Below are 123,199 nucleotides of genomic sequence, written 5' to 3' on the forward strand. Positions count from 1 at the left end.
ATTATCAGAGAAATGCAAATCAAAACCACTATGAGGTACCACCTTATGCCAGTCAGAGTGGCTGCTATCAAAAAGTCTACAAACAATAAATGCTGGAGAGGGTGTGGAGAAAAGAGAACCCTCTTACACTGTTGGTGGGAATGCAAACTAGTACAGCCACTATGGAGAACAGTGTGGAGATTCCTTAAAAAACTGGAAATAGAACTGCCATATGACCCAGCAATACCACTGCTGAGCATACACACTGAGGAAACCAGAATTGAAAGAGACACGTGTACCCCAATGTTCATCGCAGCACTGTTTACAATAACCAGGACGTGGAAGCAACCTAGATGTCCATCAGCAGATGAATGGATAAGAAAGCTGTGGTACATATACACAATGGAATATTACTCAACTATTAAAAAGAATGCATTTGAATCAGTTCTAATGAGGTGGATGAAACTGGAGCCTATGATACAGAGTGAAGTAAGCCAGAAAGAAAAACACCAATACAGAATATTAACATATGTATATGGAATTTAGAAACACGGTAATGAGAACCCAATATACGAGACAGCAAAAGAGACACAGATGTAAAGAACAGACTTTTGGACTCTGTGGGAGAAGGTGAGGGTGGGATGATTTGAGAGAATAGCAAATGAAACATGTATATTTAGTTCAGTTCAGTTCAGTCGCTCAGTCGTGTCCGACTCTTTGCGACCCCATGAATGTGGCCCTGACCCACACCAGGCCTCCCTGTCCATCACCAACTCCCGGAGTTCACTCCAATTCATGTCCATCAAGTCGGTGATGCCATCCAGCCATCTCATCCTCTGTCGTCCCCTTCTCCTCCTGCCCCCAATCCCTCCCAACATCAGAGTCTTTTCCAATGACTCAACTCTTTGCATGAGGTGGCCAAAGTACTGGAGTTTCAGCTTTAACATCATTCCTTCCAAAGAACACCCAGGGCCGATCTCCTTTAGAATGGACTGGTTGGATCTCCTTGCAGTCCAAGGGACTCTCAAGAGTCTTCTCCAACACCACAGTTCAAAAGCATCAATTCTTTGGCACTCAGCTTTCTTCACAGTCCAACTCTCACATCCATACATGACCACTGGAAAAACCACAGCCTTGACTAGACAGACCTTTGTTGGCAAAGTAATGTCTCTGCTTTTGAATATGCTATCTAGGTTGGTCATAACTTTCCTTCCAAGGAGTAAGTGTCTTTTAATTTCATGGCTGCAGTCACCATCTGCAGTGATTTTGGAGCCCAGAAAAATAAATCTGACACTGTTTCCCCATCTATTCCCCATGAAATGATGGGACCAGATGCCCTCACCATTGGCCAAACCCAGCTAGAAGCTAGCTGCCACAGAAGCATGGAAACAACAGCTTGCAGAAATCAGTTCCTGAGACATAGAACAGGGGAGGGAGGAAAAGGCATGGATCTGAGGACACACAGGCCCAGGACCAACATGTATTATTATCCCCATTTTATAGAGCAGGTCATGGAACTCAGCAAAAGTTGTTAGTTGCCCAGAGTCACATAGCTAGTAAGTATTAGTATGGATTTTGAGTCCAAGTCTATCTGAATCCAAATCCTGAGTTCTTGCCATGGTCTGATCTCTCTACCATCATGGACATTTCAGTTGTTTTGTCCAATTTCCTTGCTCCAGAGGCAGGTTGGGGGCTTCCCTTGTAGCTCAGCTGGTAAAGAATCCACCAGCAATGTGGGAGACCCCAGTTCAATTCCTGGGTTGGGAAAATCACCTGGAGAAGGGATAGGCTACCCCCTCCAGTATTCTTGGGCTTCCCTGGTGGTTCAGATGGTAAAGAATCTGCCTGCAATGTGAAAGACCTGGGTTTGATCCCTGGGTTGTAAAGATCCCCTGAAGGTGGGCATGGCGACCCACTCCAGTGGGTTCTTATCTGGAGAATCCCCATGGACAGAGGAGCCTGGTGGGCTACAGTCCATGGGGTTACAAAAAGTTGTATACGACTGAGCAACTAAGCACAGAGGCAGCTTAGGGTTCTGAGAGGCTGTTTTAAGATGACCTTCTCTGGATTCAAGATTTTAATTTTTTGAAGGACACAGAAATATACTGCTTCATTTCTCACTTCATGGAAGGACTTGCCATGCCCGCTGCTGTAAATGCTATCAGCTCAAGCAGGACTGTCTCAGCTACAGAGAGCCACCTTGCCCAAAGTTGTGCCCTTCCCTGGCAGCCCATGTCCAGTAACTGATAAAGGCTGGGGTTTTTTGGACACACTTCAGCAGAACAACACAAATGAACATCAGAGTTCTACCTCTCCCACTGCCCAATCCCGAGGTGTTGGTCCATCTCCTTTCCACAGGTGTTGGTCCCTTACACCAACCCTGTCTCTCTACCAGCTTTTACAGAACTCAACCTGTGATGATTTCTGTTGTTATTGTTCTCACCTTGGCCCATAACCCGTCAATCTACACATACTAGTTGATGGTGCAGAAACATCCATTATAGTGGAAGCAATAAGGGTAATGTCACCTACTTTCCTCTTAGACTGTCTACAGGCTTCTAAATCTGCCCTCACTGAGATTGTTCTGATTGAGACTGACAAGCAATTGAAACAACTCTCAGATGGGGAGGCACTTGGCCATTTTCTTCTTGTTCATCCTTTGCTGGTCCTTCCAGAATGAATCACCAGGAAAGCATTTGATCAGAACTTCTATAGAAGCACAACCCCCAGCTCTTTAACTTCATGGCTTTTTTCTTATGCAGAGGGTAGGAAGTGCCTTCAGAATCCCTTACTGTCTTGATGGCAGGGACTGAAACCCACTCTAGCATCCCTTAGCACTTCTTCATGTTAGAGTCTGCCTGGAAGTGGCCAAGATTGGACTTTGCCTTTCTGCAAAATGCTTGAAGGTGTGCTTAAATTCATTGGTTTCTGACTGCCAGCCCTCTCAGCCATGATGAAGGGAATTCTAGAAGACATCAAGTCCGCCTCTCTGACCTTTAAGAAGGAGCCCTCTCTCCAAAACACCCATATTTTTCCTTTAAAGTGAAAGAAATTTCCTTTTTTCTTGGCTCTCCAATCAAATGGTAGTGAGCTGCAGAAGCTCTGTAGGACTCTAGCTAACCTCCCACACACACTGTTTTCTTCCCTGCCAACTAATTCCTGCCCTTAACTTTCTTAGGTGTCAGTACAGCACCTATTATTCATGGCTTCATTGACATTTCTTCTCAATCCCCAAAGCTGGTGGTGACTCATCCTCTCCTGTCACTGAAGGGCATCACTGGGCTGTGTACAATGCACCACATGAAATCCATGCTAGCTCTTTTCTGATGCCTTTCGACAGAGGCACCCTGGAAAATTTTTAATTTGGTGACCTAAAGAAAAACACAAAGATTTCCAATTTTATAGCCTGTAGACTTAAATTAAGCCACCTTCCTGCGTCATGCAAGACTTGCATGACCAGACCCAAGAACTCTGGACTTGCCTTGGGGGAGGAGAGTCCTCAGGTTAGTTTAGCAAGGGTCTAAAATGTCCATAACTTTTGCTTGGAGGATGTGTTTGAACACATCCACCCACCCCCAAATTGCTCTTAGCATGGAAGAGGAATGATACTTCAATGCAAGCCTCTTTCTGCAGACAATGTCTTTGGATTTTCCATGGGATATGTTTTTCCTAAAAAGAACTGAGAACTTACTGGGCTAAGTGGGACTGAGGAGGCTTACTCCCAGATAAAATTTGTGTCTCCACAGCACTAATGATATCATATAGGATGGCAACTTCCTAGGAGGTTGCATCCAACTCCCTAACCTTATTAGCCTCTTGACTGTTTGGTAGGACAGATTCTCCTCACTCCCATCCTTACAGCCTGAACCATAATGGTGTGTGGATAAGAGAAGGGGGTCTCTGGTAATGGGGCTTAGTAGAGAGAATGACAGTGACCCTTTTAGTAAAATCACAAGTGGTATAAAAAGAGGAAGTTCATCCTGCAGGGCGAAGGTTTGCGGTCTTGTAAATGTAGTGTGTTGATGGCAGACAACAGTTATGGCATTTGCTGTCACTTCCCCCATCCTCTATCTCCCATCTCTGTATCTTTCAAGCCACAAACACAACCCCATCCAACAGCAAAATCAGAAAGCAGTCACTCACAACCCACACTTGAGATCAAACCAAGGAAGAGATATAATCTGGGGGCCAAAGCCAAGACACAGTGTGAGACCTCTAGACTAGTTCTCAGATGTGTTGGTTTAGTCCATGCAGTATCTTTCTTTAAAATTTAAATTTACATATAAAATGGTGGTTACACATAAAAATATAGTTTTCTGATTTCTCTTAAAAAATAAAATTATCTTACCACATCATGCTAGAATTGCTGATGGCCACTACCAGCTAGAGCTGGTTAACCGACCCCAGCCACTTTACAAGAAATCCTCACTCTCCAATTTGCTTCTCTTACACAGGGCCTGTTTCACCTTTCTATATGGCTCCTACAGGCAACCAAGTCTGAGTCTCTTGGGTTAAGGCAGGGAACAGAGAGGAAAGAGAGGAGGTCAAATGAGAAGAGGTACTATTTATACTATATATATATATATATATCCATGATGTATGTATGTTAAAATGCTTTGGGATACATATACATATATAACAACATACTGACTAAAAGTTGCTTAAACAGTAAAGACTTTTAATGCTTTAACAGAAATTGGCAAGTTGGCAGAGGCAGGGTTAGATCAGTTGCTCAACAATTTCAAGGCTCTGGGACAGGTTGTCTGAAGTGTTTGTTGCTCTGTCCTCATGGTGACAAGATGATTGCCACAGCTCCAAATGCCACATCCTCACTGAATGACATAGAAAGGAAAGAAAAGAGAGACTAGAGTTTCTCATGTCTCTCATCAAAGACAAAACTCTTTCCAGAAGATTGCAGAAGACTTTGCCACAGGTCTCATTGGTGGGAGCAAGACCACATGACCACTGCTAAGCTAATGGTTAGCAAATGAGAATGGGATTATCATGTTTGAATGAGCCCAAACATGGTTCATCCCTATATCTAGTAGAAGGGTCCACTTTGTACATCGCTACCCACACAGTTCTGCGAAAAAGAAGGGAAGAATGTAGGTGTTTGTAAAACCTACCACCTGTGAAAGATGTGGCCATACAGGACATCCCAAGATTCTACTAAGATGGCTCCATGTCAGCTGGGATGCTGGGAAAGACCTAAAATATGGCTGAGCAGAATCAGCCCCTATGGCGTCTGTAGGAGTTGTAAGATAAGGATGGAATACAAAGTGAAGGACCATTGCCCCTTCTTATTTGCCTAGCTGACAGTAAGATCATCTTGTTATGAATTCTATCACCCCTTTCCACAGTTAGGGGCCTGGCATTTTTGTTTCAGATATTCTTCTGGCCATTGGGAGGGTTGATTCCCATCCTGACCTCATCTAGAATTTGCTCTCCAGGTTTTCTTTCCCCTAGTTCTGCTTTATTGACTATGACAAAGCCTTTGACTGTGGGGATCACAATAAACTGTGGAAAATTCTGAAAGACATGGGAATACCAGAACACCCGACCTGCCTCTTGAGAAACCTATATGCAGGTCAGGAAGCAACAGTTAGAACTGGACATGGAACAACAGACTGGTTCCAAATAGGAAAAGGAGTACGTCAAGGCTGTATATTGTCACCCTGCTTATTTAACTTCTATGCAGAGGACATCATGAGAAACGCTGGGATGGAAGAAGCACAAGCTGGAATCAAGATTGCCGGGAGAAATATCAATAACCTCAGATATGCAGATGATACCACCCTTATGGAAGAAAGTGAAGAGGAACTTAAAAACCTCTTATTGAAAGTGAAAGAGGAGAATGAAAAAGTTGGCTTAAAGCTCACCATTCAGAAAACAAAGATCATGGCATCTGGTCCCATCACTTCATGGGAAATAGATGGGGAAACAGTGGAAACAGTGTCAGACTTTATTTTTTGGGGCTCCAAAAATCACTGCAGATGGTGACTGCAGCCATGAAATTAAAAGACGCTTACTCCTTGGAAGGAAAGTTATGACCAACCTAGATAGCATATTCAAAAGCAGAGACATTACTTTGCCAACAAAGGTCCGTCTAGTCAAGACTGTGGTTTTTCCAGTGGTCATGTATGGATGTGAGAGTTGGACTGTAAAGAAAGCTGAGTGCCAAAGAATTGATGCTTTTGAACTGTGGTGTTGGAGAAGACTCTTGAGAGTCCCTTGGACTGCAAGGAGATCCAACCAGTCCATTCTAAAGATCAGCCCTGGGTGTTCTTTGGAAGAAATGATGCTGAAGCTGAAACTCCAGTACTTTGGCCACCTCATGCAAAGAGTTGAGTCATTGGAAAAGACTCTGATGCTGGGAGGGATTGGGGGCAGGAGGAGAAGGGCACGACAGTGGATGAGATGGCTGGATGGCATCACTGACTCGATGGACATGAGTTTGAGTGAACTCCGGGAGTTGGTGATGGACAGGGAGGCCTGGTGTGCTGCAACTCATGGGGTCACAAAGAGTCAGACACGACTGAGCGACTGAACTGAACTGAACTGAAGGGTGTATAAAACCCCATTGCCCTTGGGAGCAGGCCTGGGACTCAGTCCTGCAGCTGGAAGGACAGTTCATCTGGCTAAAGCTCTTTCCCAAAGGAACTGATGATGTGGCTTCTGGAATTAGAGCCTCAGGTCATAAATCAGGGCTTGTTGCCTGGTCCCTTGTCACCTCTTCCTTGGCTCACTCAGTTCCAGGCATCCTCAGAGTCCCAGGCTCTGGGAAATGGTTAGCAAGTAAAACTTCAGCTCCTGGTCCTATGTACCCTCTCCTCTTATAACCTACTCTGCTAAACTGGAAGGACTGAGCAATGTTGATGGTCCTAGAAGGCCCCAGGACAATAGGAAGACCCTGTCAAAGCCCTTTCCATCCCACTGCATATTAAAATATCAGACTAGGAGCCTAGTCGTGGGAGTCCTTCATGCACTATTTGCCAGATGCCCAATCCATGTCCAATAGCACATCAGTTAGCAAATTTCAAAAACTGAGAAATAAAATAATTATTTCTATACTTTATATTGACATCATGCTCTCCAGGCTTCTGAATACCTTCAAACCCACTGCCTCATCAGATACTGCTGATGACCCTGAGCAGCCACCAGTGATGGGATCAAAGAACAAGTCTCTCATCACAGCCAGCATCTTATTGACTGCCTGCTGCATGCCAGGCAGTGTGCTAAGAACTTTACATCCATTGTCTCATTTAATGCTCTCAACAGCCCTAAGAGGCAGGTATCATTACTGACCCCATTTTACAAGTGAGAGATCCCAAACTCAGAAAGATGGTGCAACTTGCCCAAGGTAGCAAGCGACAGAGCCAGGTTTCAAGCTCAGGTCTGTCTGGTTCCAAAGCCTGGGCTTTTAGTAATCATTATGTTATTCTTTCAGTGGTTTTTTTAATGGTGGCTGGAGTGACTACTCTTCATCTCATGGATAAGCTTGGGCACTATACCATTAATGTGACTCCCTTCCACTTCCTGCTTCTTCCTTCTCTCCCTGGACTCACTTCCTGCTCTCTGTTGCCCTCTGACTTTCCCTGGGAAAACCTTCAAGGCTCAAATTCTGGATTGGGTTCTCTATATTCTGGAAGAACAGGTCCAGGGCTCTTCAACTTTGTCCCATCAGGACTACAAGACTGAACTAGGCCTGAGAATCAAAGATGGAAACTGGCAGGACCAAACACCAGGCTAGTCTCAGGCAATCCTGACATGTTGGGGAGGTCAGGACCAGCAGGCCCAGAAGGACCCACTTGAATCAAGAGTTCATAGGTAAGCAACAGCTCTTACTTATGCCACATTCAGGAACAGGAGCCAATGTGAGGGTAAGGGACGAAGAAGAAGAGCATATGAGGGAAGAACATAGGGTCTGCACTTGGACAACAGGTATCTAGTCCAAGGGATTGCCCACCTCAGCTAGGAGCAAAGGCTTAGGCTCACACGTAAGCCAACTGAGAGCCATGGGAGCTAAGAGGGGAACCCACACTCAAAGCAGGACTCTGGGCCATACAGAGGGCTCAGAAGTAAGGGGCCCATAGAACAAACAGTCCCAGACAACTTTGGCGGTCCCTGTTCTGCCAGGTACAATCTGACCAATTAGTTCAACTAAAGTACTACTGACTGCTTCATATTCAAATTCATCTCTCTCAGGGGGCACATAAGTAACATACTTGTACCATCTCTAATCCTTAGCATAGCCCCCAAACATAGTCAATATCAGTGAGTTACCATTTTACAGATGAGAAAACTGAAGATTGAAGAGCTTAGGTGACCTGCCCCAGGTCCTGTAGGAGAAGAGACAGGATTGGAGCCCTGGTCTTCCTGACTCCCTAGAAAATATTCTTTCCTTTCTAGCATATTTCTTACCCAAGAACCATAACTGGCATCCTCATACACCAGGAAACTGAAGAGATCCTGCATGTATCCAGTTGTCAGCTAAGATCTTCTAGATAAAATCTTCTAGATACTGCCTCTGTCAGGAGTGTTCTGGGTGCTTCAAGTGCAACAGGAGATGAGACACAGAGTCTGCACTCAAAGAACTCCCTGCCCACCTCTCCCATTGGACTTTGCCAGTGTCCCTCAAAGCCCAGCAAAAAGCCAGCTGCCCCTCCTTATCCTTCCCTGGCCCTTGGGAGGGCAGGTTGAGTCTGGTGTTGCATTTGCCCCCATGAACTTGCTCTGCCCATTATGAAACCACAGTGTTGACAGGTGCAGGACCATTGGGTGAGTGGATTAGGCTGTATCATTTTGAATCTAAACTGCATCCTCTGTGATCAGAGGCTTCTACAGGCTCAGAGAGGCTTCTGTTTGTTTGGAGCTGGGAGGATTTGCTCAGATTAGCATAGAGATTGTCTGTGCACCAGGAAAAAGGGCCCAGTGACTGCCTATGGCCCAGCTAGAACACAGTCAGCTCAACTCCTCCCGGTGGACAACAAGCCTTTGAGTGACACAGCACTTCTGTGGGCTCTGGCAGCAACAGGCGCCTGCCTCTAAGAGAGTACAGTGGTGGGAATGACATCTCTTGGTTATCTTATCGCTCTCCATCACTGAAGCTCCTTAGGAATGATTTCAGCCCCCTCTCCAGAAGCCAGGGCTATAAATAAAGATTCCCCAGGGATGCTGAATCCTGCCCTTTATCCCAATCGCCTCTGTGACTCATCCCACAGGCAGATTCTTCTTCCATCTTCTTGATTATAGGGAGGGGGAAGTGAAAGTCTGTGCCTGACTGTGTGAGTGAGTGTGCATGGCCATGCTTGTCTGCATGCTGTGTGCATTTGTTTAGGTGCAGTCTGGGTGCGTGCATGCATATCTGTGCATGGAATTCTGTGTGTATACTATATCTATTTGTGACTTGGAATTTAATTTTAAAGGATAAAAAGAACATGAATTCTCACATAAATTTTGCCATAAGGACTGTTAGCTAAGCCTCCGTATTAAGTCACATCTACTAGTATTTATTAAGGCCCTTCTTTGTGCACAGCCCTATGCTAAGCAAGGAGAATAAGACATAGCTATATCATCTTAACTACAGCTGCTTAAAACAAATAAGATCCCTGAATTGGCAGTGGCAGTTGAGAAAGTATTTCAAGAAAAAACCTCACCTGTGGCAGAGGAGAATCAAGAAAACAATTACCAAGTTCCTTCTCAGTACTAGATCTTTACCAAGTGCCACATCATTTATTTCTCACAACAACAACATCACAAAAATGAGAAAACAGCCTCAGAGAAGTTAGATAACTTACCTGAAATCATGCAAACCATAAAGGTCCAAGGTAAAATAAGAACCTGGAACTTTGCGGCCGAATCTTAGAGGTCCTCTCATCTAAACTTTCCAGAGAAGGCAATGGCACCCCACTCCAGTACTCTTGCCTGGGAAATCCCATGGACGGAGGAGCCTGGTAGGCTGCAGTCCTTGGTGTCGCTAAGAGTCAGACACGACTGAGCGACTTCACTTTCTCTTTTCACTTTCATGCATTGGAGAAGGAAATGGCAACCCACTCCAGTGTTCTTGCCTGGAGAATCCCAGGAAGGGGGGAGCCTAGTGGGCTGCCATCTATGGGGTCGCACAGAGTCGGACACGACTGAAGTGACTTAGCAGCAGCAGCAGCATCTAAACTTTCATCTAATATTTGCATCAACCCTATAAAATTCCTTAAAACTGGCACCATTTGGCCCCTTGGTAGAGAACTCAACTTTCTAGACAAACTGTTCTATCTATAGACAGTGCCAAACTGCTGGAAAGTTCTCTCCTGTATTGAATCCCCATCAACCTTCATCTCATTTCTACCTGTCAACTCTTTTGCCCTCTGGGCCAACAAAGTCTAATTCTTCTTCCTATCACTTCCCTTCAAATAAAGGATGACCACTGTCAAACTGTTTCCTCACCAGTGTTTCCTTCAACCATTCCACACTTGAGATAATTTTGAATCTCTAAATATTTGTTCATCACTGTATCCATCATGCTGGTATGCACAGTACTGACACAATTTGGTTAAGTAAATATCAGTTGAGTGAATAAAACAAGCCCTTTCAGGGTAGATGGTACCATGACTTTTTTCATTAAGATTTTTATCTTAATTAAGGATTTTCCATTGCCAGTGTGCCTATTCTGACTAGTTCAACTGAAAATTCAGGTTTAAAGGAAGCATCCAAAGGACTCTAAAGTAAGCTAAATATGAAAGTATTAAAGGGACTTGTGGAATGAGAACAATATCAGAGAGCACCTACCACCCCCTCTCTCTGCTTCCTCATGTTCTCTAATCTGTACTTTCACTTTTTGTATCTACTATGTTCTCTTCTTGGCATGCTGGTTTCCACTATTGCTCATGGTCCAGCATGATGACTGTCCCATAGCCATATTCCCATATAGCTCCATGTCCATCAGCATAAGTAACAGGGAGTCTGTGTCTCAGTAGAGAAGAACTGATTGGTCATACTTGAGTCAGGTGACTAATTCTAGGCCAGTCAGCAAAGGCTAGTAGGCAACAGGGAGAGATCATCAAGTACAAACATGCATCCTTTAGTACCTCTTTAGCAAAACTTCCAAGAGTATGTTTAAAAGGAAGGGGAGATTCTTTGAAAAAGGAATGTGGGTAAATAGAAATGATGGTACCTCTTGTACACCTTTAAGTATCAGATTATACATCTATCTGTATGGCACATGATGCTCTCAGAGAAGCAGTTTATCCTTAGGATGTCTAAACATGGGCTCTAGGGACTAGGGACTTTCAGAACTTCTAGTGTTTCTGTAATTCCACTTCAGGGCCATGAGGCCCTGAAAAGCCTGACCAGTGGCCATAGGTGGCCTGGAGAGGGCTCAAGCTTTGCACCTGCAGGAGGAGGTTCTACTAGAGTTACTGTGGCTCTTTAAGTCTTATCAGTAATTTTGGCTATCTAATACAGAAGATTCACTCAGCAAATAAACACATAAACAGCCCGTTTTCTTCTTCCCTGTATGCAGAGAGAAGGTATGTGCACATGGAGTGATGAAGGTTATGGTTAGGGAAGTGCTAGAGAAAAGGAGAATGTGGCTGTTTTGTAAAAAGAAATTAAAATTGATTGAATTCTAGACTGGAAAGTCCCTTAGAGATCACCTAGCCCTGTAGTTATCAGACCTCTAGGATTCCTTAAAAACCAAAGGAAGAGGTAACAGAAGCAGTTGAGTAGGCAGATTTCCACCCACCACCACCACCCAGCTCACCTGCATTTTCCCAGCAGCGCAGCAATTCTGCTGTTCTTAATACTATATGTTGAGACAAAGAAGGTCACTACATAATGACCAAAGGATCAATCCAAGAAGAAGATATAACAATTATAAATATATATGCACCCAACATAGGAGCTCCGCAATATGTAAGACAAATGCTAACAAGTATGAAAGGAGAAATTAACAATAACACAATAATAGTGGGAGACTTTAATACCCCACTCACACCTATGGATAGATCAACTAAACAGAAAATTAACAAGGAAACACAAACTTTAAATGATACAATAGACCAGTTAGACCTAATTGATATCTATAGGACATTTTATCTCAAAACAATGAATTTCACCTTTTTCTCAAGCGCACACGGTACCTTCTCCAGGATAGATCACATCCTAGGCCATAAATCTAGCCTTGGTAAATTCAAAAAAATTGAAATCATTCCAAGCATCTTTTCTGACCACAATGCAGTAAGATTAGATCTCAATTGCAGGAGAAATACTATTGAAAATTCCAACATATGGAGGCTGAACAACACGCTGCTGAATAACCAACAAATCACAGAAGAAATCAAAAAAGAAATCAAAATTTGCATAGAAACGAAAGAAAATGAAAACACAACAACCCCAAACCTGTGGGACACTGTAAAAGCAGTCCTAAGGGGAAAGTTCATAGCAATACAGGCATACCTCAAGAAACAAGAAAAAAGTCAAATAAATAATCTAACTCTACACCTAAAGCAACTAGAAAAGGAAGAAATGAAGAACCCCAGGGTTAGTAGAAGGAAAGAAATCTTAAAAATTAAGGCAGAAATAAATGCAAAAGAAACAAAAGAGACCATAGCAAAAATCAACAAAGCCAAAAGCTGGTTTTTTGAAAGGATAAATAAAATTGACAAACCATTAGCCAGACTCATCAAGAAACAAAGGGAGAAAAATCAAATCAATAAAATTAGAAATGAAAATGGAGAGATCACAACAGACAACACAGAAATACAAAGGATCATAAGAGACTACTGTCAGCAATTATATGCCAATAAAATGGACAACGTGGAAGAAATGGACAAATTCTTAGAAAAGTACAACTTTCCAAAACTGGACCAGGAAGAAATAGAAAATCTTAACAGACCCATCACAAGGACAGAAATCGAAACTATAATCAGAAATCTTCCAGCAAACAAAAGCCCAGGTCCAGACGGCTTCACAGCTGAATTCTACCAAAAATTTAGAGAAGAGCTAACACCTATCCTACTCAAACTCTTCCAGAAAATTGCAGAGGAAGGTAAACTTCCAAACTCATTCTATGAGGCCACCATCACCCTAATACCAAAACCTGACAAAGATCCCACAAAAAAAGAAAACTACAGGCCAATATCACTGATGAACATAGATGCAAAAATCCTTAACAAAATTCTAGCAATCAGAATCCAACAACACATTAAAAAGATCGTACACCATGACCAAGTGGGCTTTATCCCAGGGATGCAAGGATTCTTCAATATCCACATATCAATCAATGTAATACACCACATTAACAAATTGAAAAATAAAAACCATATAATTATCTCAATAGATGCATAGAAAGCCTTTGACAAAATTCAACATCCATTTATGATAAAAAAAAAAAAAACTCTCCAGAAAGCAGGAATAGAAGGAACATACCTTAACATAATAAAAGCTATATATGACAAACCCACAGCAAACATTATCCTCAATGGTGAAAAATTGAAAGCATTTCCTCTAAAGTCAGGAACAAGACAAGGGTGCCCACTCTCACCATTACTATTCAACATAGTTTTGGAAGTTTTGGCCACAGCAATCAGAGCAGAAAAAGAAATAAAAGGAATCCAAATTGGAAAAGAAGAAGTAAAACTCTCACTGTTTGCAGATGACATAATCCTCTACATAGAAAACCCTAAAGACTCCACCAGAAAATTACTAGAACTAATCAATGAATACAGTAAAGTTGCAGGATATAAAATCAACACACAGAAATCCCTTGCATTCCTATACACTAATAATGAGAAAACAGAAAGAGAAATTAAGGAAACAATTCCATTCACCATTGCAATGAAAAGAATAAAATACTTAGGAATATATCTACCTAAAGAAACTAAAGACCTATATATAGAAAACTATAAAACACTGGTGAAAGAGATCAAAGAGGACACTAATAGATGGAGAAATAGACTATGCTCATGGATTGGAAGAATCAGTATAGTGAAAATGAGTATACTACCCAAAACAATTTATAGATTCAATGCAATCCCTATCAAGTTACCAACGGTATTCTTCACAGAGCTAGAACAAATAATTTCACAATTTGTATGGAAATACAAAAAACCTCGAATAGCCAAAGCGATCTTGAGAAAGAAAAATGGAACTGGAGGAATCAACCTGCCTGACTTCAGGCTCTACTACAAAGCCACAGTCATCAAGACAATATGGTACTGGCACAAAGACAGAAATATAGATCAATGGAACAAAATAGAAAGCCCAGAGATAAATCCACGCACATATGGACACCTTATCTTTGACAAAGGAGGCAAGAATATACAATGGATTAAAGACAATCTCTTTAACAAGTGGTGCTGGGAAAACTGGTCAACCACTTGTAAAAGAATGAAACTAGAACACTTTCTAACACCATACACAAGAATAAACTCAAAATGGATTAAAGATCTAAACGTAAGACCAGAAACTATAAAACTCCTAGAGGAGAACATAGGCAAAACACTCTCCGACATACATCATGGCAGGATCCTCTATGACCCACCTCCCAGAATATTGGAAATAAAAGCAAAAATAAATAAATGGGACCTAATTAAACTTAAAAGCTTCTGCACAACAAAGGAAACTATAAGCAAGGTGAAAAGACAGCCTTCAGAATGGGAGAAAATAATAGCAAATGAAGCAACTGACAAACAACTAATCTCAAAAATATACAAGCAACTCCTACAGCTCAATTCCAGAAAAATAAATGACCCAATCAAAAAATGGGCCAAAGAACTTGATAGACAATTCTCCAAAGAAGACATACAGATGGCTAACAAACATATGAAAAGATGCTCAACATCACTCATTATCAGAGAAATGCAAATCAAAACCACTATGAGGTACCATTTCACACCAGTCAGAATGGCTGCAATCCAAAAGTCTACAAGCAATAAATGCTGGAGAGGGTGTGGAGAAAAGGGAACTCTCTTACACTGTTGGTGGGAATGCAAACTAGTATAGCCACTATGGAGAACAGTGTGGAGATTCCTTAAAAAATTGGAAATAGAACTGCCTTATGACCCAGCAATCCCACTGCTGGGCATACACACTGAGGAAACCAGAAGGGAAAGAGACACGTGTACCCCAATGTTCATCGCAGCACTGTTTATAATAGCCAGGACATGGAAGCAACCTAGATGTCCCTCAGCAGGTGAATGGTTAAGAAAGCTGTGGTACATATACACAATGGAGTATTACTCAGCCATTAAAAAGAATACATTTGAATCAGTTCTAATGAGGTGGATGAAACTGGAGCCTATTATACAGAGTGAAGTAAGCCAGAAAGAAAAACACCAATACAGTATAATAATGCATATATATGGAATTTAGAAAGATGGTAACAATAACCCTGTATATGAGACAGCAAAAGAGACACTGATGTACAGAACAGTCTTTTGGACTCTGTGGGAGAGGGCGAGGGTGGGATGATTTGGGAGAATGGCATTGAAACATATATAATGTCATATATGAAACGAGTCACCAGTCCAGGTTCGATGCACGATACTGGATGCTTGGGGCTGGTGCACTGGGACGACCCAGAGGGATGGTATGGGGAGGGAGGAGGGAGGAGGGTTCAGGATGGGGAACACATGTATACCCGTGGTGGATTCATTTTGATGTATGGCAAAACCAATACAATATTGTAAAGTTAAAAAATAAAATAAAAAAATATATTATATGTTGCATTTCTGTGTGCTATTTCACTCTTTTATAGGTGAGTAAACTGACTGCCGAGAGGGGAATGACTTGCTCAGGGTCACACAGATAGCCAGAGTCCAAGCAGAGCTGGTTCCAGCTATGCTGACTCCCAGAGCCCTCTCTCTCTGTTGGAACAGGTCATACTGAGACAAGAAAGGGAACAATGATTTTTGACAGGGATAAACATCATGACAGCTAACCATCTGTGTTTTCTTCCTATAGCAAAGTGTCAGGCGTTCACTCCTGACACTTTTCCATCACCCAGTAGCCCAGACATACAGCTGTGCTTGGCAATGTTCAAGCGGTAGGACAGTGATGAACTGGTAGCTTCAGGGCTCAAGCCCCCTAAAGGGCCAAAATTACTCCTTAGGTGTCTATTTTGCAATTACCTAATTCATAAAGGGACCTTATAGCAGTTAGGGTAATTTAATTGCAATCAACAGAGCCTAACTCTAACTAGCACGAAAGAGAGATTGAGAGAGAATATTGAAGAGCCTTCCAAACTGACAATGTCAAGTCACCATGGATGGAATGAATGAAGGTCAATCAATTTTCCCAAGATTGCAAGGTCATGGGAGGAGACAGATGGATGAACATAGGTCACATGACCACCTCCTTAGTATCCACTGGCATTCTTTTGTACAACTGCTTGTTCCAGGCTCTCCAGGTCACCATATTTACTGCTTCCCTTGAGCCAAGTCTTGGGTCGCATAGCTCAAGAGGTTACAGGCTACCTGTTTCACAAGTGCCCCTTGTTCCTTCTCACCTCTCCCACCTTGACCTGCCTTTTGTCAGGCTTTCATCACTAAGAATCATAACACCAAACTATTGTCAGACTCCCCCCCAAGTAGAGTTTTCTTGCTGTCTCAGTATCTTGGAACCTTGTGTTATGATTCCTTCGACTCACACATACAATTTCTTACTGTGCCCTTTCTTCTGGGAATCTGGGGATGGTTACTTTGGGGCCAGAATAGAGGGCAAGATGCAAAAAAGCATAGCATTCAGAATTATCCCCCTTCTTTGACAGACCATCTAAGAACTGGACTCAAATTTAGAGTTGGTTCAATTCAAGAGTTAAGGGTCAACTCTTGTTCCCCATCTCCGTCCATGAATTTTAGCCTAGAGCAAACAGTCAGCTCCAATATATTTCCTCACTAGTTCTCCAAGAAGATCTATGGGAACTTCATAGAGACTGAATCCCTACATCAGAGTCCCTGCAGCAGACACAATTAGGTTCACCCCATGGATTTTGCTGCAGAAACATTTAAACACATAACCTTCAAAGTCACTTCTAGCTCTAAGTGTTTGTGATTCTCTGAGGAAACAAAGGGAATTTATTTCTAAGAAGAGGGTGATGAATGTCTTACTCAATGAGCCATAATTCACTCTGCCAGATGCTGGAGACTTCCTGGCTGATCATTGAGAACACTACCATAATGCTGAATTTCTGCCATTTGCTTGGGAGTTTATGACATCAGACAGCAGAGTCTGACCTGACCCTTGGAGGAAAAATGTTATCTAAACCATGAGGTGATAGATCCTGTCTGCCGTTGGAACCAAAAACATCACTTTCTGGTTGAGTCAGGCCAATTGACCAGTGGCTGAGCAGTTGCTGATAGCTGATTGAACAGACAGGAAAAATGGTCTATGCCATCTGCTCAGCAAGCAGCCTTCATTGTGGCCAAAAGCCAAGCGTAAATTAAAAAGAAGAAAAATCAATTTAATTATGCATGTGACTAAGCTGTGTTTCATGATGAGAGAACTAAAAAGAAATTTGTTGTCCCACATAACTGAAGAATATTTTCCCAATCCGCAAATGGCATGCCAGTATATTTTGAGTTGTTTCTCCAAAATGGGAATGGTTTTTTCATCAACCATCCACACTGATTCTTCTTTTTAAAAAAAGTGTTAGCCATACAATATGTGACCACAACACACAGAAGCACTAGAAATGTTCAAATGTACCACCTTTCAACCCAAAACACTATTTGAGGTGGGCTTGCCATCTTGGGTAGAGGAAGGATTCCCAGGTATGTTTCTGAAGTAGAAAAAGGCAGACACTTTGGCACTTAGTCAACTGTATCATCAGCTCAGTTACACAACTCGCTGTTGTAAGTGACAGTTGCTGGGATCTTGAAATCAATTTCCGTTGGCTGGTTCTGAGTAACTCTGCACACCTGGAGTGTTTGGCTTGACGTATTTCTGAGAAGGAAATAAAAGTTGGAAATAGAAATGGTACATTTCAGTTGCCCTCTCGTTAGAAGAGGCAGGGATCAAGCAGCCCAGCATACACTGAGAATGCTGAGTAAGACCAGAATCATGACTCTCAGAACAGAAAAGAGACAGAGAACAAGCAGTCCAAAGCAAAAGCTGATGATTAAAAAAAGTAATAATAGAAACAGTAAGAGTGAAAATTATGGATGGTAGAGATTTTAGTCAAATGCCTAGCCAGCATCCATATGTCCCTTCTTCTTTCCCAACAGAACTTCAGTTTTCTTCGGACACCCAACCTCCCTCCATGTAGCTTCAGGCAAAGCTGACTGTACCCCTCAGACCCCACCAGGTGAGTTCCACTGGTTAAATGCTTCTTACAAGTAATTGGTCAAAATGGGCATGTGACTCAATTCTTAACAATAAGATATATACAAAAGCTTGTTGGTGAGATTTTAAAAAAATAAAATTTCTTTGCTTCAGATAGAGTCCTAGGACAGACATCCTTCTTCCTCAGGACGTTTGATGTATTTAGATATGGTGCCTGAAAGTAAGGCAGCCATCCTGATAACCAGCCTAAGAGTTGAACCAACACTCAGGATCACAAATAGAAATATGGAAAGAGCCAGGTTCTTGATGATGTCCCTGAGGAACTAGTTTAACTAACCCTGCAGATAGCCTCTCCCTAAACTTTCAGTTATATGAGCTATTACACTTCCTTCTTTAAACAGCTCTTGGATGGAGTTTCAATTACTTGCATCCAAACACATCCAAAGTTAGAGAATGTTTACTATGTTCCAGTCACCGGGCCTGGTATCCTATAAGCAAAAGGGAAATAATTTTCCCTTGTTTACCTTGTGGTGCCCTATAAGCCAAAGGGAAATAATTTTCTCTTATTTACCTTGTAGCAATCCTGTGAGATGAATATCATTGTTATGTGATTCTACAGTTGAGGAAACTAAATCTTGGGGAGATTAAATAATTGGTCAGAATCAGCTGGTAAGTGGTAGATTCAGAATTTAAGCACTTGATTCCAGGGCCTACACTTTTAGCCTTTATACTCTATAACAGAGAAGGAAAAGATTTGCTCCAATCGCACCAGAAGTCAATATCATCCCAGGATTGAAACAGAGGTCCAGTGCTCTTTCAGTGCCCCTGTGGATGGTGAGGATTTCAGAGATCAGGAGACAGTGTGGTCTCTCCTTTAACCAAGATATCCTTTTCCATGGGACCCATACTCTGGCTTAAATGTCTGGCCCTTCTCTTTAATCGTTGGCCACATTACCTGGTTCTCAATGCCCTTCCACTTCCTTTTTCATTTCTGCCTTTTCAGCTCATTAAGTGACTATTTTGCAGCCACGGAAGAGAGACATGATAATCCTGGAACACTCCCCATGGCAGGGGTAACATCATTGCCAGTGGGGAGTTCTCACCACCAGGGAAATTAGGCTGTCAGCTGGGGACTTGGAGGGTGAGTTGGCAGGTTTCCCCTGCTAATTGATTTCAGTTTTGATTCAGTGGGTCTCCCAAGTCAGGTGACAGCTCTGTAGTGGCCAGAAGTCACAGACATGGAAAAAAGGCAGACAACTGGAAACTGCTTGAAGCTGAGAATGGGTCACCAGGGTTCCCCCATTGTCCATGAGTAAGAAGACAGACTGACAATGGCTTGACAGACTGATATCACCATGCTAATAGGACAAACAGAAACAAGGAGCCCCTCCTTACACCATGGGGTTCTAGAAGTAAATAAGCAGTAGGATATCATGATTTTGAGCATAGTTTCATAATTAAGTCCATATGGATTTGACTGCCAATACAGTTACTTGTTAACTAGTGAATGCAAAAAAGTGAGTAATGGAACTTCCCTGAAACTCAGTCTCCTCTTCCGGGAAAATAAGGGTAGGATGAATGTGGGGATTAGACATGATGAGAGTTATGCCTGGCACATAGTAAATGCTCAATGCCTTTGAAGATAATGAAACTGGCTACAATGATGACGGCAATAAAGATGAAGCAAGGACATGTGCAGACTAATTTGAGCAATGTGTGGGCATCATATTTAATTGGATCACCTACTTGTGCCTATATGTGTAAAGCTGAAATACATAGAAGAGATGATCTAGTGCAGAGTTATAACTTTGCTCCATGGAGCCCTAGAGGAATGGTGAAAGTGCTATCAAGGGTTTGGGGCTAGAGGAAGAACAGAGTTCATAGAACTCCAGAATGCCCACCCCTGACTTCCACTAGATCATCTGATTCTGGTTTCCATGTCAGGCTTTCATGTAATATTACTCAAAAAAATTTTTTTACAGTTTGGAAATCACTCTCCTGATTGAACCTACTCATTTTTCAGGAGAGGAAAATACAGCCTAGAGAAGTCATCTGACTTCCAAGTTTGCACAGTAGCTACTAATGGAATCGGGACTAGAATCCCAGACTCAGAGATCAGCACACTTGCCTAAGTAAGGCTACTGAAGCATTCTCTTACAAATATACACTTCTAATCTACATAACTATCACTAAGAATATCAACAAATACCATTGTCATGTACCTCCCTATAAGTGTGTGGTACTGTAGGGCTTAGAGGGGCAGAATGCAGGGGTAATATCAGGAAGGCTTCTGGAGAACTAATGTCTGAACAAAGTTTTGAACAGTACGTACGAGTTAACCAGTTGGAAAGGGGAAGAAATGGGAGTAATTACAAGCATTAAACCTCTTTGAAATAGAGAACTATGTTATAAATATAAGGCCTATTGTTCTGACCAAATTACCAAGTGTATCAATCCAAGACCAGTTAGGAAACACCAAGCATATTAATATTTCAAATCAGAGGATTTAATCCAATGAAGTACTTAAAAAGTGTTGGAAATGCTGGAAGAATAAATAGGAAAAGTTGAGGTAAGCTGGAGACTAGGAAAAAGCAGAAAGCAGCTACTACTCCAAAGGTTCAGACAGAGACAACAGCATGTTATTATCCAAGTGCAGGAATGTACTTATGACTGCATTTCTAGGGGTGCCAGAAAGGGCAATAGAATCATGAAGGAGGGACCTCTGGGTCTGTCGTAGGACCACCAGGGAGGGTTCTTCCAAGCTGGTACTGAACTGTTGTGGCTGAGGTTAGAATCTTCAGAAATGCAGCCACTCCCAAAAATTGCACAAAGAACATATCTTCTCACTTCCTCCCACCTTCCAACATCCAACCACTGCTTCCCCTTGGCTGAAGCTACACAGGGGATATGGAAATTGTGGTTTGCAGAAGTCCAGGCCCTGTAATGAAGATTAAGGTCTGGAAAGGTAAGAATAGTGCTGAGAATAAGCAGGAAATAATCAGCACACCACATTTTCTGAATGTTACCTTTTTCCCAGGAATTTTGCCAGGGTCTGTGCTCTCCCTATAAACACATAATTACAAAGTAATATACCCACAATAGCAACCCAGTAGTAAACACTGCAGTTTGTTTTAATCTGTCCAGTACCTGAAGTATCTTCCTTTTTTAGGAGGGGGAATCCCCCACTATACAAGATGAAACTTTAGATCTTGAATTTCCCAGCTTCCCTTGTAACTAGGAGGCAACATATGACCAAGGCTCCACCAATCAGATACATCTATTCTTAGACTTGGAACCAGGAGCTAGTGACACAAAGAATTAGAGACAGGGAGCTTCCATCCTGATGGACAAGTAGCTATATCCAGATTTTCCAGTGCTGTGGCAACTATGTCCTAACCAAACTGGTTAGACATGATCTAGAGGCCCAGGGATTTTGAAAACTATTTAAATCTTTCTAATAATTTCATTTTCTGCTTAAATCCTCTAGAATAATTATCTGTTGCTTGCAACCACGAACCTCTACTAGCATAAACTCCTTCCTTGTTTTGTAACCAGAGATCTTATGTCTTCAGTCTAGCATGTAAGATTGCCCATGAGTTTTAGGGAGTTTCATCTCCTATAATATCCAAGAGAAATAGGTAATGGCAAATAAGCATACTGGCCTAGAATCCTCTAGAAGTCCTCAGAGGCTGAAGTGTGCTACCAGCTTCCAACATCCAGAGGTGTAGAAGCAAGCCATCTCCAGCCATGACTTTGAAGAAAAGTCACTCTCCTTGAAGGTTAAGTTCGAAACCCACAAGATTCACCCCATCTAGGAAGCTCTTGGCTTTATCACATCTCCCCCTCTCCCAGACCAAGCACTATCATATATTACTAAACTCTACCCCCTTGCAATGTCAGAACCTCTAGCCTCCTTGTAATGTTAGCAAAGGATCTCTAAGGAGTAGGACACTCACCCCACTCCTCTTATTCTAAATTGTCATCTATTAAATTAGTCATCTAATGTTGCACGATAAGTCACTTCAAAACTTAGTGGCTTGAAACAAGAGTGGTTTATTACCTTTCGTGGATTTTGAGGGTCAGGAATTCAGTCAGGGCACAATAGGTATGGCTCATCTCTGCTCCACAATGTTTGAGGGTCTCAGCTAGAAAACTCAAATGTTGGAGGGTCCATACATCTAAAGGTTCATGCACTCATATATCTAGAGGTGATGCTGTCTGCTGGCTGAGGACCTAGCTGGGGTGACCAGCTGAAACACCTCCTACCCATGCATGCCCTCTCCACAACTTGGGCTTCCTTACAATATAGCACTGCATTCCAAGAGCCGGATGGAAGCAGTATTACATTCTAACCTCAGAAGTCATGTGGCATCACTTCTACCACATTCTATCAGTCAAGGCAGTTACAAAGATCTACCTTATTTCAAGGGAAGAAAACAAAGACCTCCACTTCTCAATGGAGAAATGTCACATTGTAAGACAAGCCTGTAGAATGGGAAATACATTTACATGGTTTCCTTGAAAATACTTTCTGCCCAGTCACCTTAAGTAGTTCTCAGGTTAAAAGGGCCCCTTTGGATTCATTCTCCTTTGGTCATGTAGCAGCTCACTCTGCACCTGACCTTCTAAGTATTCCATCCTCAGTGAGTCCATCCACCTTCTAGGAAGGGGACTACACTCAGTGAGTCCCAGGTGTTCTTGTGGATCCTTCTGAGAAGAAGCAATAAATGCAAATGTCATCTCAATAGAGCTCTCGGCTACACACACGAACCTGAAGATACTGATTTCAGTAACGCCTTGGAGCTGTGCCCTGCTTTATGGCTCACTGCACTTTTACTTGCACAGCTTATTTAATCAATAAACTCCAAGATGATTTTTATAATAAATAAATAAAACCACACAGTATTAAGGACGATCGTGGCTTGAAAATTGCTCACCCTACACTTTCTCCACTCAACTTCTGCCACCTTGAATTATATTCATGAAGACCTAGCACCTCGAGGGCTGACACCTCAGCATAAAATACATTCCACTTCAGCAAACTTGTTGAGGTGGGAAAGGAAACCAGGTAGGATGGTGGCTTCCACAACAGAAAAAGGAGGCCCTAAACTTGAATTAACGTCCCTAAGAAAAGGATCCTGCAGGAGGTGGATGATTTGGAAGTGAAAAGACACCAAATAAATTGACTGCTTTTAGCTCTTAGGCAAAGCATCAGTGATTCATTGCTGAGAATTTTCACAACACTCTCCCGCAACCTTGCTCCCTCAGTCCTTTGCTTTAGGCTAGGTTTGACTCCCTGTGAGATGAGATAAAATAATTAAATAAGACAATGAGCTTAAATATAGTCCCTGGTCCACAAGAAGTGCTCATGCAATGCTTAACAAAGATGAAGATGAGGATGAAGATGCAGCATAGAAGAAGGGTCTCCAAGTGACAGTCACAGCCTGGAAACCAAGAATGAGAGTTGAACATATTGTAAAACAAAATGGGGAACAAGATATGCATGTCAGCACCTCAAAGGTAAAGATTTGGGGGTTGCACCAAGCTAGGAAGAAGGGAAAAGGTCAAATGTCAAGAAAGATACAATTCACTATTTCTTTCATTCATTCATCCATTCAGTAGTCATATTTCCCCAGCCCTTGCTACATGTAAGGTGCTCTGTACTGCCAAGGAACTGGTACTGTCTGAGAAAGCTGAGCAGAAAGGCAGTCAAGAGCAATATATCATCAAAAGTCTTTTGGAAATACCAGTCCAGTGATGTGGGGCTATGCTGGTGGGTCAGGAAACAGAGTGAGGACTTGCAGCCTTCTGCTGTAGTTCAGATAGCCTCACAGGCATTGAATCTGCCACCAGGTTCTGGGAATTGAAAATGCTATGGGAGTCTAGATTGGAAAGGCTTGTCCCATTTGGACCATCCCAAGTAAACCAAGTATCTCTTAGAGCCAAGATCTGAGGCAGACCTGGTTTCAGTGGTCTCAGGCTCGCCCCTCACATGGCCAAAAGAGGCAGCTACCTACTTCCACAAGGGGCCAGCCAGCCCAAAGCCATCCTTGTTGAACTGCCAGATACTCCTTCACCAGAGCCAGGCTCATAGGGAGACATCTATTCAGTGTCTCGGTCCATGCACATATACCAAGAGCTTACTATTTGCCAGTCTCTGGTTTAGGCCCGGAGATACAGTATTAAATAAAACAAATGAGGTCTCTGTCCCTTGGGGTATATGTTCAGGTTGGGGAAACAAACAACTAGAGAGCCACAATCCCTTATCTGAAACAGTCACCACCAGATGTTTTCTGGGGGGATAGAAAATTTTTCACATTTTAGAGAGGTCATGCTGTTCAAATTTCATAAGATACTTTATACCCCATAGAGTCTGGGCCAGCTCTTCATAACCAAACACTTTAGCAGCTCTGTAGCTGCACATATCCACATTTACACTAAGACGGATAAATTAAGGAGACAGATAGTTTCACATCAGTTCAGGTCAGATTTTGCTACAAAAACTGAAAATTTATATCAAGAACAAACTGATGAGTGCCAAACCCATTTTTTTTAATGTTCCATTTTCAGGGCGTTTGGAATTTCAGAATCACAGAGGAGGACAGTAAACAAGATAATTTTAGATAGTGATACAGACAATGCAGATAATCAAAAGAGGATCATATAATCCTGAGTGAAGCAGCAACAGAGCAGCCTCACAAAGATGGGTTCTTACCTGAAGCACCATGCAGGGCCCTCATACACACTGTCTTGGGTCAAGCCTCTACTCCCTGGGATGTAATGCTGTAACTTCCACTTGACTGGGACTGGAGAACTGGTACTCAGAACCTCGCTCTAGGCTGGTATTTCCCAGATCCCCACAGAAAAGTACCATTTGTGGTTTTACCATGTTCACATACCTTAGGGTTTTTCCTTAGGGTTCTCCTTTAAATCAAATCAGTTTTTTTAACTTACATAAATTTATTTTTAAAGGAAGCATTATAGAACCACTGTAAATGGAAAGATGGTGTCTTTGCAGTACACATAAAAATGTTGGCCTCCACTATGGAGAACAGTGTGGAGACTCCTTAAAAAACTGGAAATAGAACTGCCATATGACCCAGCAATCCCATTGCTGGGCATACACACTGAGGAAACCAGAATTGAAAGAGACACGTGTACCCCAATGTTCATCGCAGCACTGTTTATAATAGCCAGGACATGGAAGCAACCTAGATGTCCATCAGCAGATGAATGGATAAGAAAGCTGTGGTACATATACACAATGGAGTATTACTCAGCCAATAAAAAGAATACATTTGAATCAGTTCTAATGAGGTGGGTGAAATTGGAGCCTATTATACAGAGTGAAGTAAGCCAGAAAGCAAAACACTAATACAGCATACTAACACATATATGTGGAATTTAGAAAGATGGTAACAATAACCCTGTATGCGAGACAGCAAAAGAGACACAGATGTATAGAACAGTCTTTTGGACTTTGTGGGAGAGGGAGGGGGGGATGATTTAGGAGAATGGCATTGAAACATGTATAATATCATATAAGAAATGAATCACCAGTCCAGGTTCAATGCAGGATACAGGGTGCTTGGGGCTGGTGCACTGGGATGACCCAGAGGGATGGTATGGGGAGGGAAGTGGGAGGGGGGTTCAGGATGGGGAACATGTGTATACCCATGGTGGATTCATGTTGATGTATGGCAAAACCAATACAATATTGTAAAGTAATTAACCTCCAATTAAAATAAATAAGTTTAAATTTTAAAAAAAGAATAAAATAAAATATAAAATTCAAAAAAAAAAAAAATGTTGGCCTCCACACCACCTATAGTTATCTATGTAGACCATACTTGGAGAAATGCTGACCTAGGCCAACAAGTGGAACTCAGCCTGAGCCCAGTATTCTTCCTCTTGCCAGGCATTACCTTTCTAGACAAGGATGGCAGCAAAGACCAAATGGACCTATTTTCCCAGCTCACCCCACATCTTAGACCCAAAGGAGTCTTCATCTTCCTAGGAATGTGTCTGGAATAAACTCTGAGGGTTGAAGAAGAGAAGTAGCCTCTAGGCACTGTGTTAAGCGCTTTATAAGTAGGGCCTTGCTCAAGCTTGACAACCCTGGGGTAGATGACACAACTACCTTCATTTCACAAAGAAAGAAAAGGACACTAAGACAAGGGGCAGCCAAGGTCACAGAGCAACCAGAGGTAGAACTGGAATTCATACTCACCTCTCAGACATCCAAAGCTTGCATCCAATATTTGTAACTGCAGCCTTCCCCAGTATCATTCCCATCCTCCCTTTGGCATTCCAGAGTGCTCTGCTACACAGCTCCACTAAAGTTCTTACAGAGTAGTTTGCAGGTGTTGTGGCTGTTTTTTTCATCCACCAAGCTGAGAGCTCCTAGAAGTGCTTCCTAAAGACTGTAAGATCTAAGAAAGCAAGGATCATCGCTGTCTTGTTCAGCTCTGTGTCCCCTTCACATAGCGCAGTGCCTGACACCTGCAGGAAGTACTCAGTAAATACCTGTTGAATTAATGACTAGATTAATGAAAGAATGGCTGAGCATCTACCCACGAATCTTGTATCCCAGTTCCCAGCATAGTGCTTGGCATATAGGAAGATCTCAGTAAAGATTTGTGGAATCATAAGAGAACACTCCTGTTACTTACAGATTAAGCAGAATGAAGAATTTCTGATTCTATTATCTAGAATTCAAAAGAAAATGAATTTTAAATGGAACATTCTTCTGTTTCAATAAACAAGCTATCAATAGGCAAAGAAAGAAGAGGAAACACTTTCAATTCAATTATTCAAGATCAGTTCAGATAAACTTAAAATGTTAAAAGCCTTGGATTTGAAACCAAACCTGAGCCTGAAAAGAGGTGTCTTTTCAGCAGTGTGCTACCGGAAGAACATTTGCTATAATTCCCAGCTTTTGTATCAGTTCCCCAGAGATTGAAGGCACCGACCAATTTTAAGTGATTAAATGTGTTCCTGGAATTCTCCAGTGTACTCCTGACTCAGATGGAAGGTGTGTGCTCAGGGAAGGGAGGGAATATCTGATGATCTCTATTGTTCAGTGAATGTGGGTGTGGAAGGGTGGGGAGGAAGGAGAGGGACCCATGAATCCCTTATTTCACAGGGCTTGAAAATTTAATATAATGCAAAACCAACCACATGTTGAAGAGCACATTAAGTTATCTGTCAAATCTATTCTTGTTTTCCGATGTGATCATCTCAGGAAACATATTCATCAGCCATGCTCCACTGGAATCTCAGATGTAACATCCTCCTGGACAAAATTCTCAAGGGCAGAGGGTACTGCCTAGGACAGGGCAGATCAAGCATCTTATTCCTCCAGGTTGCTAAGACAGATGCAGGATCATTAAACATATTCAGTGATTGGGGGAAGTGTCTAACTCAGTGCCCAGCATATAAGAATCCAAGAAGTCCCTTCTGAAGTGATTAAAAAAAAATTCATGTGGGACTTCCCTGGTGGTCCAGTGGCTACGACTGTGCTCCCAGTGCAGGGAGCGTTTGATCCCTCATCAGAGAGCTAGATCCCACATGCCTCAGCTAGATCCCACATGCCTCAACTAAAACCCAGTACAACCAAATAAATAAAAATAGATTAAAAAAAAAAAAAAAGCTCCATTAACCAAACTCTGTCCAAGTCCCAAATAATTATTTATATAATATGGGCAATTTAGAAATTGCCTGCATTTCTTTCCTTTCACTTTTTCCCCCAGAAACCCTTTGAAACCTTTTGACAACAGCTTTATTATCTCCATGTAGCTGAGCAGGCAATCAAGGCTCAGAAAATCAAGCAACTGACCAAAAGTCACACAGCAAGGAGGTGGCAGAGCTGGAACTGAAGTTTTGGACTCCAGGGGCTATTTCCCTGCACTCCTTGGCCTCTCCCACTGGCTCCTATGGCTATCTTGACCAGCCCCACATGTGGATGAAACAGGTAGTCATTTAAACAGATTTTTAAAACTTTCTCTATCTCCAGAAATGTCTCCTCCAATGATCTTCCAAGTTTCCTGAAATCTTTGTCCACCTCTCTTCAAGGTTGAATGCCAGCAGGTAACTCTTCACAGAGTTGTCCCATCTGGGTCCTCAAAAGGACCCAGACCTGTCCATGTTGGTAAACATTTGAGTCAAGATTTTCCTTCCAGACTCCCAGTGCTTTCATCTTTAAAACGAATAGTTTGGGTCCATGATCTTCAAAGTCCCCTCCTGCTGGGACCTTCTCTGTCACTCTGATCTACATGGATATGTAAGTAGTTTGGCCACCTCTTCCTTATCCAGTTATAAAATGCTCAGTAGCGGGATAAGAACAGAGGACACTGGCACCTGAAAAAACAAGTATGCCTGAGAGCCCAGGGGCTGGCACAGCTCCAATTCCAATGCCATCAAGCTAATAACACTCACCACCCCTCCCTGTTCCCTCTCTCTCTCCCTTCCCCTCTCCCTCCCTCTCTCCTCTTCCTGCCTGGCCAGGATGGCAAACCACAGTCAGAGAAGCCCTGGGCAAGGCTGGTCTGTGGTATCTCCACTGGTTCTGCCAATGATTCCACCAGCTGTGCTGGTTTGAATTAGAAGGGGAGAAGTAAAACTGTCACTATTTGCAGATGACATTGTACTATGTGTAGAAAACCTTAAAGTCTCCATCAAAAAACTGTTAGAACTAATAAATAAATTCAGTAAATTTTAGCATACAAAATTAATATATAACAATCTGTTGCCTTTCTATATACTAATAACAAACTGTCTGAAAGAGAAATTAAGAAAATAACTCCTTTACACTTGCATCAAAAAGAATAAAATACTCTTAAAAATATAAAACATTGATGAAGGAAATTGAAAATGATACAAAGAAATGAACAGATATCCCATGCTCTTGGGTTGGAAGAATTAGTATTGTCAAAATGTCCATATAACCCAAAGCAATCTACAGATTTAATACAATGCCTATCAAAATATCCATGACACTTTTCACAGAACTAGAACAAATAATACTAATATTTATATAGAGCCATGAAAGACTTTGAATTGCCAAAGAAATCTTGAGAAAAAAAGAACAAAGTTGGAGATATTATGCTACCTGACTTCAAACTATACTACAAAGTTACAGCAATCAAAATATTATGATACTGACACAAAAACAGACATATAGATCAATAGAACAAAATAGAGAACTCAGAAATAACCAATAACAAGGGAAGCAATAATATACAGTGGAGAAAAGACAGTCTCTTCAATAAGTGGTTCTGGGAAAATGGGAGAGCTACATGTAAAAGAAGAAAATCAGAACATTTTCTCACACCATATACCAAAAAAATAAAAACAAACTCTCAGTATGTAAATGTAAGTCCTAAATGTAAGTCCTGAAACCATAAAACTCCTAGAAGAGAACACAGGCAGAACACTTTTTGACATAAATCATAGCAATATTTTTTTAATTAGTCTCCTAAGGCAAACATCAAGGCTGTATATTGTCACCCTGCTTATTTAACTTATATGCAGAGGACATCATGAGAAACGCTGGGATGGAAGAAGCACAAGCTGGAATCAAGATTGCCAGGAGAAATATCAATAACCTCAGATATGCAGATGACACCACCCTTATGGCAGAAAGTGAAGAGGAACTAAAAAGCCTCTTGATGAAAGTGAAAGAGGAGAGTGAAAAAGTTGGCTTAAAGCTCAACATTCAGAAAACGAAGATCATGGCATCCGGTCCCATCACTTCATGGGAAATAGATGAGGAAACAGTGGAAACAGTGTCAGACTTTATTTTGGGGGGCTCCAAAATCACTGCAGATGGTGACTGCAGCCATGAAATTAAAAGATGCTTACTCCTTGGAAGGAAAGTTATGACCAACCTAGATAGCATATTCAAAAGCAGAGACATTACTTTGCCAACAAAGGTCCGTCTAGTCAAGGCTATGGTTTTTCCAGTGGTCATGTATGGATGTGAGAGTTGGACTGTGAAGAAAGCTGAGCTCTGAAGAATTGATGCTTTTGAACTGTGGTGTTGGAGAAGACTCTTGAGAGTCCCTTGGACTGCAAGGAGATCCAACCAGTCCATTCTAAAGGAGATCAGTCCTGGGTGTTCTTCGGAAGGACTGATGCTAAAGCTGAAACTCCAGTACTTTGGCCACCTCATGCGAAGAGTTGAGTCATTGGAAAAGACTGTGATGCTGGGAGGGATTGGGGGCAGGAGGAGAAGGGGACGACAGAGGATGAGATGGCTGGATGGCATCACTGACTCGATGGACGTGAGTCTGAGTGAACTCCGGGAGTTGGTGATGGACAGGGAGGCCTGGCGTGCTGCGATTCATGGGGTCACAAAGAGTCCGACACGACTGAGCGACTAAACTGAACTGAACTGAAGGCAAACGCAAAAGGCAATGGCACCCCACTCCAGTACTCTTGCCTGGAAAACCCCATGGACGGAGGAGCCTGGTAGGCTGCAGTCCATGGGGTCGCTAAGACTCGGACACGACTGAGTGACTTTACTTTCACTTTTCACTTTCATGCTTTGGAGAAGAAAATAGCAACCCACTCCAGTGTTCTTGCCTGGAGAATCCCAGGGACCGGGGAGCCTGGTGGGCTGCTGTCTATGGGGTCACACAGAGTCGGACAGGACTGAAACGACTTAGCAGCAGCAGCAGAAGCCTAAGGCAAAAGAAACAAAAGCAATAATAAACAAATAAGATCTAATTAAACTTAAAAGCTTTTGTACAACAAAGGAAACCATCAACAAAATGAAAAGACAACCTATTGAATGGGAGAAAATATTTGCAAATTATATGACCAATAAAGGGCTGATATTCAAAACCTATAAATAACTCAATATCAAAAAATCAAACCAGCTAATTTTTTAAATGGGCAGAAGACTTGAATAGACATTTTTTTCAAAGAAGATATACAAATGGCCAACAGACACATGAAAAAATGCTCAACATCATTAATCATCAGAGAAATGCAAATGAAAACCAGAATGAGATAGCACCTCATACCAGTCAAAATGTGTATTATCAAAAAGTCTACAAATAACAAATATTGGCAAGAATGTGGAAGAAGAGGAATTCTCATACACTATTGGTGGGAATGTAAATTGTAAATTAGTGCAGCCACTAATGTATGTAGTACAGCATTTCCTCAAAGAACTAAAAATAGAGCTACTGTATGATTCAGCAATTTCACTTCTGAGTATATATCCAAAGAAAATGAAAACAGTAATTTGAAAAGATATATGCATCTCAATGTTTATTGATATATGCAGGATTATTTACAATAACCAAGATATGAAAGCAACCTAAGTGTCCATCAACATATGAATGGATATATACAACATCTTATATACCATATATATATACTGCATATATATATATACGTATATATGCAATGAAATATTACTAGACATAAAAAATAGTGAAATTCTGCATTTGCAAAAATGTGGACAGACCTAAAGTATATTATGCTTAGTAAGATAAGACAAATACTATATTTGATATATGTTATCACTTATATGTAAAATCTAAAATATAAAATAAATGAACGAATATAACAAAATAGAAACAGACTCACAGATACAGAGAACAAGTCAGTAGTTCCAGTGGGGAGAAGGAGGGGAAGGAGCCAGATAGTGGTATGGGATTAAGAGACATAAACTGCTATGTATAAAATAAATAAGCAACAAGGGTATATTATACAGCACAGAGAATGTAGTCATGATTTCATAATAATTTTAAAAGGATTATAATTTATTAAAATACTGAAACTAATATAGTATTGTAAATCAACTATAATGTTTTTAAACATTTCTAAAGAAAGAAACAAATTATGCTGGTCTGTGATTCTGTCGAATGTATTGGGCTGCTTCTGCATCACCCGTAAGAACTACTGAAGAATTGTCCCTGTTGACCCTGTCACCACCACAACCCAACACGTTCAGTGGTTTCCTGCCAACACAGAAAACAAGGGAAAAGAGAGAGAGAGAAAGAGAGAGAGAGACTCCTGATATAGTCATAAAGCATAATAACAGAGAATTATGCCCTTAGATTTTAAAAGTCACTAGATCACAGAACCTGATCCCCAGAAAGAGTGTGTGTGTGTGTGTGTGACAATTGAAGCTACGATAAGTATCTTTTTTGGTGGGGGAGCCATATGCTTAACAGATTTTTTATGTATTTAAAAAAAAATTTTTTTTAATTGGAGGAAAATTGCTTTACAATGTTGTGTTGGTTTCTGCCATACAACAGTGCAAATCAGCCATAATTATACATATATACTCTCCCTCTTGGGCCCCCTACCCTCCCACATTGCACCTTCTAAGTCATCACAGAGCACCAGGCTGGCTTCCCTGTGTTATATAGCAGCTTCTCACCAGCTATCTAGTTTTCACCTGATGGTGTATATATATATTGATGCTACTTTCTCCATTCATTCCACTCTCTCCTTTCCCAACTGTGTCTACAAGTCCATTCTCTACTTCTGCATCTTCATCCCTTCCCTGCAAATAGGTTCATCAATACCATTTTTCTAGATTCGATATATATGAGTTAATATACAATATTTGTTTTTCTCTTTCTGATTTACTTCACTCTGTATAACAGGCTCTAAGTTCATCCACCTCACTAGAACTGACTCAAATTCAGTCTTTCTATGCCTGACTAATATTCCATTGTATATATGTACTACGTCTTCTGTATCCATTTACCTATAGATGGACATCTAGGTTGCTTCCATGTCCTGGCTATTGTAAATAAAGCTGCAATGAACTTTGGGGTATGTGTGTCTATTAGAATTGTGGCTTTCTCAGGGTATGTGCCCAATAGTAGAATTACTGGGTCATATGGTAGATTTCATTGGAAAAGACTCTGATGCTGGGAGGGATTGGGGGCAGGAGGAGAAGGGGACGACAGAGGATGAAATGGCTGGATGGCATCACTGACTCGATGGACGTGAGTCTGAGTGAACTCTGGGAGTTAGTGATGGACAGGGAGGCCTGGTGTGCTGCGATTCATGGGGTCGCAAAGAGTCGAACACAACTGAGCGACTGATCTGATCTGATCTGATGGTAGATTTATTCCTAGCTTTTAAAGGAATATCCATACTGTTCTCCATAATGGCTGTATCAGTTTACATTCCCACCATCTGATAAGCATCTAATTATCAATTATACTCAGCAAATTATGCCTCTGACTTACATTTGTAACCTAGGGGTTAAATCAAGAATATAGACATTAGAGGCTGTTAGCACGTTAAACATATGTTTATATATTCCAACAAGGTGATTTTTAAATATTTTATTATAATTTTTATTACTAATTATTGACCATTTGCAAGATGCCAGTCACTATCTAAGGATTTTATATGTTACCTCATTTAATCTTTAAAACATTCTATGACATTATCCTGGCAGTATTGACTGCTCCTTTTGCTTGGGAGTTTTCTCACTATCTGATGTTAGTATCAGTGAATAGAAGCTAAGCTAGAGACTTGGGAGAGAATCTCTCACTGAGAGATGGGCAACAACAATGACAACAAAAAAGTCCAGAACCTCAAAGCATTTATAATTTAGAAGGAAAAAATAAGACAGGTGTCCAATCAAATCAAACATTATGTGCTGGATGGATCATAAAAATAATATTCAAATGTTAAATGGTTTTCTAGGCAAACTGTCAGGCTCTTCTTTCCTTCATTCCATTCTGGATCCTTATGTGCTCTGAAGTAAATACCTACAAGGCTCCTTACTAAAAACTGTCCCTCTCTTATCCATATGGTCTCCATGGGTGCCATCCCATAAAAATGTGATGCCCTTTCCCTGGCCAGTGTTGATGATTCAGGGCTGGTCACCTACCAAAGCCTATCCAATGACAGAAGCCATTGCCTAGTGACAGCTGATTGGTTCAGATATAAACCCCGACCCTCAGATTTACCTGAACCCTTCCATGGAAGTTTTGGGACAAGACTGATGTAAAGGACCCAGGCTTTTTGTGGCTGCCCACATGCTAAGGTATAAAAACTGGGACTTTTTGTGGCCTTGTTTCTCATCTTGTTAATCACAGGAAGAGGGTTTCATCCTGTGGAAAGAAACAAAGATGAAATAAGGTATGTGAGGAGTTATTCAAAGGGTCTTGAACCCTGAGTCCAATTGCTCCTGAAGCACAGATACATGCCAGGTTCTAAATTGCTTATGATACTCAACTAACACAGTAAATTGCTGTTTTCACTTAATCCACTTGGAACTAGTTTTCTAGAGGGTCCTTACAAGTACATGGTCCTGGTAGGTCTCACATCTCTGGTTCCAGTTTAAGTCCACCCAGCCAGATTTGGTCACTGCCTGATTCCTGCATTTAGACCTTCCTGGATGTGAGCATTGACCTACCTTTCAACTTGATGTCTTTGTTCTCTCAGTTGGGGCTTCCCCACCCTCATCCCATTCTGCAGAACTCCATCTTGAATCTCCTGCGAAGACAGGGGAATTGTTCTTTGGACAGGTTCCAAAGAAACTGTGACACCCAGGGGCAGCTGTGGACAGTGCCGAAGCTGTGTCGGATGGCGCCAGAGCTGCTGTGGGAGAATTTGAGGAAGGAGCAAGCGGATCCAGCTACAAGGGCCAGGGAGGTCCACAGGGATTTAGCTAACCCTCCAAGGCTGGTGGGACTCTAATCAGTGGAGAGGACTGGGATTAAGTGGAAGGAAACTTGAAATGAATACTTCAAGCAGAAGGAACAAAATAAGCCAAACTGTTTGTGAGGAAATGGGTAAGTCCAGCTTTAGTGGATCTAAGTAAAAAAGCCTTCCATCCTGATTCCTATATTATTCAGTAGATTTGACTCCAATTGACTTCATCCTTTCAAAAAATTTTTGCAGGGGGAGGGAGACAGTTGATTACAGGCCTGCTGTTTGCGAAAAAAAAAAAAAGAATACCTTCAGAAAATATGGAAAATTATGAAATCACCTATAATCTTTCTACCTATTCAGATACAATCTCAACTAATATTTGTCTATCTGCTTATTACCTCTTTTTAAAGCATCTAAACATTTATATAAAAGTAGATTTGAGCCATTTATACAGTGTGGCATCCCAGTTTTTTTCACTTTCAATATTTTATGAGCAAAATGTCATTAAATATACACAACATGATTCTACATTATTGTCATTAAAAGGCCTCATGGCATTCTCTGTGTGGGCTTATAGTAATGTCTTAACCAGTTCCCCCTTGGCAGACATTTAAGCTGCTTCCAATCAGGTTGCGAGTATGCGTGTGTGTGTCTTTGCTTTTATATAAAAAACCATGATGACAGATCTTTACACATTTGTTTGCTTGTTTTAGTAAGATAAATTTCAACAAGTGGGATTGCTGTGTTAAAGGACTTTCATATTTTCAAGTCCTTTGATATATATTGTCAAATGCCCCTTAGCAATGTGCCAGGTTACATGCCCACCATCACTGTATGAAACAATTTTCCTCACCCTTTACAGACTTTCTAGACTCAGTTTTATTCTTTACTGTCTGTCCAGTAGATAAAATCCAGATATCATGGTTATACAATTTCAGTTCAGTTCAGTTCAGTTGCTCAGTTGTGTCCGACTCTTTGAGATCCTATGAACTGCAGCACGCCAGGCCTCCCTGTCTATCACCAACTCCCGGAGTTTACCCAAACTCATGTCCATTGAGTCGGTGATGCCATCCAACCATCTCATCCTCTGTTGACCCCTTCTCCTCCTGTCCTCAACCTTTCCCAGCATCAGGATCTTTTCAAATGAGTCAGTTCTTCACATCAGGTGGCCAAAGTATTGGAGTTCAGCTTCAACAACAGTCCTTCCAATGAACACCCAGGACTGATCTCCTTTAGGATGGACTGGTTGGATTTCCTTGCAGTCCAAGGGACTCTCAAGAGTCTTCTCCAACACCACAGTTCAAAAGCATCAGTTCGTCAATGCTCAGCTTTCTTTATAGTCCAATTCTCACATCTATATATGACTACTGAAAAAACCACAGCCTTGACTAGACGGACCTTTGTTGACAAAGTAACATCTCTGCTTTTTAATATACTGTCTAGGTTGGTCATAACTTTCCTTCCAAAGAGTAAGCATCTTTTAATTTCATGGCTGCAATCACCATCTGCAGTGATTTTGGAGCCCAGAAAAATAAAGTCAGCCACTGTTTCCACTGTTTCCCCATCTATTTCCCATGAAGTGATGGGATGCCATGATCTTAGTTTTTCTGAATGTTGAGCTTTAAGCCAACTTTTTCACTCTTCTCTTTCAATTTCATCAAGAGGCTTTTTAGTTCTTCTTCACTTTCTGCCATAAGGGTGGTGTCATCTGCATATCTGAGGTTATTGATATTTCTCCTGGCAATCTTGATTCCAGCCTATGCTTCTTCCAGCCCAGCGTTTCTCATGATGTCCTCTGCATATAAGTTAAATAAGCAGGGTGACAATACACTGCCTTGACGTGCTCCTTTTCCTATTTGGAACCAGCCTATTGTTCCATGTCCAGTTCTAATTTTTGCTTCCTAACCTGCATATAGGTTTCTCAAGAGGCAGGTCAAGTGGTCTGGTATTCCCATCTCTTTCAGAATTTTCCACAGTTTATTGTGATCCACACAGTCAAAGGCTTTGGCATAGTCAATAAAGCAGAAACAGATGTTTTTCTGGAAATATCTTGCTTTTTCAATGATCCAGTGGATGTTGGCAATGTGATCTCTGGTTCTTCTGCCTTTTCTAAAACCAGCTTGAATATCTGGAAGTTCATGGTTCACATACTGCTGAAGCCTGGCTTGGAGAATTTTGAGCATTACTTTACTAAAGTGTGAGATGAGTACAGTTGTACGGTAGTTTGAGCATTCTTTGGCATTGCCTTTCTTTGGGATTGGAATGAAAACTGACCTTTTCCAGTCCTGTGGCCACTGCTGAGTTTTCCAGGTTTGCTGGCATACTGAGTGCAGCACTTTCACAGCATCATCTTTTAGGACTTGAAATTAGCTCATCTGAAATTCCATCACCTCCCCTAGCTTAGTTCGTAGTGATGCTTCCTAAAGCCCACTTGACTTCACATTCCAGGATATCTGGCTCTAGGTGAGTGATCACACCACTGTGATTATCTGGGTTGTGAAGATCTATTTTGTATAGTTCTTCTGTGTATTCTTGCCACCTCTTCTTAATATCTTCTGCTTCTGTTAGGTCCATACCATTTCTGTCCTTTATCGAGCCCATCTTTGCATGAAATGTTCCCTTGGGATCTCTAATTTTCTTGAAGAGATCTCTAGTCTTTCCCATTCTATTGTTTTCCTCTATTTCTTTGCATTGATCGCTGCAGAAGGCTTTCTTATCTCTCCTTGCTATTCTTTGGGACTCTGCATTCAGATGCTTATATCTTTCCTTTTCTCCTTTGCTTTTCCCTTCTCTTCTTTTCACAGCTATTTGTAAGGCCTCCTCACACAGCCATTTTGCCTTTTTGCATTTGTTTTTCTTGGGGATGGTCTTGCTCCCTGTCTCCTGTACAGTGTCATGAACATCCATCCATAGTTCATCAGGCACTCTGTCTATAAGATCTAGTCCCTTAAATCTATTTCTCACTTCCACTGTATACAATTTACATGTCCTTTATTAATATACAAATTTTATATGATTATTGATCACTCATGTATTTTATTTATGATTTATACATTCATATCATTTTCACATTTTTATAATGAATGTTACTCACCTTTTTGTGATTGATCAAAAGAATTTTTTAAATATCTAATGTTAATTACCTATTACTTAAACAAGTTGAATGTATGTTCTAAATATATCTTTTGTGATTTAACTTGATAATGTGAGAGGTTTTGCCACATAAGTTTTACATTTTTATTTATAGTCATATTCTTTCTTTTATGGTTTCTGATATTAATGCCATTGCTAAAAAGAATTTCCCTAACCCTAAGAAGCTGAAACTATGCACCTATGCTTTCTTTTAGTATTTTCATGATTTAGATGCTTGCATTCAATCTCTATTTGTGTGGAATTTATATTTATAAATATATATATATTATATTGTAAGGTGAGAAGTAAGGCTCTAACTTTATTTTTTTCCAGATATCCAAAACTGACACCATTTTTGTCAATTTTATCACATATTAATGTCACCTTTATCACATATTAATTTTCATGCATAGTTGATCTTGTTTCAGATGATCTATGCTCTTCCAGTGATCTGCGAGCCTACCCTCTGCCAGTCTCATTATCCAGCATTTGAATCTAGTAGGGCAATTCCCTGGAGAAGGCAATGGCAACCCCCCCAGTACTCTTGCCTGGAAAATCCCATGGACAGAGGAGCCTGGTAGGCTGCAGTCCATGGGGTCACTGGGAGTTGGACATGACTGAGCGACTTCACTTTCACTTTTCACTTTCATGCATTGGAGAAGGAAATGGCAACCCACTCCAGTGTTCTTGCCTGGAGAATCCCAGGGATGGGGGAGCCTGGTGGGCTGCCGTCTATGGGGTCACACAGAGTCGGACACGACTGAAGCGACTTAGCAGCATCAGCAGCAGCAGGGCAATTCCCTCCATGTAGCCTTCCTTTTTTGAAAAAAAAAAAAAAGGCTATTCTTAAGCATTTATTCTTCCAGAAGTACTTTGGAATCATTTTGTTAAGTTCCTTCCAAATCCCATTGATATTTTGGATGGAATTGCCTTAAATTAATAGATTAAACTGTGGGACATTGACATCTTTACAAGACTTCCAGAAGGATAATAAATCTTTCTGTTTGTTCAAGACCTCTTTCATTCTCCGTACTAAAATTGTGTCATTTTTTCCATTTAGGTCCTGTACATTTCTTGTTAAAGTTATTCCTGGGTGTTACATATTTATTTGCTATTGTGAGTTAAATCTCTTTGGCGTAATACTTTATAGAAAGTTCATGCTGGTATATAGCAAGCCACTGAGAAATACGTATGTATAGATGGAGGTGGAGGTAACAGGTAGAGACTGAGATAGACATTGTTGAACCTGTCTGGTGCAGCAGGAGCTATGGAAGAACTCCTGAGAAAGAGGATGAGAGAGAAATGTCCTGACTTCTCTGTTTCATCCCAACACTTTTCTAAAAGTTTCTTGAGGGGTTTCGTGTTCATCTTGGCTGTCCTCAGCACCTACTGGATGCTAAAAGAATGAAGTGAAGTGAGGTGAAGTGAAGTTGAACCTACTTAAATACAAATGATTGACATGCTGACTCTCTGGAGCCCTGCCACACTTTGACATCCCGCCCTGGTGATGGTTCCCTGTTTCATGTCTTCTCCCTTTGCTTAGTTCAGCATTGTTGATGGCAGAGTCTATGTTTTTTCCATGTTTGTGTTCCCCACATGATCTAACCCAGCCTGGCACAAAGCTCAACCAATGCTCATGTACTCCATGAAGGAGCAGATGTCCTCATCTATAAAGTGGGAGTCTTGAACATCTGCCCTTTGAACAGCCTGTGTGATAGAGTGATTCCTCTTGGTCTCCTAGCTTTGGGGAGGTGAGAAGTGGATTTTCCTTCCTTCTGTGCTGCCTGCATGTGTCTGTTCTCCTCCTGATGAGTCATCTGGAGCCAGACACCATCGCTCTCAGACAGAACATGTCAGGTACTTGCTCAGGAGCAGCGGGGCCATAAATCTATGCTGTGTCCCTGTGGTTACTTAGGGAACCCTGGGGCCCAGCCAGAAAGAGGGGCACTGCAGACAGAGAAGGCTCTGGCCAGTGTCCCAGCCTCCCGGCGACAGCCCAGCCAGCACTTCCCTCTCTCTAGTTTGGAACCAAGGTCCTGTCCCCTGTAGAGGGCAAAGGTGGCCTCCAGCCAAGAGGTTCTGAAATGCACCAAGATCCTCCTACCAGACATTCAGAGAGACAGAAGGGATCAGTTAGCAAAATGACTGTGACAGGAACCAGGGCAGCTGGAATCTGGTTCTGTACTTCATTCCTTCACCATTACACAGGCAAGCATAGGCAGATCCCCCTTCTACTCTCTGCGGGTGTGAAGAGTAAATGAAACATTATATTAAACTGCTTGGCTTAAGTCCTGATCACAGCAAACAATTAACAGAGGCAGTTGTAAATGTCATTATTATTATTTGTACTGAGAGCAGCAATAGTAACTTGTTCTCACTATAATCTCCAAAGTATTTATCCCACTTTAAAGACGAGGAAACTGAGCCCAGAGAGATAAAGTGACTTGCTCAAAGTGCTTCTACTGAGAATCAAAGTCACTGGTTAATAGCCAGCTAGTTACTATAATGCACAGGGATTATTCTACTAAGTCCTAGGGGAAGGAGAGACACTATCATTCAGCTCCATTCAGCTCCAGAGCCAGACAGGTGCCCTCACTGTCGTTGCATGATGGCTGGAATACTTCCAGAACTTACTCTAAATGCTTTGTAGTCTAATTCTCAAATCCCATGAACAAGGAGTCCCTGGGCTCTCATTGGCTCCGATTGGGTCAGAGTGTCCACTTCTAGAGCTGGAAGGGAAGGTCAGCCTAAGCCCAGCAGACAGTAGTGGGCACAAAGGGATGTGGAATGGAGGCTAAGGGCCCAAGCAGGATGTGTGTGTTTATGTGTGGTCTTAAAACATTTGCCAAAATGTTTACAGAGATGCTTTCTCTGGATAGTGGAATAAGAAGTTGATTTCTCTTTTGTTTTCTATCTTTTCCAGAGGTTTACCATAAGCACATAGTTTGATAATTTTTTAAAAGCTGTTTTCATTTAGTGGTTAAATAATGCAAATAATATACAGTTATATTAGATATGTTGAATTTTAAGAGTTTGGGGCTGGATATTTGAAGCCTCAGTCCCAGTTCTGGCTCTGAATGACCATGGTCATGTCACTTGTCTGGCCTCAATTCCACTATCTGTAAATGAGAGAAGGGTCACACAACCTCTGCAGTCTCTTCCAGTTATGATTCTCTCCCCTTCTGTGTACATACAGCAAGTGAAAAGGTACAGATCAGCTGGGTCCTAGGAGATCTGCCTGAATGTGAAGAGACTCTTGAACAACACAGCTTTGAACTCTATGGATACTCTTACACAGATTTGTTTTCAGTGAATATGTACTATGTAACATAACTACACAATCCCCAATTGATCTGTGGATACAGAAGACCAAGGCTGACTGCAAACCCTTCTGTCTTGACCCCTAAGCTCCTTCTCAGCCCCTCTCCCCACCCGCGTTGTTCTAGAGTCAACCGCTACTTTCTCTAGTTGCCGCAAGCAGGGGCTACTCTTCCTTGTGGTTCATGGGCTTCTCACTGCAGTGGCTTCTCTTGTTGCAGAGAATGAGCTCTAGGGTAAGTGGGCGTCAGCAGTTGTGGCACACGGGCTTCGTTGCTCCCAGGCCTGTGGACATCTACCCAGTGTCCCCTGCATTGGCAGATTCTTAACCACTGGATCACCAGGGAAATTCAGTTTTTTGTTTGTTTGTTTGTAATTTTTTTTTAACTGAAGTAGACTTACTGCATTGTGTTAGTTTCATGTATACAGCAAAGTCATTCAGTTATTCAACTGTATATGTATATATATATTCTTTTTCTGTAATTATTGCTTAATAGAAATCAGTTCTGAATAAAAAATGGGCACATTTATGTAGTTGAGAGAGTTTCTTCAGAAGTTGAACATGCTCCCAGAGCTCCTAAAAGAGTGCCCTCCTCAGTGGAGACCAGTTAGCTGACTCCAGCCCTGAGAAATCTCTCCCTCCCTAAGAGAGAAGAATTAGCATTACTGGCTGGGCCTACTATGTGTCCAGCCTAATACAAAGTATGTTATAGACATCATCTAATTTAAACTCATAATGTTGTTACCATCATTTATTCGACAAGCAACTAAAGTCTCCTGCACCATTATTGAATGCTTGCCTTCCCATGAAGATCCTTGGGAGGAAGAAATGCTCTTTGTTCATCTTCATATGTCCCTCAGACCCTAACACAGGGCTCGATAAACACTTGCTAATCATTAGAAACCTCCTATCACTGCTTTTTGGGCTCCATAGAGGATTATTCCTAATATCAAAGGTTTGACCAGCTCTTAGGTTAAGAGAATGATGATCAGATTAAAAGGGAGGATAAGGAACAACAGATTAGGTGATTATCCACTGTTGACAGGAAGCTGTCACTTTAAAGAGTTGTCCTGCTATGCACAGGGCATTCAGGAAATAGGACATTGGATAGGTAGACTTTGATCAGAAGCAGGTTAGAAAGGTCAGGATTAGGGGTGTCTGGAAGCAATCTGAGAGCACTGGGAATTTTATTTTTATTGAAATACAGTGGCTGTACAATATTATGTTAGTTTCAGGTATGCTCCATAATGATTTGTCATTTACATACATTATGAAATAATCACCACAATAAGGCTAGCAACCATCTGTCCCCAAACAGAGCCATTACTACAGTACTGACCATATTCCTTATGTTGGATATTACATCCCTGTGACTTGTTTATTTTATCACTGGAGATCTGTACCTCTTCATCCCTTTCTCCTATTTTGTCTACCCTGTCATCTCTCTTCATTCTGTTTCTTCTCTATACCTATTAGTCTGTTTTCCTTTTGTTTTGTTTGTTTTTTAGATTCCACATATAAATGAGATCATGCAGTGTCTTTTTCTATCTGATTTATTTCACTGAGCATAATATACTCTAGATCCATCCATGTTGTTACAAATGACAAGATTTCCTTTTCTTATCAGATGAATAATTTTCCACTGGGTGTGTGTTTGTGTGTATACATATATCACATCTTTATCCATTCTATCTATGGGCACTTAAGTTGCTTCTGTATCTTGGCTATTGTAAATAATGCTGCAGTGAACATTGGAGTGCATATATCTTTTCTAATTAGCACTTTTGTTTTCTTTGGGTAAATACCCAGAAGTGCAATTGCTGGATTATATGGCAATCTATTTTTAATTTTTTATGAAGATCCATACTGTTTTCCATGGTGGCTGCACCAATTCACATTTCTACCAATAGCGCAAGAGGGTTCCCTTTTCTCTACATCCTTGCCAACACTTATTTGTTGTCTTTTTTATGGAAAACAAAAGCAAAAATAAACACATGGGACTATATCAAACTAAAAGCTTTTTACACAGCAAAGAAGACTATCAGTAAAATAAAAAGGCAGCCTACTGAATAGGAAAATATATTGGCAAACAGTCTATCCAGTAAGAGATTAATATCCAAAATATACAAAGAACTAACACAACTCAATATCAAGAAAATAAACAACCCAATTTAAAAATGGGCAGAGGACCTAAATAGATATTCTTCCAAAGAAGACATACAAATGGCCAACAGACACATGAAAAGATGTTCAGGATCACTAATCATCAGAGAAATATGCAAATCAAAACCACAGTGAGATATCACCTCACACCTGTCAGAGAGCACTGGGATCTTGGACAAGGGTTAGAGTTGAAAGGAAGGGAAGATTGCAGGAGGAGAGTGGATTTCCAACACAAAATTCACTGGAAAAATAGAAAGAGTAAAGAAAGACAGACAATCAAACAAATCAAACTTCCTTCTACACAATTTTGCCTATAAGAAGCTCTGGTTTTAGGGATGGGATTAGATGTTGGGATCAAAAAAGTGGGTCAAAAACAAGAACAAAAAAAAATGTCTAGAGAAAGTCCATTGAAGGACAAAAGTTTCACAAATTTTCCCTTATTTTGTGTTTCAGTTAAGTCTGAAATCAACCTGCCCTTTTCATCCACTCATTCATTCCATTACTCACCTAATAAATATTTATTGAGCACATAGAATCCATCAGACAGTGTACTGGCTCCTCAGATGAGCAAAAAGAAACAATGTGCCTGCTCTCATTGAGTCTGAAATCTAGAGAGAGAGGCAGATATTGATCCAATAATCACATGAAGGTGTGAGTATAAAACACAAACCAGGTGGAATGCCATGAAGGAGAGAGATGTGGTTTTCTGAGAGCAGAGAAAAAAGGAACCTCACCTAAACTGGGGTGGGGAGGGGAAAGACAATCTTCCCGGAGGAATTGACCCCTGACTTGAGATGTGAAGAACCATGGGCCCCTGGCAAGGAACAAACCACAGCAAGTGGAGTCATTTTTAATGGGTCTAGCCAAAGCAAAACTAGTAGTACTGGTATGCAGACAATCTAAGGTTAAGACCTACACCTTCCAAGAACCCACCTATGAGACATTCAGCAAAGTCATTTGTACTTTCTGGGCCTCCATTTGATGATCTGTAAAATGGGAATGATGGACTAAAATGACATTTCTCAAAATGTGGTCTGCTGATCTTCTGCAGCAGAAGACACATGAAAAATGGGTTACTTGTGAAAAATATAAATTCCTGGACCTCACTTCATACCTACTGGATCAAAGTATCTTGGGCTACAATTCTTGTACCTCCTCATATCTAGAAAAGAACTAAAATTCTTCATGCTGATGTCTGCTCCTTGTGACTAACAGAAACTTTTTGCAAAAAAATATGTGCTTGATTGTATGTACTCCCCCTTCACCAAAATCATATATGTACTGACCTTCCCTTCTACCTCTTTGGAGCTATTTCTCAGAGCTGTCTGAAATGCTGTCTTCCTAAATAAAATTTAACTCACAACTCAAAAAAAAAAAATTACATATATATATATATATGTTGCTAGGTCCCAAGATCTGCATTTTAAGGCTACTCTAGGTGGCTCTTATGCTCAATAAAGTTTGAGCATCTGGGTAGGCAAACTTTTACCTGCTAAGTGGCTCTTTATTTCTTTCTAAATTCCCAGGTTCCCAATGGAGCAGCACCAAGAAGAGGTAAAGTGGGCAATCCTCCAGACTGAGAGAAGGAACCTACTAAAGTTTTCAGGTGACAACAAAAGATCTGAGCTTTTATACCTGGAGTTGGTCCAGTTGTTTTAGGGACAAGTTCCCCAGACTGACTTGAGAGAAAACAGCTCTAGACTGATTTTTTTTTTTTTTAAGGTTTATGAGTGTTTTGTTAATATTTATTTTTGTTTATTTATTTATTTGGCTCTGCTGGATCTTATTTGCAGCACATGAGACCTTTGATCTTTGTTGCAGTGTATGGTATCTTTAGATGAGGCATGTGGGATCTAGTTCCCTGACCATGGATAGAACCAGGGCCCCCTGCAATGGGAATGCAAAATTTTAGCCACAGGACCACCAGGGAAGTCCCTGAATTTTTTTTTTTTTTTTTCTTTTTTACCTTCCACTCCACTCCTGGGATTCACTTGAAAGTATATATTTACTGAAGTCTGTTCCCTGCCCTTTTCCCTCCCTTCTTCTTTCCCTTCTCATGACTCTGGTTCTCTGCAGTTTTGGGAGCCAGTGGAATTTCACATAGGTCTCCCCTTCCTTTCCTGCCTTTCTAGGGCATGATTGGTCACCTCTGATGTGAGCTGCCCTGCCGGCTGGGCCAAGCTGTTTCCCTTTCCCTCTGCACAGCAAGCTCATAGAACCCACCACCCACATACCCCACCCCACCCCTAAGGCACCAACACCCATACTGGTGGTCTCCAACCTCATTTTGAGTCTCTGTGTGAAGAAATATTTCCAGCAGGTCCTGAGCTCTCTAGGTGTAGTAGAGCCAGTCTCACAAGTTGCCTTTCAAAGGCCAGGTATATTATTTCCACCTACTGGCCAAAATACTTGTATTAAAATGAAATAGTGCATATAAAGCACATAACTCCAGCCTAGCACACAGAAAACTCTCAACAAATGTTAGTGTCCTTTATATTTATGTTATTTTTCCAGCCACTGTTTGTTTAGGGGTATTTATAAGGGAAGAAAAAAGAAATCAGCTATATCAACTGGCAAGTAAGAGGTTGAAAGTATCAGCGAGAGATCAACTAGGAAGATCTGTACCTACATGTTCCAGATACTGAGAATCCTGTTGTATGTTTTTAAGATATACAGAACATCAACAATAACTAGCTGAGAGCTTTCTATGACCAGGCAAAGTTTCATTTAATCCTCATAGGAGTTATTAAAATCCACATTTTACAAATAAACAGAAGCTTAACTAAACAAAGTCCCGAAGTGACAAAGCTAGGAAATGGCAGCAACTTGAATTTAATCCGATGTTTAATAAGCTACTTCCTTAGGTCTAAATGATATCTCTCATGCTGTCTTAGGAGGCTATATCTGCTCTCTCTGTCTCTCTCTCTGAGATAGACAACAGTTGATTTCCATCATAAGATTAATAACTTTTGCAGTCCTTAAAGGCAATTTTTAAATCAGGTCCCCTACGCTTCTTCTTGGAAGAAGTAAGGCTCAAGCCTGATACAAGCTCTTACCCTCACTTGAGGTTCCCAGGGAGGGGTTAGCAGGAAAGATGCAGTCCTCAGATCTCACCCAGAGGAGGACCCACATTGTGTGGCAGCACACAGATCAGAACAAATTCTGTCTCTCTGACCAAGGTCTCTGACCTGCTGAGATATCCAGAAATTCCTGTCACTTTATCTGTGAGGTCAGCCTACAGTCAAACTCAGGTTATCTGAGAGGTGAAAAGGGCCACCTTTAAGTCAAACCATATCTGTTCTAATCCCATCTCTGAATAATCTTGAGCAAATTAATAAATCACTCTTATCCTCAGTTTCCTCACCTGTGAATTAGAGCCAATAGTGTCTTCTACAAAAGTGTTGTTTGCAGGGTTAAATAAGATGATGCCTGTGAATTAGCCTGACACAGGCTTGATGCGTAACTGTACTCATAGTTAATTAACATAGGGCTATTGGAAGAGGGCAATGCTTATGTCTAAACGGATAGTACTCTAAAGAATTAGGGAGATATTTGGAAGCTTTTTCAAGAACTTGTAATTCATACCATGCCCTAACTGCTCTGTGCTATGTGCTCAGTCGCTTAGTCATGTCCAGCTCTTCGCGACCCTATGGACTGTAGCCTGACAGGCTCCTCTGTCCATGGGGATTCTCCAGGCAAGAATACTGGAGTGGGTTGCCATGCCATCCTCCAGGGGATCTTCCCAACCCAGGGGTCAAACCCAGGTCTTCCGCATTGCAGGTGGATTCTTTACTACTGTCTGAGCCACCAGGGAACCCCCTATCTAGAAGTTTCTACAAATTCTTCCACATACCCTATCCCCGAGCACTTACCAGGGCAGTCCCACAAAAGGCAGAAAACCAATGCTCCTCCTCCTTCTCCCTTCATCTTTTCATGACTCCCAAGGCAACCTTCCAAATCTGTGGGTCTGGCGTCCAGTAAACAGTAAAGAAACGCTGGGCATTTCCTGTCCCAGCGTTCCTCAGGACACGATCGAGATGGGCAAAGCCAACTGCCTCTTTCTCACAGGCCTCCCTCCTCCACCATGTCCACGGGGCCTGACGTGATCTCACACACATTTCCCAAACATGTCCACCCCGATCCCTGGGTCCTGCCCAGTCACCTCTGCCAAAGAAGCCAGAGATCACTCTATGACATCACTTCCTTGCCTTGCTCCCTAGGGCCCGGTCTGTCTACTCCAAAGCTTGGCTCTAACACTTTGTCCAGATACAATTTTTAGATGCCCCCAAGGAAAAAGGTTCCCACCACTTCTTTTAGACCTTTCTGAACTTGGTGGTCACCACAAGTGAAAATCCCCCAAAAGAGGTTTGATGGTTTGGTTCAAAGAACCCAAAAGAGGAAGAAGAGGAAATCAGAGAAACACGAGACCTATGTCAAATATTTATGTGTTTCCTTATTTAACTCACATTACTGTTCAATGTCAGGCACAATTCTCTCTACATCCTCAGATGCACATTCCCATTATCCATCTTACACTGTGAACTCCAGGAGGACAAAGAAGGCTAGCGTCCATTTACTTTATTCTATGCAATTTCTCCTCCACAATCAATGGTAAAACACTGAATTCGTTCTGTTGCTCAAGAGTAGTAGAGGTTACACCAAGATAAAGTTAGAAGGAGCAAACAAAAATAAGAAGCAACAGGGTGGCGATCAATTGATCAAGGGGCCCTGCCAAGAATTTGTCACTGAAGGAGCCCCTACTAGGGATTCAGAAAAAGTGTGGAGTAAAGCAACGTGTCCACTGCTTTCAGTAGATTCTCAATAAGGTCTAGAACCCAAAAAGATAAAGAACTGGGAAGGGATATCACTTTTTCTTTTGAAATTTGGACAGAGGGCAAGGAATAAGATTAATACATATAAAATTGTGGGTGTGCTAAGTGGCTTCAGTCATGTCCAACTCTGTAGGACCCTATGGACTGCAGCCTGCCAGGCTCTTCTGCCCATGTGATTCTCCAGGCAAGAATACTGGAGTGAGTTGCTGTGCCCTCTTCCAGCAGATCTTCCTGACCCAAGGATCGAACCTGTGTTTCTTACGTCTCCTGCACTGGCAGGAGAATTCTTTATTACTAGCACCACTGGGAAGCTCGATATTACAGAGGACATCAATATAATAGTAGTGCTGTTTTTGGATGAGTGTTTTTTATGAGCCAAGTCCCAGGCTAAATCATTACAGACTAGAGTTGCTTTACTTCTTGCAACCACCTATGTTGCTGTGCATTATCTCAAGAAATAGAAAGCATTATTCCCAAGTCTCAAATGAAAAAACTAAGGCTGAAAGAGTTTATGTAGCTTGCCCAAGGTCACACATCTTGTCAACCAAAGCTAGGATTCAAACTCTGAGTCCATGCCAAGCTGCAGGAATTGATGACCTCAGTGGCATAAAAAGCCCTGGGGGAGGAGTCAAACCATCAGGCTATGGAGCCTGGTTCTGCCCTAGGTAAATCCCTCTCCCTTTCTGGACTTTTGTATCCCTGCATGTAAAATAAGAGAGTGAGATTAAATAAACAAACATTTGATGCAACAGTGTTTACAAAGTATGCAACAGTGTTTACAAAGTATGCAACAGATATTTTCTGTAATGGGTCAGAGAGCAGATATTTTAGGTTTTGCAAGACAGCCTGTCTCTGTTACAGCTCCATAACTCTGTCATGGTACCGTGAAAGCACCCAGAGACATACCCAAGTGAACAGGCATGGCTGTGTTCCATAAAACTTTATGTACAAAAATAGGTACAAGGCTAGATTTGGTCCATGGGATTATACTTTGCTGCCCCTGGGCCAGATGATCCGTAGGGTCCTTCTGAGTCTGACATTTCAGAAGTCTGGGTCCTGATTGTAGCAGTGGAGCCCAAAGGGACCAATGCCTTGAAAAGTCAGCTGTACAGAGCTTGTTGCCATAACTTTTGTTTTGTCATGTTTGACAATGTCAACAAGTGTGGTTAGAAAGTAAATCCTGGGGATTCCTGGTGGTTCAGTGCTGAAGAATCCGCCTGCCAATGCAGGAAACACGAGTTCGATCCCTGGTCTGGGAAGATCCCACATGCCATGGAACAGCTAAGCCTGTGTGCTCCAGCTATTGAGCCTGTTCTCTAGAGCCCAGGAACCGCAACTACTGAACCCACGCCTCCTAGAGCCTGTGCTCTGCGACAAGAGAAGCCACCACAATGAGAAACCTTCACACCGCAACTAGAGAGTAGCTCTCGCTTGCCGCAACTAGAGAAAAGCCCCCGCAGCAATGAAGACCCAGCACAGCCAAAACTAAATAAATGAAATTATATAGACACACACCCACATTAAAAAAGAAAGAAAGCAAACCCATTGCTCAGGGGGAAAAAAAAAGAAGTAAATCCTGGCAGTGGCAACACAAAGCAGCTCAGACGAGATTTAGCTCCAGCAAAATCTCCATTGACACCTGATGTGGACAACTATTAATACATCTGTCTTGTGAAGAGCACGGTGCAAACACAGCTGTGTGCCCGCTTTTAAACCAGACTGCAACCCAAAGACCATTTCTTGAGAAATGTGGGGGCCGCCACAGATTTCTGAACAAAGTGATGGGCAAAGCCCATGGATGATAATGGCACAACCAGAATCTCTCAAGAAAACGGCAGGCACTCCCCTTCGCCTCTGCAGCCCTGTGAGCTAGTGTTGGTGATCCTTTTACCTTGTCCCAACAGGAGAAGCTGCTAGGGCATAGGGCATAAGGAAGAAAGGACACATTCTTGGTTCCAGACTCAATAGGCTTTTCACACCCTGTGCTTTGACCCCCTTAAACCCCACCACCCCTCCCAGTTCAGGGCTCCTGGGCTCTCCAGGACCATGTGATGTGATTTTAGCCCCTGGTGACTTGGCAATTAATCTTCACCAGCTTACTGCAAAGGGCTGCTCTGAGCTCTCTCTCTCTCTCACTCTCTCACTCGCTTACCAGGAGACTCGGTGCAACTACAATATTTGGGCTGGGGAAATCGTTGCTCACCAAAGACTGACAAACTATAATCACCAGAGAGAAAAGCAAGTTTGCCCCGAGGGAGCTGAAATCCCTCACTCCTGGGAGCCTCTGACCTGCTGTCTTTGGAGGCAGAGGATGCCTCGACTGCAGCCAGTGTCTCCTGCTCAGAAGAAAGGGTGCTTCTCCTCTCCCTCCTGGACCACAGCAGGGACAGAAATCCTCCTTCAGGTCCCCAGAGACCCTAGCGTACCTCATGAAGCAGAGGCCTCACACCTCCCAATTCTTTTTTCATTTTAAGTTTCATTTACTGGGTACTCTGTATACCAGCTGTACCACCTGCCAGCTGTCGCCTTGGGCAACCACTCTGAGACTGGGTTTGTTCATCTCTACAATGTCAATAATAACAGCATCTATAATATTATTATCAGAATTAAACCAGAAAATGTACATAAGGCATTTGGGGCACAATGTCTACTCTAGCACGTGGTAAGCACTAAACTCCTGGCTGATAGACTATTACACTGTGCTAGGCACTACACACAGTATCACATTTAATCCCCACCTCAGTCCTCTGAGATAGGCACTATTATGATCTTCATGTCACAAATGAGGAAACCACAGCTCAGACTGGTTAAGTGACTTGTCCAAGGACACACAACTAATAAATTAACAGGCCTGGGACATAAACCCTGGTCTGTTTGGTGCCAGTGTTCAGATTCTTAGTTACTTTACTAGCCTGCCCAAGGTTGCATTAGCAGCTACTAAATAAAGGAAGCAGGATTAGTCACCAAGTTGGCTCTTAGATCTTCAGCAGACTGAGTGCTGGCCTGGGAGGCAAGAAAGCCTGACCTATGGAGTTCCTCTACAGAACCTTTTCACCCAGACAGCTCTGCCATGCCGTCCCTTGCCTGACCTCTGCCTCACTCAGGAACCTGATCACATTGTATCTTCTACTGTAATTTCCTTCAGGGCTAACACTGAACCTTCTGCTCCCTTTTTTTTTTTTTTAAATCTCAATCTGATGCAGAGAGAAGGATGCAAGCTTTGGAGCCAGATAATAATGCTTTGAATACTCATGCTGCTTATTCATTGAATGGGTTTGGCCATGTCACAGGACCTCTCTGAACCTCAGTTTCCTCATATGTAAAATGGGGATATTTCCTACCTTGCATTGTTGTAAAGATTTGAGTAAGTGCACACAGAGTACCTAAAACAGTGCCTGCCACAGAGTAGGTCCTCTCTGAAGGGTGCTTTACCATCATCATCATCTCCTAAGGCACTTAGCTCAGTCTAGTTTATTACTTGCTTGATTTACCCACAGTGCCTAGCATGGTGCCTTACACAGAGTAGATGCTCCTATGTATGGCTGGCTGAACCAAAAACTGGAGAGAGGTAGAGAGGGAGTACCATGCAAAAGTGCACGACCACAGTTGAGAGGTCTCTTCCCACAGGTCCTCTAAGCAGATCTCTGAATTTCCCACAGCCTTGGTCTCCCCACAGGTCAAACGCAGTGGCATCTTCTCCTAGAGGGCTCACAGAAATGGGAGTTTGCAACATCAGAGGTTTCTAATGTAATCAGATGGATAATGAAAAGGTTCTTCTTCCCTGAGCCTTGAGTGAGTCAGAGCTCTGTGCCTGGCATTGCCCCGGGGAGTACCAAGAAAATGAAATATCCTCATGACACCTAAACAAATGGTCAATTTTGTGGGTCAAATATCAGCCAGAGCGGTTAAGAGGCGTCTCCAGTGAAGGGAGGAAAGGAGCAGCAGATCATGAACACGGTGCTTAGTGGAGTCCTGGTACACGGTTCCTGTTAAGGCTGATACCTGTTTGCCTTATGATGGGATGTGTGTTTTGCTTTCGTGAAAGATGCTGATAAATGACAACATGTCTGAAATCCACATCCGGACACCTAAATCAAGACATAAGTTCTCAATTAGGTAACAAACTATCTGCTTTTGTAACAAGTATAAACCAACTCTTTATCTCATACTTGCTCTTCCCCCCCCCCCCCGGCCTTTTGCCACTGTAGAAAAATGTCAGATAGGCTAAGTTTTCACACTGCAGCTGGTTACTGTGATTATGTAGACACAGTCTCTATAAATTCAGTGTGTGTTGCTGGCTGTTCAATAGCTGGTAAAATTAATGCCCAGGGAAGTGGGAAAGGGGCCGCCACAATCAAAATGTGGACTTCAAACTTGCTCGTCATTTGCCCCACTCTTTCCCTCCCACATCCCTGACTGTGCTAATCGCCAGCTTTCCGCCAACTTACTGGCGTTCTCTTCCTCCTCCCACGCTGCCTTGGGAGTAAACCAGTTCAAGAGAAGCGCCATCATCCTAGACTTGAAGATACATGAAGATGATGAGAGCTTAGCGTATGAGACCCCGCTCCCACCCCCACCATGGATGATGCATGGGAGAAGGGGGCAGCAAGGTTGCTGTCAGAGGCCACTTTATCCAGCAAAGGAAGCTGACCACTGGAAACTAGAAAACCTCAAAAGACCATCTAGCTCAGGCCCTATCTCCAGACATGAGCCATTAGTCATTAGTACATGAGCCACCCAAGACAAAGGACAGTCTCTTCTCTTCACAAGGAACCCTGGCAGAGGCCTGCCTAAGTTGTCCCCATCTCACATCTCACTGTATAAGTCATGAGTAGCTGCCATGTGTGGCTTCCTTCTGCTCTGTGGGCCAGGGAAATGGAGTTTGAGAACCAGCTCTACACCTGAATAGTTATGGGAGTTCACCAACTTCCTCTACCTCCTGGACTACCTCCAAAATGAGAAAATGGGCAAGTGAGGGTTCTGCCAGCTCTGGAAGACCTGAATCACTATAAACCTGTGAATCTCTTATTTTAAAATCTTCAAATACAACTTAAGCCAGTTTAATTGAAATAGAAAAAGTGTTTTCAGGGTTCTCTCAACCACAGATTCCTTAATCTTAGGGAACTCCTTGAAATTCTATATTTTATGCATTTGAGAGTCTGTAAATTTTGGTGGGAGAAGAGTAAATCCTTAGATAGGTGTACACCCCAAAAGAGATTAGGGACCCACCTCTAGGATGAAGAACTGAAGTGTAAATCATCTTGAGTGGTTTCCCGGTTCCCCATCCCTGAACACCAGGCTATAGTGATTATCAAGGGCAGGAAGTAGGAAGATGCAGGATTCTGGATGAGAATAAAGGAAAGCATCGGGCTTTACTTTTCAATCTCCAGCTACCACTACCCATTGCTCTGCTGCATGTCTGCTAGCCATACAACCTCAGAAATGCACTAACTCTCTCTGAATCATGGTTTTCTCAACTTTCAGTGGAGCGTGGTATGTTTCTCTTAAAGGTTGTTGTGAAGAATAAAAGAAATTGAGTAAATGCTTGACTATCCGTGGAAACTCAATAAATGTAAGTTTCTTCCCACAACTAGTGGCTCGGATCCCAAAACTGACTATTTTGAAGATAGCTCCATCTAAAACAATCAATTAACCTTTATCTCAAATGTAAATTGGTATAGTTACTATAGACAACAATAAGGAGGTTCCTCAAAAAATTAAAAATAGAGTTACTATATCACCCAGCAATCCTGCTTCTGGGTATATATCCAAAGCAAATGAAGACAGGATCTCAAAGAGATATCTGTACCCCCATGTTCAATGCAGCATTATTCACAAGAGCCAAGACTTGGAAATAAGTGTCTATCAACTGATGGATGAAGAAGATTGATATATATACACAATAGAGTATTATTCAGCCAAGATAAATAAGAAATCCCACCATTTGCAACAACATGGATAAAACTTGAAGGCATTGTGCTAAGTGAAATAAGTCACACAGAGAAAGGCAGATACTACATGATATCACTTATATATGAATCTTAAAAAAAAAAAAAACTCATAGAAACAGAGTTAAGTGGTGGTTACCATGGGTTGGCAGAGAAGGACCAGGTGGGGAGATGTTGGTCAAAGGATACAAACTTCCAGTTATAAGATGAATAAGTTCTGAGGATCTAATGTACAGTATGGTGATTGTAGTTAGTAATACTATATTATATACTTGAAAGTTATTAACAGAGCAGATTTTAAATGTCTCACCACAAAAAAAGAAATGGTAATTATGTGACATGTTGGAGGTATTAGCTAACACTGTGATAGTAATCATTTTTCAATTTATAAGTGTCTCAAATCAACTTACCTAATGTTATATGTCAGTTATATCTCAATAAAGCTGGGGGTGGGATTCACCCCCTTCTTGCTTCTGGAGGAAAAGCATGACATAGCAGCTAAGGGCTCAACTTTGGGTAGACATGCGTCTGAGTTCAGCTCCCAAATTCTCTGCTTGATGGCCATGTGAACATAGGCAAAGAGTTCAATCTTGCTGCACCTCAGTGTCCCATCTGCAGAATGAAATGGTCATGAGAACAGTCTATCTTTCCTAGTGTTGTGAGAAAATAGGAAAAGTACTTAGCACACTGTCTGGGACTGGAACATATGGATAAATGTTAGCTAACGTGAGGCTCTCCCTCAGCATCCTTAGCCACACCTTCTCTCCTAGGTACCATTCATCCACCTTTGGGAGTGTGTCCCTATAGCTGAATGTCCAACATGGATATCAAGCAGAAAGGGGGAAAAAATCAACAAATAATATGGATTCTCCAAGTCCCCTCCCTACCCCCACCCCCACTGCCACCCCCAGATAGCCTACAGTTTGTTGCCATTTCTTTCAGGTCATGACTCAAACATCACTTCAGTAAAATCCTGAGCACCCAGATAAAATTTCAAATGTGCCTCCAAACCATTCCTTTTCCCCAACCTTGCTTTATTTTCTGTTACACCTGTCCACCTAGGGCACATCTCAGAATTTGCCGACTTATTTGTCTGTCTCCTCCCACTAGAATATAAGCTCCCCAAGGACAGAGGGGGTCTTTATCTACTTGGTTCAGTTGCTATACCCACAGCACCTAGAAGAGAACCCAGGGCAGACAGTGGATGCCCGATTAACAATCTGTTTAATGAATGAGTGAATGAGCGAATGAATGAATGACAAAAAGCTTCCCACCAGAAAGGCTGCACAGGGAGGTAAGGATGGGGGTTGGTCTCAGACCTGACTCAAGGCCCTCTAACCTGCTTAACCATCGAATTCTGCCCCTTTTAGGTTCCACGCAAGTTGTATAGCCCCTTAAATCTGGGTGCTCACTTCAGACCCCCCTCATTAAAAACAAGCACCCCCACCCCCATTTTGAAACTGCTCGGTGAACAGGAGGGAAAAGAACCCCAGAGGGCCACTCGTGGGGGTGGGGGGCGGGTAGATGGAGGGCAGGGGGAATCCCCACGCTGAGGTCGCCCTACCCCGCCCCCCTCACTGCACACCCTACCGGCTTGCCCCCCGGGGGCGGCGGGGGCGCAGCCGGCCTCGGGGCTCTACTGGGTGGCGGCGTCGGGGCTGCGGGCGCCTTCGCTGGACCCGCATTGCCCCCTAGTGCCGCGCGGAGTCAGGGCGCCGGGCTCCCCCGCCTGATGTCACCGCCGTGCAGTCAGCCCAGAGGCGGCTCATTGAAAGCAGACCCTCCTCGGCGCTGGCTGGGCGGAGGCGCCGCTGTCCGCAGACCCGCCGCGGACCGGGCAAAGCCGGGCGCCCCCTGCCCCGCCACCCTCTCCTCCCCGCCGCTCCCCGCGAGCCCGGCCTGGCGCGCCTGACGTGGACCATTAAACTTGGAGCTGCCGCCTCGTCCCTTCTCTCCTCCTCCTCCCTCTGACAGGCGAGCGAGCGGCTCGGTGCAGGCAGGAGACGTGCTGCCGGGCTGGGCTGCCCGGGGGAGATGACTTCTCGCCAGGAGGGCACCTCTGGGAAGAAGACCACGGGGGCAGCAAAGTTTCAGGGCAGCTGAAGAGCCTTCCCCGCAGCCTTCTGAGCCCTGTCACCCCCCTGGCTATGGAGGGCGGACTCTAAAATGAATCCCGATCTGGACACCGGCCACAACACATCAGCACCTGCCCACTGGGGAGAGTTGAAAAATGCCAACTTCACTGGCCCCAACCAGACCTCGACCAACTCTACACTGCCTCAGCTGGACATCACCAGGGCCATCTCCGTGGGCCTGGTGCTGGGCGCCTTCATCCTCTTTGCCATCGTGGGCAACATCCTAGTCATCTTGTCTGTGGCCTGCAACCGTCACCTGCGGACGCCCACCAACTACTTCATCGTCAACCTGGCCATTGCCGACCTGCTGCTAAGCTTCACCGTTCTGCCCTTCTCTGCTGCCCTGGAGGTGCTTGGCTACTGGGTGCTGGGCCGGATCTTCTGTGACATTTGGGCCGCCGTGGATGTCCTGTGCTGCACAGCCTCCATTCTAAGCCTGTGCGCCATCTCCATCGACCGCTACATTGGGGTGCGCTACTCTCTGCAGTACCCATCACTGGTCACCAGAAGGAAGGCCATCTTGGCGCTCCTTGGTGTCTGGGTCTTGTCCACAGTCATCTCCATTGGGCCTCTTCTTGGGTGGAAGGAGCCGGCACCCAACGATGACAGGGAATGTGGGGTCACTGAAGAACCCTTCTATGCCCTCTTCTCCTCCCTGGGCTCCTTCTACATCCCTCTGGCGGTCATTCTGGTCATGTACTGCCGCGTATACATCGTTGCCAAGAGGACCACCAAGAACCTGGAGGCTGGAGTCATGAAGGAGATGTCCAACTCTAAGGAGCTGACCTTGAGGATCCACTCCAAGAACTTTCACGAGGATACCCTCAGCAGTACCAAGGCCAAGGGCCATAACCCCAGGAGTTCCATAGCTGTCAAACTTTTTAAGTTCTCCCGGGAAAAGAAAGCAGCCAAGACCTTGGGCATTGTGGTCGGCATGTTCATCTTGTGTTGGTTACCCTTCTTCATCGCTCTACCACTTGGTAAGTTGGGGACTGGCCAAGGGGAACTGGGCATCCTCAGCTTTGGGGATTACTGATGAGCTTACTATAAAGTAAGTTCATGGGTTTTGGTTTTTTTATGCAGTTTGTGTGTGTTTGGAGGCTGGGGAATATTGTTTGTTCTGCAAAGGCTTTGCAGATTGGGTAGCTGGCTAAGAGCCAACTCAGGTGTTAGCAGAACACGCTAAGGGGAGGTACAAGTTACTTGAAATAGAACCATCGGAGGAAAATCTGGTATGTGGAATGACTCATTCAACAGCCTTGGTTTAATAATTAAAAAGGACACTGGACTTGAACATCATTCCAGCATTATTTCAGTTGTAATGATGTGTCGGCTAAGGCAGTGTCTGTCACTAATGCAGCATACAAAATAGTTTGTAGTTACCGCAGACACGGCATTTGGGAAGCAGGGAGGCAGCTCAGACACGGGAAGGCAGTTTTCATTCAGCATTTCCAGTGCTTTTGCAGAGACCCACGGTCCTCTAAAGCTTTGCAGAGGCTGCGTTCTGCCCCCATCCCTTACCACTTCCTCTCACCTCCACGTACTCTCTTCATTATGAGTTAGTAAGAGCATTTTATGCCTCACACCCCCAACCAACCTTAATCTAAAGCTTTGAGATTTGAAAGAGAAGAATGATGGTCAGAGGGTCATCCAAAAATATCCCAAAATGTCCCAAACTCTGGTGATTGATGGAATGCCCAGAATTAAATTATAGTTGCCCCTCACCTTCAGCTGCTAGACACCAAATCCTGCTAGTATGAAACTGAGCCCTTCCTATCCTATAAACATGTGCCCATCTTCATCTGACTGGGAAGTCCTACTAAGTGAGTTGTTCGAAACGCTACCTGACTTCCTCTAAGGATGAAACCGAGGTATGGTTAGGAGGTAAACCTAGAAAAGGATACTATGCCATCCTGTCCACATAGCTCAAGAAACACTTGTTCCTTCTCTGAGGCAATGATCTGCTTTAGTTTCTTTTCCTGTCCCTGGGGGACGCTCCAGAAAATGAATGGAGGGAGGTGATCATGGCAGTCATGTGCTGTGATATCAGAAGAGGCCACGGCTGCTACGTGCCATGGACCACTAATGCTGCAGTCACACCAGTGGCTCAGTTGGAACCGAACATAACCAATCCCTCAAGTCACGAAAATCCTAAAGACACACTGCTTCCAAAAGAAAGAACCAAATAGAAAGAGGGCAAGCAGATGTGAGGAGTTTCCGTTTAAGAATGACGAAGAAAAAAAGCTGTTTAACCTACTGTCATATTGTAATTTCTAAGGCTAGCTTTTGAGCTAGTGCCTTTCAGAAATATTTTCATTGTGCTGAGCAGAGAGGCTTTGTAGCTCTATACACAGTAGCGGTCACATCCCACTGCCCAGCTTTCTTTTCTTTCCTGAGGTCTCAGGGCCCTTTTGCAGGCCTGTCCAGTTCAAGTGGATGACAGTTCACACTGCACTGGACCATACAAAGATCACAGTCACACATGGGGTGATTTGGCTACTAATTAGCCATGTGACCTTGGGCAAATGATTACTGCTCTGTGAGCCTCAGTTTCTTCATCTGTAAAGTAGGGCTAATTACTATTGCTCCATGGGGTTTGCACTAGTACATGGAAAGGACTTAATACAGTGTTTGGTACACAGCAAATGCTTGATTATAGGTATAATCCTATACCTGTTATTAAAGGCTCAGAAAGGAACTATTGACTAGATCTTATCCTTTCTTCCTTCTTCCCCTGATTCTCAACTGACAGAGGCTGTGCATCCTCAGGAAAGACAAGGTCCCAGCAAGATGCGGGAATGGATCACAGTTGCAGACTTTCACTTTAGGGGCAAGGGAAACAAGTGAAAAGGCTGCCAACATGTTCCAAAGGAATGCTTGATGTGAGCTTTGCCATCAATTAGCTCTGTGGCCCTAGGTGTGTTGCTTTACCTTCTGGGCTTCAGGTCTCACTTCCAGGGAACACCGAGGGCTGAACTGAATCAAGGGCTCTCAAACTTTAATAAAGATCAGAATCATTTGTGGATCTTAATAAAAATTCAGCTTCTAAGGCCTAACACATAGAGAAACTAATTCAGTAAATCCCAGGAATCACATGTTTAACCAGCCCACCACCAGGCTTTGGGAAGCACCAGCCAGGGGATCTCTCAGTTCCCTTTAGCCTCCAGCCTCCTGGACACCAGGGTTTTTAAACACTGCACAGGTTAGCACTTCCCCACCCACATGGTGGTGCAGGACAATGTGGCTGCTGTCTGCATTCTGCTCTTCACACCCACCATCAGTTTTCTCTCCCTTTATACTCTTTCAACTTCTGCCCTCTTTCTGTCCATCCCTTTCTGAGATCTTATCTTCCTAACAGCTCAGGCCCTTGGCTTCCATGCCACAGAAAGTGAGGCATTCTTGCCACCCAGAGATTTATCACAGCTTGTTTCTCTTCTGCTTGACTTGAACACTTTCTGGCCAGCCATTATCTCCCAATGTGCTGTCCCTGAGCAGACTCCATCCACACACTTCTCCCAAGGACCTCCAGCCCCTGGAGGGTAAGGAATGCGGACTCCAGGCATTAAGTTTGGGATGGACTTCAAAAGTTACTCAAGAGTTTCAAACAGAGAAGGTACTTGATTAACATGCTCTTACTAATTTAGAAAGAGCATCTGAGCACAATGGAGATGTGGACTTCTACTTCCTCTGAGTTCAGATAACACCCAAATAAAAGTAACATGATGTAGAACAATAATTCCTTTGGAATCTGAAGCAGATTCCAAATTCTAAATTTTCCATGAAAGGCTTTTCACTCTGAAGAGGAGAAAGCAGATCTGGGGGGAGACAGCAGCTGGCAAAGTTCAGGTAGGAGTAAACTTCCAGTGGTGATAGACAGCCAGGTGCCTGGGTGGCACCAGATTTCTGTCTCTGTGTTTTTCTTCTCCATGGGAGAGGAGGGTTGGGATTCCTCTTGGGAAGGAAATAGCTTTGCCCCCTACAGGGTCCTGGTTAGGGGTTCCATTTGTTTTCTTTCCTCCCTTGTTTTTATTTTGGAGAGCATGGTTGGGCTGCCTGCAGAGACAGGCCTCCTATCTCCTATGCGGCCCTCCCCACCTGTAACACCCTCCCTATCTCCTCCCCACCCTTTCCCTGTGGCTTCAACAGAGTTGGGCCAGGGACCAGCTCTCACTTACTCAGGAGCAGGGATGGATCCACCAAACAAGAACGCCTTTATTCAGCCCCTGGAATCAGGCCACGGAGGGACAGGAAATAATTGGAATATAATATAGCAGCATTTCTACTTGATGGGCCATGTGCAAGATGTCCAAGCAGTCTTCAGCTTCCTGGCATTATAATGAAGGCCAACTCCCACCGCCTGGGGTGGTCAGGGTCAAGAAGTGCCTGGGCTATTGAGGGATGTGCATTGCACTGGGGAGGGTGGGGGAGGGGTTTAAGATGGGAGTGGGGGTGGGTAGCAGGAAGCGCTGGGCAGCCAACTGGTAGCTGAGCTTGGTGTGTTGTTTAGAAAACACTGGAACCTTGCCTCGCTCCAAATCTTTCTTCCGTCTTTTAAAATGCTGAAAGGCACCAGGAAGCCATTATTGAACTAACTGCTTTCCCCTCCAAATAAATGAAGGTCAATTTCAAAGAAACAGTTGTGCTCTCTGTAGTACTGGAACCAAATCGGAATCCTTCTGTCCATTGATTTGTTTCTCTAGTCCTCTCATTCAGATCAGGCCTGATGAATTTCCACCTCCCGCAGGAGCATAAGGGAGGGTGGGGGTCTCAGGGATGACTCAGAACGGAGCCACCCCCACAAACACAAGAAATTTCTGGTTCTGAGGTTTCAGAACACAGGGATTTGAGTTGCTCACAAGGAAAGTAACTGGGTTTGAGTGAGGGGAAATTTTATACACAGGGAATCCTTCCTAGGGGCTTCCCAGGTGGCAAAGAAACTAGTGGTAAAGAAACCACCTGCCAGTGCAAGAAACATAAGAGACATGGGTTTGATCCCTGGGTCAGGAAGATCCCCTGGAGAAGGGCATGGCAGCCCATTCACTTCTTGCCTGGAGAATCCCATGGATGGAGGAGCCTCGTAGGCTACAGTCCATGGGGTTGCAGAGAGTCAGACACCAGAGAAGCAACTTATATGCATTCAATCCTTCCTAGAAAAGGGAAATCTTACTGAAGGAAAATATATTCAGCCACCTCTGAAGTCATTAATGAAGACTTCCTAAAGCACCTACTATGTACTAGACACTGTACTAATCCCTGGGTTCTTGTGCCAAAGCAAACATGATCCCTGCCTGCAGGAGGCTCATAGCCCAGTGAGGTCATATTATCATAGAGCACATACTATGTACCAGGCATTCTGCTAGACCCTTTACAGACATTATCCCACTAATCCTCTCAGCTGCCCTGACAGGGGAGCTCCTTCTTGACAGAAGATACTGAAGCTCGGAGTGGTTAGACTTCTCGCCCAAATTCACACAGTAAGTAAATGATAGAGACAAAACTTGAATCCATGTCTGTCAGAACAGGTACTTACCTGGCCCAGGGCACAAAGGAGATGTCTGATCTTTTTGCTTTCTGATCCCAACCTACTCTCATAGCAAATGTTCTCCAGGAACCCCAGAGCCACCTTGTCAAAAGCTGATTATTCTAGTTCTGTTACAAAACCCTGTTACAAAACCTTCTATTCCCTTTTCACCCTTTAAAAAGATTGACTCATAAAATATTAGAGAAGATCATCCACATTTTAGTTCAAGGCTAGGCCTTCTCTTACCTCCTGTAAGGTGTAGGATATGGGTCTCTCTACGCTGGGCATCTAGTCATCCCAACCAGGAAGAAAAAGTGGGATCTTGACCTTCATCTGGAAACCTGGTTCCACATCTTTATCATACATTCCTTCATTCACTGAATAATGATATATTTATTGGAGGCCTACGAGGTCCAGGCACTGTGCTGCAGATCCAGTGGTGAGCAAAGCAGCTATTCCATGTTCTCATAGAATTTAGTTCTAGTGGGGAACACAGGTAATCTGAAAAATACACACATGCAAATAAACATAAATGGTTTGACGAAAAGGAGTGTGCTGCTATTAGAAGTATACACCAGAGATCAGTATATCACAGGGGTTCCTGAGTGGCATTTAAGCAGAACCCTGAACAGTTTGGAAGAGTTAATTCAGTGACATAGCAGGTAGAAGAAGAGAGCTCCAGTCAGACGGAAGGGCACACCTGAACGTCCTGAGGCAGGAGCTGGCAGGGAACTAACAGAGCCTGGAGAATAGAGGGCCCGCAGGTATGAGTCAAGGCTGGAGGTGTGGGCAGAGGCCAGGCCACGCAGGGCTTTTAAGCCACATTAAGGATTTTAGGTTTTATGATGAATTGCACCAGCTACTACTGAAGGATTTGAAGCCAACAAGGTGTACAGTATGAATTATGTGTTTAAAAGAGGAGTCAAGCAGCCATATGGGGCACAGAGCAGAGATGGGGCAGTTAGAACATAATCCCAATGAGAGCTAATGGCAATTTAGACTAGGCTGGTGGCAGTGAAGGTGGAAGGAAGATGGTTCAGAGACTTGGGGATGGATCGGTTATGATACAGGAGAGCAAGAGATATATCTGGAATATCCTTGAGGTTACTAGGTGAAACACAACCAAGAAGATTCCTCCCAGGCTCTCCTCAGACCCCATTTATCAGGGCTCACAAGACACCATGCTAGGAGTGATATGCCAGACACTCTGCTGAGTTGAGTAGGGGCTTCCCTGGTGGCTCAGACAGTAAAGAATCTGTCTGTAATGCAGGAGACTAGGGTTCAGTCCCTGGGTTGGGAAGATACCCTAGAGAAAGAAATGGCTACCCACTCCGGTATTCTTGCCTGGAGAATTCCACGCACAGAGGAGCCTGGCAAGCCACAGTCCATCAGGTTCCAAAGAGTCAGACACAACTGAGCAACTAACACTTATGAGTTGAGTAGACAAAATGTCCCAACACAAAAGTCAGAACCCATCAGCAAACCCAGATGCTCAGTAGAAACATCTGGCAGGGAACTGCTTTCAAACGCATAGATTGTTGGAATTCCCCTTACAGACCCTTTGTATCAGACTTTCTCATATGGGACCATGAATCTCAACTTTTAACCAGTTCCCACAGGCAATTATGTCACCAGCATAGCACCAGTCCTCCCCATGCCTGGTACCTGGAATGAACACTCCATGGGGAGCCAAGAAAGTTTGGTTAAACTTCGCCCAGTGTAGCCAGAAGTATCTTCAATCCTGCCCAGTCCTTCAGGCCAGTCCATATGGCAGAAGATTGGAGGCTCTTCAAACTAGAGTCTCCCTGGAGAAGGCGAGTTGAATGAGCACTGTGGAAGCAGGTCTCCAGTGTAGCGGGTACGCTGCTCAACACTGAATATTCTGTACAGCTTATAACTCTCTCAGCCCCTCTGCAAAGCCAGTATCATCACCCTGCATCTAGAGTTCAGAGAGGTTCATTACATTTCCCAAGGTTGCACAGCTAGTCAATGGAGTCTATCTGACTCCATATTTGGCACTCAGTAAACGTTTGTTATATTATTCTTGCTATTACTACAGTACTTCCAGACCTTTGTCTGAGGTCTAGTGCCCATGAGTGATAAAATTTTTACTGGCTCATGACAAAAATGAGAAAAAAGTTAGGATAATTCTGTGTTTTTCCAAATGTACTCAATATAAATGATTGTTCTTTTATTCTAAAGACTGCGTCCTATTTTGGGAAACTGAAATAACATTTCTTTAATGGAATGATGGTAATAAGTGGTGATGATAGTCACTGTGTGTGTGTGTGTGTGTGTATGCGTGTGCGCAATGTTCTACTTGACAAGATAAAAAGTTGGTAACCCTATGTTTGTCCCCACCAAAATCTTTTTGAAATTTCTCTGTGAGTTTCCTAAAGTCTTAGAATCGTGGAAGACACCATGATGATTAGACATGACAAGTATTTGTGGAAGAAAGGAGGAGGATGATTTATCCTCTCAGTGATGGATAAACAAATTAGCCTCAGCTTTGCTGTAAGAGTCAGAGGCCTGCGGCAGGGGTTGGGGACGGGGAAGGATGATGTGTGTAGGGTCATGATTGTCAGATATGATAGTCTGGGGCCGTCTGTGGAAGCACCCAGTACTGCTGGGATGAAACAGAGCACAGAAATGCCAGCGGGTGTGTGTGTGTAGCTGCAGTGCCATCACAGATGGCCCTCGTAAGATCTGTAATGCAGGCGATGCCTTTACCTGAGTGTGTGTGGCTCATAAAAATAACGGATGGCTGTCAGGCCACACTGGGAAATTGCTTTCTCCCACATCTGCAGGATGTTTCCGCAGTCACTGTGCTCCCTAACCATGTCTGCTAATAATAATACTAATAGCTCCATTTATTAGGTCTTGCCGTGTGCCTGGCTTACACCGCAATAAGGGTGCTTTCCATGCATTCCCTCATTCACTCCTCTCCAGAGACTTACCAAGTGGATACTATTGTTGTCCTAATTTTACAGATGAGGAAACTGGAGTTCAAAGATTGAGTGATTTGCCTCAAGCTACCCAGCTGATTGAGGTTTCCCTGGTGGCTCAGACTGTAAAGAATCTGTCTGCAATGCAGGAGACTTGGGTTCGAACCCTGGGTTGCGAAGATCCCCTGGAGAAGGAAATGGCAACCCACTCCAGTATTCTTGCCAGGAGAATCCCATGGACAGAGGAGCCTGGTGGGCTGTAGCCCATGGGGTCACAAGAGTCGGACACGACTGAACAGATAACATTTTTACTTTTTCACTTTTTTCACCCAGCTGATTAGTGCCAGAACCTGAATTCACAGCTAGGCAATAAGATAAGACTAAAAGGGTTCATTACCAAGGGGATCCTAGGTGTGGGACTCTAAGTCCTGATTTTTGGAAGCTTAAAGAGGCCCTAGGGAAAGCAGAGTCTATTCTGAGAAGGTGGAAAGGAAGGGCGAGTGGCTGCCTATTATTCAGCCACCAAGAGGCATCATATCCTGGTGAGAACATAAAGAATATAAAAATAACTGGGTCTTTCCCCTAGCAGGCTAAGTCACAATTTCTCTTTTATTATGGGTGCTTTAGACTTTTTTCAGCTTCTCAACACATGACTGATGCCATATACCTTTTAAGGCTTTTATCAAATTTGGGCTCTGGGGTTAAACACATAAAATTTAGAACACTTTTCACAGCCTAATTTCTGGCTGTATACATTTCAGAGCTGGATTCACCTCTGCACCACATAGGTGTGGTTGAGACCATATGCACCATAGGACTCTCTCCTACCTTGAATCAGCCTCTGGTCCTACCTCTTGATGTCACAAAGGCTGGCATCATGGACAAGAGAGTATTTCTAAAAGTTGGTTTTCCACTTTGCAGTAATCCTGACTAGTGATAACCTAGCCATACAAAAAGAAAATACTGCACACCACATATGTATTTTCAAAAGAACCCATGGGAAACATATCTTTAACTCTTAGCTGGTTCCCCAAAATGTCCATGACCCCTATACTAACATGCACATGAAGGGAAATACAGCAGAGGGAAGTTGGAGTGGAAATAGACAGTGGTCCAAACACATTGCAGGTAATAGATCTTACTCATGAGAACTTTACAAAATAGTTCAACCCGGAGGAGACACACTGGGATCCTTCCTGGGGCTCTGGAGGGCCCCATGAAGAGAGGAGCCCTGAGGTTAAGGAAGTGCCCGCGGTCCACCCCAAACACTGCAGCAATGCTCTCTCTAGCAACCTCGTGACTTGCATGAGAACTTCTTGTAGGCAGGGACCACATCTTTCCATCTTGCTTAATACGAGTGCTAGGTGCGTGCTGTGACTCAAATCGTTTGTCGTTTCCCCAAGTACACCTTGTATTTCCCTCCCGCTGTGTGTTTCTCCATACTGTCCCCTCTGGCAGGAATGCTCTTCCTGTACCCTTGCCCGTATCCTGCCCATCTGTAGACCCCTGATTTTGTGGACACCTCTCTTAGGAATCTTTCCTGGCCCCCACCTCTTTCCCAGGCAGTGATGGTTGCCTTTATACCCTGTATATGGTGCTTGTCACGTTTGTTCATGGGAATCGGGACTGACAGGTACATCTTCAGCAGTGTTACCAGACTGCAAACCTCTGGAGGAAAGGGTTCAGGTTTCACTCATCTTCCTGTCCTTCAGGCCCAGAGACGTGTATTTGCTAGACTCCCAGTAAGAACAGCAATTGCAGCTATGATTCGTACAGTATGTGCCAGACTTCACCTACTATTTGAACCTGCCAATGACCTATCAGATTGGTATTAATGTTCTGCTCACTTTACAACTGAGGAAACAGATTTAGAGGTTAGGTGACTTGTCCCATTCCTTGAGACCACCACAAGCACGTTGAAAGGAAACTGCCTTGACTGCTTTTGTGAAACCAAAATGTCAGTATGGGTCTGCTTATGGGGCCAATGAAGAAAGATAAGATAGGTGAAGACCAGAGTGGACACAAGGTATGAGCTTGAAAATTAGACAACACCTTAATTCTTTATGAAAGGTTGCCATTCCACTGCCTCTGGGAGACCTGTCTGTTGCCAGTCAGTCCCCATTTTCCCTGACCTTCCCAGCCCTTGTCACCTCCCTCTGACCTCTGGGAGGGCTGTGGTCAGAGCTGATCACCACAGAAGTGGGAGAGGAGGGCACGATTCTGGTGACTCTACATCAGGGCCCAATTAAGACCTTTAGAAAGGTCTGAGATACTGAGAAGTGAATGCTGCCCCTACTTCCGAATGTAAAGTCTAAATTCTGTCTCACACACACACACTACACACGGCCCTAAAATAAATGGGAAGAAGGCCAAGATTCTAATTTATCCGAGGAAGTCTACTTTGATTTCTTTAACAACAAAGTGAAAGTCTCTTAGTCATGTCCGACCCTTTGCGACCCCATGGACTATACGGTCCTTGGAATTCTCCAGGCCAGAATACTGGAGTGGGTAGCCTTTCCCTTCTCCAGAGGATCCTCCCAACCCAGAGATCAAACCAAAGCATCTCCTAAAAAAGTGAAGGTGCCCAGCAGCTCTGCTAACACTCTAAAGATACACTGAGTCTGTTTGTGGGTGACATAGCATTGCTCCATAATGAGGTGACCAGACATCCCACTTTGCCTGGGCCAGTCTCCACTTATGTCTGTTACCAAGGGCTCTGATGATTACTATCAGTTCAGTCAGTTCAGTCGCTCAGTCATGTCCGACTCTTTGCGACCCCATGAATTGCAGCATGCCAGGCCTTCCTGTCCATCACCAACCCTCTCTTATTCTCAAAAGTGTCTCAGTTTGAATGATAAAAGTGCCTTGATATTTTAACTCCGGGAGTAACAGTGTTTACAGTAGAACAGCCAAGGGTGCGTTGATTTCCCTGAGAAACCTGAGATGGGGGTGGGAGGAGTATGGCACCCAGACCTCAGCAGTACAAGAAAGATTAATAATGAGAGAATGAACTGGGCATGAATTTAAGGAGGAAAGACACAACTTCATGTGTGTGTTTTTGTGGGAAATGGATTAATGTAAAAGTTGGTTGTTAATGTTTGTCTTCATCAGTGAGTTTACCATGTGTGCACAAGTGAGTCACTGAGCTGGAATCTGAATCCATGGCTGTCTGACCCTTAAACACTTCACAAGTGCATCCATTTCAGCACAAGGCAAATGGTGTTATCTGAATGATGAGTGTCTCCAGAATAGAGGAGACAGAAATAAGGTGGGCCAAAATAATATTTGAGGGAGGAGAAGAAAAGCGAGCTATGTCTTAGGGACTTAGCAGGCTGGAATAACAGTAGGGGTGGGGCATCTCCAACCATCCTTCACGCCCATCCTGGGACAACGGAGCATAGGTCGGCTCAGAGTACCGTCCTCACTGGCAGGCTTGTGTTTCTTAGAATTCTGTCAACAACACACTCGTGACCACACCCAGGGGCAGGACACGTGAGCCCCCTCGGAGCACTCAAGTGCCCCTCTGTGGTGTGAGCACATGAAGTGCACTATAAAAGTCACGCCAATGAACAGTTCACACTGAAATGTTCAGAAACAGAATGTCCTAACACATGCAAGCGGACCATTCCTTTCAGAGCCCCATTTAATTTTTTCCAGGGGTATCTGCCCACAGTGTCTTGTTCCCCTGAAGCTGGGATACATTTGGGGCTTGGCTTAGCACACTTTTTAGAATTCCTCTTTAAGACAGTTTCCTGCCAAGCTAACATGCATCGCTTAGGGGCTGAACTCAGCACCCTGGCCATGCCCCAGAAGGAGGTTAAAATAGGACCAAGGGCAAGCCGGGCTCACTGTCATTTGCAAGCGTGGGCCCCAGGGCTCACACCACCAGCACAGGGCTGGGCAGAGATCCAGAGAGGCAGCTGGCGGGGGAGGACGGGGTGCCACCAACTGGAACAAACAAAAAAAAATTGCATCTCTGATTTCTATATTCAGGCCATCAATCACCCCCTGGCATCATGAGAAAGTGGTACCTGCTTCCAGGTACACCCTCAGAGAGTCATCTGCGGCTCCTTGTCCCCAACTCTTCAGAATTTATCTTAAACAGAGGCTCTTGGGATTTTTGTTCCAGGGACCCCTTTGGTAATCTGGTGAAGCCCCTTCTCACAATAGATACATAAAATAAGATACACAGGATTTCAAAGAAAATCAATTATGTTAAAATAGCTATTATAATGTTGATAAAACAAATTTATTGTGGAGTAAAACAATGTTCTTCTTTATTAACATATTAAATAAACAAGTCCTAGCAGCAAGTCAAATAAATAACTACTATAATTTGAGGCAGTGACAAGTGGGAATATTTCAAGATATCTGCAACAAATGTAATATAACATCATAAATCTGATTTCTGTGGGTGACAAACCCTGCTAATTCTTCTGTGGCTGGTTGCCTGCCTTTCTGCTAAAGAAAATGCTAACTTTCAACCAAAGGTTAATTTTTTAAAAAGAGACAGAGAGAGGTAATTTTTCCTATCCTAATTCAGAGACTCCCTAACCCCAGTACAAGAACCCTGTCTTATGACATGATAAAGATGTACTTCAGGACATGAGGTTTTCTATTGCTGTGTTCTTTCAGATTATATAGTCTTGGGACCACAGGGAACTTGTACACCTTCGTGCTTTATAACTATCTGGCATGTTTACTCATAGCAATTCTTAAATCTCGTTTCTTTATTTAAGCACCATAATAAAAAAGTCTATAATAGCACATAGACTTTTATTTAAAACAGAAAGAAGAAAAAAATAGAAAAATTATTCTAAGCACACCAGACCCCAGGTCCCCCTGTATCCAGCACCCTCAGTCTTTCTCTCCAGGAGCAAACATTGTTAACCAGATTGCATATAATTCCAGAAATAGTCTATTTATTTGTAAGCATCCACATACATACGTGTGTGTGTGTGTAAATATTTGAGTTGTATGTGTGTGGAATGTGTGTGTGCATCTGTGTATTTTTACAAACGGTATCATTTTATAAACACAATAGTGGAGGTTACATTTTACACTCAATAGCATATCTTGGACATAGTTCTCTGTCAGAATTCTATAGTTACTGTTTTCCTTTTCATGGGTGTGTAATCCATTTATGGAGTATCCTACTTTATTGAACATTTTCTCCGTTCATTGACATTAGGTTTTTTCATGCTATGAACAGTGCTGCAGTGAGCACTCTTGTCTCTGTGTCTGTGCCCACGTACTCAGGATAAATTCCTAGAAATGGAATCACTGGAGCAAGAAATATTTGGTATTTTAGGTTTAACATGATTATGTTCAAAAATTTACTATCTAAGGAATTTAAAATATATTAAAATGTAAAGTTGTTAATATGAATAGGTTAGATTTATCATGCAAGAGGGTTGTTCATGATACTGAAGTGAAAACGACAATTCACAGGATTATATATAATCTTATTTTTAAAAACTATTAACTTAGTCACCTTCAGGAGTATCATGAAGTGAGGAGGAGTAGATTTTAACTTTTTATACGCCTCTGTGTTACTTCATATTTCACATTATTTCACTTGTGTGCCTGTGTGTATATACACAAATAGGACCACATAGTGCTTTTATCACTAAATATAAAATGTGGACTTTTTACCATTTCAATAAATCTGAATCATTTCAGTTTTTAATTTATATTTCACATCTTTTTAATGATGTATTGCAATCCATAATGAAAAGTGTGTGTGTTTAGTTGCTCAGTCATGTCTAATTCTTCTTGGCTCCATGGACTGTAATCTGCCAGGCTTCTCTGTCCATGGGATTTTCCAGGCAAGAATACTGGAGTAGGTTGCCATTTTCTCCAGGGGATCTTCCCAACGCAGGGATGGAACTCATGTCTCTTGTATCTCCTGCATTCGTAGGCAGATACTTTCCCACTAGCACCATCTAGGAAGTACCATAATGTGATTAACCAATCCACTTATGACAGTAGTGGTCAGATTTATCTTAATAGGTAAGACACACACAAGGGATCACATTCACAAGGCCTGAGTGCAGAATGCAAACATGTCCCTCTCCCTTCCTTGGTTCCTACCTATCTAATTTCCCTCCCACCTATCTAATTTTCCTCCCTGGAGGCAACTATTATTACCAGTTTCTTGCACATCCTTTCAGAAATATTCTATGCATATAAAAATATATTTATATGCTCTCTTTAATAGAAATAACATGCTGTTCTGCACTTTCCACTTCAAGATAAACAGAGCAACTTTATTCTTTTTGTTAACTTCATAGTATTCCTTTTTTCCCAAATAGACTTCCATAGAAGAATATTTAGGTTGTTTCAACTCTTTTATTATTACAAACCACACTGTAGTGAATATTCCTATACATACTTCACTATTTCCCACATTCTATGATTAAAATCCTGAAAGTGGACTATTCTGAGGAAATTTTTAATTTTTTATAAATATTTTCAAATTGTTCTTCATAGTGATTGTACCAATTTGTATTTCTTTGACTGACATTTGAGAGTGACCACTCATTTCCTAATAGTTTGCTATCAAACTTTTTGATCTTGCCAACTTGATAGGTGAAATTTCTGTGAATGAAGTTACACGTCTTTTTGTATGTTTGATAATCCATCCCCTCTTGATGTACGATTGCTTTGAGTTTTTAGCTGTGACAAATTTTCTTATATATGTATTTTTCCTTTAATATCTTTTGTACACTTGCTCTTCAGGATTGCCTTAGGATAAAATCCACTTTGAACGGTTAGCATCCAAAGGTAGACTCCTGTGAAACGCCTCAGACACATTATCAGATTACCCTCTGGGAAAGATGTAGCAATTTGCACTCCCACTAAGGGTGTTTCAGCATAGCTAAAGAAACCACTTTTTATGCTGATAGCTCCTCACTGCCTGGAGAAGCTTCAGACATCTGTGTGACAAGTCAGCTTCCCCTCAGAGGTGATAAGATGGCTTGAAAGTTTCAAATCCTTCCAAATAATTTGGTATCAGCCTTCCAGAGTTCGGGCTAGCAAGCTGCCCTCTTGGAATGCAACATCCCATCCATCAGGGGGGCCGAGCAAGCGGCAACCTTGGAATGTGTTTATTTCATACAGGATCCGAGAACAAAAAGCAGTCACCCACAGTGTTTAAACAGATTTGATCTTTCACAGGGCTGGCAGACCCACCGTGATCCACATCAATGGTTCGAGGCCCTGGGGCTTATGTACCCATTAAAAACAATAACTAAACAAGATACTCCCCCACCTCCCTGCCCACACACCCCAGGAAAACAGTCAGCTTTGAGGCACTCAAGGATGAGTTAATAAGGAAGGATTCCTTCGGGCATCTAAGCTTGCCACATCCGACCATGAGGGCCAGTCTATATTTAGAGGAGGGTATTGCAAGTGCACCACATTTTAGTTGCAAAATTCAAATTGACTCTGGAAGATGCCAGCCTCATGAAATGAAAATTGAATTGAGCATTACTTAAGAAGCAAGGAGAAGGCCTGTCAAGCAGATCCTGCTGGGGAAGAAGGCTTTTTGAGAGGCAGTCCAGGGGCCCTGGTCATCAGGGTGGTGATGTACTCTTGACCTTGAACTGCTGGTCTGGGATGGAGAGGCAGGGTTATTTTCAGACTGTACTAAATCTAGAGGTGTTGGAACCAGCATCCTAGACAGGGAAGGGGGGAGGTGAACTTTGACCCACTGCCACCAAGTTGGGAGATCAAGAAGATCCTAAACCAGGGATTCTCAGAACCTCAGGAAAGCCTTTCCAGTCACCTGTCTCTGTCATGGCCATCGCACCCCTCTCATCCAGTAAAGAGGGTGGGCACCTTTTCTTCTCTGCAACATCCTTGTTAGCCCTTCACAAGTTCTGTTTGACTGGCAGCTTAGAGTACTCGAAAGAACAGGGACATTGAAATCAGATGAATCCAGGTCTGAAATACTGACTCTGCAGCTCATCTCTCTAAGCCTCAGTTAATATATCTGTAAAACGAGACTGAGACCATCTCATAGGAGTGGAATGAGGAATAAATAGGAAAATAGATGAAAAGGACTCAGCTGAGTCCCAGACACTTGTAAATATTTCAAAAATATTAACTATTAATATTTCAGCTATTAACGTTTTGAAACCTCTAATATAATATCAACTTTGCAGAATACATTTAATAAGTATCTGTTGACAAGATGGGCTATGTCTTTGGGGGAAATAAAAATGGGATCAGTTTCTTCTCATTTAAAGATTGCTGCTGCTGCTAAGTCACTTCAGTCGTGTCCAGCTCTGTGAGACCCCATAGACGGCAGCCCACCAGGCTCCCCCGTCCCTGGGATTCTCCAGGCAAGAACACTGGAGTGGGTTGCCATTTCCTTCTCCAATGCATGAAAGTGAAAAGTAAAAGTGAAGTCGCTCAGTCGTGTCCAACCCTCAGCAACCCCATGGACTGCAGCCTACCAGGCTCCTCCGTCCATGGGATTTTCCAGGCAAGAGTACTGGAGTGGGGTGCCATTGCCTTCTCCGCATTTAAAGATTAGGAGATCAAAAATAATTTGAGACACCATGATACCTATAAAGAAAACTGAGCACCAAAGAATTGATGCTTTTGAACTGTGGTGTTGAAGAAGACTCTTGAGGGTCCCTTGGACTGCAAGGAGATCCAACCAGTCCATCCTAAAGGAGATCAGTCCTGGGTGTTCATTGGAAGGACTGATGCTGAAGCTGAAACTCCAGTACTTTGGCCACCTGATGCGAAGTGTTGACTCATTTGAAAAGACCCTGATGCTGGGAAAGATTGAGGGCCAGAGGAGAAGGGGGTGACAGAGGATGAGATGGTTGGATGGCATCACCAACTCCATGGACATGGGTTTGGGTGGACTCTGGGAGTTGGTGATGGACAGGGAGGCCTGGGGTGCTGCAGTTCATGGGGTCACAAGGAGTCTGATATGACTGAGCGACTGAACTGAACTAAACTGATACCTATGACAGCCCTCCTTGGGGCTTCCCTGGCAGCTCAGATGGTAAAGAATCCGCCTGCAATGAAGGAGACCCTGATTCAATTCCTAGGTTGGAAAGATCCCCTGGAGAAGGGAATGGCAACCCACTCCAGTATTCTTGCCTGGAGAATTCCATGGACGGGCCATGGGATCACAGAGTCTGATGCGACTGAGCAACTAACACACACACACACACATAACTCCTACACCCAGATTTAACCAATGTTAACATGTTGCTGAATTTGCTACCTATCTTCTTTCTTCTCTTAAGAAATGAAATGTTGCAAGTACATCTGAAAGGCCCCACTCCTTGTCCCGTTCATCTCTCTCCTTCTCAGAGGCCATCACCAGGCTGCCTCTGATTGAGTAGATTCTCTTCTCTACATTTTCCTAAATGGGTCCTCTCAGAAGGAAGGAGGAGAGTGGTCCAAAATGAGGCCTTGGAGTAGATCAGTTCTGAGTTCAAATTCTGCTCCTGCTCCTTTACTAGCTGGGTAGTCTACAGCAAATTGCTCAACCTCTCTGTTCCTCCTCTCCCCCAGTCTTCTCTAAAAATGGGACAAATAACACTTCACTGGGTTTTGTGAGGATGAGATAAGACTATTCATGTAAAGCAGTGGTTCACAATCAAGGATCAGTTTGCCCCACAGGGGACATTTGGCAGTGTCAGGAGACATATTTGATGGTCACGACTGGGGTGTGCTATTGGCATCTAGTGGGAGAGACCAAGGATACAACTAAGAGTCCTACAGAGCACAGAACAGCCCCCCACAACAGAGGAGAACCTACCCCAAGATCTCGGTTATGCCAAAGTAGAGAAATCCTAGTAGAAAGCATTCTATCATTTTGTAAGGGCTTTAAAATATTTATTCAATAAACATAATAAATTATAATTTTATTTGTTACAACATTGTGTTAGACATTTCCACATGCATTATCTCACTAGTAGTCAGTGAATTGCTTCTTCTTAGTAAAAAGAATGATAGAAGGCAAACACTGTTGCTTCTGCATATCTGAGGATATCTTATTCTACTTGTTAAAGTGGTAGATTTACTTAAAATATAAAATTTCAGGCTAATAGATTAACTGGAAGCTGTTACTCAGATTCTAACCCTTCCTTGCTGTCTGTAAAGAACAAATTGTATCAGCACTTTCAGCCACAAAATGGGTTCATTTAAACCACAAATATTCCTTCAACCTAAGCAAGCCCAGGGACTAGCATAGCAAAAAATTAAAGCATCGTAATTAAGCTAGTCTTTTTGGCTCCTGTTCACAAGGACTGGCTCCCAAAACTCCAAGAAACTACAGAAGCGGGGTAGAATATGGGGAAAAGGAGAGAGGCCATAAGGCTGCTTCTCTGATTCACCGCAGGCTCAAGTCTGGGCTATACGCAGAGAGCACCCACTAGGAAATGCTTTTGCTCCGAGTCTCTAAGTGTGGTCCCCAGCCCAGCAGCATCCACATCACCCAGGAGCTAGTAGAGATGATGCCCCAGTCTACTGAGTCAGAAACTGGGGGTTCAGACAGGCAGTCTCGGTTCTCAAGTACTCCAAGTGATTCAGATGCACTCTCAAGTTTAAGAACCACTAATCTAGTAAGATGGCTCACAGTAAAGAATCTGCCTGCCAATACAGGAGATGCAGGAGACGGAAGTTGAATTCCCTGGATTGGGAAAATCCCTTGGAGGAGGAAACAGCAACCCACTCCAGTATTCATGGCTGGAGAATCCCATGGATAGAGGAGCCTGGCAGGCTACAGTCCAAGGGGTCACAAAGAGTCAGACACAGCTGAGCATACACACAACCTACTAAGGCCACATCTCACATTCTCTGTGGGTCCATTTCCTGTCGCCCATGGCCCTCACTGCTGTAACAAAGCTCACAGAGCTCACCAATACCTGTTCAGAAGTGGAGAAGCTACTCTTTATTGGCGTTTCTCTTGGGCTGGAAGCTTCGCATATATTTAACTTACATAAGAATATGAGGGAGATACTGTTATCCCTTTTTCCAGATGAGAAAATTTCAGCTGAGAAAGCTGAACAGCTTGCCCAGGGTCATAGCTACAGAAAAGGATTGGAATCAGGATCTGAATCTAGGTCAGCCTGCCACCAAATCCTATCCTCTTAACAATGACATCACACTGCCCACTGATGATGAAGAGAGACAGAACACGAACTCCTCAGCCCTGCTGGGGCCAAACTGTAAGCCTTGCCCAGTTAGTCTTTAGTGCCCCTCTGTTACCTGTCCTGGGGTTCACCTGGCCATAGGTAATCCCCTGGGAAGCTTAACCCCCAGTGACCTGATTCTTCCCCCTAGAAGCCAAGGCTGCCCATACTGTCATGTTCTTCTAGCCCTTGCCTCATATCCTGGGACTTCAAATCCTCCCTCTTCCTCTTACTAGCTGTGTGTCTTTGAAGCTGACTTAACCTCTCTGTGCTCCTGTTTCTCATATGTAGATCAGTTATTGTAATACCTTCATATCAAGGTTATTAAGAGGATTAAATGAGATAATAAATATGAAAACATCTAGCCCAGTGCCTGTTGCATAGTAAAAACTAATTAACTCTTGTTTTTTTTTCCCCATGCTTTATACACCAACAGCTATCAAAACTACTCAGTCCAGGGTTGATTCTATTGCAGTCTCATTTATTGGCCAATTAGCTACTATGAGGAGCTAATCTTCACTGAGGTATTAATTCATAATAATGGTTTTCTGTGTTTGCCTCCACCATACCATTTACACTTCAACCAGAGGCCCTTAGTCCTTGAAATTGTGCAGCTTGGGAGTGATTAAGGACAGAAATATTAGGGAATATGGAAGGCCAGAGGGGAGCCTTTCCCTATCCTTCATATTGCTCCAATGCAACTCTAATAGACAGGGAATCCTGGAGAAATGAGAAATGGGACAAGAGAGGGAAGTATGCCTTGAAGGTTGCATCTGGCTTTGAAGAGAAACAATGAGCTACTGGCATCTGAATATCAGGATAGGTGGGAATGATGAAAAAAAAAAAAGTGAAATCAAAGACTAATGAGCCGTTTGCCAACATTTAATACAATTGCTTGGTATCTGCGTGGTTGAATGTAATAAAGCTTTATTAAAAAGTAGTTATAACAACTAATAAGTCTCTAATTAAATTACCTTTCACTGGGCAAGCTGCTTGTGAGGTCTTAATTAGGTTATTTGCTGCCATTGGCCTAGCCTGGGAACAAAAGAAGATTCTATTATATCCTCCATGATCCCTAGAAAGCCAGATCTCTAGTCTCATGCAGAAAATGCTGAGAGACTCTGAATCTGAGGGCAGCTGGTCTCAGCCTATCTTAGCTCTCCAAAAACCATGATGTGTGGCCAGAGTGAAATCCCTTAATAGGTCCCACTGCTCTTAGGAGCCAGACAGTTTAAAAGATGGAAAGGGCATTTAAAGATGGAAATTCTAAGAACTTCATATTACAAAAGAGGCCCTGAGAAATTATTTATCCGAGGTCTTCCAGCCAGGAGCAATGTCCCCTCTCCACAACCTCCTCCTGCTGTGGCCTGGAAAAGACAGAGAACTCAAGCTGCTAGTATGGATTTTCATTTGGGAAGGGAGAGAGAAACAAAAGGCACTGGCTTCTCAGAGGCTCCTGTCTTTGAAGCTGTATGTGTGTGTGTTTGATGTGTTGAAAGTAGTTCAGTAATTGAACTACTCAGGTAATTGAAGACCTACTTACAGTGTGGGTTGAGCTCTCTCCAAAACCACCAGTGCATTGCTGCCACAACGATCTTCCTAAAACACAGATCCAGTCACACTAGCATCCTGCTGAACTACCAGGGGGTAACTTCTGAGCTTCTGAGCAGAAATATTTTTCCGCAATTGGGCTCCACCACTCAAGACTGGAAAAGGAGTACGTCAAGGCTGTATGTTGTCACCCTGCTTATTTAACTTACATGCAGAGTACATCATGAAAAATGCTTGGATGGAAGAAGCACAAGCTGGAATCAAGATTGCCGGGAGAAATATCAATAACCTCAGATATGCAGATGACACCACCTTTATGGCAGAAAGTGAAGAGGAACTAAAAAGCCTCTTGATGAAAGTGAAAGAGGAGAGTGAAAAAGTTGGCTTAAAGCTCAACATTCAGAAAACGAAGATCATGGCATCTGGTCCCATCACTTCATGGGAAATAGATGGGGAAACAGTGGAAACAGTGTCAGACTTTATTTTGGGGGGCTCCAAAATCACTGCAGATGGTGATTGCAGCCATGAAATTAAAAGACGCTTACTCCTTGGTAGAAAAGTTATGACCAACCTAGATAACACATTCAAAAGCAGAGACATCACTTTGCCAACAAAGGTCCGTCTAGTCAAGGCTATGGTTTTTCCAGTGGTCATGTATGGATGTGAGAGTTGGACTGTGAAGAAGGCTGAGTGCCGAAGAATTGATGCTTTTGAACTGTGGTATTGGAGAAGACTCTTGAGAGTCCCTTGGACTGCAAGGAGATCCAACCAGTCCATTCTAAAGGAGATCAATCCTGGGTGTTCTTTGGAAGGACTGGTGCTAAAGCTGAAACTCCAGTACTTTGGCCACCTCATGTGAAGAGTTGACTCATTGGAAAAGTCTCTGATGCTGGGAGGGATTGGGGGCAGGAGGAGAAGGAGATGAAAGAGGATGAGATGGCTGGACGGCATCACCGACTTGATGGACGTGAGTTTGAGTGAACTCCAGGAGTTGGTGATGGACAGAGAGGCCTGGCGGGCTGCAATTCATGGGGTCGCAAAGAGTCGGACACGACTGTGCGACTGAACTGAACTGAACTCCAGACTGAATTTTCTGAACTGCCAGTAAATGCACCAGGATTGCTGTCACAAAGATGCCTCACTAAAAAATATTAAATAGAAAAGTTAAATAGAAAAAAAAAAAAAAGGCTAAGCTTTATGCTCAACAAACAGGAGTCCCAGTTTTGCTCTCACTAGTAGGTAGCCTTGAGAAAAGTACTTCCTCTCTCAGCTCCCACCTTCTGCCTATAACATGGGGATGACATTTGACTTATCTCATCAGGGAAATAGGAGAATTAAATGACAGTAAAGCAGATGAGCCACAGGGGACCCTGGTATTACCTCTTTCACCACACGAGAGCACTCTCCCTTCCCTGAACACGCCTGCTCCCTCGTGTCCAAAGCCTTTGCACACACTCTTCTCTCTGCCTATAGTACCCTTCCCCCTCTTCTCTGTGTTGTGAATTCTTCCAACTCAAATGTACTCAAATGTGCATTTGCCATCTTCTACAGCTCCCCACAGTGTAGTGGACACTCCTGTCCTGTGCTCCCCTACCCTTGCTTCACCCCATCAGAACCTTGTCACCCTGGGCTGAATGGAATCTTGGTGTCCCTCTCCCCCAGGAGACTGGGTCTTGCCCAGCACAAGCCCAGCACACATGAGGACACAGTAAGTGAATAGCACCTTATCACAGGAACTATAAAAAGGAGCTGTGAACAAGAAAACAAGATTGGTTAGTTCCACTATCACTTTTGTTCCTGTCCCCAAAACTGAAATATAAATAAATTCCATTCATGATCACACACACAGACACACACACACACAGACACACACACTTAAACACACAAGATATTAGCAGCAATTACCTGTAGTCTGTGTTTTCTTCTCATGTTTCTCTATGCCAAATATGTGTTACTTTTGTAATAAGAACTAAATAATAAAGACAGTTCTTCAAATTGAGTGAGCTGAAAGCATAAAAGAGATACGCAAAGGGCCAGTTTTCCAAATATATCTCTGAAAAAGTTGGGAGATTGCTGAATTTCAATGTGGTGCAATTCTGATTTAAGATCTTGAAGTCTCTGAATTTCTTTTCTATCATGTCTGTGACAGGATCTAGTTTGGAGCTCAGAGGTACAGATCAGGCAGAAGGTCACTTTCTCAGTATCTTCAAGGTGATTTGGGGGGGAACTTAGAGTTTTTACAGGAAGGAGAGAATAAGTACTCTGCTGTCCAATATGGTAGCCATTGGTGATAAAACATGAATCATACTTTATTTATTCACTGAAAGTAAATACAATTAAAAGTTCACAAAATTAAAAGTTCCTAAGTCACAGGTGTCACATTTCAAGTGTTCAGCAGCCGTACGTGGCTGGTGGCTGACATATTGGACAGCACATCTTTGCAGAAGGCTCTACCAGGCAGCACTGAGTTAGTGTGTTTCTCAGCTTGCTGTCAATGTGGTTGGTGATATCTCCAGAGAATAAACACATCCATTTACCCCATGAATATGTTACATTTTACTTTAAAATATATGCATGAATGTTAGTTGCTCAGCCATATCCAACTCTCTGGAACCCCAAGGACTGTAACCCGCTTGGCTCCTCTGTCCATGGAATTCTCCAGGCAAAATACTAGAGTGGGTTGCCACGTCCTCCTCCAGGGGATCTTCCTGATCCAGGGATCAAACCCATGTTTCCCACAATGCAGGCAGATTCTTTACCATCTGAGCACCAGGGAAGCCCTTAAAAAATAATATATACATACATATTTTTTATATTTTACATTCATTGCAATGTAAAATGATGCAGTGACTTTGGGAAACAGTTTGGCAGTTCCTCAAAAAGTTAACCATAGAGATGCCTTATGGCCCAGTAATCCCACTTCTGACATATATGCAGAAGAATTGAAACCATATGCTCACAGAAAAAATCTGTACGTCAACTCTCAAGGCAGCATTATTCATAATAGGTGAAAATTGGAAATAACTCAAATATCCATCAGTTGAAAAATGGATAAACAAATTTGATAAATACATACAATAGAGTATTATTTAGCCAAAGAAAAGAATGAAGTACTGATACATGCCATAACGTGGATGAACCTTGAAAAGGCTAAGGGAAAGAAACCAAATAGGTCACATATTCTGTGATTCCATTATACAAAATCTCCAGAATGGGCAAATCCACAGAGAGAGAAAGTAAATTAGTGGTTGCCAGAGGCTGAGGAGAGGGGGGATGGAAGTGACTGCCTGTGGGTACTAGGTGTTTTTGAGGGTGATGAAAATGTTCTGTAATTAAATAGTGGTGATAGTTGTACAACTTTGTGCATACACACAAAACCACTAATTGTACACTTTAAAAGGATGAATTTTATGGTGTGATGTCTCAGTGAAGCTGTAATTAAAAAAAAAAATACTCTTCTAATTGGGAAGCAACCTAAATGTCCACCTGTAGGCAAGTGAGGAAAAACCCCTGACACATCCATACGGTGAACTTCAGTGCAGCACTTAGAAAGACTGGATTCGATCTAGTGAAGAAAGATCTGCAAGACAAATTGCTGTGGGGCAGAAACACATTTCAGAGAGTTGCGTACAGTGTAAAATGTAACATTTTTTTTAAATCCCAAATATTTTATTTTCTATGAGTGTATATCTAAAAATGCAGACATTTTGATGCATTTCTCTTTATTGCACTTAGCAGATACTGTGCTTTTTACAAATTGAAGGTTTGTGGCAAAACTGCATTGAGTCTATGGGCACCATTTTTCCAACAACACTTGCTTACTTCGTGTCTCTGTGTCACACTTTGGTAATTCCCACAATACTTCAAACCTTTTCATTATTGTCATATCTGTGGTGGTGATCTGTGATCAGTGACCTTTGAGGTTTACTGTAGTGAGGAGCGGAGCAAAGCACAAACCATGCCTGTGTAAGACTTCATTGCTGTTGTTTAGTCATTAAGTCAGGTCCGACTCTTTGCGACCTCATGGACTTCAGCATACCAGGCTTCCCTGTCCTTCACTAGCTCCCAGAGTTTGCTCAAACTCATTTCCATGGAGTCAGTGGTGGCATCTAACCATCTCATCCTCTGTCACCCCCTTCTCCTTCTGCCCTCAATCTTTCCCAGCACCTGGGTCTTTTCCAATGAGTTGGCTCTTCACATCAGGTGGCCTAAGTATTGGAGCTTCAGTTTCAACATCAGTTCATCTAATGAATATTCATGGTTGATTCCCTTTAGGATTGACTGGTTTGATCTCCTTGCAGTCCAAGGAACTGTCAAGAGTCTTCTCCAGCACCACAATTCAAAAGCATAAATTCTTTGACACTCAACCTTCTTCATAGTCTAACTCTCACATCCATACATGACTTGCTTAACTGATAAATATTATATGTGCTCTGACTGCCCCAACCACTGGCTGTTTCCTTATTTCTCTCCTTCTTCTCAGGCCTCCCTGTTCCCTGAGACACAATAATCTTGATTTAGGCCAATTAAAACCCTACAGTAGCCTCTTAAATGTTCAAGTGAAAAGAAGAGTCACACATCTCTCACTTAAAAGTTAGAAATGATTAAGCTTAATTGAAAAAGGCATGCAGAAAGCCAAGATAGGCCAAAAGCTTGGCCTTTTGTTAGCCAAGTTGTAATGTAAAGGAAAAGTTTTTGAACAAAATTAAAAGTGCTACTCCAGTGAACACAAGAATGATAAGTGAAACAGTCTAGGAGAGGTGATAAAACCAGTCACAACATTGCCTTAAGCAAAAGCCTAATCCAGAGAAAGGCCTTCTCACCAGTTCCACAAAACCTGAGAGAGGTGAGGAAGCTGCAGAAGAAAAGCCTGAAGCTAACAGAGGTTGATTGATGAGGTTTAAGGAAAGAAGCCAACTCTACAACATAAAAGTACAAGGTGAAGCAGCGAGTGCTGATGTAGAAGCTGCAGCAAGTTATCCAGAAGATCTAGCTAAAATTGTAGTGAAGGTGGCTACACTAAAGAACAAATTTTCAATGTAGAAAGAACAATCTTATATTGGAAGAAGATTCCATCTAGAACTTTCATAGCTAGAGAGGAGAAGTCAATGCCTGGCTTGAAAGTTTCAAAGGACCAACCGACTCTCTTGTTAGGGGTGAAAGCAGCTGGTGACTTTAAGTTAAAATCCGTGTTCATTTCTCATTCTGCAAATCCTAGGGCCCTTAAGAAATATGCTAAAATCTACTCTGCCTGCTGCTTTATCAAGGTAGCAACAAAGCCTGGATAATAGCACATCTGTTTACAACAATGGTTTACTGAATTTTTTAAGCCCACTGTTGAGACCTACTGCTCAGAAAAAGATTCCTTTCAAAATACTACTGCTCATTGACAATGCACATGGTCACTCAAGAGTTCTGATGGAGAGCTATAATGAGACTAAGGTCTGTTTTCATGCCTGCTAATACAACATCCTTTCTGCAGCCCATGGATCAAGGACGATTTTCAGTTTGAAGTCTTATAATTTAGGAAATGCATTTCATAAGGCTGTAACCAGCATGGACAGTAATTCCTCTGATGGATCTGGACAAAGTCAATTGAAAACTTTGGGAAAAAATTCACTGTTCTAGATGCCATTGAGAACATTCATGATTCATGGGAAGAGGTCAAAATATCAATATTAACAGAAGTTTGGAACAGCATGGTATTGACACTAAAACAGACATATGGATCAATGGCACAGAATAGAGAGGACAGAAATAAACCCATATACTCAATATGCCCAAACTCCTACAGTCAGTCTTTTACAAAGAAGGCAAGAACATACAGTGAAGAAAAGACGGTCTCTAAAACAAGCAGTGCTGGTAAAGCCGGACAGCCAAATGTAAACCAATGAAGTTAGAACACACCCTCACACCTCACATTTTTAGTTGGCTACATAAAAATAAATTCAAAATAGCTTAAAGACTCAAATATAAGGCATGGCACCATAAAACTAGAAGAGAACATAGGCAAAACATTCTCTGACATAAGTCATACCAGTGTTTTCTTAGGTCAATCTCATAAGGCAATAAAAATAAAAGCAAAAATAAACAAATGGAATCTAATAAAATTTATAAGCTTTTTTTTACAACAAAGGAAACCATAAACAAGTGAAAGACCAACCTATAGACTGGGAGAAAATATTTGCAAATAATGTGACCAATAGGGTTTAACTTCTAAAATATACAAACAGCTCGTATAACTCAATAACAACAAAAACAACAAAACAACCCAATGAAAAATGGACAGAAAATCCAAACACATTTCTCCAGAGAAGACATACAAATGGTCACTAGGCACGTGAAAAGATATTCAACGTTGCTAATTATTAGAAAAATGCAAGTCAGAACTACGATGAGGTATCACCTCACACCAGTCAGAATGGCCATCATCAGAAAATCTATGAATAACAAATGCTGGAAAGGGTTTGAAGAAATGCTACCAATGTTGTTGGTAGGATTATAAATTGTTGCAGCCACTATGGAAAACAATATGAAGATTCCTTTTAAAAAATAAAAATTGAGTTGCTATATGATCCAGCAGTCCTATTCCTGGATATATCCAGATCAAACTGTAATTTGAAAAGATACATGCCACCCCAGTGTTCACAGCACCACTGTTTGTAATAGCTAAGACATGGAAGCAACCCAAATGTCCATCAACAGATGAATGGATAAAGAAGACGTGGTACATATACATAATGGAATACTGCTGCTGCTGCTGCTAAGTCGCTTCAGTCGTGTCCGATTCTGTGCGACCCCATAGATGGCAGCCCACCAGGCTCCCCTGTTCCTGGGATTCTCCAGGCAAGAACACTGGAGTGGGTTGCCATTTCCTTCTCCAGTGCATGAAAGTGAAAAGTGAAAGTGAAATTGCTCAGTGGTGCCCGACTCTCAGTGACCCCATGGACTGCAGCCCACCAGGCTCCTCCATCCATGGGATTCTCCAGGCAAGAGTACTGGAGTGGGGTGCCATTGCCCTCTCCGGATAAAGAAGATGTGGTACATATACATAATGGAATACTATTCAGCCATAAAAAATAGTAAAATAATGCCTTTTGTAGCAACATGAATGAACCTAGAGATGATCATACTAAGTGAAATAAATCAGAAAGAGAAAGAAAATACTCTATGGTATCACTTACATGTGGAATCTGAAATGTGATCCAAATGAACTTATCTATGAAACAGAAATGGACTCACTGACATAGGAAACAAACTTACAGTTACCAAAGGGGAAAGAGGGTAAGGGAGGGATAAATTAGGAGTTTGGAATTAACAGATACAAACTTCTATATATAAAATAAACAACAAGGTCCTGCTGTAGTACAGAGGACTATATTCAATATCCTCTAATAAGCCATAATGAAAAGAATATGAGAAAGAATATACATATATATGTATAAATGAATCACTTGGCTGTACATCAGAAGCTAACACAACATTGTAAATCAACTATACTTCAATTTTAAAAGTTTTTTAAAACCCAGAAGTTTGCAAGAAGTTGATTCCAGCCCTCATGGATGAACTTGAGGGGTTCAAGACTTCAGTGCGGGGAGTCACTGCAAATGGGGTGTAAACAGCAAGAGAACTAGAATAAGATGTGACTGATGGGCTGAATTGCTGCAGTCTCATGGTGAAACTTTAATGGATGAGGGATTGCTTCTTATGAATGAGCAAAGAAAGTGGTTTTTTGAGATGGGATCTGCTTCTGGTGGAGATGCTGTGAATATGGTTGAAATGACACCAAAGGATTTAGATTATGTAAACTTAATTCATAAAGCAGCATCAGGGTTTGAGAGGACTGACTTCAGTTTTAAACGAAGTTCTGCTGTGGGTAAAATGCTATCAAACCACATTGCAAGCTACAGAGAACTCATTCATGAAAGGAAGAGAAATGACACCAAAAGATCTGGAATATCATGTAAGCTTAGTTCATAAAGCAGCAGCAGGGTTTGAGAGGACTGACTTCAGCTTTAAAAGAAGTTCTGCTGTGGGTAAAATGCTATCAAACAGCATTGCATGCTACAGAGAAATCGTCCTGAAAAGAAGAAGCCGTAGATGTGGCACACTTCATTGGTGTCTTATTTTAAGAAATTGCCTCAGTGACCCCAGCCTTCAGCAACCTCAGTCAATGACATCAAGGCAAGACCTCTACCAGCAAAAGGATTATGACTCACTGCAGGTTCATGGTGATGATGGTTAGCATTTTTTAGCAGTAAAGTATTTTCACTTAAGGTACTATATGTAGGGTATTTTTTACATAATGCTATTGCACACTTTAAAATAAAGTGTAGTATATAACATAAGCATAACTTTTATATGCAATGGGAAAAAAATCAGGTGATTCGCTTTACTGCATATTCACTTTGTCACAATGGACTGAGCCTAAATCTGCAATATCTCCAAATACCTATACAAAGGGGAATAATACTGTAAGGTTATCCACCAAAAAAACATCAATAGCTACATAAAGGAAGGACTCTGAAATCGAGGGCAGTTGTCAAAGATAGGTTCTTAATTTTTACAAAGAAAAAGTGCTCATTTGTGTGTGTAATTAATGATTTTTAAAGCTCTCTTTATTAAAATAAAAGCATAAATTAGATCATCCCTATAGGAATAAAGAGAAATACAACAAAGAGCTTGCTTCAAAGAAATAAACTACCTAAGTGTAATCAGATAGTTTGTTAATTAACCTCTTATATTCTCCCAGGTAAAGCAAACTACTTTTTTTTTCTTTAAATTGGAGTATAATTGCTTTACAATGTTGTTTCTGCTATACAATGAAGTGAATCAGTTATCTGTATACATATATCCCCTCCCTCCTGGGTCTCCCTTCCACGCTCCCCCCATCCCACCTATCTAGGTCATCACAGAGCACTGAGCTGAGCCCCCTGATAAACATATTTGCAGGGCAGGACGAGAGACACAGAAGTAGAGAGCAGACATGAGGGCCCACTGGGGGAAGGGGACAGTGGAGTGAATTGGGAGATTAGCACTGACCATGTATACACTACCACGTGTGAAATAACTCGTGGGAAGCTGCTGTGTACAACACTTCAACTTTGCCTACCCCTGAACTCTCTAGGGCTGGAAATTCTCCTGTGGGGCTCCTTCCTCTGGTTTCCTTGCTGAGGAAGCCCCAGACCTGAAGGACCCGCACTCCAACCTGATTAGATTTGTTAGCTGGGTGAGTTCCTCTCTGTGTCACTGTCACCACCTCTCACTAAGAGGTCTATCTCGGTGAAACCCTGAGATTCTTTCATGCTTCCTGTAGCCTGTGCCTCTTCTGAGATGGTTGAGAACACTGCATGTGACCCTATTTAGGGGATTTTTTTTTCCCCCCACAGTTTGGGAAGAGAGATCCTTTTCATTCGATTTTTCTGAATTTTTTTCCCAATCTTTTCTTCCCCAAATCACAAGGGAAAAAGGTAAAATGAGAAAGAATACAAAGGAATACTTTCTCATTATGTAGCTAAAATGCCATGGTGATTCTCTTCCAATCAGTATGTTATTACTGAGTGACTGACTTACGACCAGAGTTGGCTCCCATTTTCCTTCATTCTCTCTCACTTTCTCTGACTCTCATTCTCCAGTTTTATTTTTCTGTGTGTTCTCTTCCTTTCAGATCAGTAGCTCTTTATCATTCAATGAGGATCTTTACTCAAGATGTGCCCATTTATTTACATCATCATCTTACAGAAAGCACGTTTACCTTTGGGAACTTCTTAAAATAGACAAGTTCTGTTTCCTCTGAACCTTTCAAGCAGCCTTTCCTTTTTTTGACAAAACATTTCTAAAGATACCAGTTTATTCAGAATGTCCCAAGAATAAATGATCCCATTTGTTAGCGGAGAGCCTTGGCAATCTGCTTTCTCACCGGCCAACATCTCCTGGCTGGAGTCTCCTGCTCCTGTGTTTTCATTTCTTACATCTGACCCTGGCACAGTGTCCCGCAGGCTGCTCATTCTTCTAGATACAAATTTCATCTGCCCTGCGTTTTGAAGGATGATCGCAGCACAAGGTCTCTGTTAATCAGTCAATAATTGATTAACATGTAGAGAATGGCAAACAGCCAAAGAAACATCAGGCTGATGTTGGGAAACCTGGTCCCTCGACATACCGTGTTACAATTTTGTCAAAGTGTCCCTAATAAAAGATGACTGCTTGCTCATGATAAATGAATCAGAGCCCTCTAGTAGGTGTCAACTTAACAAGACCCTGCTGTTAGCACCAGGCAGCACAGCCACCATTTGTATGATGTGCCGGGCCCTGTGCTGAGTGCCTTACATACATTATTTCCTCCAGTCTCCACAACAACCCTAGAGAGGAGAAGAGAGGCTTATTATAACCTAATTTTACAGATGTCTGTAAAGGCAGGAAGGAAGGACATATTGAGGTTCAGAGACTGAGAAGCTTATAAAAATCACACAGTCAGCTCACATGTTAAGTACCTACTTCGTGTCAAAGTCTCTTCCAGGCAGTGCAGCTCTAATGAGACAGGCAAAGCCTCCACTTTCCTGAAGCCATCATTCTTGGGGAGTGGGTCTGGACAAATGCTCCGTATGTAAGTGAACAATATGTCCAGTCACTGTAACTCCTAGAGAGGAAATAAAATGAAGTGGTGGACTAGAAGGGTACAAGAAAGTGGCAGCCAGAGTGCTAGAGTGAAGAGAAAGAGGAGAGAGGTGACAAAGGATGTCAGGTTGAAAGACAGCATGGACATTTTGTATGATCTTCCTGGTCATGATAAAGAGTTTAGTTTTCTCTGAGTGTAGTAAAAAATCATTGGAAGGTTTCACAGAAAATAATATCGTCTGATTTATGTTTTTAAATACCTCTGTGCATAAATGGAGAATTGATTTTAGAGACTCAAGAGTGGAAGCAGGAAGGACACTTTTGGGAGGCAGTTTAAAAAGTGGTCCAGGAGAGAGGTGATGGTGGCTTGGGACTGTGCTCTGTTTTTGTATATAAAAAGCGAAACCATCCAGGAAAAATAAACGTGATGTAGGATTTACAGAGGACCCTTCCTTCCATACTAAATTGACTTGAGACATCTTTAGGCCTTGTCCCATCTCATACTAAATGTGTGCAAAGTATATACCACTTGTTTTTCTTTACACTTTTTATTGAAGTGTGACATACGTACAGAAGAGCACACCAATCATAAGGACAGGGCCCTGTTGGTTTTCATAAAGTGAACACATCACTGTAAGCAGCACCCAGACCAAGAAAGAAAAAATTTTCCACACCCCAAAACTCCCCGTCCTGTCAGTCTCTGGCATTCCAAGTATGTTTTTCCAGAATGACATTCTGTAAATCAGTTTTCTCAGTCTTGCCTAACCTATGACCCCTTTCTCCAAACCGAAAGTTGCATGCCCTCTGCCATCAGAGATTCTCTTACACAGCCAACCAAGAGATTTGAGCCTTGCATTCTGTGATGGGTAGTATGAAAACAACAGTATTTTCATATAAATAAAAATTCTAATATAATGTTGAATGTGCTTTTTTCAAACCTGACATAAACTCCCATTCCCAGATTCTGTTAGGCCCCCCTCTTGAGAATCACATGTCCAAATTCTGTTAAGATTGCAAGTTACCATTGTCTAGAACAGTCTGGAAATCTAACAGCACAGACGATAGGACTGGGATACATGAGTCTGTAATAGAACAAAGCCATGATTTCCAGGGTTTGTTCAGGGGACAAGACACTGGCAGAGAACCAATATTTACTGAACACTTATTATGTCTCTGGCACTGAACTAGGTGTTGGAGTATGTTTTCTTATTTAACCTTCACCACCCTTTGAGGATGGAGTCATTCTCTCCACTGAATAACTAAGAAAACTGAGTCTGTGCTGTGCTATGCTTAGGCGCTCAGTCATGTCAACTCTTAGCGACCCCATGGACTGTAGCCCACCAGGCTCCTCTGTCCATCAAATTCTCCAGGAAAGAATACTGGAGTGGGTTGCCATGCCTTTCTCCAAGGGATCTTCCCAACCCGGGGATTGAACCCAGGTCGCCCACATTGCAGTGGATTCTTTATCCTCTGAACCACCAGGGAAGCCTAAAACTGAGGCTAAAGGCGAAATAATTGAGCCAAGTTCTCAGGACTCATACTGACCAGACTTGGAACCACCTCTGTCTGCCTCCACATCCCATGCTCATTTCACTCAACCAAAGCAGCCTCTCTCATTTTTTTTTTCCTCTGATCTGTACTTAATAAATTGAAAATGTTGTTCCTGAAATAAACCACATTTCTTCTAATGGTTTCCCATTTACATTTTTTAATGCATTGAGTTTGAAATTAACGGTGAGGCAACAACAACAACTTGTAAATGAAATGGAAAACCTGGCTATAACTTTGCTTTCTTCCAGAAAACAAGGGCTCTTTAAGCCTGATGAAGTTTAATGCTTGCTGTAAATCCAGGAAAAGAATGAATGAGCACAATTTAAATCCCCCAACTCAGAGCCTGGCCACTAGAGGAACATAGGGGCCATAGTGTGTCTGTTATTGAGAAGGGAGCCAGCAATTTACAAACAATCTAAATTAACCGCGTTAACATCTCTGGCAGAGCAATTCATGTTCTCTGGCTTTCTGGAAACTCCAAGCTCAAGCTGTCCCTAGGTTCTTTGGCTTTGCGTCATGAAGGGAATTGATTTGATCAATTACATTGCTGCCGCCTAATTAGTAAGCATGGCCACACTTGCCCATCCGTTTCACAGAGATTAAACTTGGGATCCTGACTGCAGACCAATTTTTGTAGCTAAAAGTCGCTGTGCCTTTCATTCTCAATCCATACCAAGTTCCCCAGAGTTAATCATAACAGGACTTTAGAGCTGGAGGCAGGTTGTCAGAGTCCAGACAACTGGGTCTCTGGGGGCCTCCTGCATGACAACGAAGATTATTTTGGGAAAGCTATTCTGGTTAAGAACCCCTGCCTTTCTGTGCATGTCAGGTATCACCCTTCACAAAGCACATTCACCCCACCCATTCATTTGGGTTTCCCGGTTTCTCAGGAAGAAAGAGGTACAGCTCTCATTTTAGACACAAAGAAAGGAACCTTCACAGAAATAGTTACTCAAGGCCATTTCTCAACTAAGATTAGTCATCTGTTTTTATTTTTTATATAAGTAACTTTTACTGAGTTCAGTTTAGTTCAGTTCAGTTCAGTCACTCAGTCATGTCCGACTCTTTGCGACCCCATGAATCGCAGCACACCAGGCCTCCCTGTCCATCACCAACTCCAGGAGTTCACTCAGACTCACATCCATCGAGGCAGTGATGCCATCCAGCCATCTCATCCTCTGTCGTCCCCTTCTCCTCCTGCCCCCAACCCCTCCCAGCATCAGAGTCTTTTCCAATGAGTCAACTCTTCGCATGAGGTGGCCAAAGTACTGGAGTTTCAGCTTTAGCATCATTCCTTCCAAAGAAATCCCAGGGCTGATCTCCTTCAGAATGGACTGGTTGGATCTCCTTGCAGTCCAAGGGACTCTCAAGAGTCCTCTCCAACACCACAGTTCAAAAGCATCAATTCTTCGGTGCTCAGTTTTCTTCACAGCCCAACACTCACATCCATACACGACCACTGAAAAAACCATAGCCTTGACTAGATGGACCTTTGTTGGCAAAGTAGTTTTATCTTATTGTTCATTTTTAGAAGATACAGAAAAACAAAAAGGTAATAAAATGCCATTGTTCACACATAACCACTGAAATGTTTGATGTCTATTTATTTACTCAGCCATTTTTCTATGGGATGATACCATACATGCTATTCTGTAACCTACTATTACCATATTTTTCCAACCATATTCAGTAATTTAATCTTTAATGGTTGAGATATATGGATCATTAAACCAAACACTTATATTGAATATTTGAGATTGGTTCAAAATTTTAGTTATGATAAATAATGTGGCAATAAAATTCTTATATCTAAATAATAACTAACATTTATTGAGCATTTATTGCTCAGATTCTGTACTAAGCATTTTACATGTATTATCTTTATTTATTGATTGATTTTTATTGAAATATACTTGATTTACAATGTTGTGCTATTGTGCCACTCTCCGCTATACAGCAAAGTGACTCCGTTATACACATATATATGTATATATTTTTTAAAATTCTTTTCCATGATGCTTTATCCCAGGAGACTAGATATAGTTCCCTGTGCAATACAGTAGGACCTTGTTGTTTATCCATTCTATATATGCTAGTTTGCATCTGCTAATGCCAAATTCCCAGGCCATCCCTCTTCCCCCCTCCTCCCGCTTGGCAACCGTAAGTCTGATCTCTGTGTCTGTGAGTCTGTTTCTGTCCTGTAGACGGGATCATCTGTGCCATGTTTTAGATTCCACATACCAGCAATATCATATAGTATTTGTCTTTCTCATTCTGATTTACTTCACTTAGTATGATAATTTATGGTTGCATCCATGTTGCTGGAAATGGCATTATTTCATTCTTTAAATTTATTTTCTTAATTGAAGGAGAATTGCTTTACAGAATTTTGTTGTTTTCTGTCAAACCTCTGAGTAGTATTCCATTGTATGAAAGTGAAAGTGAAGTCGCTCAGTTGTGTCTAACTCTTTGAGACCCCGTGGACTGTAGCCTACAGGCTCCTCCGTCCATGGGATTTTCCAGGCAAGAATACTGGAGTGGGTTGCTATTTCCTTCTCCAGATCTTCCCAACCCAGGAATCTCGGGTTGGGAACACAGGTCTCCCGCATTGTAGGCAGACACTTTACCATCTGAGCCACCAGGGAAGTATATTCCATTGTATAGAACCACATTTTCTTTATCCATTGATCTGTTGATGGACAATCAGGTTGTTTACATGTTTTGGCTATTGTAAATAGGACAATAAGGTTGTTTACATGTTTTGGCTATTGTAAATTGTGCTGCTATGAACATGGCGGTGCATGTGTCTTTTTGAATTACGTTATAGTTTTGTCTGGGTATATGTCCATGGTAATTCTATTTTTGGTTTGCTGAGGAACCTTCATACTGTTTTCCACAATGGTTTCACGAACTTACATGCCCACCAGCAGTGTAGGAGGCTTCCCTTTTCTCTGTGCTCTCTCCAGCATTTGTAACTTGTAGACTCTTTAATGATTGCCATTCTGACCAGTGTGATGTGGTACCTCATTTGTATTATCAAATTTAACCCTCCCAAGAGTCCTATGAATAAATAATATTACCTTCATTTCATAGGTGAGGAAACTGAGGCCTAGAGAGATTGAGTAATTTGCCAACAATGACATAGATAATGACTCCAGAGGCAGCGCCCTTAATCACTAAGATAAATACTTAGGATTGTAATTTCAGGATAACTAAATACATCAGATTGTAAGGTCTCTGAGTCATATTGCCCAATTGCCCTCTAGAAAGCATGTCCCAATTCATATTTCCACCATCAGGATATGAATGCCCACTCACCTGCATCATCACCAACACTGGGCATTATTAATTTGTGTTGTCCTTAGAGAAATAAAGTCCAGACTTCTGATAGCTTATTCATGCTCTTTAGAGCATGCGTGCAACCTGGTTCCCAATCAAAACATTGATTTCCTTTAAACCAATTATTCTTATTCTTTTCTTGGTACGTGGGCCCCTTTGAGAATCTAATGGAAGCTCTAAAGCAGCTACACAGAAAATGCACACATGCACATCAGATGACCTTGTGTTTTTGGGAATTCACGGACACCATTAAGGACTCCTGTGCTTTCAGTGAAACTAAAACTAAAAACAGGGCTAATGAACCTTGTCAAATGCTGGTTTGACCAGATGATTCTTTTTAACAGTCCTGCAGTATAAGGAACCAGATCAGAAGAAGCTGGAATAAAATGCCCAGGCACAATAATGGTCCATTTGCCCTGTGGAGGAGTGGTACCCAGGTCAAAACTCTCTTCTGAGGTCACGCTGTCCTCCACCAAAGCAGCAAGACCTCAGAGCAGATGGACAGGCCATCCCTGGCCTGCCCCCATTCCTGCGCTTCAGCAGCCTCCGAAGAACAAGGCTGGGCTCCTTCTGCCAAATGTACTTCTTCACACACCAGTGTCTTTCACGATCTCCCCTCGCATCCTGCTCCTTTATGGTTGGGAAAACCTCATCCCAGATCCATCAAGCCTCTCCTATCACCAGCAGTGGAGGAAGACAAGAGGGGAGGGGAGCATGAGGGCCGGGATCTCGCCCATCCATCTGCTGTGATGCCACTCTGCCAGAAAGGTTTTTTCTGGGAACTTCCCTTGGCCAGAGCACATGCTTTGGGGGCCGTTTTTAATAATGATCCATTGAGGCTCAGTGGCACTTTCAGAATTATGGGTGGAACATCTGGTCCCAGCCTTCAAGGAAGGAAGGGGACAGAGGAATCAGCACTCTTGAGTGCACTGCCCTTTGGGGTGACCCAGTGGAAGGTTTAGCTCCATCTGGATAGACAGGCTGGGGCCACCAGACCGCCAGGAGGCACACACGGAGGCTGCAGGCAGCTCCTCAGCTGAACCCTGGGCTCCCTGTCCTTGCTGCCTGTCCATGGCCACGTTGGAGGTCTTATTCTGCACAGGACAACCATATTCTTGTCATAAACATGAGAAGGAGTGGTAATGAAAAGGGAGCTTCTCTGTCCTTTTATTGTCTGGCTTAGCTCTTTCTTTTTATCTCTGTTTATTAATTTTTGTTCATCCTGGGCCCGATCCTCTCACATTTGTTCTCAGCACTGCTGGTGATGGAAGGGTTTGTGGGTTAAATGTCCCTTTACCTCGCATCTTTTTGGGTCCCTGGGGCTTACTTTCACAAGGCCAGGAGCTGACAGGCAATGACTTTTCAATTCTAAATAATTACAGTTCCTCCTGGATTTGGCCGGGAATATGAGTCATCTGAAAACTAATATATTCACACCCCAACATAGCTCTTCTGTTTCCCCTGCACCCTCTTGTATCCTCTTGTGGAATCTGCTCTGCTTTTTAAAATGTCCTTTTAGTCCTTGGTGTTTTGGTGGCCTTTCTCACCAGGTCCAAATGGCAAAATATAGGACAGCAGAGGCTCTACTACTTAATATCTCTGTGACTCTAAAGAAGTAACTTCTCTTCTAAGCCTCAATTTCAGTATTTGTAAAATGGGGACAGTAAATGTACCTCCCACGCTGAGTTGTTTTGGGTACTGAGATAATGCATGTTAGGGGTTCAGTTGGAGAAGACAATGGCACCCCACTCCAGTACTCTTGCCTGGAAAATCTCATGGACGGAGGAGCCTGGTAGGCTGCAGTCCACGGGATCGCTGAGGGTTGGACATGACTGAGCAACTTCCATGCATTGGAGAAGGAAATGGCAACCCACTCCAGTGTTCTTGCCTGGAGAATCCCAGGGACAGGGGAGCCTGGTGGGCTGCCGTCTATGGGGTCGCACAGAGTCGGACATGACTGAAGTGACTTAGTAGTAGTAGTAGTAGGGGTTCAGTACAGCCCTTGTCTCTCATATGCTCCCAGTAGATGGTAACGGCTATTATTATTGTTGTTGTTGTTCAATTCAGATCACCACCATCTTCTGTATCTTCTTGGGCAACATCATAAGGATTGAGTCCATTTCTAGCTATCATGAGAGTCACCCCAACTTCTCCACCTTCCTTGTGATCAGGACACTGCATAGGACATCAGACCTCCCTACTCAAGCACTAAATAGTCTAAGGTCACCAGCCCTCTGGAACACACCTGCCTGCTGAAACACACCTGCCCCACTCCTGTTACACCCTCACTCACAAAGGGGAAGCAATTCCCTGTCTTTTCAGCTCTTGTCTCCTCAAAATGTGCAAAGATGGAATTGGTTTTGCAGGAAATTTCTCTGAAAGTAGCAAAATCTAATGAAGTGAAGTGAAAGTCACTCAGTCATGTCCAACTCTTTGAGACCCCATGAACTATACAGTCCATGGAATTCTCCAGTGTGAATACTGGAGTGGGTAGCCATTTCCTTCTCCAAGGGATCTTCCCAACCCAGGGATCGAACCCAGGTCTCCTGCATTGCAGACAGATTCTTTACCAGCTGAGCCACCAGGGAAGCACAAAATCTAATGACCCTTTCCCAAACTATCACCCACCAACACCTCTCCATTTTAGCAAGTAACCATCATCTCCTGGTTTTCTTCTAGGCCCCTTCACAAAGAATGTTCCAGGGAAATAGCAAGTCTCTGGTCTGTGGGAATCAGCACTAAGATGCAGAAAGATCAGATGCTCTGGGATTATGCCTGGGATTGAATCCTATCTCCACCACTATGTAATCTTTAATTGCTGTAAACCATAGTTTTCTTCATCCATAAAATGGGCATGATGGTTGTATTAAACTCACCGGCTTAAATCTCCTTGCTTTCCCAGTCAGTGTTAATCTCCTGGATTAAAATATCAACCAGTTCCAGACACCTAGGAGATGTTGTTCAATAAAGACTCTGTGAAGTGGAGCAAAGTTTGGGGCCCTCTCACTGCAAGCAGTAACCTAAAAACATAGATCAAATTGAGAAAGAAGCATTTATTTACATGAAAGAGATAAAGAAATTGTATTTTCTGAAAATATGGTTCTTTGAGGAAAGGAACTGTCTTTAAGAAAATATCTTAATTAGAGCTGAAGGTGGAAAATGAAACCCATCTCCTCACATCACTACCCACATCCTGTCTTCCTCATTGCCCTCAATAATGCTGATGCCAAAGCTACCAGAAGAGAACAGAAATTATTGCCTTAAAAACAATAAGAATTTGGAACCCCTGAAGCAATGTGGGAAGAAAGAAGTTGAGGTGAGAGAGAGCAAGAAGAGGGGCAGGGAGCCCAGCCCTAAGCACTGCTTTAAATTCCTGGTGCAGGTGACTTTCCTCTTCACTGCTTCCGGGTGCTATAAGCACTGCTTCCGGGCGCTATAAGCACAGCAGGCATCTAGGGAAATAGAGCCAAGAAACAGGAGAGACGGGGATGAAGTTATCCCCCCTGCCCCACCCAGGAGCCAGGAACATTGAGGGAGAGTTTCAGATATCCCGGGGTTATGGAAAAGGGACATTCAAGATTACCTTGCCTAGCTTTCAAGGGGAGGAAAGGCTCCAATTTATGTCAGGGCTACATATATATATAAACAACATAGGCAGTAAATACTGAACAACTACATCCTGTCCCTTCACAGAAATTCTCAGAAAACATTCTTCCAGGGTCTCAGCAAGCCCAGCCAGCTCTCTGGCCTACAGGCCATCTCTGAGTTGAGCTCTAAATGGTCTCCTAGGCACTTGCATCTGCAAAGTTTCCTAGCAGCGAAAAGCCTTTGAGCTGTGAGAAAGGGCAGCAGTTTGGGGGTCATTTTATGGCAGGTCTGTGAACCTGGACTGAGGAGCAGGATGAGGATTTGCTGAAATCTGGACAGCAGCACGTATTCAGCAGCAAAGACTAATCATTTCATCATACAATATTCATGACACCCGCGATGTCCCTGGCCCTCGGGATACAGAAAGGTAGGCGAGGGCTCTGGTGAGAAGGCAAGACGTCCTAGATAGAGCGGGCTGGCGCCGTGCACCCTGAGGGCCGCAGGTGACAAGGGAGGCATGACGCGCGGGTGTGGTCCCCTCTGGAGGAGTGCGTCCTAAACCAGGCCAGACCAGTGGAGAGGAGATGTAGAGCTGTCCAGGGGTCCCAGCCTGGACCCGGCAAACCAGCAGATAAGATTAGACTCCCACCAGCCAAAGGACAGAACAGAGGGATGAGTCAGAAAGAGGAAGGCAGTGGGGGTCAGCAGACAGCTGCTCAGAGAAGGGATGAAAGGCATCGCACGGTGCCTAATGGCCTAAGTGGTCCCATCTCAGCGTTTTACCACCTGATTCCCCAAGGCCAGTAATGGTCCCTGTTCTCTCTGGAGCCTTTCATCCCACTGCTCTGAGCATCTCGGCCAGGCAGCAAGCTATCTGCTCCTCAGAGGGCAGGCTCCAGTACTTCACTGCCTGTTTGTTACAGGCTCGAAGGCGCTCTGGCCACAGGTATATTCCTGCCTTCTCCTCTAGTCTCCCTTTCACCTTGACAGTGGGGTGAACACAGCTGAGAATCCAAGAAACAGGGAGCATGGGTGCTAATGCAACCCCCTGTTTCACACATGAGGAAGTGGGGCCCAGAAATGTGATGACCGTGCATAAATATCAGTCAGTTATTTAGCCCTAGGCTAGCTTTTTTTGCTAATATTTTCAACTTCTATTTCTCTCTCTCCTTTTCCCATCTCCCCTCTCTCCCTATTTCTAATTACAAAAGTAATGATTATTCATTGCAAAAATAATTTTAAATAAAAAGTGAAAATCTTCCCCTAAAGCCTTCCTCCAAAGATAACCGTTACGAAGTTTTTTCCACCCAGATTTTTTCTATGAACATGTGTGTATATGTGCTCAGTCATGTCCGTCCAACTCCGAAACTGTATTGGGCTGTAGCCTGCCAGGCTCCTCTGTCCATGGAATTCTCCAGGCAAGAATCCTGGAGTGGATTTCCATGCCCTCCTCCAGGGGCTCTTCCCGACCCAGGAATCAAAGCTGCACCTCCTACATTGGCAGGTGAATTCTTTACCACTGAGCCACCTGGGAAGCCCTATGAACATACACACAGACACATACACACATACATGCACACATGTGTGCACACACACATGTTTTTCTATAAGAATCAGATCATACTAGACTTTCTTTCCTGAAATTTGCTTTTTTCTACTTAACTGGGTCATGAGCCTCATTTCAGGTAGACCTAGCTTACCATTTTAATAGATGTATGGTTTTTCAATGCATGAATGCTTCATGGTTTATTTCACAATCCCCTATTGCTGGAATGTAGGTAATTTCCCATCTTGGGGGGACATTACTGGAGTATCCTGTACTTTTTAAAGATTTATTTATTTATTTGGCTGTGTTGGATTTTAGTTGCAACACACAGGATCTTTGATCTTCATTGCAGCATGCTAACTCTGTCATGGCAGGTGGATCTAGTTCCCTGAGCAGGGATCAAACCTGGGCCCCCTACATTGGGAGTGCAGAGTCTTAGCCAGCGGAACACCAGGGAAGTCCTCTGTACTTTTACCTTTGTTCTGTTTACAAGTACTTCTGTAGGATATATTCCTAGATGTGGAGTATTTATGTCAAAAGCAAAAGCTAAGATCATTTTAATTGTATTAAATAACACCAGGTTTTTTTACCCAAAATTTGCACTCCCACATAGAATGTATGAAAATTTTTCATATATTTGCCAAACTAATAGACCTGAAATAGTTTTCTGCTTCTTAATTTGCATTATTTGCTTGGTAAAGGAATTTTATGATGTTTTCATGAATTCACTGGCTACTCGTACTTACTCTTGTTATTTGCTTATCCATATGGTTTCCTTTGTTTTTATTGAATTGTTTTCTCTTCTTGATTTGAAAGAGAGTTTTGTGTATTGGAAATATTACTGCTTTTACTGTTGTTGTTGTTTTTTTGTTTTTTTTTTTTTGCCATTGCTTTCTTTTTCTTTACTTTACAATATTGTATTGGTTTTTCCATACATCAACATGCATCCGCCATGGGTGTACACGTGTTCCCAATCCTGAACCCCACCCCACCACGTCCCTCCTCATACCATCCCTCTGGGTCATCCCAGTGCACCAGCCCCAAGCTTCCTGTATCCTGCATCAAACCTGGACTGGTGATTCATTTCTTATACGATATTATACATGTTTCAATGCCATTCTCCCAAATCATCCCCCCCTCCCTCTCCCACAGAGTCCAAAAGACTCTTCTATACATCAGTGTCTTTTTTGCTGTCTCGCATACAGGGTTATCGTTACCATCTTTCTAAATTCCATATATATGCGTTAGTATACTGTATTGGTGTTTTTCTTTCTGGCTTACTTCACTCTGTATAATAGGCTCCAGTTTCATCCACCTCATTAGAACTGATTCAAATGTATTCTTTTTAATGGCTGAGTAATACTCCATTGTGTATATGTACCACAGCTTTCTTTTCCATTCATCTGCTGATGCACATCTAGGTTGCTTCCATGTCCTGGCTATTATAAACAGTGCTGCAATGAATATTGGGGTACACATGTCTCTTTCAATTCTGGTCTCCTCGGTGTGTATGCCCAGCAGTGGGATTGCTGGGTCATATGGCAGTTCTATTTCCAGTTTTTTAAGGAATCTCCACACTGTTCTCCATAGTGGCTGTACTAGTTTGCATTCCCACCAACAGTGTAAGAGGGTTCCCTTTTCTCTACATCCTCTCCAGCATTTATTGCTTGTAGACTTTTGGATCACAGCCATTCTGACTGGTGTGAAACGGTACCTTATTGTGGTTTTGATTTGCATTTCTCTGATAATGAGTGATGTTGAGCATCTTTTCATGTGTTTGTTAGCCATTTGTATGTCTTCTTTGGAGAAATGTCTGTTTAGTTCTTTGGCCCACTTTTTGATTGGGTCGTTTATTTTTCTGGAATTGAGCTGCAGGAGTTGCTTGTATATTAAAAATATGGAATGCTTCATGAATTTGCATGTCATCTTTGTGCAGGGGCCATGCTAATCTTCTCTGTATCGTTCCAATTTTAGTATATGTGCTGCCGAAGCGAGCACTGCTTTTACTGTTGTTTGAGTTACAAATGTTTCTCTCAGTTCTTATAGCTTTGTTTTCAAAGTTTGTGACTTTATAGAAATGTCCAGGCAAATACAGCAATACTTTACAGATCCTGAACTCCTGTCATATGTAAAAAGGTCTTTCCTATTTCAAAACCATATAAAAATGTTTACTATATCTTCTAATATTTTAAATAATTTTTAATATTTAATATATTAGATCCATCTGAGGTTTATTTTAATGTAAAAAATAAAGTAAGGATCCAGCTTTATTTGTTTCTAAATAACAAGACTGTTGTCCCAACACCACTTATAGAATAATCTTTTTTCCCACAAGCATTGAAATGACATATCAAATTCTCTTGGATACTTTATTCTCTTTATAAACTATATAATTGCATTGATCTATCTGCCTTTTCTTGCACTTCCTGCCCTCAGTTCAGTTCAGTTCAGTCGCTCAGTCGTGTCCGACTCTTTGCGACACCATGAACCACAGCACGCCAGGCCTCTCTGTCCATCACCATCTCCCGGAGTTCACTCAAACTCATGTCCATCGAGTCAGTGATGCCATCCAGCCATCTCATTCTCTGTCATCCCCTCTTCTTCCTGCCCCCAATCCCTCCCAGCATCAGAGTCTTTTCCAATGAATCAACTCTTCACGTGAGTTTCAGCTTTAGCATCATTCCTTCCAAAGAAATCCCAGGGCTGATCTCCTTTAGAATGGACTGGTTGGATCTCCTTGCAGTCCATGGGACTCTCAAGAGTCTTCTCCAACACCACAGTTCAAAAGCATCAATTCTTCGGCGCTCAGCTTTCTTCACAGTCCAACTCTCACACCCATACATGACCACTGGAAAAACCATAGCCTTGACTAGATGGACCTTTGTTGGCAAAGTAGTGTCTCTGCTTTTGAATATGCTGTCTAGGTTGGTCATAACTTTCCTTCCAAGGAGTAAGCGTCTTTTAATTTTATGGCTGCAGTCACCATCTGCAGTGATTTTGGAGCCCCCCAAAATAAAGTCTGTCACTGTTTCCACTGTTTCCCCATCTATTTCCCAGGAAGTGATGGGACCAGATGCCATGATCTTCATTTTCTGAATGCTGAGCTTTAAGCCAACTTTATCACTCTCCTCTTTCACTTTCATCAAGAGGCTTTTTAGTTCCTCTTCACTGTCTGCCATAAGGGTGGTGTCATCTGCATATCTGAGGTTATTGATATTTCTCCCGGCAATCTTGATTCCAGCTGTGCTTTTTCCAGCCCAGCGTTTCTCATGATGTACTCTGCATAGAAGTTAAATAAGCAGGGTGACAATATACAGCCTTGACGAACTCCTTTTCCTATTTGGAACCAGTCTGTTGTTCCATGTCCAGTTCTAACTGTTGCTTCCTGACCTGCATATAGGTTTCTCAAGAGGCAGGTCAGGTGCCCTAGAGTCTTTTAAATACTTTTATAATGTGAGATGACTTTTTGGTAAGTTTTACTATCTATACAGGTAAGTTTCCACATTTTCCCCACACCACTCCGGTCATTCCTCTTGTTTTAATTAACCTGGATATTTTTTTCTTGGTTATTCTTTTATCATCTATATTCTTCCATATATTTAGTTTGGGATCATTTAGGTTCTTCTCTCTACCCACCCCAGTCCCTAAAAAATACCATAATGATATTTTATTGAGATTGTCTTGAATTTACAGATGAATTCAAGGAGAACTGAAGTTGTCTTGGATAGAGACTTTCTATACTCATTAGAAAAGACCATGATTCCGGGAAAGATTGAGGGTAGGAGGAGAAGGTGCAACAGAGGACAAGATGGTTGGATGGCAGCATCAGTTCAGTGGACACAGGTCTGAGCAAACTCCAGGAGATAGTGAAGGACAGGGAAGCCTGGCGTGTTGCAGTCCATGGGGTCTCAGTTGGGCATGACTTAACAATGGAACAACAGCAACATACTAAAGCAAGCTATGTCTCTCCCTTTACATGTCTTCCTTTTATGTCCATTCATAAAGTCATATGGCTTCCTTCACATAGATCCCATCAATGCTCAATTTTAAAAGTGTTCTATTGGGAAATTTCCATTAAGGCCAAAGTTTGGAACACACTCAGTTTGGCATCAAAGATAGACCCTTAAGTGCTACAGAAACCACTCCATCCCATCTGCTCCCAACTCTGGGCCTAAGCCAAGAGGTCGCTTCCCTCTTTGAAGTGGGAATGGGTCCATCAATTAACCAGTGGGCAATTGATGTCCCTGACCTGATCCCCAGTCCTGTGCTAGAAATATAGGACAGACTCCATCTTCAAACAGCTTTGATGCTGTATAAAGAGACGAATGGCACTTAAGAATGACATTCCATATTGATGTATGTGATATGGCCTGTGTTTTGATGAAAATACAGGAGAAGAGGCCTGGAGCAGTCAGGAAAGATTTCAGGAAGAGGACAAAAACTGAACTGGGCATTGGCCTGTGGTTACCTTTTGAAAAATATTTATCTATGTGGGTGTGTCAGGTCTTTGTTGCAGCATACTGGCTTCTTTCGTTGTGGCTCATAGTGTGAGCCACACTTGTAGGCTCCAGACTGTGCAGGCTCAATAGTCATGGTGCACAGACTCTACAGTGCATGGGCTCAGTTGCCTAATGACACGTGGGATCTTAGGTCCCTGACCAGGGATCAAACCCACGTCCTCAGCATTAGAAGGTGAATTCTTAACCACTGGACTACCAGGGAAGTTCCTGTGGTTACCATTTAAACATATAAAGAAGAGGAAGGAAGCACACTATAAGCAAGAAAATCACCCCACACCTACCAGGAATCACATAGATACTGGGTTAGGCACGTAAAGAGGAGGTTATGTGCTCAACAAATAGTTTTACACATTCACTATAACCCAAGCTCTGTGTTTGGTGCTAGAAAAACAAGACGAGTAAGACTGACCCTGGCCTTGAGGAGCTTGTGGACAAGGGAGACAGACTGTTAAATAAACAAGTTCAGCAGCTGTTGTGATAGAACTCTGTGGAGAGAATAGCAGAGACTCTTAATCTGGTGACTGCATCTCCTGGGCACCCATGGATGGGATTCAGTGAGTCTGTGAACTCCTGAAATTATGCAGTGCTAAATTACTTGCATAACCAGAATACTTAGGTTAAGAACCACTGAGGTACAGTGCCACAAAATTCTTGGTTTCTGTGTTTTAATGGCCAGATAAGATATATGTAAAGACACCATTACAAATAGAAAGTAAATAATTCTGGTCTTCCCCCAACTTAGAAGTATTTTAAGAGTTCAGAGGCTGTATTGTCTGTTATGAAAAATGCCCAGCTTTGGGACAGGCAGTGAAGTGAAGTGTTAGTCATTCAGTCGTGTCTGACTCTTTGTGAGCCCATGGACTGTAGCCCTCCAGGCTCCTCTGTCCATGGGATTCTCCAGGCAAAAATACTGGAGTGGGTTGCCATTCCCTTCTCCAGGGGATCTTCCCAACCCAGGGATCAAACCTGAGACTCCTGCATTGCAGGCGGATTCTTTACTGTCTGAACCACCAGAGAAGCTCATGCGACTTGGGTTTGAATCCCAGCTCTACAGTTTAATAGCTGTGTAACATTGAGTGAGTTCTATACACATGAAGACTTGATTTCCTCATCTCTAAATTGAGAATTACAGAACCCACCGCTCCCTCCTGCCTCATGTGAGAGCGAGATTAGCTAAGCTGTGTCAGTTACCTGGATCTGAGCAGGTCTTCACAGCCTGCCCCTTCCTTCTATTTTCACACTTCAGAGGAAGCTGGGCATTGTGGGCTGAGGTTATGAAAAGGAGGAATTTGAGCCAGGCCTACAAGGGATGGAGAGGAGGAGGGGAAAGGAACCGACATTTCAGATCAGTGGACACAGTAGATGAAAGGAAAAGAGCAAGAAAAGTCAACTCTTATGTTGCAAAGAATCAGTCCATTGCAGCCGGGTTGAACAGGTCTTAAATTCCAACCTAAACAGTTTGAAATTTATCCTATAAACTACAGGAGCCACTGGAGGGTTTGGGACAAGGAAGTCAGTCCCTTGTTGAGGTGGCTTGCGGCCCAGCCTTTGCTCATCCATGAATTCCAAGATACCCAGGAAAACAATTTTTAAAATAAAATTGTAATGTGGACTAAGGCAATGCTTCTCACCTTAGGATCTTGTTAAATAGTAGATTCTGATTCACGGGATCATGGAGATTCTGCATTTCTAACAAGCACTCAGGTGACGTTGACGTTGTTTATCCATGAACCTCACCTTGAGTAGCCAAGGCCTAACATATTTTGGCTTGCTGTCTTTATTACTAATTATTATTCTTGCAACACATGTTGACTGAGTAGCTATTCTGTGTCAGGCACTATGCGCGGCCCTGAGTAGAAAGGGAAGAATCAGACATGAACTCTCTTTTCTAGAAGCTCACAGTCTAATCTTAGATGAGGCATAGCCCTAAGCAACTGTAATTCAAGATAGAGAGTGATAAATGCCATATTTTAGCTTCAGATAAAATACTGTGACAGTTTAGTGAAAAGAAAGATTGTTCCAGTTGAGGGGGAAATTGCCTAGTGCTTAAAGAAATGAATAGAAGCTTCTTTTTCTTATTATTAAGCAATGAGTAAGAACCCAGACTTTAGAGTTAGATTTTAATCTTAACTCTACCTCTTACTAGACATGTGACTTAATTAATCTCTTAAACCTCCGTTTCCTCATCCATAGAATGAAATATAATAATAGCAATGCTTCTGGAAGGATTGGATGAGAGAATGTTTGTAAACATAGTACCTAATAACTGGTTCTTAGTTCATTATAAATGGTGGCTCTGGTGATTATTATTGTTTTCAACATTTACTTTAAAACTTAACATGGGTCTGTTTGGCCCTGAGGATATTGTATTTGTTGGACAATTTTGTGATCTCTTTCCAAGGTTAAGTGGCAAATGAAAATGGAAAAACCTCGAAGGGAATTTCCAAATCCAAGGAAACCTCCTTCTCAATGCTGAAAGAATTAGTAACTAGTATTTGACATTTTTTGTTTTGTTTTTATTGGGCAAACGGTTTGCACTGGGAAGACTTGGCTTGGCTGAAGATGTAGCCAAATGCTCCTAATAACAGCCCCATTGAAAGGGAGTTCCACTCTATTTACAAGCTGATCAAAATGGTTTTACCACCCACTGGCTCCCTTGAGGTCATCTGCTTGTGTGATGCTGAACATGAAATAAGTCAAATCAAATTTATAATCCTAGAGACCCAGATTGTCAGAACTCAGAAGGATGTTACAAACCACCCAGCCCTGGGGGGACCAGACAAATGATGCTCTGCATCTCTCTATGCCTTGGTGCAATCCCCACCCACTGGTCATTCCTTCAACCAATATTTAATGAAGGAATATTACAGGGTCCATAGTAAGAGAATAAGGTACATCAGGGGACCACAGACACATCAGGAACTAACAGAGGAGGCTGCTGGGCTTAACAACGAAAGGTCTCATTTCAACCCCCCTCCCCCCTTACCTGCAGAGAGCCTTGAACAAGCGCTGCCTTCTACTTACAGCTCTGTTTCTTCATCTGAAAAGTATGGATAATCCCACTTTGCTCATAGAACTGTCATGTGGATTATATTTAAATAGAACATTAAAAAAGTGTCTTTTGGTTCATTTTTTTGTCTTTTAAATAATATTCATTGGATTTTTCCCAATTACAAAAGTAATTCATGTTTATGGAGAAAATGTTGGAAAACACCAAAAAGCCCAGAAAATAAAATTTCACCCATAATTTCAACACCGAAGGATAAACACAGTTGATGTCTCCTTTCATGTCTGTTTTTCCAGTCCTTTAGACACATCAGCATGTGTATTTTGTTTCCCCATGAATTGTATTGGAAGTGATTAACAGCCTCTGTAAGGGCTTCCTGGATTCATATTCAAACTCTGCCCCCATTAGCTCTGTGACTTGGAGCTAGTTCCGTTCCCTCAAGTGTAATAGTCGTGGCCTCCAGGGAGTGCCCTTATGTTGGATCCCCAGACACCAAGGAGTCCAAGCGGGCAGAATGGTGCCCCCTAGAGCCATGCAGGGTGCAGTCATGCTGAGCTGTCTTAGCAACAGAGCTGGTTGAAGAAGTAAAAAAGGGTGTAGAGATGGTTAGGCATTTGGCCAGTGACTGACACAGAATTTGTTGTTGTTGTTTAGTCACTCTGTCACGTCCCACTCCTTTGTGACCCCATGGACTGTAGCCCATCAGGCTCCTCTGTCCCTGGGATTTCCCAGGCAGAATGCTGGAGGGGGTTGCCATTTCCTTCCCCAGGGGATCTTCATAGTAGCTGCTGCTGCTGCTAACTCGCTTCAGTAGTGTCCAACTCTGTGCGACCCCATAGACTGCAGTCCACCAGGCTCCCCCATCCCTGGGATTCTCCAGGCAAGAACACTGGAGTGGGTTGCCATTTCATTCCCCAGGGGATCTTCATGGTAGCTACTATTCCACAAACCTTGTGGTTTTGAAGAGTGGGGATTCACTGTTCAGATTCGTTGAATAGCACCTTAAGGATGACCCACCCGGACCATGGTCCAGCCAAGAAGTACTTCTCCTTGTGCTGATCCTGCTTCATTTTAGCTTTTGGATCCTTGTACTTCACCATCCCTCTAAGTCACCCTTCAGCAGGCAAAGCCCATGTGATATGAGTGGGCTCACTGCACCATCTGCTTGCTGCTTTATCCCTTTCCTCTCAAGTTCTCCCTCTTACTTGCCCCACCCAGATGTGAAGCTTTCAACCCCTCCAAGCCCTTTCAGAGGTGTTCTCTCATTTGATCTGTTTAAAAAACCTCAGTAAGAGACTAACAGGAGGCATCCTAATGGAGCCATGGGGCCTCCTACAAGTGGTTTCCCAGAGCTGTGCCCACAGTGCTGCTCAAAATGACTACGGATCTGAGTGCAGTGCAAGATGGCTTGAAACGCCAACCAGAGATGGCACCAACTGAATCACATATTCAGTCAGTCAATCAGTGAACAAATATTTATTTAGCACTATTATGTGCCAGGGGCTGGGTTCTCTAGTGAGGAAATAGTCCCTGTTCACTTCTCTTTCAATCCTTCAGGTCCTCAAAGAGGAATGAATGCCCCTCAGTTTAAAGCCAGCAAGTCTTCAACACCCCTCAACCTGAGCTAATCTCCCTCTTTGAAAAAGAGAGGAGGCTCAGACACACTACACTATGGAGTCATCCAGAGCTACTAATGTTTTGTCTTCATCTTCTTTTTCTCTGCCATTGCATTCTGTTTATAGCAAATAATGCAGGTTTTTAAACAGTAATAAAAAGCTTTCTTTAAAAAAAAATTTAGATACCAAAAGTGAATTTATTTAGAGAAAAGCATTAAGTAATGGGTGGTCCAAGGAGTGGAGTGACTGATGCTTAGGAAGCTCTAGACTTGAGATGGGTGAGGCTTAAACCTTTGAGGGTTGCTGACCCCATCAAGCCCATGATAGCTATGGATTCTCCCCCAGAAAATTGCATGAATATCACATACAGTTTCATCAAGTTCCAGAACCAGCTGGAGCCCTATCCCTGGGCCTGTACTGGGAAGAGCAGCAGGGTGAGAGTCCTGACACCTGCTCTGCACAGGAGAGCTTGTCTTCTTCTGCATTTCCTTCATCTTGGTAGCACTAGCACTGGCAGCAACAGCAGCATTGGCAGTAGTAACGTAGTTGTGTTTGCAGCAGTCGAATAGCTGTACTTATTGAGTACTTTTAACATGCCAAGCACTTACCAAGCCTAAGCTCAACTCATCCATTCAGAAAAGAATTATCACCATTCCTGTTTTCCGAGAAACAGAGCTCAAGCAGCTTCTCCAAGTTCACTCAGCTAAGAAGTCAGGGTCAGCACTTGAACCCAGGTGTACCTGCCTGTGTTCGCTGCTCCTGCTGCTAAGTCACTTCAGTCGTGTCCAACGCTGTGCGACCCCGTAGACAGCAGCCTACCAGGCTCCTCCGTCCTTGGGATTCTCCAGGCAAGAACGCTGGAGTGGGTTGCCATTGCCTTCTTCAATGCATGAACGTGAAAAGTGAAAGTGAAATCGCTCAGTCGTGTCTGCTGAATAGGTCCTTAATCACTGAGCTCCACTGTCTCGATAAATGTTTTTTTGGATCAAGTGAAGGACACTTAAACAGGTTCTGGCTCTCGTACTGCCATTCACCAGCCAAGTGACCTTGTAAAAGTCACTCACCCTGACTGACCTTCCCTTAAGGAAGAAGATTTCCCAGTTCTGCCAAGCCATGATGCTAAGACGCAGGGCTAAGGCGCGTGGAAACATTTCATGGGCAGGAGATGTGGAGCCAGGCTCAAGGACATGCACTGAGAGTTGGTAATCCTGGCAAAGAGCAGACACCGGCCTTACTTCCAGCAGAGAGAGCAGGCTTCCAGAAACCTACATTTCCCATTGATATTTGCTCCCTCTTTTAGCATCTTCGTGCTCGTTGCTCAGTTGTGGCTGACTCTTTGCGACCCCATGGACTATACTCTACCAGTTCCTCTGCCCAAGGGCTTTTCCAAAAAAGAATACTGGTGTGGGTTGCCCTTTGCTTCTCCAGGGGATTTTCCAAATGACCCAGGGCTGGAACCTACGTCTCCTGTGTCTCCTGCATTGCAGGCAGACTCTTTATCCACTGAGCCATCAGGGAAGCCCCTTGGCATCTTCACTGGCGCCCAAAGGTCCGTTTTTGTGCCCAGAGAAAAAAGGATTCCTGTCACCAACATGCTTTCGTGCCCGAGGAGGCTTGGCACCTTCCCTAATTAATGAGGGCTCTTGGCTCCCACCAGGGCATGCTGGTGTTGCAAACAGAGCCCCTAATCCCGATGGCTACTGTGCTGCTGGCAGGAGAGAGAGGAAGGAAGGGGCCGAAATATGTGTGGAATCTGAGGCGCGTGGCAGTCCAACCCCTGACCCGCACTGCCCCTCTGTGGTGGGTCTGGAGAAGCAGGGATGGGCAGGGCTTCTAGCGCTGGGCTTATGAAGACTGTGAATGATACGGCTGGACAGGACTTGGATCAAACCACTCAACTAAAGGAGGGAAACTATGTCAAATTATTAGGTACTGAACCTGAAACTAACATAATATTGTCCATCAACTCTATTTCAGTAAAATAAATAAATACATTTTTAAAGGAGGGAAACTGAGGCCCAGAAAGGGAAAGCAACTGACCCAAAATGATACATCAAGTTAACAAACATCGATTTCCTGTAATTAGATTTCTAGCCTAATGAGTGGTTTATAGGAATAAGTATCATTTGGTTAATTAGCATTAATGCAGAGTTGATTTAGGTGGCAGGAACCTGGTACCCAGCATGCTAATAAGAGCTTTACATGTTTTATCTTGTTTAATCCTCAAAACAACCCAGGGAAGGTGATACTCTTATTAGACCCATTTTACTGATGAGGAAACTGAAGAAGCTTAGGGATAGTATGAAGCTTGCTCAAGGTCACGGGTCTGGTGAGAGAGCCAGGATTCCATCCCAAGAGTCAGAATCTAATGAGAAAAGGGCAGTCCCTAGCAGAAGTCACCGAGGGCTTGCTCAAGGTGGGAGAGCCATTCTGGTCTGCTGGAGGACGAAATAAAGGAGAATGCAAATGGAACAAGAGGGCGGGCAAGGTCATTATGCAGCTCCCAGATACACGAGGATTCAAAACTGACCACACCACAAAGTTGTGGAGATGTGGGGAAAATATCACACTCATTACACAGTCAGTTGGGATAGTAAATTGATACAGCCAGTCAGAAGGCGGTTTGGCTAGCTGTCAGGACTTGAATGTGGAACCTACCCAGTGATTCCTCATGAAGAATGTTACCCTGCAGAAACACTCAAGTGTGCAAAAACACAAGATGCACGAGGCTTTTCATTACTGCAGTTTGTAATAGCCCGAAATTGAAAATCACCTATCTGACTACTATCAGGAAAGAGTTAAGTGAAATACTATATATCCAGACAGCAGGATGTAATGCTGTGACATGAAGAAATGTCTTTTATATATTCTAAGTGAAGAAATAAATTTGGGGAAAGGTATGTGTATGACCCCATTTTAAAAATCCATCTGAAAGGATAAAAACAGAACTGTTGACTCTGGTCCTATCTACTTGAGAAAGAATTTTCACTCTATATTATATAGATTCTTTTTGTACTGTGTAATTTAGCAGGTGTCACTTTTTTAATGTGACAGGTTTTTTTAGTAGAAGTTTAGGTAATTTATAATATTTGTTACTTTCAGGTATACAACAAGGTGATTTGTTTATATATATATATTCTTTTTCAATTCTGTTACATTATAGTTTATTATAATCTATTTTGAACTGTGGTGTTGGAGAAGACTCTTAAGAGTCCCTTGGACTGCAAGGAGATCCAACCAGTCCATTCTGCAGGAGATCAGCCCTGGGATTTCTTTGGAAGGAATGATGCTAAAGCTGAAACTCCAGTACTTTGGCCACCTCATGCGAAGAGTTGACTCATTGGAAAAGACTCTGATGCTGGGAGGGATTGGGGGCAGGAGGAGAAGGGGACGACAGAGGATGAGATGGCTGGATGGCATCACTGACTCGATGGACGTGTCTGAGTGAACTCCGGGAGTTGGTGATGGACAGGGAGGCCTGGTGTGCTGCGATTCATGGGGTCGCTAAGAGTCAGACATGACTGAGCGACTGAACTGACTGAACTGATTGAATATAGTTCCCTGTGCTATACAGTAAAGCCTTGTTGTTCGTTTATTTTATATATGGTTGTGTGGATCTGTAAGTCCCCTTCTCCCAATGTAGCCCTCCCCTGCTTCCCATTTAGTAACCACGTTTGTTTTCTGTGTCTGTGAGTCTGTTTCTGGTTTGTGAATAAGCTCATTGGGTTGTTGTCTTACTTGGCTGCTCTGGGTCTGAGTTGCGGCACACAGGTGCTTTAGTTGCAGCGTGTGGGACCCAGATCCCTGACCTGGGATCAGACCCAAGCCCCCTGCACTGACAGTGCAGTCTTAGCCACTGAATCACCAACGAAGTCCCATTTGCGTCATATTTTAGATTCCACATATAAGTGATACCATACAGTGTTTGTCTTTCTCTTTTTGACTTATTTCACTTAATATGACCATCTCCAGGTCCATCCATGTTGCTGCAAATGGCATCATTTCATTTTTTTTTTAATGACTGAGTAATATTCCTGTGTGTGTGTGTGTGCGCACATGCATGCGTGCCCACCACATTTTCTCATCCATTCATCTGGTGATGGACACTTGAGTTGCTTCCATGTCTTGACTATTGTAAACAGTGCTGCTGTGAACATTGGGGTGCAGGCATCTTTTTGAATTAGAGTTTTCATCTTTTCCAGATATATGCCTAGAAATAGGATTACTGAATCATATGGAAATTCTATTTTTAGCTTTGTGAAGATATGTGTATTGTGTGTTAGTCGCTCAGTCGTGTCCAACTCTTTGTGGCCCCTGGACTATAGCCCACCAGTCTCCTCTGTCCATGGGATTTCCCAGGCAAGAATACTGGAGTGGGTTACCATTCCCTTCTCCAGGGGATCTTCCTGACCCAGGAATCGAACCTGAGTCTCCTGCATTGCAAGCAGATTCTTTACCATCTGAGCCACCAGGGAAACCCTCTTTTTAAGGATGTGAGGTTTTTTGAATAGTCTTAATTTTTTAGAGCAGTTCTAGGTTCACCTCCAAATTGACAGGAAGGTACTGTGGTGAACCTATATTGACACATAATCGCCTGAAGTCCTCAGTTCACATTAGGGATCAATCTTAGTGTTGTACAGTTTATGGGTTTGGACAAATGTATAACGACATATATCTACCAATATAGTATCATACCAAAAATTTCACTGCCCTAAAAATTCTCTGTGCTCCCCCTATTCATTCTCCACTGTGTCACTTTTATAATAAAAATATAAAATATTAATAAAATGTAATAAAAATATTCTTTCCCTGGAATGGAAAAGAAATAAAGACATGGTTTCTGCCCAGAAGGAGTTTACAGTATGAGTGGTAAACAAGGACTTAGCCAGCCCTGGGATGGCTCAGCAACATTAACAGACAAACGATAAAATAACAGAATAAGATCTGATTGTATATGTTCCGAGGAGTACAGAATAAAGGAGTCACTCTGAGTCAGGTAGGGTTAATCAGCAGAGTTCCTGGAGGATGCAAATGAATGGGCCAGGATATAAAGTATATTTGGAAAATGGCTACCATTTATCAATTTTCAAGGTGCCAGACCCCATATCAAGTGTTTTAACATGGATATTTTCATGTATTCAGAATAATCCTATGAAGCAGATGTTATCCCCAATTTGTGGATAAGAAAATTTAGCCTGAGAGAGCCAGTTAACTTTTCAAAAGTCAAACAGCCAATACTCCAAAAAAAGGATGCAAAACCAGGCCTCTGTGATTGCAAACTCTGAGCTCAAGTCACCAGGCCACATTGCCTAAATTGGCTAAAGGCAAAGCATGACCTTCTCAGAGGAACAGGCATCTCAGGGAGCCCAAGCTCAAATTATGGCTGTAAATGAATGCCATGAGAAAATCAACATCATCCCCCTTCCCTTTGGCTGAGCACATCTCAGCCCACTGGTCCTTGGAGAGTGCTTGGTAAAAAAATAAAGACAAACTTCCAGCCCATCTTTATCCCTAACAAGGTGCTTTCAGTGTGATGCAGGTGAAGAAGAACCTAGGGAGAAATGCCATATGGCACAGAAGGAGAGAATGGCATTTATGCCCCTATCATAATGTTATGTGTGTTCTGGTGCAGTGAACTGCCCCCTCACAAGCCTGTGGACTGCCACAGGACAGAAACACCCCTAATGTATCCCCACAGTTTGGCCTCATGCCTGACACTTAGCAGAGCTCCATATTTGTGGAATTAATGAATGAACAAATGAAAGAATGAATGTATAAAAATGTAAAAAGCTACCACTCATATGCTGGTGTTCTGATTCATAATATGGGACCAACTATAGTCCCTTCATCTAGAGATTATTGTGATCATTAAACAGGTGAATGGTGTAAAGGGTTTAGTGTAGGATGTGCATAAAGCACACACAATGTGACTGATGGTTCTGATGAATATTAGCTATTAGTATTATTGTAATTCGTGTATCCTTTAAAAGCTGGTCCTTCAAGATACAGCCCTGTTAGGCCATTTTACTACCATCTTCAACAGGGTTGGCAAGCAGAGTTACAAGTCTGTCTTCAGCAAGGATGCTCTCCTGCTCTGGACCCTCCCCACCTTTGCCACAATTGTTTGTTCCCCACCAGCTCAATCCCAGGCCTTAACATGTCCTCATGGATGGTGTGCCTACCTGTGCATATGCTCACCAACATTTACCCTCTAGAGTAATGCACAAGGTTTCCAACTGTTAGCTCCCTCTCTCCACTTCCCAGATTTATTCTCCAGGTTCCCATTTTTTTCAAGACCATTCTAACTATTCCCTTTAGACTCTGTGACAGAAACAAGACCATCCACATGGGCAAAAAGAACTCGCCCCATCATGGATACTGGGTGTCCACACGTCATATTTGCATTTCCACTAGAGCCTTCTATCCAAAGGATAATCTTGGACAGTCAGTTCAGTCACTCAGTCGTGTTCAACTCTTTGCGACCCCATGGACTGCACCATGCCAGGCTTCCCTGCCCATCACCAACTCTCAGAGCTTGCTCAATCTCACATCCATCGAGTCGGTGATGCCAACAGTGGGACCAAAACCCAACGGTGCAGACCTTTTCATGAATCAGACCACGAGGTGGCGCCCTCATTGGCCTCACCTAGCCCTAACCCAGAGTTGAGACGTCAACATACTTATAGTTAACACTAGATGGCACTAGTGGCAAAGAACCCGCCTGCCAATGTAGGAGACGTAGCAGACGCGGGTTTGATCCCTGAGTCGGGGAAGATCCCCTGGAGGATGGCATGGCAACCCACTCTAGTGTTCTTGCTGGAGAATCGTATGGACAGAGGAGCCTGGTGAGCTACAGTCCATAGGCTCACAGTCAGTCACGACTGAAGCAGCTGGGCATGCATGCAACAAGTATGGATAACCCTCTTTCCAAGTTTAATCCCTCTCTGACTTAACCCTGCAGCAGGAACCCTGGTCAGCCACCATCCCTCTATCGCCAAGCAGAGAATCAGGAGGCTCCCTGTAACAACAAGCCAGACTCAATAATCAAGAAGGTCAAGTACTGCAGGGGGAAAACTCAAGTGCAATCCAAAATAGGGATTCTTACGGCATCTATGCAACAACTATGGGATCTTCAGCTACTTTCTGGGTCTCAGTGTCTCCATGGATCAAGTGAGGAAGTTGGATTTCGAGATTTGCTACGATTTCTCCCACTCATACGCTCTTCCTTCAAATGGATTCAAAGGTGATCTCAAAGACCAGGCTCTTAGGAAGCTCACAGTGTAACAGAGGAGGTTAGACAGGAATACGAAAGTCACTGTGCTACAGGTGGAGTGGCTGGTTTAGGGACATGGTTTGAAGTTACAGAATGTTCTGTGAAGTATAATTGCATTTTTAAAACATTTACATATGTATATACAACAAATATATGTTCATTTACATATGTATGTGTATCTACAACATTTACATGTATATATGCAAACATTTACATGTGTATTTACATGTGTAGTATATACAACAGGAAAAAAATCTGGAAGTTTATGTACCAGAATGTGGTATCTCTACATTGAGGGTTTATTTGTGCTTTTAAAATATTTTTTCTTTTCTTTTTGCTTTTTAATAGCTTCTCATTTTTCCACAAAGGGAAATTAATAGCATTCAAAACAAACAAACAAAAATGTTTCATATTCAAACAGAATTGAGTTTAAATCCCAGCTATATTACAAACATGCTATGTGGCCTGGGGCAAGTCATTTAACCTCTCCAAGTCTCAGTTGCCTTGTATTTAAAATGGAAGTAGTTTTGAAATTAATTTTGCATTACATGCTTTTGGACCTCGATTCAGACGCATGAGTTAGTCATGTTTCTCAGTTATCAGCATCCCATCATCATAGGTCTAAGTCTGGCATCTCTCTTATTTTATTGATTCGTTTCCTTTTATTCCTATCTCCTATTCCCCTTTCCCTCTGCCTCACCCATAGACACCCATTTTGCATTTGATATGTATTTTTTAACTCGAAAATGTTTTTGCAAATGAGTTTGATTGTTTGGTGTGTTACTTAAAAGATGTTATGTTATAAAGCTCATTCTGTTTCCTTTTTTTTTTTTTTTTTACAAAGAACAAGGTATTTGAGATCTTTCCATATTGCTATTTGGACTTTTAGGTACTGCGTAATTGCTCTGCTATGCATGTCCAAACTCTACTTTTCCATAATTCGCAATGAGGGGCACCCAAGTGTTTTCCAACTCTGTCACCATAAACACCATCACCCTGAGCATAGTCACACATGGCCCCTGCTGACCTGTGTGAAAATTCTTTCAGATCCCTGCCCTGGAACAAAATTGCTGGGTCAGGAGGTATCTGTATACTTAATGGGATCAGGTCTTCACAGCCTGTGTCCGCCACTAGCAGGAGACTCCCCATGTTTCCACACCCCTGCCTGCACTTGGCACTATTGAGCTTTCTAATTTTTGCCAGTGTAACAGATATGTTCTCTCACTTTGTGGCTCTCACTTAATTTGACTGCCTAATATTTTGAGCACCTTGGCATATGCTCATTAGCCCTCCAGTTTTCTATTTTGTTGAAATTGCCTGTTCCTTTTCTTTGCCCACGTTTCTACTAGGAATGCTTTTTCTTGTTGACTTGCAGGAGTCCTAATGTACTCTAAATACCAATCCCTTGACAGTCTTAAGACATTGTAAATATCTTCTCCGACTCTTGCCCCATAGTTTATCTTTTTGAAGTGTTAAGTCGTTTTTCTTCACCTCTCCATCGGTAAGACTGTCGTTTACCTTGTTTTCTTTTACCTTATAAAGGTTTACCTTTCACCTTTAGGTCTTTAATACATCTCATATTTCCCATGGAAGTACTTCATAGCATTCTGTGAAGGATAAAGTAGTAGGTGAAGAACCAACACAGTGCCGTTCCAACAGCTGTACAAGAGCTATGTATAATTGTTATTATTATAATTCACGAAGAAACTGGTAAGCGCTATCCTAAGAACGTTATAGATACAGTTGTTTGAATCCTGTTTAGCTAAATCAGGAACGATTTTATGGGCGAAGGTGAAGAGATGGAGGTTGGACTTAAAAAAAGCATGTAGGAGTCATGTGTTTTGAGATGGAACGGCAGTATTCCTGGCAGAGGAACTGGCCTGGGCAAAGGAGGCAGGAGACAGGAATCCACCGGTTAACAGTTTGTGGGCAAATCACATGGAAGAGAGGGTCTGTCTGCTCACCGACTGTTTGTCTTTCTGCCCGTGCCCCCCCACCCCCACCCCTTCCCCCTGCAGGCTCCCTGTTCTCCACCCTGAAGGCCCCCGACGCCGTGTTCAAGGTGGTCTTCTGGCTGGGCTACTTCAACAGCTGCCTCAACCCCATCATCTACCCGTGCTCCAGCAAGGAGTTCAAGCGCGCCTTCGTGCGCATCCTCGGGTGCCAGTGCCGCGGCCGCCGCCGCCGCCGCCGTCGGAGGCGCCTGGGCGGCTGCGGCTACACCTACCGGCCGTGGACGCGCGGCGGCTCGCTGGAGCGCTCTCAGTCGCGCAAGGACTCGCTGGACGACAGCGGCAGCTGCCTGAGCGGCAGCCAGCGGACCCTGCCCTCGGCCTCGCCGAGCCCCGGCTACCTGGGCCGCGGCGCGCCGCCGCCCGTCGAGCTGTGCGCCTTCCCGGAGTGGAAGGCGCCCGGCGCCCTCCTGAGCCTGCCCGCGCCCGAGCCCCCGGGCCGCCGCGGCCGCCGCGACTCGGGTCCGCTCTTCACCTTCAAGCTCCTTGCCGAGCCCGAGAGCCCCGGGACTGACGGGGACGCCGGCCTCGAGGCCGCAGCCGACGTGGCCAACGGGCAGCCCGGCTTCAAAAGCAACATGCCCCTGGCGCCCGGGCAGTTTTAGGGTCCCCGCGCACCGCTTCCTTTCCCTGGGGAGCCCATCATCGTGGGGGGAGGGCGGGCGAAGGGGGGACGGGAGTGTCGGCGCCCGGTAGACTCCGGGCCCCACCGGGAAACGGGGGGAGGGGGGCGGGAAGAGGGGCAGCTGCTTTTCTGGCAGGGGCATGGGTGCCAGGTACAGCGCTGAGAGCTGGGCCGAGCATGCTGAGAGCCTGGGGGACCCGACGCCGGCCGGGATTTCCGTCTCTCTCTCTCTCTGTATATATCTAAACGAGTCCTTCTGTACATGTATTTAACTGTGGGGTCACGTGCGTGTGTCTGTGCGATGTGCGTGTATTGCGTGTGTGCGTGTGTGGGGCCGCCCGCGAGGGGGGCAGAGCGAGTGTGCGTGCGCCCAGGAGGCGCCGGGGCGCTGTGTGTCTCCTGATTTCTTACCTCTCAGGCCCCTCCTGTACTTCCCTGAAGGGTGTCACTTTGGCGGGGTTGGAAACAAAAGTCGGACATTAAAGGTCATTTCTCCTGTGCGGCTTTGAGTGGTTTGTGAATGCGGTGGCAGGTAGGCTCTTGACTTTCCTTTACCTTCGCGTTCAGGTATGCCCCTCTCTCCTGCCGACCCTGTGGGTAATGGTTGTGCTGGCCCCGGCTTGGCCCCGGTATCTGCCTTTGCTATTCCTGCCTTTAAGGGCTGCACTAATCTAACCCTGTGGCTGAAAGTGACCCCCTGGACTTGTCCCATAAATCCTGCTTGTCTGCTTTTGATCCTTAGCAGTTGTAAATCCTCCTGCCTTGGGCAATGCCTGCCCTGGTCCAGATCCCCAGGACCCCAATCCTAGCTGGGGCTACCTAGGTGGGCCTGTCACCTGTGAGGGCTTGGGTCCCTTACCTCCTCCAACATCTTTGGACAAAACACTGCATTGTTAGCCTGTGCCCATGGAACTGGAAAAAGAAAGCCAGACTGCAGAATTTTCTGGACAAGGTAAGGATCCATGTGTGGATACAACATATATGGGTGTAAGAACTTTCCTAAGCTCTGCTAACTGAAGAGCCTGCCTGGAAAAGAATCACTGAGGAAAGATTTGCAGAGAGGAGGAGCATACCTTGAAGAAGGTAACTTCTGTTCTATTCTCACAGCTGCTTCCAATTTAGTATATGACCTTGAGAAAGTCACATCGCCTCTGGATCTTGGTTTCCCATCTGTGTAATGTCAAGATTGATTCTAAGGTCTTTTCTGCCTCTAAAAGGCACTGGTTTGCTAAAAGAATAAAGGATGGGGAACAAAATAAGGAGCATTCTTCTTCCCTGAAATTGAAAGAAAAAAAAAAAACCCAAGAGGAAACCCCCTCAATCCCTTTCTCTTCCTGTTTTGCTTTTTCTATGTTGTGATTCATTAATTTTTTAAATGGCAGTAGCTTCTTCCAATAATATTAGCACATCAGTCATTTATCCTATAGATGATTGAAATAGAAAATGCCTTAAGAAGGGAGGAGCAGTCATTTATTTAGCTGAAAAATGTTAGGGTATCAGGCATGGCTGGATCCAGGAGCTTAAATAGTACTGCCCACTTGCTCACAGGCTCTTACTCATTGATCTAGCTTCCATCTTTTAGCTCTGCTTGTCTTTATAAGTTTCCCTTGTTTCCTTTCTCCAAATAGTTTTCTCACACCATTCTTATAACCTTAGCCCCCTCCCTAAGGAGAAATATGATTCCCTAGCATATCTGCCAAAAAGAGAAAAAAAAAAAAATCCTGAAATGCTAGATGTTCTGTATCACAGACCCCTTTGAGATTCTGATGAAAGCTATAGGCACACCTTCCAGGGGAAAAAAAATGCATACAAAAAAAATTACTACATGTTCATCAAATTTCAAGTGACTCAGCTCTGTTTAAGATCCTATGAACTAAGCATGATATCCCAGATTCACTGGTGACTTGAATGAAACTGGATGTTCAGAATTATGTTGGCCAATGCCCTCATCTTAACAGATACAGAGGGTGAGGTAAATAACTTGCCAAGTCACACTAACCTAGGACTAAGACCTGCTGCAACCCTGTCCAGCATGTTTCCCTTCCCTTGTGCTGCCACCTTGGGATTGACTATATTCTCCAACAAAGAGCAGGTATCTCCCTGCCTCTATAGAAAAAAGGGAGTCCTTGGGAAGGAAGAGCCTGCACCCAATTCCCAGAGAAGAAAGTACCATTTGAGAGAGTCCTCTGAAAATATTTTCTTAGCAATACAAAAATTTCAAACAAGTCTGTCACAGAATCCTGAGGCAAGTGTGGCCTGGAGTGAAGTAGGAAAAGGAAGACAGAGCCTCAGCCCCTTGGCCTCCTCCTGCACCTCCTCAGCCCCTTCCCTGGCCTGCCCCAAATACTCAAGGGCTCCACAGCATGAAGTCTGAAGATCACCAGTGAACGGGAGTTGGAGTCAACAGGACCTGGGTTCAAGATCTTGGGCAATTGACCTTGCCTCTTCTCATCTGTTTCTGCATCTATCAAATGGACACGATCATCAGAGCCCAGCAGGACGCACAAAGCATTCAATGAGCTCACTGTGGTGTAAACACTGAACTGTGAATCACTGGGCAGACGCAAGTTATAATTTGGACCTCGGGTATCTGAAGCCACAGTCACCAAAGGTATTCCTTGAGTTGCTCAGTTCCAATGACCTCAGACATGATTGGTGTTTGGAGGCCACCCAGGCAGCACAAATAGCAGTGACAGCCTCATACCTCTTTCCAGAAGGAAGGTTGACCAAGCTGACTCACATCCCCAGAGAATGCTAGGTTCCAGATCTGCCCCCAGCCAGGGCCTGCATTACACTGACCTCTCCAGGAAGTCTCACTGCGGTGTACCCCAGCCAAAGCCATGAGTTCATCAAGAGCCCTTGGGGAGAGCAGGTCCTCTCTGCTCTGACCTCGCAACTGGCCGTAAAGCAGCCCTACTTTATCATCTCCAGCTACCCAACCACTGCTGGGTCATTTGTCACCCCTGAGGCATGCACAGGGATACATTTTTACAGCAACTAAAGTAAAGAGGGCAGTGGCTTGGCAAGGGCAGTAGTTAATCCTGCAGTTCTGGGCTCAAATCCCACTCCTGCCACAACCTCAGTTTCCTCAACTATAAAATAGTAATAATAATAATAATACTTACTTCATAGGGATATTAGAAAGATCAAATGAGATTATGAGGGTAAAACCACACCGTGCCAGTCACTTGGCACCCTGAGATAAAGGGTAGCTATTCGCAGAGTATTAGTTATTCAGTTCATTACTTTGATATATGAAGTTCAGAAAATCTGAGTAAAAGGACAAAGAAAAAAAATTCAGTGCTATTCATCACATGTCAGGGTTTTAGGACTCAGGTCCAACTTGAGGAAAAGAGACACAAGTTTATGATAGAGTAAAAGAATTTTGTGTCTTATAGCACAAAGAAACGTATCACTCAAAGCAGTCAGCCCAAACTAAAAGGAAAAGTGAAATTTAATAAAAAAAATAATGTTATAGAACATTCTAGAGTGACAAAGCCAGAATATGTGTGTGAGGGAAGCCTGGGTGTCTTAGGGATAGTGCATCCCGTGATAAAGGAGTGGGAGAAGGGGACACTGGGCTGCTCTGAACATGTACCTGGGTTCAAGGCCCATCTCCACTGTCTGAACCAGCTACTCAGGCCTGAGATTGATCGCCCTGCGTGAAAATAGTGGATACAATTAGCACTGACCTCACAATGGGATGAGACGAAATACAGAAGAGCTTGGCCAGACTGGGCATTATTTTTAATATCTGTGGGCCACCTTATGTGTACTGAACCTTCTTAAACCAACAGCTCCTTTAAGAGTCTGATAAAAACCAGAGAAAACTGAGCATAACAACCCAAATCTCCTAACAGATACATGGATTTCAACAGATTTTACTCTCTTGATATATAGAAGTGGCCAAATCCAGAGAGAAACATACACAAGAGAGATGGAGCCCTCACGGAGCCCAGCCTGGATGAGAGGTGGCTGAGTCACCAGGGAATCCCATTTACGTGTGTGACAGGATTTGGGGTGGGGTGGTGTCTACCACCATCGTCTCCTGGTGAGACCCCAAGTGTCAGGCTTCGTCTACCATCTGGGGCATGGAGGTGATAGGTAAGTGCCCTGGGACCTTGGGAGGGTAGTGCATGGGACCTAGGCAAAGTACTGAGCATCACTTCTCCAGATGAAGGTTGGCCTCACTCTGCCTGTTATCCCCAAGCGTCCTCAGCAGATGCCAAAAAAGAGAAGAGCAACCAATCCTCAGCTCAGATTCTGGGTGGACTTCCACCTGGCCCTGGAAACAGACATGGTAGCTTCCAGCTACCTGACCTGCTCTCAGTAGATTCCTTCAGGACCATCTTCACCCTCCCTATCAGTCCACAGAAACTTTATTTAGGCTGGCTGAGGGTGAGAGTGAAGCTATGAAGAAATGTCATGTCACTTCAGAAGAACGTGCATCCTCTCACAGTCCTCCCACCTTGTACCTGGACCTGCCTTCTGAAGCTTAGCAGCCAAGAATTGGCCATGTTTGTCTTCCTATTTAGTTCACTGAAGAGTGTGCGTTGGGAAGTGGGGAGTGAACAAATGTTCAGTCTGCTCTGACGTTCTCTCCCAGGCCCCTCCCCTTCCCTCGCTCCGTTGTGGCCACACTGGCCTCTGCTGTTCCTCAAATTGGGGAACACTCCAGTACTCTTGCCTGGAAAATCCCATGGATGGAGGAGCCTGGCGGGCTGCAGTCCACGGGGTTGCTAAGAGTCAGACACGAGTGAGCGACTTCACTTTCACTTTTCACTTTCATGCTTTGGAGAAGGAAATAGCAACCCACTCCAGTGTTCTTGCCTGGAGAATCCCAGGGACGGTGGAGCCTGGTCGGCTGCCGTCTATGGGGTCGCACAGAATCGGATACGACTGAAGCGACTTAGCAGCATCAGCAGCAGCTCCCTACTCAGGGCTTTTGCACTTGCTGACACCTCTGCCTAGTTCCCCTTCTGTCCATGTGGCTTCCTCCCTCAACTCCTTTCCATCTTTCCTCAAATGTCACCTCTCAGGGGTCATCTGATTCCTCTGGCTGTCCTATTTAAAACTGAACTCCTCACCGCCCACATCATTCAGCGCTTATTGATGCCTAGCATGTTATATGACCCACTGGAAAAGACCCTGATGCTGGGAGAGATTGAAGGCAGGAGGAGAAAGGGATGACAGAGCAAGAGATGGTTGGATGGCGTCACCAATTTAATGAATATGAGTTTCAGCAATCTCCGGGAGATGGTGAAGGACAGGGAGGCCTGGCATGCTGCAGTCTATGGGGTAGCAAAGAGTTGGATACAACTGAGCGACTGAACTGAGCATGTTATATATTTTTATCTGTTTTTATGTTTTGTTTTTTGTCTTCCTATGCTCACTAGAAATGCAAGCTTCGTGAAGGTGGATATTATTGTCTGTTTTGTTCACTGTTATATCCTCAGCATCTAAAATAGTGCTTCTCATACAGTAGGTGCTTGAATATTTTTGAATGAATGAGTGTATGTTACCTCCCATGAGTGTCAGAATGCTTTCACAGCAGAACAGAGTGCTAGGGGACCTCATGGCAGGGGCTCCTACCTCTAACCTGGGAGCTGGGCCAGGGGCAGTCCTGGTCAGGGAAGACTTCCTGTAGGAAGTGGCATCTGAAGAATGTCAGCTGGGTCCTGCCTACCCAGCACCCCTGTGTTTTTGTAGTTAGTGCTTTCATATACCCCTCAGTGGAGGCAGGAGTCTGAAGGCCAGGCATCTGATCATAGCCCAGCTCTCAAATCCCCACCCTTCTCTAGGCTTCTGTCTATTGTCTGACAATCAGAAGCACTGAGTCAAAGACAACCCCTAAGCTCTGCCAATCTATGATTCCACTTTTGTTCTCTCCTCAATGCA

At 43.1% G+C, this 123,199-nt stretch overlaps 1 protein-coding gene, 1 long non-coding RNA gene and 1 other non-coding gene across 3 annotated transcripts; 1 reads left to right on the forward strand and 2 right to left on the reverse strand.

Moving 5' to 3' along the window:
- Positions 1–30,037: 30,037 nt before the first annotated feature.
- Positions 30,038–47,670, reverse strand: LOC147369800 (uncharacterized). The gene is made up of 4 exons (XR_015167902.1): positions 47,383–47,670; positions 34,658–34,737; positions 34,209–34,352; positions 30,038–30,939 (listed from the first exon to the last, which is right to left on the reverse strand). It is a non-coding gene; the product is annotated as an uncharacterized LOC147369800 (long non-coding RNA).
- An 8,589-nt stretch (positions 47,671–56,259) lies between these two features.
- On the forward strand, positions 56,260–117,801 carry ADRA1B (adrenoceptor alpha 1B). Its single transcript, XM_086412696.1, has 2 exons — positions 56,260–57,405; positions 116,683–117,801. The coding sequence occupies exons 1-2, from the start codon at positions 56,457–56,459 to the stop codon at positions 117,279–117,281; spliced, it is 1,548 nt and encodes a 515-aa protein (XP_086268822.1). The 5' UTR covers positions 56,260–56,456; the 3' UTR covers positions 117,282–117,801.
- On the reverse strand, positions 100,140–100,246 carry LOC147369802 (U6 spliceosomal RNA). The gene has a single exon (XR_015168690.1). It is a non-coding gene; the product is annotated as a U6 spliceosomal RNA (small nuclear RNA).
- Positions 117,802–123,199: the final 5,398 nt, after the last annotated feature.

This window comes from Bos grunniens, chromosome 7, assembly GCF_055505025.1.
Source record: "Bos grunniens cultivar Pamir isolate PY7600 chromosome 7, Bosgru_T2T1.0, whole genome shotgun sequence".
In the NCBI taxonomy this organism is placed as follows: Eukaryota; Metazoa; Chordata; class Mammalia; order Artiodactyla; family Bovidae; genus Bos; species Bos grunniens.

What these genes read in the sequence shown, in the direction of transcription:
- ADRA1B (XM_086412696.1), top strand. Translation starts at nt 56,457, where the DNA reads ATGAATCCCGATCTGGACACCGGCCACAACACATCAGCACCTGCCCAC. An exon ending in CTTCATCGCTCTACCACTTG is followed by an intron (nt 57,406 to 116,682) that starts GTAAGTTGGGGA and finishes TTCCCCCTGCAG; the next exon opens with GCTCCCTGTTCTCCACCCTG.